The sequence below is a fragment of the Amblyraja radiata genome, chromosome 19 (assembly GCF_010909765.2).
Source record: "Amblyraja radiata isolate CabotCenter1 chromosome 19, sAmbRad1.1.pri, whole genome shotgun sequence".
NCBI lineage: Eukaryota > Metazoa > Chordata > Chondrichthyes > Rajiformes > Rajidae > Amblyraja > Amblyraja radiata.
Window position 1 is genome coordinate 30,057,949 of NC_045974.1, and position 114,296 is coordinate 30,172,244.

At 40.7% G+C, this 114,296-nt stretch overlaps 2 protein-coding genes across 5 annotated transcripts; both read left to right on the top strand.

Annotated features, from left to right (window-relative positions):
* Positions 1–9,445: 9,445 nt before the first annotated feature.
* LOC116984079 (RAB3A interacting protein) lies at positions 9,446–46,379 on the top strand. Of its 4 annotated transcripts, none has more exons than XM_033038159.1 (11): positions 9,446–9,657; positions 26,291–26,558; positions 29,795–30,050; positions 31,216–31,311; positions 34,595–34,672; positions 34,923–35,123; positions 35,960–36,088; positions 36,922–37,034; positions 39,740–39,839; positions 39,963–40,029; positions 44,711–46,379. In XM_033038159.1, exons 2-11 carry the CDS (start codon positions 26,314–26,316, stop codon positions 44,791–44,793), a joined length of 1,368 nt encoding a protein of 455 aa, XP_032894050.1. In that variant the 5' UTR covers positions 9,446–9,657; positions 26,291–26,313; the 3' UTR covers positions 44,794–46,379. The 4 variants fall into 4 exon arrangements, with proteins under 4 accessions (XP_032894050.1, XP_032894051.1, XP_032894053.1 ...); XM_033038160.1 differs by having other exon boundaries at positions 26,291–26,448; XM_033038162.1 differs by lacking the exons at positions 9,446–9,657; positions 29,795–30,050 and having other exon boundaries at positions 26,409–26,558.
* A 4,084-nt stretch (positions 46,380–50,463) lies between these two features.
* Positions 50,464–106,103, top strand: myrfl (myelin regulatory factor like). The gene is made up of 26 exons (XM_033038384.1): positions 50,464–50,509; positions 58,267–58,357; positions 59,425–59,486; positions 64,479–64,746; positions 65,470–65,567; positions 67,176–67,323; positions 68,468–68,663; positions 72,403–72,479; positions 74,041–74,151; positions 74,443–74,533; positions 77,789–77,989; positions 78,904–79,012; positions 83,275–83,384; positions 84,595–84,758; positions 86,023–86,100; positions 88,923–88,983; positions 91,229–91,308; positions 92,657–92,731; positions 94,013–94,077; positions 94,303–94,491; positions 97,116–97,166; positions 98,224–98,311; positions 100,514–100,588; positions 102,472–102,580; positions 105,040–105,114; positions 105,640–106,103. Exons 1-26 carry the CDS (start codon positions 50,464–50,466, stop codon positions 105,724–105,726), a joined length of 2,805 nt encoding a protein of 934 aa, XP_032894275.1. The 3' UTR covers positions 105,727–106,103.
* The last annotated feature ends 8,193 nt before the right edge of the window (positions 106,104–114,296 follow it).

Genomic DNA, 114,296 nt, shown 5'->3' on the forward strand with positions numbered 1-114,296 from the left:
ATCATGAATACCTGGTGCTCACAATTTATTACAAAAATACTGGAAGATTTAAAAATGTGTAATAGAAAGAAAACGTGCTTAGAAATCACTTTAGCATTTGAGGAAAGGGAAACAAGTATCAAGTTTAGTACTTTCAGCATTTTCTCAATACGTATATCCTGATGTTTTTTTTATCGTGATAGAGCATCTGACAGAAATAAATAATAATGTGATTGTTAATTCCTTAACCAAGATAAACAATATTTGCTCCTCATCTTTTATTAATGTGCAGATATTGGTATTTGTAAGACAGCCAATATTTGTATCAGCCTTTAATTCCCCTCATATACTTGTCTTATTTTCTTCCAAAAGCATGGAAGAAAACTGCTTTATCATTTCCTATGATACTGCTGGAAACACTGTGGTTTTGTGTGCCTTTGTTGTGGTACGATGGTTCACTCCATCTACCATTGAATAATAAATCCATTGAAATTACATATAGACACAATTCATATTTTTTCTCTATTTACCTCTATTTCCAACTGCCAGAATTTTATTATTTAGATCTAACAACATTTACATTTAAGTCATTCAATTTGAATAATTCTGATGTTTACAAAGCCAGTAAGTTGATTTGAGGATGTAGATTGCTCCATCTAGTGGCCTTACTCAGATCTGATGAAGGTCAATATTTATAACAGGAAGGTTTATTATGTATGTGTGTTGACATTATATATATTTTTCGAAAGTATAGCTATTCTTGTTATTTATAATTCAGAGTGGAAGCTTTCTCATTCCGTGTTAGTGAATGTTGGTGTTCCAGTTAAGATTCCATTTTTGGAGTCTGTCATTTTACAGTAAAATTTGTAATTCTGCTTTGGCAAAAAAAAGTAATCAGTGCTGATTGTTTAGAAATAATTTATTCTTAATTAAAGTCGCACTCAATCGCCAACATATATATTGTTAAATTCATATTCACAAACATAAATGTCTATTTAAGGCCTCATTAAAACATTATTCTAGAACATAATGATTTTCAAATTATCATCTGTAATCGAGATAAATGGATGTTGAAATTTGTATATGAAAGTGGTTAGAAAGTGAAAAGCAGGGCATCAGTGTTAATAAAACATTCTTAAATGAATGCAAATGTGTTTTTCAGCTGAACAATCAGTGCTATGGATCCAGTTTTCCAGTTCACATAAATAGCCTGGATTTAGGAACAAAAAGAAGGGAAATTTAAATTGAAAGCGATAAATCGCTATTTTTTTTAGCTATTTTGACCGATTTTCTGGGAATACTGCTGAGTGCCAGGCGAAGAATACCTGGAAATATTCCTGATGAAAGTGTAAGGGAGCACACTTTGCGTAGCAAAATTATAGATAATTCCCATAAATTAGATTTGTCCAAACTAACTTTTGCATTCACTGGCCACAGCACATGTCCTCTAGCATTGTCAAGGTTAGTTAGTTAGGCTGCACAATATCTCATTCAGTTGCACCATGGCTGGTTCCACAATATTCCTGCTATGTTCAGACACAAATTAATTTCACAGTTGGGTTCTTGGGATTGGTGTAGGTACCTCAGGTCCCATCTCTCTTATGGAGAGTGGAACGGATAGTAGAAACTTTTGGTTCTGGTTGACATCATCCATACACACCTGATTCCTTTCCCTCTTGTGAAATTGTTATCCCATGATCATTATCAAGGAATCCTCCAATGACTGTTTTTTTTCTATAAATAAACAAGGAGAAGGAACATAACAGTATGTTGCAGACAAAAGGTTAAATACTTTGTACTGAAAGTGTTTCCACTGTTACCTTATTCACTCTTTTCTCCCCAGCTGAAATGTTTTGCAGACAACCCAATCCTGGATCTTTGCAAACGGTCACAAGTTGGTTGTAAGGAGCGAAATTGACAAGAGTTAAGGGCCTGTCCCACTTTCACGACCTAATTCACGACCTTTTTTACTCGTGGACATTTTTCATCAGGCTAGAAAAAACTCCCCGACCTACTTGATGCAACGAGTACCTACGACTAGCATCTTGACCTGCTACGACCTACGACCTCCTACGACCTTGTGACGACCATGCTGCGAGTATGAGTTAAGGGCAAACTCGGCAGAGGTCGTGAATTCGGTCGTGAAAGTGGGCAGGCCCTTTAGGCTGAATTGTTCTGCCGTTTTTGGTCTCAAAATCATTTCCTGCCTTTTGTAGCAAAAACAAAACAAGGATGTGTTGAGGACCACACCTGAATTTATACCCCGCCCAAGTAACAGTAAAATATATTAATACAGTATAAGGGAGCAGATGCAAGCTCATAATTATTCATTAGATTAAATGGGGGATTATGAAGACTGACCTATCTGATGTATTCATTCTTTCAAGAGTGAGTTAGATTTAGATCTTGAGCCTACCAAAATCAAGGGATATGGGGAAAAAGCAGGAACGGGGTATTGATTTTGGATGATCAGCTATGATCATATTGAATAACGGTACTGGCTTGAAGGGCCGAATGGCCTACTCTTGGCACCTATTTTCGATGTTACTGTGCAATGCTACATTTAAGCACAAAATATATAGCAAAGATTTTCCAGTTTAATTTTTTTCAAAAAAATATGATATAAATAAAAACAATGACCATCTGCTGCCTTTATTCATTTGAGTGTTGGGTGCAGCTTTGGGAGCTGCTGTTGAAGAAGCTTTGGGGAACTGCTATGGTACATCTCCAGATGTGGCAAACTGCAATCATTGTATCTTGATAATACACAGGGTGATTGTTCAGGTGGTTCATGGGCGCCAACCATATGGAATGTTTTCCTGGATGATACCTGTGTTCTGCAGAGATGTTGGAGCTGGGATCATCCTGTCATATGGAGAGCATTCCATCACACTTCTGATTTGTGACTTATGGAAGACAAGTGGCACAATCCACCTTCAGAATACCAGCTGCTGAGCTGTTTTTATAACCTCAGCTTTTATACAGCTGGCCCAGTTAAGTTGCTGACTTGCAATTCTAAGTTCACTTAGCTATACTGATGAAATAAAATAAAGTACTATAGATCATATGCACAAGGTATGTCCAACAAATATGTTGTACAAATGAACAAAAGAAGTATCCATTTCTATCATTACCAACCTAATCCCATTAGTTATCCATACTCAAATGTCAATTGGTTCCCATAGAAACAAAGAACTGCAGATGCTGGTCACATAAGGCCAGAGTAATTCAGCAGGTCAGGTAGCATCTCTGGACCACATGGATAGGCGATGTTTCGGGTCGAGACCCCATTTCAGACTCAAACCGAAACATTGGCTATGCTCTCCAGAGATGCTGCTTGACTTACCGAGTTACTCTAGCCGTTTGTGTCCTTTTGATCACTAGTTCCCCACCACCAAAATGCAATAGAGGGTGAGAATGACCACCATTCTCCCAATCCATCTTTGCAGACATTGCTTCCATTCTAAGTGCATCCCTTTGTGAATCACCAGATGAAGAAAATTAGCAGCTGAACCTGGCTATCAGTTCTCTGCGGAGACTAGATGCTATTCTCTAGCTCATTGAAGTGAAGATATCCACTCTTTTCCTAGTCAGCTCTATCACTCAGACTGAGTCAAACCCCTTGTCTTCTGTTGGTCTTTCTTCTGCACTACTAATGCTCACGATGCCCTCTCGTTTACGATTCCGTAACCCATTTTTTTCTCCTTTCAAGATCATCTCCTCCCTCTCCTATCTCACTGTTCCAGCTCCCAATGCTGCACCCCAAACAAGAGAATAAAAGGCAACAGATGGCCACTGTTCCACATATCATCTTTACATCTGTGTATTATACTTTTCAGTATATGTGTGTATCTGATTTTTTATAACAATCTGTAACAAGGAAAATTTAATATAGAAATAGTCTCCCCTTCCACCACACCACCATCAGTCGTGTTTGTGTTTGTCCTCCTTGGCATCTAACTGTGTCATTAATCTGATTTGCCCACATTATTCAGAAACGTCACCGATTCCTTCTCTCCAGAGGTAGACTTGGAGGAGTACACATCCACTGTGCTCTCCTACATCAACTGCTGTGTGGAGACTGTCACAGTGGACAAGCAAATAAAGATGTTCCCAAACCGGAAACCCTGGATGAACAAGGAGGTTCAGGATCTGCTAAGGGCACGCAACAATGCCTTTAAATCCAGGGACACTTCTGCCTACAGTGCAGCCAGGTCGAACCTGAACAAAGGCATAAAAAAGGCCAAAGACATCCACAGGCAAAGGGTGGAAGACCACTTCAATACCGCGGACACCAGAAGCATGTGGCAGGGTGTCAGGGACATCACTGACTACAAGAGCAGCCCCGCCTGCCCCCACGATGATATCACACTGGCCAACGAACTAAACACCTTCTTTGCCCGCTTAGAAACTGGCAGCACCACCAGGAGTGGAATAACCCCGGCCATGGCGGAGGGACAGGCCTTAACACTGAGCACTCAGAAGGTACAGTGCGCTCTGCGTTGGATCAAACCACGCAAGGCTGCAGGCCCGGATGGAGTCCAGGGAAGGGTACTAAAGGACTGTGCTGTACAGCTGGCGGAGGTATTCACGAGAATCTTCAATCTGTCTCTATCTCTGGCAACGGTCCCCAAGTGCCTGAAAACAGCCACCATAGTGCCGGTGCCGAAAAAGTCTAAAGTCACCAACCTGAACGACTACCGCCCGGTTGCCCTAACTCCAATCCCAATGAAGTGCTTCGAAAGGCTGGTCCTCTCCCACATCAAATCCAGCATCCCTGCCTCACTGGACCCTCATCAATTTGCATACAGGGCAAATAGATCAACAGAGGATGCCATCTCTCTGGCTCTTCACACTGTCCTGACTCACCTGGACAGACAGGGCACGTACGTGAGGATGCTCTTCATTGACTATAGCTCTGCATTCAATACGGTCATCCCCACCAAGCTCACCACCAAACTCCACCAGCTAGGCCTCAGCTCGCCGATATGCGATTGGATCCTGAACTTTCTGACGGAGCGACCGCAGGCAGTGAGATTGGGCCCGCACATGTCCTCCACTATCACCCTGAGCACCGGCACACCACAGGGCTGTGTACTAAGCCCCATGCTCTACTCCCTCTTCACTCACGACTGTGTTCCTGCATTCGACACCAACACCATCGTGAAGTTTGCAGACGACACAACAGTGATTGGGCTGATCACCAACGGGGATGAAACAAAATACAGAGCGGAGGTGCAGAACCTGGCGGACTGGTGCACGCGTAACAACTTGTCATTAAACACCTCCAAGACCAAGGAGCTGATTATTGACTTCAGGAGGTCCCATAATGGAGAATACGCCCCAATCTCCATTTACGGGGAAAGTGTGGAGAGAGTGTCCAGCTTTAAGTTTCTGGGCACTCACATTTCTGAGGACCTCACATGGTCCACCAACACCGCTGCGCTGGTCAAGAAGGCACAGCAATGACTGTTCTTCCTGAGGACATTAAAAAAGACTGGTCTGCCCCAACAGCTGCTGACAACGTTCTACCGCTGCACCAGAGAGCATATTAACGCATGGCATCTCTGTGTGGTATCTCAGCTGCACGGAGGCGGAGAGGAGAGCTCTTCAGTGCATCGTCCACAGAGCGCAGAGGATCATTGGGACACAGCTACCAGCCTTGGAGGGCATCTACCACACACGGTGCCTCAGGAAGGCCGTCAGCATCCATAAAGACTCCTCACACCCTTTTAACGGACTGTTCGAACTACTTCCCTCCGGCAGACGTTACAAGGCCTTCTACGCCCGAACCTCCAGACTCAGAAACAACTTTATTCCCAGAGCTATAGCGGCTCTGAACCCGCCCTGCTGAGTGCCGCCACCCCCCCCCCCCCCCGGACTGTCTCCCTCGGAGGACCACGTCACACAGCTTATTTATTTATTTTACTCTTCTTTTACATCGGTTGGAAGCTGCATACTAAATCTCGTTGCACTGACGTGCAATGACAATAAAAGATATTATTATTATTATTATTATTATTATTATTATTATTATTATTATTATTATTATTATTATTATTATTATTATTATTATTATTATTATTATTATTATTATTCTGCCTGTACCACTGTTACTCCAGCATTTTGTGTCTACCTTCGATTTAAACCAGCATCTACAGTTCTTTCATACACGTTTTGCCCACATTATTTCCTTGTTTTTAGTCCTTTCTCCTTGAAGTATATAATTTATAATTTAAATGTTTGAGTGCTGTCAGCTTCAATCACCATTTCATTGCCATCTGTGCAAATACATCTTTCTTGGTCTCTTAGATCTATTTGTAGAGATGATTGGAGATTATAGTTAAAGTTACAATCTATATGAATACATGAACACATTTATTTATAATTTAAGATGCGCTCTTACCACATAATGTAGGATGAATCAACTAAATGCATAAGATGCTTAAGTATTGTCACAATGGAATTCATAATTGAACTGCATAAATGCTGAATCGACTATGATGTATAAGTACATGTATATGTAGGTATATATAAAAGAAGGAACTGCAAATGCTGTAAAAACGAAGGTAGACAAAAATGCTGGAGAAACTCAGCGGGTGAGGCAGCATCTATGGAGCGAAGGAAATAAGCAACGTTTCGGGTCGAGACGCTTCTTCAGACCTACGTGATGGTGGGGGGAGGGCGGGAAGAAGAAAGGGAGAGGCAGAGACAGTGGGCTGAGGGAGAGTTGAGAAGGGGAGGAGAAAGCATGGATTACCTGAAATTAGAGAAGTCAATGTTCATACCGCTGGGATGCAAACTGCCCAAGCGAAAAGGGCTTGGGCAGTTTCCGACATTTCCCTGCCATTTCTTCACCTCACTATCTCCATCGCAGGTGATAGACTACTGGCTGACATCCACTATAAACCCACTGACTCCCATGGCTATCTGGACTACACTTCTTCCCACCCTGCTTCCTGTAAGGACTCCATCACCTACTCCTAAATCCTCCGTCAACGTCGCATCTGCACCCATGATGAGGTGTTCCACACCAGGGCATCGGAGACTTCCTCATTCTTCAGGGAACGGGGGTTCCCCTCTTCTACTATAGATGAGGCTCTCACCAAGGTCTCTTCTATATCCCGTCTGCTCTCACTCCCCATCCCCCCACTCGTAACAAGGGCAGTGTCCCCCTTGTCCTCACCTTCCATCCTACCAGCCGTCACATACAACAAATAATCCTCTGACATTTTCGCCACCTCCAACGGGATCCCACCACTGGCCATCTTCCCAGCTCCTCCACTGTCTGCTTTCCGCAGACATCGTACCCTCCATAATTCCCTGGTCAATTCGTCCCTTCCCATCCAAACCACCTACTCTCCGGGCACTTTCCCTAGCAACCGCAGGAAATGCTACACTTATCGCTTTACCTCCCCCCTTGACTCCATTCAAGGACCCAAGCAGTCTTTCCAGGTGCGGCAGAGGTTCACCTGGACCTCCTCCAACCTCATCTATTGCATCCGCTGCTCTAGATGTCAGCTGCTCTACATCGGTGAGACCAAGCGTAGGCTTGGTGATCGCTTCGCCCAACACCTCCGCTCGGTTCGCATTAACCTACCTGATCTCCCTGTGGCTCAGCACTTCAACTCCCCCTCCCATTCCGAATCCGACCTTTCTGTCCTGGGCCTCCTCCGTGGCCAGAGTGAGGATCACCGTAAATTGGAGGAACAGCACCTCATATGTCGCTTGGGCAGTTTGCACCCCAGCAGTATGAAAATTGAGTTCTCTAATTTCAGGAGTCCCTGCTTTCTCCCCTTCTCAGCTCTCCCTCAGCCCACTGTCTCCGCCTCTTCCTTTCTTCTTTCTGCCCCACCCTCATATCAGTCTGAAGAAGGGTCTCGACCAGAAATGTTGCCTATTTCCTTCGCTCCATAGATGCTGCCTCACCCGCTGAGTTTCTCCAGCATTTTTGACTACCTGTAGGTATATGTAGGTACATGTATATGTAGTTGTGTAAATGCATAAATGAGTTTGCAATATATAGGTATGTTACAAAACTTACCTTCAGCGGCGCTGCAGTTCTGTCACTGCCCGTGTGCGCGACTTTGGCGCCTTTGAGAGGGGGGCGGGTTTAAAATGCCGTTTTCTCCAGCCTGTTCAAATCGATCTTTGTCAGGCTGTTTTGTTGCTGAAGATAAATTGCTCCGACATACGTTCTCTGAAGTTTTTTTTAAACTACGTTGGATAATTTAATAGCACGAGTAAATTAAAATGCGTCTTCGGGACGGATTTCACGTACGGGACAAAGCAAGCTACACCGTTTATTTTTACATATAAATGTGCTTCTTAGGATGCCTTTAATCAAAATTTCACGTTGCGAAAAGGTGACTTAGGCCCCATACGAACCGGCAGTATTTTTCCTGCCGATATGGGGTTTAAATTCACTGCAAATGCAACGTTTCAAACGATCGCATTCCACAAAATCCTACTCGCAAGATGATTAAAATGGCCATTAATTTGCAGGAATTAAACACTAAATTCCTTCCATTTGGCCTATAAATTCATGACAATGAGATTTAAAAATCATCTTATATTGTGAATTCTTGTGTGAATGTTATTTGGACACTTAGGCTATTTAAAAATGTTAACCTTTTCTTAAGAAATGGATAGATGTTTAGATCTAGTAATTGAGTTATGTAATTAGCTACAATTAGGTAACTAACTAATTATATGCTTTAATTTCAGGTCATCCAAGTAAGATTTAATTTTGCTAGCCCTTGCTGTCTCCTCCCCTTCCTTAACCCTCTAGCTGTCTCCTCCCACCCTCCCATCCGCCCGCCCTCGGGCTCCTCCTCCTCCTCCCCTTTTCCTTCCTTCTCCCCCCCCCCTCCCCCCACCCCCCATCAGTCTGAAGAAGGGTTTCGGCCCGAAACGTCGCCTATTTCCTTCGCTCCATAGATGCTGCTGCACCCGCTGAGTTTCCCCAGCAATTTTGTGTACCTTCGATATTCCAGCATCTGCAGTTCCTTTTTGAACAAGATTGTTTCATATTTGTTTCAGAATGCTTCAATCTATAATAACTGAAAATTGTATTCAGTTCTCTTAATTTTTCAGAAAGTTATGGGCTTTTGACTGTCCTTGATCACAGCTTTTGAGTTAAGTCAATGGAAAAGCAATAGGGAACAAGATGCTAATTTCAGAGTATGAAAATGGCCATAACTGTTTTAACACTGAAGATATGAAAGTGAATTAGGTGTCAAATTAAACTTCTTTTTATGCTTTATCTGATGGGATAAATTGCAGACTTGATTTTTTAAATCTCAAAGGTGATGGAAGATCAAAGGTGTGAAGATCAAAGATCCTATAGCGGATCTTTGGTGAGGATGCAGCGTGGACGCGCAGCCGCAGACGAGGCCTGCCGGCCTTATGGCCGGCGCCGCGCAGCCGCAGAAGAAACCTGCCTGCCTGGCAGCCGGCGCCGCGCAGCCGCAGTGGCCGGCTGGAGGTGCAAGTGTCGGAGCCGGGGAGAAGCTGGGCAAAGTTGGGCGCGTACCGGCCGGGATGTGGACAAGGTGGGCGCAGTGACCGAATGGGCGGGGGAGCTCAGGAAAACAATCATCAACTACCGCATTGCACCGTTGGACTCCCTCTGTCCTTCGGTTCGAGGTGCAGGTTTCACAACTGGTCGAGCGTCAGGTGAGAAATGGCCGTGACGTTAAATAAAAAGCCGATGTTTAGATCAAGTGTGTGGCGGCTTCTATCGCCGCTGGCGCCGGCCTGCTGACGTCCCTCGCGGATCCAGGCGCGTCGCGCGACCAACCTTTTTAACGACTCGACGTTCCATTATTTTCGAACTTTACTTGAAGGGGGAATGGCGAGGTTCTGATTTTATGAATGGGCCGGCGGTCACGTGACAGCGGGCTGCGAGCCCCCCAGCTGTGCACCTGGAGATTGACACCTGTGCTGGTCGCAGGGTGCAACCTGCCTCCCGGCCTTGCTGCATGGTCAACTCACTCGCTGAGGCTGGCTGCGTAGAGACAGGGTTTTATTTTTGTGCGGAAATCGATTTCACTTGCAGTCCAGGTACTGAGCAAGCACAATCGAAACATTTAGCAATTCCCAGATGGAAACCCTCTACAGAGTGAGTGGAGGGGAACGTGTGGAAAACAACCCTCGTCCGTTTCTTCAAACAAAACGAGACTCTGTGAAAGAAGTGGGTTGTATATCGTCAAGAGATTTTCATTTAATCCAGTGACCATTGTGTAATTATCCGCATGGATTAAGAGAATTGATGTAGCGTCGGTTTATTGTGTTATAATAGAAGGCGATTTTTATTTGGCTCCGTTACAAATATAATGTAAATTCCCCCAATTTGTTATTTTTCTCGAGCAGATACTGTATTTGTGTTTAGACATCCTGTACAAAAGATTATTTTCAATCAATTATATTAAAACAGTTCGATCTCTGATTCTGCATCTACTGCCATAGTTGTCATCTGTCATAGTTTCTGCATCCACTGTACGTTTACATGTTTACACTAGAGAGTTGAATACAATATTTGCTACAAAACACCAAGTGCTGGAGGAACTCAGTGGGCCAGGCAGCTTCTGTGGAGGCATTCCAGCATCTGCAGTTTCTTGTCCTCAGAATTTGATAATTAACCAACTAGTTGTCTGATTTCACACATTTAATTTTTTTATAAACTTAAGTATAAATGCATTTCTTCTTTTGGATCATCGTTTGCTTTACTCATGTGAAACTCCTATATTACTTTCATCTGTTACTTCTAACTTATGGAACAATAGTTGTATTTCCATTTATTTGGGTTGATCAAAAAACAAAGTGCCGGAGGAACTGCTGGACTCCAGGCAGCTCCTGTGGAAGGCAGTGGACAGACAGTGTTTTGGGTTGCGACCCTTCTTCAGACTGGTCACCCGACAGATCCACTGAGTTCCTCTAGCACTTTGGGTTTTTTTGCTCAAGATTCCAGCATCTTACAGTGCCCTCCATAATGTTTGAGACAAAGACCCATCATTTATTTATTTGCCCCTGTACTCCACAATTTGAGAATTGTAATAGAAAAAAATCATGTGGTTAAAGTGCACATTGTCAGATTTTATTAAAGGGTATTTATACATTTTGGTTTCACCATGTAAAAATTACAGCTGTGTTTATACATCGTTCCCCCATTTCAGGGCACCATAATGTTTGGGACTCATGACTTCACAGGTAATTTTAATTGATCAGGTGTGTTTAAATGCCTCCCTAATGCAGGTTTAAGAGAGCTCACAGCACCTAGTCTTTCCTCCAGTCTTTCCATCATCTTTAGAAACTTTTATTGCTGTTTATCAACATGAGGCCCAAAGTTGTGCCAATGAAGCCATTATGAGTGAGAAACAAGAATAAAACTCAGAGACATCAGCCAAACCTTAGGCTTATCAAAATCAACAGTTTGGAACATCATTATGAAGAAAGGGAGCACTGGTGAGCTTACTAATCGCTAAGGGACTAGTAGGTCACGGAAGACCTCCACAGCTGATGACAAGAATTCTCTCTATATTAAAAGAAAAATCCCCGAACACCTGTCCGACAGATCAGAAACACTCTTCAGGAGTTTGGTGTGGATTTTTCAATGACCACTGTCCGCGGAAGACTTCATGAACAGAAATACAGAGGCAACACTGCAAGATGCAAACCACTGGTTAGCTGCAGAAATAGGATGGCCGGGTTACCGTGTGCCAAGAAGTACCTAAAAGAGCAACCACAGTTCTGGAAAACGGTCTTGTATACAGATGAGACGAAGACTAACTTATATCAGAGTGATGGCAAGAGCAAAGTATGGAGGAAAGAAGGAACTGCCCAAGATCCAAAGCATATCACCTCATCTGTGAAACATGGTGGTAGAGGTGTTATGGCCTGGGCATGTATGGCTGCTGAAGGTACAGGCTCACTTATCTTCATTGATGATAGAACTGCTGATGGTAGTAGCATAATGAATTCTGAAGTGTATAGACACATTCTCTCTGCTCAAGTTCAAACAAATGCCTCAAAACTCATTGGCCGGTGGTTCATTCTACAGCAAGACAATGATCCCAAACATACTGCTAAAGGAACAGAGGATTTTTTCAAAGCTAAAAAATGCTCAATTCTTGAGTGGCCAAGTCAATCACCCAATCTGAACCCAATTAAGCATGCCCTTTATATGCAGGAGAGAAAACTGGAGGGGACTAGCCCCCAGGCAAGCATAAGCTAAAGATGATTGTAATACAGGCCTGGATGAGCATCATCAGAGAAGACACCCAGCAACTGGTGATGTCCATGAATCGCAGACTTCAAGCAGTCATTGCACGCAAAGGATATGCAACAAAATACTAAACATGACTACTTCCATTTACATGACGTTGCTGTGTCACAAACATTATGGTGCCCTGAAATGGGGGAACTGCTGTAATTTCTACATGGTGAAACCAAAATGTGTAAAAATGACCTTTATTAAAATCTGACAATGTGCACTTTAACCACATGTGATTTTTTTATTTCCTATTACAAATCTCAAATTGTGAAGTTCAGAGGCAAGTAAATAAATGATGGGTCTTTGTCTCAACCATTATGGAGGGCATTGCATGTCTCCTATTTTGATTTGGTGTTGTCAGTGCATTGTCTGTTGGCCTTCAATATTGTTTATCCATACAGTATAAATTCAATGTTGGTATTGATTCGTCATTGTCATGAATATGGCGAAACAGTGAAAACATTGTTTTCAATATTATTCGGGCAAAATCATATCTTACATGAGAGCATCAGGTAGTACTCAAGAGAAAATAAGCAGAGTGCAGAATATTATGTTACTCTTTATGACTAATAATTTTAGAGTAAATTATATTGGACTTTTGACTTTCAGAATAGTGCTGTGGCATGATTTTGAAAATATAGACTACCTTCCTAAATTGCTGCTGCAGTTCCCGTGAAGGTACTCCCACAGCGCTGTTGAGGAAATCTTGGTCTGAAGAAGGGTCTCGACCCGAAACGTCACCCATTCTTTTTCTCCAGAGATGCTGTCTGACCCACTGAGTTACTCCAACTTTTTGTGTCTCACTTGCCAGGACTTAAACCTGGCAAAAGTGAAGAAATGCAATAGATTTCCATATTGGGATATTCAATAAATAATACATGGGAGTCAATTCACCCCTGCAAGTCTATGCCTGCTCACAGATACCCCTTTTCCCCCACGACTATGCTCCCCACATTCCAATTCTACAACACACGTACACCAGTGTAAGTTTTTTTTTACATTGGCTAAATAGCCCACTAACCTGTATATCGTTGGCATGTGAAAGCAACAAGAGTAAACCCTGGTAACCATAGGAACCGCACCAGAGGGCATGATTGCACCCAGATTACTAGAGCTGTGAGGGAGTAGCTCCCCTAGTTTCGCCACTGTGCAGCCCCTATCGTGTGCTGATCGTAGGTGACAATGCACTCATTTTCTAGCTATCTCCATCTCCTTGGAAATATAGAGGAGTACATTTTGGCTCATTTAGTGGACGGCCAACTCAGAACAATCACATTCCTGCACTAATTTTCCCTGAAGTGTATTTTACCCACGTTCCCAATTCTCTTTGATTGCCCTCAATGTGTTCATGCCAACAGTTGATCACACTAATTCTATATTATCCCACTTTCTTATGCATTTCTTACACACCATGGGGTGATTTAGAGGCCGATTAACCTACAAACGTCTCTGGGATGTGTGAGGAAGCTGGAGCACCCAGAGGAAACCCACGCAGTCACAGGGAGAATGTGCAAACTCCACACAGACCGTGTCTGAGGTTTGGGCTGTGAGGCTGCAGCTCTACTAGCTACGTCACTGTGCTTCTCCTGAAGGACTAAGTGTTGTTTAAGTCGAACAAAGTGTTGTGGACTGCTTTCAATTTCTAATGAGTTGTGATTGGAATTAAATTTTGTGATCGTGAACATCTTCATTTCCGATTATGGTGGGAGGAAGATAATGACATTGTTTTTAAGTAGGCAAGCTGTAGCTGCTCATAGCTAGATGGTTGCTGTTTCACATTTCATATTTCCTTTTGACATAGAAAGAGGTAATTGAATCCATACCTGCTGATTGAGCTATCCCATCAGTACCTTTCCACCACTTGTTTTCCATGTAACCTATTCTGTTAAATGTTCTGACATATCTTTCACTGAAGCCAGAATCTGTGTCTAATAAATGTATCACCAGCACATCTTTGAGGATGTGGGAGAAAAATTGAGCACTTTGGGAAACCCATAGTCACAGGAAGAGCATGCAAACTTCTTGAAGATAACAGCTGAGGTCAGAATTGATCCTGGGTTGCCGCAGTGAGGTGGCAGCATACCTGGTGTGGCTGCTGCAGTTCCTGGCATGTAATTCTGGAATCATTACACCAGTTTATGTTCACTGGCTTCAGTGAGCATTGTGTCAGGCTTTGAGGTTATAAATTGTGGTGGAATACATGTGTGCTGCTTGTCATCGTTGCATCTCGGGCATGTTATTTAACATGAATATTATGTCACATAAAGCAATGATATACCAATATCTTTAATCTAGTAATTCAATGTAAAATGCTAAATTGATAAATTAAGCTAACACCCAATGCATTCACCTGCCCTGAAACAAAATAATATCTTGTGGTTCTGTCATGACTGTAAGTAGGTGAAAAATAAAATTCAATTTTAGAGAGTGGAGACACAGGAACTGCAGATGCTTGAATCTTTCGCTGGAGGAACCTAATGGGCCAGGCAGCATCTGTGAAGGAAATGGACAGATGATGTTTTGAGGTGGGACCCTTCTTCAGATCAGTCTGAAGAGGTCCAGATGTTTCAGCTAGATTCCTGCTTTTGACTCCATTGTGTCATCTGGTTTTGCCTCATCTGATTTGGCTTTGGTTAATGATTTTGTTGCCAATAAACTTAAATTCTTGTGCTTTCCTAGGTGGCCTCCATTTAACATTGCTGCAGAAGTTTGCGCTAGTTTAAAACTCTGATGCTTATCGGTTCTGTTCACCATCACCGTCATCTTTGCTTATATAATTCATGGTTAAGGTCAAGAGGGCCTCATTATTAAAATGTTTGTCCCTTTTTTTGCAAATCCTTTACAGCCTTGCCCTTTTCTATCAGCAAAATTTTCGTACTCCAATTCTTTAGCAAGATCTCTGTGTTCCTCTTACTCTAGTTACTTTGTGTATCCTTCATTTTTGGTTTCTGGACTTTGCATTGCCTAGACTCCATATATCTCACCTTTTTTTAAAGTCCGAAAAGCAAATCTCTTTCACCAAACTTGTCACCCCCTATCCTGATGTTATTTTGTGTAATACGTGTCAGATTTTGTTTTTATAAAGCTGCTGCACAGCTCCTTGGAATAATGTGCATCCATTTGGGCAGCATGTAATGTCAAATAATTGTTTCTGGTTTGAGAGTAAATGACATTTTGAAATGCCTTACTGTTACTGATCGCCAATACACAACCTGATCAATTCTGTCGTCGTAACACTTCTTCAACTAAAACCACTAATCACTGTAGGTTTAGGTTCTGTAGATTTACTCGGCAGTCTGTAGTTGAACTTTATTGGGCATTTGTTCGTGTATCTTTTCCTTCAATTTAAATAAAAGCAAGTTGATTTTCCAGTTAAAAATTAAGTAGCTGTCTGAGGATTATATAAACAAACTAACAATCATCATGATTATTATTTGAATTGTTCAATTTTAACATACAGATAGTTAGGTTGAATTTGTTCCATGCAGCAGGGTATCTGGAACTGCGGAGCCGGCAGAACCGTTCCCATAGTCAACTTCAGACACTGACTTTTCGGGCCAGTATCTTCGCCCCTGGACAGCCCAGGCGGACTGTTCTGGTCCAATGGACTCCTCTGTGACTTCCGTTGGACTGGCTGAATGAATAATCCTGTAAGGCTCTGGAACCAAGGGTGCCGGAAAATCGGTGGTGGACCAGTATATAAAGTTAATAGTTCTACATATTGTGTGTTATGTCCACAGATGTTTAGTTTATTTTACAACGTTCTAATTTGCCAACCTCTCACTGAGAAACTGCAAGAATTGATTTTGAGAAATGAAATTGACATATTAGCTATCAACAGTCTTGATGAGATTTACTGCTCACTTTTGGAACAATGCAACAGTTCTGCATCTGTGGTTAGAATGCTTTACAATTAACTCCGAAGAACTCTTGTGTGAATCTTAAGTTTTTTTAATTGAAAATAATTTCAAACCCCATCTTCCTAAATCTTGCGATATTGAATGGTTTAAAACCTGGTTGGAAAATGTCTTTCTTTTGAGTTCTAATTTTGCATTTGGTAATTGAACTCTTTGTACTGATCCTTAAATAATTTATTCTTTTGTATGTGCTTGTAAATAAATAAAGAAGGCATCTAAGCTTGTGTGACAGCTGCCGTTTATAGCATGTTGAAAGCAAGCAGAGATAAAGACCTAACAATATTTATTTAAAAAGTGGCCCTTGGTGACAGTACACAACAACTTAGTTTGGACGTTTTGATGTTTTGAAATAAGTTCAGTGAATTGCTACTGTTCTTTGTTTAGGAATTTTTCTAATTTTTTTTCAGATAAAGGTTTTTAAATTGATAACAGATGCAACTGCCATCAATTTTTTTAAAGAGAACCAGGTAGTAAGTTTATGATAACCTTGTAAATCCAAACAAATATTGAAAAGGGAGAGGAAACATCATTAATACTTTTGTAACTTGCCTGCTGCACTCACAAAAATGGACACTGACTGGTACATGTGCCTGTGCCTATTCATTTGCTCTCAAGGACCATGTTAAATTGCTTTTGTCAGCTCATTTACAGGACCTAGGAGCATGTGCAGAAATTTACATTTCAATATTTGTTTTTTGAGGGGTGTGTTAAACTGGCATATTTACACACAAACATGCGCGCATCCTCTGTCCTCAATGATTTCAAGAGAGAAGGTTTTCTGTAATGAACCCCTCAAACCCATGTTGAACCACATTGAAACACACAATTCTTTGGATGTCCGAAATGGATTCCAAATCTGTTAGTGCCACTTGAAGCCCTTTTTTGAAAAACAAAAAGATTTATTCTGGCAGTAAAATAGACAAAGGGATTCTCACAAATCATCCAGATTCGTATATGACATAGAAAGCTTTTCTAAGCTGTGAATGAGTAAAGCTAGACCTTGTTTCTCTGACGGGGCCACTGGACAATATGTGTGGAGCTAATGGGAGTCTTGTATCTGAGCAAACAATATTGCATACAAACACTTACCTGCTGCAGCTGAAAGTAATCTATTTAATAAAAGCTCTGGGCCTCAATGCCATTTGTAGCCGTTTGTCAATGGCTTCAATTCACATGACTGATCAAATAAAGTAGAGCTATTGAAAGAAAATCTGAGAACTCTTGCTTAGTGCCCTTCCCTCTTGATCCAGCTGGTATTCCTGCCTTGTCGATTCCTCCTTGGCACACAACCAAAAAACACCGCCAGCCTACCAGGATTACACAGAACTTTTATCTCTTTCAAATTTTGTCATAGTTATCAATAACACAAGATCAGACTGATGTACAAAAATATATTCTGGTGATCCAATTATCCTTAACTGGTCCACAATTTTGCATTTTTAGTTTAGTTTAGCAATACAGCATGCAAGCAGGCTCTGTCCCACCGAGTCCACGCCAACCTGCAATCTCCGCATACTAACACTATCCTACACAAACTAGGGATAGTGTACAATTATACCAAGCCAATTAGCCTACAAACCTCTACATCTTTAGAGTGTGGGAGGAACACGGAGCACCCAGAGAAAACCGGAGCAGGTCACAGGGAGAACGTACAAACTTCGTACATATAGCACCCCTTGTCAGGATTGAACCCGGGTCTCTGGTGCTGTAAAGGCAGCAACTCTACTGCTGGGCCACCACCACATGCTGTGACTTCATTTTCCCCCCCCCCAAGTGATCATGAATTCTATTTGTAATCTTGGAGGATGGGAAATTACATGGTATCTTTTGTTATTACTCGGTATCTTTTTATCATTTATTAATATTCTCCCAAGTGTTCACTGGTATTAATTTTTTCCCCTTGCATTTATACAAATAACTCATTGATGCATCTAATTCCATCTTTATAAATTATGTGGAATTGGACGTGGTGAGGTATCAGATATGTTTTCAAAATAGATTTATCTTGTAAATTGGTGTTCTGCAAGGTATATTCTTGAAGAGATGACCAGGGACGTGTCAGGTCAGATGGAAACAAGAGGTTCTAGCTCCACATTTCTAAGTATCTTTGCACCCCCCCCCCCCCCCCCCCCCCCCCCTCCCCTCCCACCGGTTCCCTGACCACCCACCTAATTTAGGGGGCATTTTACAGTCAACAGTTGACCTACCAGCATGTCTAGGATATGTGAGGGAAACCACATGGTGACAGCAAGAGCACAAAAATACCACTGGAAGACAGGATTGAACTTGGGTCGTGAAGCTGTGCAGTAGTTGACGTTTCATTTGACAGGTGTTATGTTGGTAGTTATATTTCATAAGTTATAACGATACATACATTTAAAATGCCTCATTCTGATGTTATATAATTCATTGCAATCACTAGTATATTGATGAGCTGGGAAATATTTTTTGTATGTGTTTTCTTTTCAGGGATTTATAAACCACTTGCTTTAAATTATTTGCGACCAAACTGTTGAGTTTGCTTTCAGTTTTTCCAATTCAATATGGACTTTCTGTAATAACGTTCTTTGTAGACATTCAAAATAATGTTGCTTTGTATCAAAACATTTCTGATAATAGGATTGAACACATTGATTATTTAAAAAACTAAAATTGCTGTATCTTTATCTTTATTTATTTCGAACGATTAAAAAAAAAACGAAAAGAAAATGAATAAATAAAAGGAAAATTATTTATATATATATATATATATATATATATATATATATTTATATATATATATACATAAATACATACATACATACATACATATACATATACATACATACATACATACATATACACATATACACACATACATAACATATATGTACATACATAAATTAAAAAATCAAAAGCCAATTTCAACATAATACACATTAGACTCGTTCGAAAAGGGATAGGACGAAGCCTATGCTTGTCAAGTCCTACCCCCATTCTTCACCATTAACAATTTTCTGTATAATTTTCAGTTAAATGTTACTGTGTTGCTATCCATTTATTTACAAATAATGGGACATTACTACAGAATAAGAGGCTGATCATTTAAAACCTGAGGTGTGTAGAAATTTCTTCTATTGTGAATCTCTGGAATTCTCTGCCCAGAGGGTGGTAGAGCCCAGATCATTAAATAGATTTAAGGTGAATATAGATAAATATTTGAATGATTTGAAGTATGAAGGATCATGGTGTACCGTCATAGAAGAGGAGTTGAGGCCAGCATAGATCAGCCATGATGAGAATGAATGGCAAGGCAGACTTTGGGGGATGACTGGCCTACTCCAGCTACTATTTTCTTGTACTCTGGTGTCAAGTGTTTATGATTGGAATCAGAGTAGTTTGTTGTATAATTCCAGCTATTGGGCCTGCTTGAGATACTGTCACTAAAAAAAATTGAAATTTGCTAAAATACTTGGTCAAGTTAGATGATAAGGTTTGACCAGTCTGTACAGCATGATATTGAAGAAGCAATCCTTTGGTTCATCACGGAATTTCTTCCAATCTTAATTTGGTTGTGAGGTAAAGTGCTGTTGGCATCTATGAGTAGGCCTTTTTAATAATCGGTGCAAAAGCTGAATTTGTTAAAATGTTTGAAGTTAATAATGTTCTTCAGCATCAGGGATGGCCCAGCAGCAGTTGTGATTGCATTTATGGTTGTTTACTTGTGAATCCATTTTGCAAGTTTATAATATGTAGAAATGCTTACAGTGAAATTACTTCTGTAATATTAACGTCATAATTTTGTGCAGGTCACTTAATTTAAGCATGTATTCAAGCAAATTTAAATGTATTTCAGTTAATGAAGTATTCTCCAAAGGTAATTATCAGTATATTCAGAGAAGCATATCATAATTTATACTGCAAATCTCCTTGACGTAGTTGAAATATTATTTTACATACATCAAGTTCTTGAAATGGAACACCATGGTTTCAGCAAGACAACAATGGCACAATAAACGTTTATTGAATAAAAAAAATATTTGAAACCATTGAGTTTTTTTGTAAATATGAAAATAAAATGCAAAATGTTTATTTGGTGGTTGATATTAGTACCTCATTGGGCAAGATTTTTTTGGGAATGAATCAGTATAAACTTTGGAGATTATGAGTCACGTGTTAATATTGAATGTGAATCTCAGAGCCTCCAACTTTGCTGGCAGTAAAGGTTGAGTGATTTAATTGTCTCTGAAATACCTATGAGTGTCAGAAACATCTAAAAATAATCTATTTCAATTTACATTTATTAAATTGGAAAACAAAGTTATGAGAGCCCATCCTAGTTTTGCTGTTAGCTGAAATCCTACAGGCCCTATTTTGGTAGAGATGATTCAAAAGCAATTATTTGCAAATGAGAGTGAGAACATTGCTATATAAATGCAATTTCTTTCTTTATAGCAGTGGGTGTGTACACCACATGACTTTCTTATCAATTGAACTGCAGCTGAGATTCCATAACTTGGCGCAGTTCATCCTTGAACCTTGGAGTCTCTTGCTCTGCATGACTCAACAGGGCAGCAGGTAATGTGTTTACTTAGCATTTTACTGAGCATTCAAATTAATCTTCATCGAAGCTGTATGTATTTCAAATAGAAATGTTACTATATAAGCAATTCACTACTTTTTGGTTTGCTTTCTTGTTGCACAGACTTCACCTGTGAAAGTTGAGTCATTAATAAATTATTGTTTCATAACTGCTATATTAGTAATCTTACATACATTTTAGAGCTGTTCATTATAATCTCCATTCTTGTTTATTTAACAACATGTTGCAGCTGGCAGTAAAAAAAATGAATATTTCATTAACAAATTTTCATCAAAAAGACATTACCTTTGTACATTACTGGGTTGCAATTAAGCAACCCACATGCCTGCAGATTCCAACAACCTGCTTATGGATTCCAGTTTTTAATAGTGCAAAATATGCTTCCACTGTTGTTTAATCCTCAAGGCAAGATAATTAGAGGACAGATTTTAGGCTCAGAGGGAGAACCTTTGAAATTAATGAGGGTCTTTTTAAAAATGTCATAAAATGGGCTTCACTATACAATTGAAACATCCTGCTAATTATTACCCTTCACTTCTGACATGAAAATAAATGGTTGTCATGCAGTCTGCTGACAGTGTGGTTGTTCAACTATTTTTTGAATGTTTTGTTAGTTGCTGGGTTTTCCCACTTCCTGCACTCTACAGTATAATGGTACATTTTTCTTCATCATATCACCCTGAAACTCGCAGTGACTGTTTTGGAATTGACGTGTAGTCCAATGTGTAAACATTGTCAATGTAGCCTTCATAAGCTGTAGTGTGTGCAGCTTCTCCAATGAAAGCATGTGTGATCACTCACACTGACAAGAACTTATTGGATTAATAAATAAGTCGCACTGTAAAATACCTTGCTAAAATTATGCTTTGTATTTATTTAAATTAGGTTCATGACCTTGTAAGCATTTAACTCCTATTCGACCAAATCTCTTTCCGTTAAAACTAATTTTAGATATGATAATTTCCTCAAATTTTAGAATATTATATAAATCTTAATTATGTAATGTTTAACTGCAACTTTCATATTTTGTTCTCCGTTTTCTTTCTGCGTATTCTTTATTGCAGCTGCTCAGATATTTTCATGTTATTGGATGCCAGTGATCGTATTGAATTGATGCCTGACAAAAGCTGATAGCAGGATTTGCTGTCTCAGAGATCACAAGATTTTTGAATTGAGGGATATGGTTACTGCAGGAAAGTGCTGCTGAGATGGAAGATCAGCCACGATCTTAGAACATAGGACATAGAACAGTGCAGCACAAAAACAGGCCATGATCTCTGTGCTGACCATGATGCTAAACTAATCTCATTGCATCTGCCCAGTCTATTCATGTACCTGCCCAATAAGCGAGTTCGGTATTCCGACTGCGCGTGTCCAGGTCATGGGTCACTCGCGATAAACATTCTCGGCGGCTGTGCTGCTGCGTGGGTGCAGACATGCGTTTCATTCGTGGTTGGGATTGGGCCCGGGTCTCCGACGATGCAAGCGCTGTTGAGTTGCAGCTGGGCCGTCCCCGTCCCCTCCCGGGTGTCCCGTCCCTGCCCGGGGATGTCTAGGGTGGCCCTGGGCTGGCGGGACGCTTGTCCATTGCGGTGGCGGCCCAGGCTTGCAGCCGGCGCGGATTGAAAATGCTGGCTTCAGCTCGCGTCTGGCTGTCCCGCCGGGTTGACTGGCGCCCTGGACTGGCCGGGCGCCGACCCGTTGCAGTGGCGGCACGGGCTTGCAGCCGGCGTATACAGAAGCACTACTAACTCCACTGCTCCGGGCCGGTGTCCCATCAGTCCAGGGCTGTCGGTTAACACGGTGGGACAGGTAGAGTTGAGCTGGAGTTGACGCTTCACTGCACTGGCTGTGGGCCTGGGCTGCTGCTGCGGCGGGCCGGTGTCCCGTCTGTCCAGGGCTGCCGGTTGCCCCGGCGGAGTTGGGCTGGAATTGGCGCTTCTTCTCCGCGCACGCGTTGGGCCGGGGTCGCCCCAGGATGGGGGATTGGGCGCTCGGGGGGGGGGGGGGGGGGGGGAAGAACAGGGACCAGTGACGGTTCGGCGGTGCCGGATGCCCGGGTTCGATCCTGGCTGCGGATGGGTCGCGGGTCTGTGTGCATACTGCGGCACGGTTGCCACTGGTGTTTATCGCGAGTGATCTTTGACAAATCCCATGATTCTTTGCGTTTTTCAGAATACCGAACTCACCTATTGCCTCTTAAACATTGCTATAGTGTCTTGTTTCTTCCATTTATCCTGGCAGCATGGCCTGGGCACCTACCACTCTGTGTTTATTTAGAAAAATACATACCGCATGAATCTTTTAAACTTTCCCCCTTTCATCTTTAACCTATGCCCTCCAGCATATATACTTTATATACTTTCATTAGGTCACCACTTGGCTTCTGACGTTTCAGAGAAACCAATCCAAGTGTGTCTAATCTCTACAGATAATTAATCCAGACAAAATCCTAATGAACCTCTTCTATATCCTCTCCACACCCTCCACGTTCATCCTGTAATACGGCAACCAGAACTACACACAATTCTCCAAGTCTGCTAACCAAATGCAACTTTGCTCTTTTATAGGTTAACCAGGTATGTGTAAAGCCTTTATGGTGTACTTTGAAGCACCGCATTCAGGAGGAGGCATTTAGGTTTTGTGCCCATTGCACAGGTCGAACAGAAGAATCATTTTGTGTACTTGACAATCCCTTGAACTGTAATAGGATAAATGATAGCGTAGCTCTCTTTGGTGTCACTGTGCAAGGATTGTTGATTGCAATATATTGCAGTAAACCCCCCTGCTAATTTTGAACTCTGACTTTTATTTGTGGGGACCAAAAGGCCTCTGTTTAATGACACATTTGAACTGATACAACATTTTGGTGCCAAGCTAGATTGTGCATTGATATTTTAAAGTATGATTTGGAGCTGGAGCGCTCTTAACTAAACCAGGTTTCTGTCCCCTATACATATTAAGTAGGATGTTGGGAATGTTGTCTTTGGACAGAAATATTATGATTTAGTGCCTGTCTAATTCTAGCTCTTAGTAATATTCCACCTGAAGGAGCAATGTTCATCTTCTTGCTGTCCAGCTCATTTAATCAATTACTGCAGAGGTGGTATTAAATACAAATTAATTAAAACTAACTAAAATGTTTGTAATAGTTGAACTAATTTTAACAATTTGTTGCCAAATATGCATAGTTTGTTTTGTACCCTATTTCTCTTGCGTTAATTTTGAGGAATTTAGTGTGTCATCTGTCATTTGCATTATAGCTGTTATATGCTGTAAATCTCTTGTGTATCTCAAAATTCCATGATGTGTTTGTATCTCATTGGCTTTCACAATAAAGAGCAAAACAAAATGACGGAGGGAAGTTATTGTTAATAGCATTTACGCAAAATTGAGACGGCTTGCATTTTCATGTGTAACTGAAAAATATTTTAGTCTTAAAGCTACTTTAACTAAAAAATAAATTGGAATTTTAGAGTGGCCATATTGTCTTTCAGTAAAACAAGTGTTGGATAATTGCAGAATACAGGCCTTGCTCAGTAGCTACCATAACTATTTATAGTTGAGGATAATCCATTAATCAGAGCAGTGACTAATCCCTATTTTTGCTACTGTTCAATAAGCAAGTTTGTTTGTATACTTGCAGCTTTTACTCTTGAAAATGGTAAACATGGACCTGGAATTCCAGTAAGATGTTTAATGTAGTAAAGCAAGGGTCGCTAAATTGCACCGGTGATTTTTGTTTTGTTATGATTGCAGACATCGATGTTATTTGCTCTTGGTTCAATTAAATCTTTTATTTAAAAATAATGTATTAAATTCCTCATAGTGAAATGCAGTGACCAGGAAACAGCATCCCCATTTTTGGAAAATATTGTTTGCGGAACAAACTACTGGAGAAGCAGAAAATGTGCTGATAATGTTTCTGTTCATATTTATATACAAGCCTTTATAAAGTGGAAACCCATTCTGTTCTCATTGCAGACTATGTGTGAGATTGATGTTTGCAAGCAGCAAACCTGTGTTAACGATGACAAGCCTATCTAATTATCTTGCACTACTTCTTCCTACCTGGTTTATTCGGCTGCAATTATATGAATTAAATATTATTGCAGTTTCAGAGGCTGAATGTTGGTTGTTTTAATTTTAACCACTAGTACCCCGTTTACAATGAACAGGTGTTTAAAAAGATACTTTCTAATGTATCTCAGAACATGAGCTAAATTTGAAGGTCTATTATTTAGATATGGAGGTATTATAAAGCCATTTTTTTGATTAAAATTTTTTTTTAACCAGGTTTAAAGATCTCTGAAACTCTGTGTGTAACAAAATTCCCGTTGTTTTGGTTTCCTCCCTGATCCCAAAAACATGCAGATTGGTTGGCTAAATGGCCAATATAAATTGCCCTTGGGTTATTGGTGAGTGATAGAATCTGGAGGAGTTGATTAGAATATGGAGAGAATGAATAAATGAGGTTTCTGTCGGTTTAATGCAAATTGGTAGATAATGGTTGGTGTGGACTTGGCCAGAAAGCCTGTTTCTATTTGATATGACTTTCTAAAACCAGCGGAAGCTGTTTCTAAATTCATGAATGTGATTTATTTTTTTCCCCCTGATGCTTGTTTTTAATTTAATTGTATTTCACTTATTTATTAAGTGCAATGCTCAGACCTATGTTGTGCACTCTCAATCTTCTGTTTTGCTCTATCTATTGTACTTGAGTTTGAATTGTATTTATAGTATATCTGATTTGTTTGATTATCATGCAAAACTGTACCTCTACAAATTATAACAATAAACATAAACCAAAAGTAAGAAATTTAAAGCAACATTTATAAATAAAAGTTGTTAATTGTGCTTTTTCCAAAATGAATTTGCAAAATTAGGTGCTCCTATCTATTAGGATGTAATAATACTATGTGGAGGTGGTGGGGGTGGAGGTAGGGTGAGAAACTTCATAAATATCTTTGTGTAGTTCAGTTGCTGAACGGTCTACATTGCCAACATTGTTAATTTGCCCATGGTCTTCTCTATCAGGGCAACATGCACACAAACCACCAGTGCATCAAATTTAATTTCTGTCTTGTGCGGGTAAGATCTGCTGGCAAATTTAGAAAAGCTGATCTAAATACTAGTAATGACAACAATAAGATTGTCATATACCAATCTGAAGGTTAAATATAGTGTCCAAGTCATTAAGCTCTGTTATTAGAAAGAACTGCAGTTGCTGGAAAAATCGAAGGTAGACAAAATTGCTGGAGAAACGCAGCAGGTGAGGCAGCAACTATGGAGTGAAGGAATAGGTGACGTTTCGGGTCAAGACCCTTCTTCAGACTGATCAGAGTTTCTCCAGAATTTTTGTCTACCAAGCTCTGTTATTATGCTATTTTTGCTTGGATCACTTACAACTTATTTAGAATTTGTTTTCCTGATTTGGCAAGTAAACTCTTGTTTGTACAAATTAGACCAAACTGAGATTAACTGGATTCTGCGGGCATTTTAAAAAATGTTCATATTTTCCTTTTTAAATACACACAGCTTTATATAATGAGCCTACTGCTATGGCCAGCAACACTCTTGAAGGCTTCCATGAAGTGAATTTAGCATCGCCTGCTTCTCCTGACCATACAGAACTGTCTCAATCAGAGACTAATGAAGCTGCTGCCTCAGGAATTCTTTATCATCCTCATTCATTGGTGAGCTCAAGCCCCGTTCAGCCCTGTACGCTGATTACTGCAGACCTTCCTACCCAGCCGATTTATCCTTCCTCTCAGAACCTCAGCAGTGGAGAGTCGAGAAATGTCAGGTACATTTATCTGCTGTGTTTAATTGCTAGCTTTAGCTACACTCCTAAACTATTTTTAATCAGTAGAATAATTATACATGCTCGATGTATAAATTATGTTTAGATGGATTAAATGTAACAGCTTTGAAATTTTAAATGTTTTATTTGCAATTTTGGAGCATGGCCTTTCTTTTCAGTTTCTATCCTGGACAGTTATTTAGTTTTAATGCAAGTTATCGCCTGCAAATTATAATATCTTTGCACTACTGACTCAAAAATAACAAGAAATAAAACTACAAGTGGGCCATTTAGCCCTAGCATTCCTGTCCACAGTAGATCTATGAGGTCATTTCCTTGTACAACCATTTATTTGAGCTTTCCCCTCCCCTCGCCTCACTAATCCCAGATATCAATCTAGTGAAACTTTTTTTGCACTCTCTCTGCACAAGTATATCCTCCCTTAAGAAGGGAGACCAGAACCTACATTCCAGGTCTAACTGCCAAGACCCCACATATTTATGGTAATGCATCTTTTATACATACTCAATCCTCATAAAGTGAAAGCTTTCATAAGGCTTTCTAATTGTCTGCAATCTCTGCATGGTAATTTTTTTAAATTGATTATAATGTACATGGGTGTCTGTGCTCTGAGCTCTTGCATTTTACAGTCTCTCACTATTTAAAAAATACTTTTTCTATCATTATGGATGTCTTTATATTTTTCTCTTCTATTTTCCATTTCCTTGTAATTTGCTTATCCTTTCCATGGAGGATAAGCCCCTCTGTATCTTCCTCAAACTTGCATTAACATTGAGCATTGTATGAAGCTTTTATCATAATTGAATAGCATTTAGAAAGCTCTAATAAGTGATCTTAAATTAAAGTGGAAATGAAGTAGGTGGTCCATATCGAGTTTCATAGTGGTCACTACGACTGTTATCTGCATTACAAGCCAGGGAGCAAAAATGAGCAGATTTTCCTCTCCAGGTTATTGACATAAACCACTACTGAAAATCTCTTACAAGATATCTTTACAATTTTATTTTTTTGACAAAGAGACAGCCACGTGATGCATAAATGAGGGCACATTTGTTTGGATGGATATTGTGTAAATAACAGTGCCTTCAGTGGAAGAAGGAAGTTTGGTAGCAATAATGTATACTGAATAATTAATAGATATGACGGAGAAATCGATCATTGCAGTAATCTTTAATCTTAAATATAACGTGCACATGCATCCCATGATGGTTTTAACCTACAAGATATTTGCTTTGATTATATTTGTTTTTCCTAACTTAAGATGCAAAGCTTGTTCCATACCCCCACCACCCTTTGTGTGAAAAAGTTACCTTTCCGATTCCTATTAAATCTTTTCCCCTTCTGATGAGTTGAACAGGTACTTTGGATCTGTCTTCACAAAGGAGGACACAAACAATCTTCCTGATATGGTAGTGGCCAGAGGATCTGGGGTGACAGAGGAACTGAAGGAAATCCACATTGGGCAGGAAATGGTGTTGGATAGACTGATGGGACTGAAGGCTGATAAATCCCCAATGCCTGATGGTCTGCATCCCAGGGTACTTAAGGAAGTGGCTCTGGAAATTGTGGATGCATTGGTGATAATTTCCCAATGTTCTATAGACTCAAGATCAGTTCCTGTGGATTGGAGGGTAGCTAATGTTATCCCACTTTTTAAGAAAGGCAGGAGAGAGACAGTGAATTATAGACCAGTTAGCCTGACATCGGCTGTGGGGAAGATGCTGGAGTCAATTGTAAAAGATGAGATAGCCGAACATTTGGATAGCAGTAACAGGATCACTCCGAGTCAGCATGGATTTACGAAGGGGAAATCATGCTTGACAAATCTTCTGGAATTTTTTGAAGATGACTCTAGGAAAATGGACATGGGAGAGCCAGTGGATGTAGTGTACCTGGACTTTCAGAAAGCATTTGATAATGTCCCACATAGGAGATTAGTGGGCAAAATTAGGGCAAATGGGGGTATTGGGGGTAGAGTGCTGACATGGATAGAGAAGTGGTTGGCAGACAGGAAACAAAAAGTAGGGATTAACAGGTCCCTTTCAGAATGGCAGGCAGTAACTAGTGGGGTACCGCAAGGCTCGGTGCTGGGACTGCAGCTATTTACAATATACATCAATGATTTGGATGAAGGGATTCAAAGTAACATTAGCAAATTTGCAGATCATACAAAGCTGGGTGGCAGTGTGAACTGTGAGGAGGATGCTATGAGAATGCAGGGTGACTTGGACAGGTTGGAGGAGTGGGCAGATGCATGGCAGATGAAGTTTAATGCGGATAAATGTGAGGTTATCCACTTTGGTAGCAAAAACAGGATTACTATCTAAATGGCGTCAAGTTAGGAAAAGGGGAAGTACAACAGGATCTGGGGGTCCTTGTACATCAGTCTATGAAAGTAAGCATGCAGGTACAGCAGGCAGTGAAGAAAGCAAATGGCATGTTGGCCTTTATAACAAGAGGAATCGAATATAGGAGCAAAGAGGTCCTTCTGCAGTTGTACAGAGCCCTAGTGAGACCACACCTGGAGTATTGTGTGCAGTTTTGGTCCCCTAATTTGAGGAAGGACAGTCTTGCTATTGAGGGAGTGCAGCGTAGGTTTACATGGTTAATTCCCGGGATGGCGGGTCTGTCATATGCTGAGAGAATGGAGCAGCTGGGCTTGTACACTCTGGAGTTTAGAAGGATGAGAGGGCATCTCATTGAAACATATAAGATTGTTAAGGGCTTGGACATGCTAGAGGCAGGAAACTTGTTCCCAATGTTGGGAGAGTCCAGAACCAGGGGCCACAGTTTAAGAATAAGGAGTAAGCCATTTAGAACGGAGACGAGGAAGCACTTTTTCTCACAGAGAATGGTGAGTCTGTGGAATTCTCTGCCTCAGAGGGCAGTGGAGGCATGTTCTCTGGATGCTTTCAAGAGAGAGCTAGATGGGGCTCTTAAAAATAGCGGAGTATGTGGGGATATGGGGAGAAAGCAGGAACGAGGTACTGATTGGGGATGATCAGCCATGATCACATTGAATGGCGGTGCTGGCTCGAAGAGCCGAATGGCCTACTCCTGCACCTATTGTCTATTCTCCTTGAACCTATGTCCTCTGGTCCTTGATTCCCCTATGGGCAAGAGTGTGCATCTATTGATTTATTCCTTTAAAGTATAGGTGTTTTGCAGATCATTTAATATGATACTGTAAATAGCTGTCATCTTTCACATGTTTCCAGCAATAAATTTTCAATGCCGTGTGCTACCTCTGGAAGTGTACATAATTCACCAAAACAACTGACAAGTGATGTTGGCAACCATCGTGCAGAAGTGGAATTTTTACAAGGTGTACTAGCAATTGATGTTCAAGAAGGCGCCGAGGATGTCTTTGAACAAAGTACAGACAGCCTATCTCATTTGAGAAGCCCATTTGTACAAGAAGTGAGGGAGAAAGGCTATGAAAGACTGAAAGAAGAACTTGCTAAGGCTCAGAGGGTAATTTGTCTTCTATTGTTGCACGTATGGATTATGGTCTATTTAAAATCTGTTTAAGGATTACAATATTTCACTTTAGAGCAAATAATTTAAATTGAACTGTTTAGTTTAGTTTAGAGATACAGTACGGAAACAGGCCCTTCAGCCCATTGATTCCATACTGACCAGCGATTATCCATACACTAGTTCTATCCTGTACACTAGGGGCAATTTACAGAAGCCAATGAACCAACAAAACTTCACGTCTTTGGGAAGATACCGGAGCACCCAGAGAAAACCCACGTGGTCACAGGGAGAACGTACAAATTCCACACAGATAGCACCCGCAGTCAGGATCGAACTCCGGTTTCTGATGCCTAAGGCCGCAACTCTACCGCTGTACCACGTTTTGTTGATAATCATTTCTTGCTTTGGCACAATGTAGTGTGGCTGAACAAATGGGAAATCTAATCCATTTACATTTCAGTTATATATTTTGTGACAGAGCTATTGTAAAACAGATACAGCAGATGCTAGAAATCTCGAATAAAGCACAGTGCCAGATCGGTGAGAAGAAAATCAATTGGTTCTTTTGCCAAAAAATTGAAAATATTGGTGACCAAAACCAAACAGCAAAAGGGATGGTTTGGGATGGAATGACAAGCGAGAGAGATTAGATGAGGAAAGGGGTGATGGTGCATATCAAACGTGGGTACTAGTGGGGTGTCAAGGAAAGAGTGTCTGTAAAAGAGACACTAATAGGAGAAATATGAAATTTTAAATAATTACACCGTCATACAATTTTACTGATTACAAAATGTTGAAGTTATGCAATTTAAAAGTGGATTCATACTTCAAACTCCTAAAGGCACCAGGGAGAGGCATGAAAAGCCTAGTATGAGAGACAATTATCTTGAACATTGTTTAAATATACTTCAGGATAAGTCGCCTTAAATATGCTGATAAAATAGAGGAGGTATATTTATCCCTCTTGCGTTTTTAGTAAAATGGTAAGCAACTCTCTTTCTCAGCCAGTAAGCCTGCATCTGTAATATTTAATGAGAATACTGTATGAAACTGTTTAACTGAAAACCCTTAGCCAAACATTTAAACCCTTAAAGTTTTTTGTGGAAAATCACTTGTTATATTCTTAATTTGAATAATTTGGATAATTTCTGTGCAACAGGAACTGAAATTAAAAGATGAAGAATGTGAGCGCTTATCCAAAGTTAGAGACCAACTGGGTCAAGAACTTGAAGAGCTCACAGCTAGTTTATTTGAGGTTTGTATGTGCTGGATTTGAATTTGATTATGTTAAATTCAATTTGATTATTGTTCTAAAAACCCCATCTTTGTGCAGGATCTGACCAAGTTGTTTGTCAGATGTTTTTCCATTTCTAGAGTTGATATGAACAAATTTGTTTTTGAGTCAGGGCAGTTTTCTGGAACAAAAAGCTCTGGAATTGACAGGGAAACTGCCATCTTTAGGTTTGTGATCATTTTTCATTTTCTTCTCATAGCCACACAATACTGTGGTGACTTTTGCAAGATGGATCCTACTATTTGTATTATTTATTATTGTTTTCAGTAAGTTATTTATTCTCTTATTCCTTTTGTGTAGTTATGTTTTGCCCATTATGAACCTACTATGTCCTATCCTATCTGAATCATAAACTGACAGAGGTAATTAAATTTTTTCCTGCAGTTAATTTTAAAGTTCATGGTCTGTATCTTCTCTTAATTTAGTGGATTACAACAAATGTATAGTTGCTCGTGTGTGTCGCTCCTTTTCATTGGGTCTTCCGTTTATCTGCACCAGATAGATGAATCTATCTCTGTGGTTTTTATCTATTATACACAAAATGCTACATTTCCTCAGAGTGGCACTTTTCTATCTACCTATTATTTGTTTAAAACATAAACTGTATCCCTGTTACTTTATCCCTAATACGTTTTTAAACTAGATCTCTATAATATCAATAGTATTATTTGACTTCCTCCCCAGCAAGGACATCAGAGTTTTCTGTTATATCTCCGACTCTTTACATTCTTGTGTGAGATTCTGATGTCTGGCAAGCTGGTCTCCTTTTGAGAAGTACTTGCACCTGATTGGTTATGTAAGCTGACATTGGGGAGACACAGTGTCATTTGAGACTACTGTGCACAGCTGCAAAACAGATTCACATTTCAGCAATAATAAGTGTACTTAACGATTAATCTCTTCAGTGTTTTTCCGTTGTATAACCCTTTGCTACATGTTGTTTTAAAAAAAATGAAAGGTGCAAAATTTTGTTTTGGGGATTGGGGGGAGACCTTGTTAAAACTTACTGAATAGTGAAAATCCTGGACAGAGGGAACGCAGAGAGAATGTTCTCACTAATAGGAGAGTCTAGGACCAGAGACTATAGCCTTGGGATAAAAGGACGTACCTTTAGAAAGATGATGAGGGTGGTGAGTCTGTAGAATTAATTGCCACTAATTACTGTTGCAAAGGAACTACAGTGCATTCAGAAAGTATTCAGACCCCTTCACCTTTTCCACATTTTGTTACGTTATAGCCTTATTCTAAAATTGATTAAATTCTTTTTTTTTAATCATCAATCTACAGACAATACTCCATAATAAAAAAGCGAAAACAGGTGTTTAGAAATTTTTGCAAAGTAATTAAAAAGAAATATCACATTTACATAAGTATTCAGACCCTTTACTCAGCACTTTGAGGCAGCGATTACAGCCTCAAGTCTTCTTGGGTATGACGCTACAAGCTTGGCACACCTGTATTTGGGTAATTTCTCCCGTTCTCCTCTTCAGATCCTCTCAAGCTCTGTCAGGTTGGATAGGGAGCGTCGATGCACAGCTATTTTCTGGTCCCTCCAAAGATGTTCAATCGGGTTCAAGTCCGGTCTCTGGCTGGGCCACTCAAGGACATTCACAGACTTGTCACAAAGCCACTCCTGCGTAGTCTTGGCTGTGTGCTTAGGGTCGTTGTCTTGGGAGGTGAACCTCCGCACCAGTCTGAGGTCCAGAATGCTCTGGAGCAGGTTTTCATCAAGGATCTCTCTGTACTTTGCTCCGTTCATCTTCTCCTCGATCCTGACTCGTCTCTCAGTTCCTGCCGCTGAAAAACATCACCACGGCATTTACATCACCACCACCATACTTCACCGTAGGTATGGTATTGGCCAGGTGATGAGCGGTGCCTGGTTTCCTCCAGACGTGACGTTTGGCATTCAGGCCAAAGAGTTCAATCTTGGTTTCATCAGACCAGAGAATCTTGTTTCTCATGCCTTTTGGCAAACTCCAAGCAGGCTCTCATGTGCTTTTTACTGAGGAATGGCTTCCATCTGGCAACTCTACCATAAAGGCCTGATTGATGGAGTGCTGCAGATATAATTGTCCTTCTGAAAGGTTCTCCCATCTTCACAGAGGGACTCTGGAGCTCTGTCAGAGTGACCATCGGGTTCTTGGTCACCTCCCTGACCAATAGACAATAGGTGCAGGAGTAGGCCATTCGGCCAATTCTATGTGATCCTGGCTGATCACCAAGGCCCTTCTCCCCAGATTGCACAGTTTGGCTGGGCGGCCAGCTCTATGAAGAGTCCTGGTAGTTCCAAAGTTCTTCTATTTAAGAATGACGGGGGCTACTGTGCTCTTCGAAACCTGCAATGCTGCAGAAATTGTTTTATACCCTCCCCAGATCTGTGTCTCGACACAATCCTGTCTCGGAGGTCTATGGACAATTCCTTTGTCTTCGTGGCTTGGTTTTTGTTCTGACTTGCATTGTCAACTGTGGGACCTTATATAGACAGGTGTGTGCCTTTCCAAATCATGTCCAATCAATTTAATTTACCACTGGTGGACTCCAAGTTGTAGAAACATCTAAAAGATAATCAATGGAAACAGGATGAACCTAAGCTCAATTTTGAGTGTCACAGCAAAAGGTCTGAATACTTATGTAAATGTGATATTTCAGTTATTTATTTTTAATTACTTAGCGAAAATTTCTAAACACCTGTTTTTGCTGCTTCATTCTGGAGTATTGTGTGTCGATTGATGATTAAAAAAAAAAAAGAATTAAATCAATTTTAAAATAAGGCTGTGTCATAACAAAATGTGGAAAAAGTATAGGTGTCTGAATGTTTTATGAATGCACAGTATATTCTACATCCAATCATGGTCTGTTTGATGCTGATCCTGGCTTTCTGAAATGGAAAGTATTCCATTCTCTCTCACTAACTTTCTTCACCTCGTTTCCAAATCACAAAAACATCATGGAGCAGCACAGGAACAGGTCCTTTGACCCACAATGTTTGTGCTGAGCATGATGCCAAGACAACCGTTAGCTGCTTGTAAATGATCCATAGCCCTCTATTCCTTATATATCCATGTGCCTATCTGATTGCCTCTTAAACGGCATTGTCGCATCTGCCTGCACCACCACCTGGTAATGTGTTGTAAAAAATCTTGCCCTACACCTCCTTTAAACTTTGCCTCAATCACCTATGGAAAGTCCACCAGTTACGAAACTAATGAGTTTAAATCATCACTCTTTCCTTTCTTTCAAGGAAGCTCATAAAATGGTACGGGAAGCAAATGTCAAACAAGCGGCAGCTGAGAAACAGTTAAAAGAAGCTCATGGCAAGGTAAATGCGAGAACATTTTTTTCCAATAAAAACTCTGCATAGAACCACTTTCATAGGGTGCACCTTAAAACATTTAGTTTGAAAATCTCAGCAATGCTGTAATTCCACATCTCTTTTCAAAACCTTTGTTTTTCAGATGTAGATTAGCATATTGTTTTTACTCTGCATTTTTTAACCTTGTGTTTTGTTGAAGTAAACTAATTAAACTTACTAATTTTAATTATGTGGCAAAACTATTTTGCTTTAAAAGATTGATGTGCTACAAGCTGAAGTAGCAGCATTGAAAACACTCGTCCAGACTTCTTCACCAACATCACCCATGAAGGAGCTTCAATTGAACGCAAAACCTCATTTTAAAAAGGGACATGCTCGAAATAAAAGTACAAGTGCCATGGCAAGCAACAGCCAAGAGATGAATGTGATACAACCTATTGCAAGAGATTGCAAAGAAGTAAGTTTTATTAAGGAATTTCACTGTTACATTGTGTATAATCGAATCCATTTGTAGTTCTTAGATAAACACACCAGTGCTCAAATTGTGGTCAATATTATTTTTCATTTTGGGCATCATTCCTCTTCATTTCTGGTGACATGATTGACTGTGCCATCGTCCTGCATCATCCATCTGTGTCTGAACAGAGCTTCCCTCACCTGGTTACATAGTTGCTTGTGGGGAATGAACAATGAAGTTTCTGGTGCTTTGCAATTAGAAAGAATACACTGAAAATTATGCAGTGCTTTTTGTTTCATTAAGACACCAGTGGTCAGGGTTAGGGTTTGATTTTTATCAAATGATGCCACCTGATAGTGGAGACGTGTTCTCATTTATTGTCATTATTGAAAACCTATATCTTAACATCTCCCTCAAAGCTTGGATCTTAGTATAGATAGCAAAATCATGACCACAGCTTGATCCTGGAACACATCTGAATGGACTTTGTGCAATTCATAGAATCAAGGCTGACATTCTTCACAAAAGTAAAGTCACTTGTATTGCTACGCCAGTTGTGAAAGGTGCTTTTCTGGTTTGGCAGAGTGGAGCGATTTTGTGTACTCATTTATTTTGGTTAACATGTCATTCTGTCAGAATAAATACATTCTGTACAACCTTAAAAAAAATCCGGAATAGTATTGGTAGTAAATTTAAGAGTTAATGGTAAATTCAAATTATCACGCAATTTGCTAAAATACGGGCGCTTTCAGCAATTATGTTTTAAATTTCCAAAGTTAGATATGATTAGTTTATCTTTGGCCTTACTTACAACTTATTTTGTAACTTTGCAAAAGGTTGATTTGCTTCTGTTTGGTGAATTTAAAGCATGGAAAGAAGAACCAACAATCGATAAAACGTGCTGTTTTTTAGACAGAATATATAAAGAAGATATATATCCTTGTTTGACCTTTTCAAAAAATGAGGTAAGAAACTCAACCATATAACTGGAAGTGACTCAATGTTAGTAATACTTGCTAATCAGGGTATGGAAATACACTACTAGACTGTAAGAAAATAATTTCACTGCGTTTGCACCATACATGTGACAATAAAAGTACAATTGAATGCTATGAATTGGGTTGAATAGTTAGTTCTTTAAAGTTGACTTCATGTTTGCTTATGTTAATAAGGAAAAGTTAGAGCAGAAACTTTGGTTGATATCATGTGGGCATTCAGCATCTCCCTGCTCAGTAAATCCCTGAATATTGTAGTCCAGGATGAGCTGAGTAACAGATGGAGGTACATCTGTCCATCCACTTTATCACTGGACTCCACCAATGGAGCCCAGACATGCTGTGCTTTCCAGCCATTACATATTTTTGATTTGTATGATTGAAAGCATCCTACGGAATTTCCAGCATGACACATTTCCATCTTGACATTGTCAACTGCATTCTGCTCATGAAACAATTTTAATAATGCATTGTTCTAGGCCACTGTCCTTGTGGGAAAAGTGTGAGCCATTGATCATTTTGAGCACATTCTACACTTGTATCTGATCTGTACCGTGCTCATTTCTCTTGATACTCCAGCAGAAATCTGTGTATCTCAATCTTAGAGCTTTCAAATGACTCATCGTTCACAGACTTCTCAGAGGGTGTTGCAGATCGTTATACAATCCAGCAACCATCCATTGAAGTGGTTTTGTTTACAATGTATTCCATATAGATATGATGCAAAAACATGGTAATTAATCGCAGTTAAGTTGGCTGAACACATTTTTAAGCAATCTTTAAATATTTTTTCCATACTCCAGCTAGCTTCCACAATTCTTGAAGCTGTGGAAGGGAATACTCTAAGCATAGAACCAGTTGTTTTTCAACCTCTCCCTGTTGTGAAAGCTTCTGCAGTGGAATGTGGAGGACCCAAGTAAGTTTAATAGTTTTAATTATAATGAATGTGTGTAATACACTAATATTTGAACATGAGTATATTTCCTGTATCAAATTCTATAGGAACAACGGTATTTACATTTATGATGGAAAATGCAAAAATAAAGTTTTTCTATTTATACTGAAGCTATTAGTATATTTATGGTGCCGCTTCAGTCTTCTATCGTAGCATGAATAGTGGAGAAGCCAATGCTTTAAAAGTCATTTCATAAATTAATTGGAGCTTTTTAAAATTTAAAATAAAACAGAAAAGTATGTCAAGGAAATAAAGTCTGAATTGTGTCTGATGCAGTTAACTGAACTGGTCAATAAATACAAATGGTCTTCATTTCCTCTTGCAATAGGACTGTTTAACACAAGCCATAGCATTTTCCCTTGAGTCCAAATGATTTGTAAGGATGGGAATTATATGGAGCTGCATCTAATCGAGTTAGATAGAGTTCTAGGGGCTAGTTGAATCAAGGGATATAGGGAGAAGGCAGGCGCGATCAGCCATGATCACAATGAATGGTGGTGCTGGCTCCAAGGGCCGAATGGCCTCCTATTTTCTATGTTTCTATGACCTCAAGACTATCCTTCAACCTTCATCACAATCCTTTCATTGTTTCGGGTTGATGTTCAGGAATTCCCTCAAGGACCTTGTTGGAGAACATTTGGGCCTAGACTGCAATGGTACAAGAATGCAGTCTGTCAGTGCTATTTCATGATAACAAGAGTTGAACAATTAATATTTGTTTTGACAGCAGAATTCTCATCTCAAGAATAAATGTAAAAATATGTATAATTGTTTTCGGCATCCAGTATCAGCCCTATTGGTACACTTGTACACATGCTTTACTCGTTCTTCCAATTGGATATTTTTTGGAAATATTCCCGTTTTAATTATGTGGTATTCTTTAAGTTTCTATGCATGAACGTGTAGGTAATTCTGTTCAATTAAATACACATGCCACAGAATGAGCAAATTTTAAGCATTAATTATTTTTACGGGTGCCGCCTCATTTGTATAGTGGAAGAGAACTAAAATAATGTTGGTATAATGTGAAGCCATTTTCTATCTATAGGGCTTGAGCCCCTTCTCTGCTAGCATCAGTGGCCCAGTGGTAGAGTTGCTGCCTTACCGCTCCAGTGACCCGGATTTGATCCCGACTGCGGGTGCTGTCTGTACAGAGTTTGTATATTCTCCCTGTGATGCCATGGGTTTTCTATGGGTGCTCCGGTTTCCTCCCACACTCCAAAGATGTACAGGTTTGTAGGTTAATTGGCATCGGTAAAATTGAAAATAATTCCTACTGTGTCAAATGGCGTTAGTGTATGGGGTGATTACTGGTTGGCGTGGACTTGGTGGGCGTTGTATCTCTAAAGTCTAAATCAAGAAGATTTTTATTCTGCCTTATACAAAGTGAGGAAGTGTTTGTTGCTGTTTCTCATTGTATAAAATCTATGGCTACAAGTTGGCCAAGCCCATTTCTTAGCTTTAAATTGTTGCAGGAAGTAAAGATTGAGGAAATATAAATGAAAAATATTTAGTAGAATTAAAGTATCTTCAACACCGTCTTCTGAGAGAATGAGGTGTTACACTTAAATTATTGTTTCAAGGCTGGAGATTGTTGGCAGAATTATGATTAAGCTATGAAATTGAGCTTTTAGGAACTTACCAACACCACAAAAAGAAAATTGCATCAGCCCTAACTTGCACTTGCTTGGGTGCTAATTTGGTGAACAAATATCCTAATGTATTCATTTAATTACTAAGGCCATAATTGGATTTTGCAACTGTGTATCATGTGGATGAGTAAGGAATTTCAGTTAACTTCTAATAGATTTGTGTTTGGTATCTGTATATTGATGTTGCTGTCCATTTTATCTTTTAGAGTGGGTGCTGTTAGTCTCACTAAAGCTTGATCTGCTAATTTTGTACACAAGGTAGTTGATATCTGGTAAATAATGTGTTGCATGGTTATTCATTAATGGTGATAATAAAATGCTTCAAGATGGTGATTTTTCAGAAGAAAATCAGGTAGTTAAACAAAAGTTTCCAGTTGGGAGACCGCTTTGCGGGGCATGGCAACGGCGACTTCTCCCACTCGAATTGCGGGGTTCATAGTGACCTGGAGCGGGGCCTTACACCGCCCGACGCGGCTTTAAATTGCTGCGGACTTGCTAGTGCCTGCCGGGGGCTCCAACATCAAGACCAGGAGCAGGGCCTTACATCGCCCGGCGCGGCTTTAAGTGGCCGTGGGACTTGCTAGTGCCCGCCGGGGACTTTGACTTTGACTTCGGGAGAGGAATGGAGAGCAGGGGAGAGACAAGACTTTGCCTTCCATCACAGTGTTGAGTGTGTCTTGGTTCTTTTCTTGTATGGCTGCAGAAACCAAATTTCGTTTGAACCTCATGTGAGGTTCAAATGACAAATAAATGGTATTGTATTGTATTGTTTGGACCATGCGAAAGTGGACTGTTTCTAAGTTGGACTACCCCAGACCTAAAGCTTGTGTATGTTGGCGCTACCTTGAAAGTCGGCAGTTTTGGTATGATATTTAAATTTTAGTTCATCTATTGTTGGAATTTTGACACAATTGTGCCTGTTCCTAACATTCATGACTACAGATAAGCTTATTTGACAAAGGAATATAATTTTAAAAAGTGCATTTCTCTAATCGGTTTTCTATTTCTGTTCAGGAAGTGTGCACTGAGTGGTCAAACTAAAACTTGTAAGCACCGCATTAAGTTGGGAGATTCCAGTAGCTACTACTATGTTTCACCATTTTGTAGATATAGGGTATGTATGTTACACGTTTAAAAATATAAATAATTGCTCTTTCTAGTATTTTCTGATGAGCAGCTAATAAATTATTATTTTTATTTGAGAGCAAGATATTAGTGTTTTTTTGTCTTTTTTTAGATTATGTCTGTATGTAACTTCTTCACTTACATTCGATATATTCAGCAGGGTCTAGTTAAACAACAAGGTGAGTACTTATTTGAAAATTGAAAATGCTATTTTGATGGTAATTAAGGAAGCATTGTCATTTGTGATTTTGCAATAAAACTGATTAAAGACAAATTATGCCTTCCTACATTTAGCTGAAATCCCAAAACACTGACATGGAATTTCTTTACTTGGTTGCAATGACAACTGACATTAGTCTTACTAGTCAGGAACAGAAGAACGTGAGAAGCATAATGAGGCCATTAGCCCCTCGATCCTGCTCCACCATTTCATAAGCTCATTTATCTTGGCACTGCTTTCCGGTACTGACCCATATCTCTGCAGGTTTGTAAGTGCTACCAAGGAGGGTTTAAACTAGATTGGCTGGGGGACAGAAGCCAATGCAGTAGTGAGGCAAGTTGGAGGCTTGAAGTTATACAGTAGTCAATAATGGCAAGTTCAGTAGACTGGACAGGCAGAGGCATGTCAGAGATCGAGGAATGATGCTTGGAATAAATTGCATTTATTTCAACGCAAGAGGCTTGATGGGCAAGGCAGATGAACTCGGGACATAGGTACATGCAACTGGGATGTTATAACTGTTGCAGAAACCTGGCTACGGGGGGGACAGGACTAGTAGCTTAATTTTCTACGGTACAGGGCTGACTTTACTGAAGGATTGCCCAGTGAGGCTACATGGATGGACCTGAGAAAAATAAGGGGATGACATCTTGTTAGGATTGTAGGCCCACAAATATTCAACGGGAATGAGAGGAAAAAATATGCCAGGAGATTGCACACAGTTGCAATAATAATAGGGTTGTCATAATAGGAAATTTCACTTCCCCAATAGAGACTGGGACGTCATAGTGCCAAGGGTTTGGGTGGGGCGAGATCTGTCAATTGTCTTCAGGAATGTTTCCTCAGGTAATATGTAAAGGCCCCACAAGAGACAGCAAAGGACCTGCTTTTGGTAAATTGGGCAGAGCAAAAGACTTAAGTGTTAAGGGGTGAGCACTTTGAGACCAGTGACCACAGTTCGATTAGGTCTATGGATAAGGACAGGGACGGTCCACAAGTTAAAGTTCTAAGATACACACAAAAAGCTGGAGTAACTCATCGGGACAGGCAGCATCTCTGGAGAGAAGGAATAGGTGACGTTTCTGGTCGAGACCCATCAGTCACCCATTTCTTCTCTCCAGAGATGCTGCCTGTCCCGCTGAGTTACTCCAGCTTTTTGTGTCTTATCTTCGGTTTAAATCAGCATCTGCATTTCTTTCCCACATAGTTAAAGTTCTAAATTGTGGCATGACCAATTTTGGTATTGGACAAGAACAGATTTTGCCACTGAAAGGAAAAGGTCAGAAAGTCATATTCAGTGAGCAACTGCCAACAGGAACAGAAGAGCGGGACTTTTAAAAGTCAACAGCCAGTTGTTGAGGCACATTCAGTCTGGGAGCTGAAAGCAGTTAGCATTTAGCAAAGAGACTCAAAGATGATGTGTGGCCTCCCTGGAGCCATGGTTCAGGATGTCTTGGAGCAGTTGCTGAATATTCTCAAGGGGAGGGCAGGCAGCTGGAAGCCATAATGCACTTTGGCACAAATTATATTGGTTGCAAAAGGAATGTGGTCCTATAGAGTGAATATAGAGAGCTAGGAAAAGGTTAAGTTGCAGGGTCTCAAGGGTAGTAATCTTCAGATTGCTCCTGGAGCCATGTGCTAGGGAGGGTAGGCACAGGAAGCTGGGACAGGTGCGTTTGTGACTGAAGAATTGGTGCAGGGACAGGGATTCCGATTTTTTGGACCATTGAGGCATCTTCTGGGGCAGTGGTAACGTACAAGATGGGTTGGGTTGCACCAGGAGCCGATATCCTGGGTTGGCTAATGCTACATGGGCAGGTTTATACTTGATTGGCAGGGTGAAGGTATCCAATGTAGGATGAGGGTATCCAATGTAGGAGTGAGCAGGTGAGAGGCTGCCAGTCGTTACAGTGGGTGATGACAGCAAGTTCGGTGGACAAGATTGGCAGGGGCACAGAAGGGAGTGAGGCAGAACAGTTGGTTTAAGTTGGTTTTATTTCAATGTGAGAGACCCGACAGAGTAAGGTGTATGAGCTCAGGGCGTGGATAGGTATGTGGAACTGGGACGTTACAGAACGTGGATAAGAGAGGGACAAGACTGGCAGCTTAATATTCCAGGGTACTGGTGCTACAGACATGATAGTAGTGGGGAAAGACAGATAGATGAGTAACGAACCTTGCATGATGAAATAAATTGAGGCTCTGGTCAGGAAGCAGAAGTAGACATATGTCAGGTAAAGGCAGCTAGGATCAAGTAAATCCCTGCAAGAATGTAAGGAATCGAGGAGCATACTTAAGAATAAAATCAGGAGGGCAAAAAAGGAGCATGAGATACCATAGAGTGATTCAGCTTGGAAACAGGCCCTTCGGTCCTACTTGCCCGCACTGACCAACATGTCCCAGCTACATGAATCCACCTGCCTGCGTTTGGCCCATATCCCTCCAAACCTGTCCTATTCATGTACCTGTCTAACTGTTTCTTAAACATTGGGATAGTCACTATCTCAATTACCTCCCCTGGCACCTTGTTCCATACACCCACCACCCTTTGTGTGAAAAGGTTACCCCTCAGATTCCTATTAAATCTTTTCCCCTTCACCTTAAACCTATGTTCTCTCGTCCTCGATTCACCTACTCTGGGCAAGAAACACAGCATTTACCCGAACTATTCCTCTCATAATTTTATACAATTCTATAAGATCCTCCTGACTCCAAGGAATAAAATCCCAGTCTACTTAACCTCTCTCTATATCTCAGACCCTCTAGCCCTAGTCACATCATTGTAAATCTTCTCTGTACCCTTTCCAGTTTGACAACATCTTTCCTATAACATGGTGCCCAGAACTGAACACAATACTCTAAATGCGGCCTCTCCAACATCTTATACAACTGTAACGCTCTGACTGTTGAAGGCCAATGTGCCAAAATCCGTTTTGACCACCCTACCTGCGACTCCACCTTCAAGGAACCATGCACCTGCACTCCTATATCCCTCTGCTCTACAACACTCCTCAGAGCCCTAGCATTCACTGTGTAGATTCCACCCACGTTAGACTTGCCAAAATGCAACACTTCACAATTCTGTGGAATTAAATTCCATCAACCAATCGATCAAGATCCTGCTGCAATTTTTCACAACCATCTTCACTATCTGCAAAACCACCCACTTTTGTATCATATGCAAACTTGCTGATCTTGCCATGAATGTTCTCATTCAAATCACCTAGATATCAATCAATCAATCAATCAATCAATCAATCAATTAGTTTTATTCGTCACATTGCACATAAAGTGCAAGTGAAATGAATTTGTCAGCAGCGGTACAATGATAAAGAACACACAATACACAATAAAAATTTAACACAAACATCCACCACAGCATTCATCACTGTGGTGGAAGGCACAAAATTTGGCCAGTCCTCCTCCATTTCCCCTCGTGGTCGGGACCAGAGTCCAGAGTCAGTCCAGGATCGGCTCTTCCTCACCGGAGGCCGCGGATTTAGGTTGGTGTAGGCCGCAGGCCGGCGGTCGAAGATTTAAAGTCCCCGCCGCAGCCAGAAGCACCGCAGACCGCCGGGCCGGCGGTCGAAGCTCCTCTCTAGGGGTGATGGTAAGTCCACGCCGGGTCCGCGGTAGAAGTTGGCCGCGGGCCGGCGGTGGAAGCTCCTTCTCCCGGGTCCCCCACGAGGGATCCCGGGCTGCGGACGCCGCGCCGCGCCAGCGAAACGGAGCGCTCCACTCCAGCGAGCCCCAGCGAGGGCTCGCCCGCTCCACGCCGAGAGTCCACGCTACGCCCGCCGCTGAAGCCCCGGGCGCGTCTCCGGGAAAGGCCGCCCGATACTCGTTGTTAGGTCACGGGGGAGGCGACCTGGAAAAAGTCGTCTCTCCATGGAGGAGGCGACCAAAACGGTTTCCCCCTCACCCCCCCACACCACCCCCCACACAAGAAACACAAAAAACAAAAAAAGTTGGAAAAAAACGGACACGCTGCTGACAGGGCACCGGCTTGCAGCGTCCCCACCGATAAACATTAGTGGGCCCAGCACCAAACCCTGAGGCACACCACTAGTCACAGGCCTCCAGTCTGAGAAGCAACCTTCCATCCATGAAGCCAATTTTCTATTCAGCTATCTCTCCTTGGTTTCCATGCGATCTAACCTTCCAGAGCAGCCTACCTTGCCGAATGCTTTGCTGAAATCTATATTTACAGCTCTGCCATCATCAACCTTTTTGGTCACACCTTCAAAAAAAATATTTGGAGCTTCAAACTGGTTTGATTTAACCTGTTCCTTACCTCTTGCTCCTTCCAACTGAAATAATATATTTTGCAATTAAGTGTTCATGCAGTTATATATAATGTATATTGAACGTATTTTAGATGAGTCCATGATGTTAAAATGTCTGAATTAATGTAATTTCTGCAAGGCATCGTTCAGTGAAAATTTTTGGGGAGTTTATTATATCTCAAAATATGACCGTCATTCTATCTATTGCTTATGTGGAAAAGAGTTTAAAAATCAAATCAATATGTCTTCTGTCAAAATCTAATTGTAGTTAGAATTTTAATCACGAGTGCAAGCTCATTAAATCAAGAGTAGTACTGACTAATTATTTTGTTTTGTTTATCATTATTTTTACAGTTGAACAAATGTTTTGGGAAGTGATGCATCTGAGGAAGGAAATGTCACTAGCCAAACTTGGATTTTACAAGGAAGAACTCTAAGATTCAGTCTGGAAAATAAAATGCATGAGCTTTGAGTGATCAACAATGTGGTTTCCAGAACTTCCTAGTCTGAAATATTTTTTTTTCTTATAATAGGTGTATCATCTGGTTCTTTTTCCCTAGTGACTTGTACTTAAGTGACAAAAGACGGTTTCCTTTCTTGCAAGTATTTAGTATTGTCATTTTAAGAACTATTTGGAGAATTTGCAACTGTATCAGTGGCACACTATAGAAAAGAGGTGGGTGGAATAAGAGCAGCTGAAATAAATATTGAGCTCAGTTAAGCAATTTGTTTGCTGGAGAATTGGATGTTTGTGTATTAGTTGTGTTTTCATACGCTTTATTTCCTTTTTTGGATGTAAATCATTTTTTCCATTTGAATTTAACATGTATTAATAATGGTTTGAGTTATTCAACTTTTGCATCGTGCACTTTAGTGTTTTCAGAGAGCAAACTTTTTTCAAATCTATAGCCAACAGACAGTAAAGATTAGTATGAAATCTATTAATTATATATGACTGTAACAATCTAAACATTTCCTAAATGGCAATAAATCTATTCTGGTAAATGTTCTAGCTTGCAGCTTTGAATATTACCTGCACATGATGGTTATATGGGAATATGGATTATTCTGAATCACTAGAAATTAATAATGTGAAATTAATGAAATATTTGACCTATTGAGAGAGCATTATTCCTATCTTTTTATACTTCAATAGAATTACAATATGAAAATTCAAAATATCTATCTCATTTCCTTCATCAATGTCATTTAATGTTTCCTGCACATACCACGTTGTCACTAGGATGAGTTTGGGGAATAAATTGTTTTTGACTAGGCACCCTGCAATTTTATTCTAAATAGACAAACATCTTTGTCATTGACGCTTATCAAACGTTTGTCTGCACTAGGTGATTGTGTTTTTGTTATATTCCTGCTCTCCAGAATGTTTCCTGAGGATGCCAGGGAATGGATTTTGACCGGATTTCTTCCAGCCCGCTATGAAACCTTTTATTTGTAAAGAGGGGAATAATGCATACTGCATATGGTTTCCCGTAGAAATCATTAGTTTCTTGGGCAAAATAATTCACCTCTTTGTTCAATGTCACTTCCTGTTCAACATGCATTTTCAATTGGACTCTTCTGTGAAAACAAAGCTTCTGCAATTATACAAAAAGAAAATACTGTAGATGCTGAAACTTTAAATTAAAAACGCCCAGAGTCAAGTAGCATCTGGAAGAAAGAAACAATTAATGTTTCATGTCAATTAGCTTTTCTGTCAAATTTCTGTTTTGAAGACCAAGATTTTGTTTCTCTGCAACGTCTGCAATGGTAATTGCATTGCAGATCACTGCTTTTTCTGTTCTTGTTTGGAGTCTTGTACACCATGTGAGGAATTGTGTAAAGGATAATCACTCCCTCCAGCGAGCAAAATTTGAAAAGGAGTAAATACCAGCAGCAGAGGAAATGGACAGATGGTGAAAATAAAAGCTGCTGAAATAGAGTTCAGTTATGTTAAGCGACATGTTTGCAACTCAAATGAGTTTGGTCTATGTTTTAAAAGTAAATAAAATGCTAAAATTGGCTTGTTTGTCATATAGTATGCTTTTATTTTATTTGGGATAACCATCTGGTAAAAATAATGACAAATTAAGTCATCAATGAAAGCAACAAATTTCAGTCACTATTTGGAAATCCATAATAATACAGATATGGCTAGCGCTGCACGGAACTGATTATTTTTGGGGGGGGGGGGCAATAATTATCAGGAGCCCCCGTGAACACAGATGTGATGATCTCTGCAGGATTTTTCTTGCCAGTGTACTGCTGCTGAATATCTTGTGTTGGAATCTTAGCTTATTGGGGTTCTTTTTGGGCTCTTTAGCATTTACCTTTGGCATAGAATTCCCAACCACATTATTTTGAACAGAAATTTATAAGACTGCAGAGAAGATGATTTTTTAAAGATTACCTTTTCTGTTTAATGTTATTTATCTAAATATTAAAATAAGTTTTATATGTTTCTGAATGTCAGAGTAATCATAGCTGCACTGTTGAGAAACACATGAAGCTGCAATGGCGAATTACAGATGATCTAAAACATTCTTCGATGAAGGAGTAAGCTGGAACCACTGAATTACTTGATTTACTTTGGATGTTGCTGTTGGAGGTGTGATTATGCTTAATTTATTTGGCACTTTTCACACCAAAGCATCTTGACGTTCTAGTCAAAATGAAAGCCTTTCTGTGTTTAATGGTTTACATTGGGGAAAATGCTTACAATTCTGGGGAAATCGGTGAAGTAGAACTTTTAAACTATATTCCATTGCAGGCCCTCTGTTTCTCTTTTTTTAATGCAAACATATTGAAATAAAATAATGTTTGAATGGAGATCATAAAACTAGCATACTGTTATAGCAACTCTGTGTCACAAATGTCCTTCAGGCCTTTGCATCTGCCACCGTTGGAGCTCTGGCCTATGTATTACGTCAGATTCAATAGTGATCGTTGGACATTTAGAGATGATTTGGCAATACTGTTCATGTATAATAATGCAGAATTCATTCAGATGGAACATTCGTAAGTTTTATTGTAATAAACCGACTACGTCAATTTAGGTTGTAATTATAGCCGTCTTCAGTGAAATTTGAATTGGCATCTTTCAACAAGTTTAATACGTTCCACATATTTTAAAGTTTTTCAATACAATTGAAACATTTGAATTGGGATTTCCCCAGCTTCTGAAGTGAGATTACAACTCTTAGCTCTGAATTTATCCAACATTGAAGCATTGTGCTGTGGAAAACACCCGACTTGGATCTGCACATTTCATTTGCAAAAATACTATTTTCCTTTGAAATATATTTGGTTGGAAATTGTGGGCTGGCAACAGAAAATAAAGCAATTTTGTTTTTTTGTGTTCTCAAATTAGTTTGTGACTATATTGTCTAGGAAACGCCCTAATACAAGATTACTGTGCTTGATTGAGACTCGAATCTGCTCTGCCATTAATATGATCGTGGCTTATCTTCTATATTGATATAATGTTCTTACCACCTGCCAGATATCTATTAATGCTTTTTTTGTGTCTGTAAATGTACCCAGTTGCTTGGCCTCCACAGCCTTCTGAGATAGAGAATTACCATCCTTTGGGTAAATAATTTTTTTCCTTGGCTTGGTCCTAATTGACTTGCCCAGTAACCTGAGTCTGAGAACCCTAGTTTGAGATGCACCTTCCCTCCTCTCAACCCCAATCAGGCGAAATCCATTCCCTGCACCCAGTCTATTGAGCTATGTTAGAACAACAATCAATCTTCTGGATGAACTCAGCAGATTGAGTGCATGGAAGGGAATGGTTAATGTTTTGGCGTAAATCCCTGTATCAGGTCTGATAGGGGAGATGGCCAGTATAAAGAGGGAAAAAAAAGGGGGATGAAAAAAAACAAAACACATTGAGCAAGATGTGGGGAGGGTGAAGGCGAAAGCAGTTGCTATATACCTACAGCAATGCAAAGTATATAACTTGGTAACTTGTATATTATGTTTTCAGTCACAAATTTTTTCTGTGGATTTAAAACACAATTTGAATGAAATTGCATATTGCAAAGGTGATTTTTGATACTATCTGAGTGATAATAATGAAGAAATTCCATGGAATATCTATTATAACTAATTTTGCCACCACCCTCGGTAAATAACATCTGGTTCGGCAATTCAGCAGATGCTTGCTTTAAGCCTGAATGAAGGAAGTGACGGCAGGAATAATAGGAAATGGGGGCGGCTAAAAACCTGCAACTGTTTAAGGTCAAAGACTTGTCATTAGAGCTGGGAAGGTGAGAAAATGGAAAGGGGGTGTCTGGGGTAAAACTGAGGTGACCATGGCATAGATAACAAACCTGTTCTGCATTTTACATTCTGTGGGAAGGAACTGCAGATGCTGGTTTAAGGTGAAGATAGACACAAAAAGCTTGAGTAACTCAGCGGGACAGGCAGCATTCTGAAGAGAAGGAATGGATGACGATTCGGGTAGAGACCCTTCTAGAGATGCTGCCTGTCCCGTTGAGTTACTCCAGCTTTTTGTGTCTCCATTTTACATTCCTCTGTATGTTCTCACCCTCTAACTGCTCCCATTCACGCACTGACCAGAGAAGCTTGGGGTGACGCCGTCGGCGATGGCAGCCTTGCCAACGGTCCGTCTGTCTTTTCGACTTTTTCGTTTTATTTTAGTGTGTTTTAAAAGTATGTGTTAATGTTAATGTTCTCTGGTTTGTTTTATGTGGGGGAGGGGGTCGGGGGAAACTTGTTTTCAGTCTCTTACCTTGCCAGAGATGCGATTGTTTTCTGGATCGTATCTCCGGTCACTCTGTGGCCTGACATGGAGCTGACGGCCTTGCTCGAGACTGACTTTGAGCCCCATCACTGGGCTGTGGATTTACCATCGGAGCCTACAATCCGTTCCCTGGGACCGCGGCCTGCGGATTTCACCATCGAGGGGCTCGCAGTCTCGGGTAGAGACTGATGTTGGGAAGCTCCAAAGTCGCAGGTGGTTCGACTAACCCCGACCCGGGGTCTGTTCGCCCAGCGCAGGGAGCTGGGATCCCCCTGATGCGGGAGCTTGATCGCTCCGACGTGGAGGGCCCGACCGCCGACTATGGGAGACAAGATCGTCCCATCAACGGAAGGCTCGAGGCTCCCCGACCGCGGTAGAACAAAGAAGGGAAGAGATTGAACTTTTTTTTCGCCTTCTATCACAGTGAGGAATGTGGAGGAGTCACTGTGGTGGATGTTTATGTTAAAATGTCTTTTGTGTGTTGTTGCTTTTTATTGGTATGACTATGGCAAATCAAATTCCTCGTATGTTGCAAAACATACTTGGCTAATAAAGTATGATTACGATTACGATTACAACATATCACCATGATCACCCCTGTTTTACTTTATCAGAGACATCTTTCTCCACTGACCTCCCTGCAGCTTTCCTTTCCTTGCCAATTGTGACAAAGGTTCTTTGACCTAACATATTAGCTCTGTCATCCCAATATGGCCTGACCTGCTGAGTATTTCCAGCATTTTCTGTTTTTTTTATTTTGAGTAAGAATAATAGGCCTTCGGGGTTGGCTACCATCGATCATCTAAGAAGATAGCAACACATTTTCAGCACTCTTTTGAAATGTTTCTTGAAATTGTCATTCTTATTTTTCCCATCATTTTCCCCTTTTAAAAAAAATACACCATCAGTAAATGCATGACCAGACAACTGTGGAATAAATAGAGCAGTTTATCAAAGTACAGCATTTATGTTACTTGCGCAAGAACCTCACTGCTCTCTGCAATAAAATCTAATTGCAGCAATTTGCTTGGACTGAGTACAGTAATGAGGTGCCCGGTCAAAGGTCTTTCCAATGTTGAGAATGAAGAAAGATTTCCTGCATTAAGTGCACTTATTTAAACATACAAAAGACCCGAGGAAAACTTACCACCTTGGAAGTGTACGGCAACCATGAAGATCAACGTGCTCACTGCACAAGACCTGCACCAATACACAAGTGCCGTGTATACGAGGATGCCTCTTGTGCAGTTTGTGGAATGTGAGGTGGAATCCTATTCTGAATAGCTGAACAGTTTTTAATTGGGAGACGTTTCAGTTTTGAGTGCTCTTGAGACTCAACATGGATGTTTTAGGAGAAAATGAAGCCCTGCAGCAGTTTTTTGATGGTAAGAACAAACTTTAAAGGCTGTCCTCAATTTTTTGTCGTGTGAAAATAGACTGTATTCTGTGGGATGTGCTCTCATTTTTGATTGATTATGTGGAATGGTCAGAGATATAGAAGTTGGAATATTAATATACGTCAGTGATGTATCCTTTTCTGAAATGCCCATTTGCACTATTTATTTTTCCGTAGTTCCCCCTTGTGTCATGTCTCTGAAACACAATTAACCTCTCTATATTATGTACAATTTGCACAGTTGGCGTTGAGGGAATAGGGAATGCGGTGTTTAGTTTCACTCTTAGTAAAAATAAATTGTGCTATGGTCATTGAGAATTGGAGCAAATGGCACTCTTACTACAAGTTTTCTTACTTCAATTCTTAATATGGTTTTGTTTATACTCAATTGCAAACTATAGATCATAGAAACTGTATCGAAAGGAAAAACCTTTCCAAATGTTTGTGCTCAGATACAAATCTAGAAGGAAGCCCACATTTTATGACATCTAGCCAAGTAATGATTAAGTATAATTATCTAATGTATTTTCTTGGTTGACTTTACTTTGGGTAGTAAAATGAGTCGCCCTTCAATGACTCTTAGATCATTGATCAAATTCCATAGATTCATAGTGGAACGCCATTTAGTGATTACATTCAAGGCATTCCTAATCCCAGCCAAGATAATGATTTAATCCCACGGACTACATAGTAAACAATTTTGAGGCTTTATGAAAATCTTGTTGGATGCCCAAACTTGGTTACTACATTGCAGTGAGTGGATTGAGATAAATTTTCGGCACATGAATTATATAGAGCTGCAGTGTCTAACCAATATTACTCTGAAGAAATTATCTCACATTTAACAGGAGAGGCTGCCATAGGCTGTATTGAATAAATTGTCTTGATTGCTGCTTAATAGATTCTTAGTTTTGAGTCGTATGCCCTAATGCATCTCCAAATCTTTGGCAGTATTGGCAATATATATTCCAAAATATATAATGGCTAAAACCTAGCAATCTTCTCAAAGAATTCATACATGCATTCTGGAACAATGATGCAGATTGCAATTTAACCCCTTTTTCTGGCGCTGGTTATCCCTAATATTTACTAGCATGACTTCTATAACTTGAAAGTGTATTGACCATACCAACAATGGATGAGAGAGTCGGAGGATGACTCGTTGCAAAGCAACGGAAGAAACTAAAGCGCAGCAGCATATTTCTGAGAAATTGACGAGCGTGGGAGATAGTTGCATTTAAATTGTGTGCATAATTTTCATAATCAATTACAGCACCATGATGATCAAGTGTGGAATTAATCTGTGGTCTCTAATCTCATTGTACTCTTGACATCCTCCAATTTCTAAGACTGCCTGTTGTCCCTTTTAAATATTCCTACATAATTTTCTTCCATTCAAATCTCCAACACGCGACTGAATGCATGAGCATGTACAGCCACACTTTCTCAGTTTCTGGATAACGACTTCTGACTCCAGCAGGTTGATATGATTTAAGATCCTTTACTCTTTTCAAGATGGTTTTGTGTATCCCTTAACAATATTCAACCATCTACTCCGTTAAATGTGACAGAGCAGGGACTAGAAGAGGAAAGGCAAATGTGAAGTAACTTGCACTTTGCTGTACCATGAGTGCATTGAATCAGCTCTGAGGTGTAATCCAGCAACCTAGTGTAATCGATTTGTGGTTCCTTACTCCTAAAATAATTAATAATTGCTGTCTGTTTGATTTGGGTTTTTAGCAGATTTTAAACTGAACACGATACATTCTCTCACATTGCAGAGAATCCCTAAATGGTGCTAATAACTGCCAATTTGTAGTCTTGTCATTTGCAAAGCTAAATTTGTAGATGGCTATTTCTGGGAATGTTTAAATTCAGACTATTACAGCTAACTGCATAAACTGCAGTCAAGGAGGAGGGAATAATAGGGCTTACCAGAGCCCTATACAACTGCAGAAGAACCTCTTTAAATCCGCTTGTTATGAAGGCCAACATTCCATTAGCTTTCGTCACTGCCTACTGTACCTGCACGCCAACATTCAGTGACCGATGTACAAGGACACCCAGGTCTCACTGTACCTCCCCCTTACCTAACCTAATCCCATTGAGATAATAATCTGCCCCCTTGTTTTTGCCACCAAAGTGGATAGCCTCACATGTATCTATATTATACTGCATCTGCCACGTATCTGCCCACTCACTCAACCTGTCCAGGCCACCCTGCAACCTCCTAACATCTTCTTCACAGTTCACACTGTCACCCAGCTTCGTGTCATCCGCAAACTTGCTAGTGTTGTTCCTAATTCCCTCTTCCAAATCATTAATATATATGGTAAACAGTTGCAGCCCCAACACCGAGCCTTGCGGCACTCGACTCGCCACTGCCTGCCATTCTGAAAAGGACCCGTTCACTCCTACTCTTTGCATCCCGTCTGCCAACCAATTTTCTATCCACGTCAACACCATACCCCCAATACCATGTGCTCTAATTTTAGTCACCAGTCTCCCGTGCGGCACCTTATCAAAGGCTTTCTGAAAGTCTAAATACACTACATCCACTGGCTCCCCTTCATCCATTTTATTTCACATCCTCAAAAAATTCCAGAAGATTAGTCAAGCATGATTTCCCTATCATAAATCCATGTTGACTTTTACTAGTCCTTTTACTGCCCCATTATTACCTCTTTATTAATAGTCTCCAGCACCTTTCTCACCACCGAAGTCGGGCTAACTGGTCAGTAATTCCCTGTTTTCTCTCTCGCTCCTTTCTTGAAAAGTGGGATAACATTAGCTATCCTCCAATCTACAGGAACTGATCCTGAATCTATTGAACATTGGAAAATGATCACCAATGCATCCACTATTTCTAGAGCCACCTCCCTGAGGACCCTGGGATGCAGTCCATCAGACCCCAGGGATTTATCATCCTTCAGTCCCATTAGCCTACCCAATGCTGTTTCTCGCCGAATGAAAATGTATTTCAGTTCCTCGACCCCCTTATATCCTCTGTACTCCAGTACTTCTGGGAAATTGTTTGTGCCTTCCTTAGTGAAGACAGATCTGAAGTACCTGTTCAACTCTTCTGCCATTTCCTTGTTCCCCATAATAATTTCACCCGTGTCTGCCTTCAAGGGACCCAAATTTGACTTTGCTACTCATTTTCCCTTAACATATCTAAATAAGCTTTTACTGTCCTTTATATTCCTGGCCAGCTTTCCTTCATACTTCAACTTTTCAGCCTGTATTGCCCGTTTTGTTTCCTTCTGTTGTCCTATGAAAGTTTCCCAATCCTCTGGCTTCCGGCTACTCTTTGCTGTGTTATACATCTTTTAGTTTTATTCCATCCCTAACTTCTCTTGTCAGCCACGGTTGCCTCCTACTCCCCTTAGAATCTTTCTTCCTTTTTGGAATGAAATGATCCTGCGTCTTCCGGATTGTGCCCAGAAATTCCTGCCATTGCTGTTCCACCGTCATTCCTGCTGGTATCCCTTTCCAGTCTACCTTGGCCAGCTCCTCTCTCATGCCTTCATAATCCCCTTTGTTCAGTTGCATCACTGCCACTTCTGATTTAACCTTCTCCTTCTCAAATTGCAAATTAAAACTAATCATATTATGATCACTACCTCCAAGTGGTTCCTTTACCTCGAGTTCTCTTATCATATCTGGTTCATTGGACAACACTAAATCCAGAATTGCCTTTTCTCTGGCCGGCTCCATTACAAGCTGCTCTAAGAATCCATCTCGGAGGCACTCTACAAACTCTTTCTTGGGGTCCTGATCCAACCTGATTTTCTCAGTCTACCTGCATATTGAAATCCTCCATCACCACAGTGGCATTACCTTTGTTACATGCCAGTTTTAACTCCTGCTGCAACTTACACCCTACATCCGGGCTATTTGGGGGTATGTAGATAACACCAATTAGCGTCTTCTTGCCTTTACAATTCCTCAACTCAATCCACAGTGACTACCTCATCAGTCCCCATGTCTTCCCTCGCAAGGGACTGAATTCCATTCCTCACCAGAAGAGCTACCCCCCTCCTCTGCCCACCTGCCTGTCCTTTCTATAGGATGTATAACCCTGAATATTAAGTTCCCAGACCCGATCCTCCTGCAGCCATGTCTCGGTAATCCCCACAATGTCATATCTAGCAACCTCTATCTGAGCCTCAAGCTCATCTACTTTACTTCTTATACTTCGTGCATTCAAATACAGTACTTTTAATTCCTTACGCATCTCACCATTCACATCGATCCCTACTACACTTGGCCATACTCTCCTATCCCTTTGTGAGCTTTCTTTCCCGTTAATTCTGGGGTCATTAACGATCCCTTTACTCCCTTTCCCTTTAACTCCGTCCTTGACTATCCCATTTAACACCCCCCCCCCCCTTATTTAGTTTAAAACCACATGTGTCACAGTGGCAAACCTGCCTGCCAGAATACAATTCCCCCTTACTCCAAAACAGATCTCAGTAGTCTAAGAATCTAAATCCCTGCCCCCTGCACCAGTTCCCCAGCCACACACCTCCCTGTTCCTGCTCTCGCCAGCACGAGGAACTATAAGCAAACCGGAGATAACCACCCTGGAGGTCCTGCTTTTCAGCACTTTTCCAAGCTTTCTAAGGTCACGCTTCAGAATAATCATCCCCTTCTTTCCGACACCGTTTGTGCCAACATGCACTAAAACTTCCGGCTGTTCACCTTCGCCCTTGAGGATTTTCTGCTCTGACCAAATAGTGATTCAAATTTGTGATATTAGATTAACCCCATGAACGTTTGTGGAGGTGGACAGTTTTACTGCCTTGTTAAAAAGACTGATGCATTAGGTATGTTATTTGAAGAGTTACATTTATTTGCAAATAATTCACTTCTAGAAGTTAATATAATTCGCCTATAAGGTGCGACATTAAGTACCATGTTAATTTCTATTTTGAGTCATTATTTCAAGCATGGTTTGAACCATTGATAGAGCAAATCTTCCTCTTTGCCTTGTTCATCAGTGCATATCACATGGATGGGGCAAGCTGAATGCCGAGTCCCTTTTGGTTCCCATTCAGTGTCACTGAAAAGTGAACAGTTTGGAAACACAAAAAATTGCAGATTATGGAAACGAGGAAATAAAAACTTCTGAAGAAACTCACAGGGTCAAGCAGCCACTTGATGGCAATGGGACAATCGACGTTTTGGAGCAAGACCCTACATCAGGATTGAGAGCGTACATAGAACAGTCCAGCAGTGGAACAAGCCCCTCAGTCCACAATGTCTCATGCTAAACATGATCCCACTGATCTCTGCTTGCATGTAACAATTATCCCTCCATTCCCTGCATAATCATGTGCCTGTCTATAAGCCTCTTAAATTCCACTATCTAAAGGGAGCGAGAGGGAAGGGTGGAAGTGGTTTTCAGGTGATAGGTGGAACCCCTCCACTCCGGTCTCTATACTGGCTATCTCCTCCTACTCACAGTCCTGATGCAGAGTCTTGACCCAAAATATTCACCATTCCTTTCCCTCTACAACTGCAGCTTGATCTGCTCAATTCCTCCAGCCGTGTGTTTTTGCTGGGAGCTACAGTCATACAGGTTGCATTGGTATGAAACTGTCCATCCCACTCTTGATCTCGCCGATCCATCATTGGCCCCCTTCACCATTCAAACAAGACAACATAAACTTGAGGAATTGTTATCTGGACATAATACTGCCTTTGAGGGTCAATATGGGGTTCCACAATGTTGGATAACTTTGTTCTTCTCTTTTTAACCTGACCTGGCTAATTCTGTGAAAGAACATCTGTCTGTAATATTAACTACTTAATAAAAATACTCTCTCCATCTATAGTACTCAATATGTTGTGTGTTTTCTGCTTTCACCTTTTCTCTTCAGATTGCAGCACCAGCATCAACCAGTTTTGTTTTTCTCTCTAACTCCCTTTGTTAATATATTCAATTCATTGTGATCATGGCTAGAATATCATGCAGAATTATCACAACTGCCCCATTATTTCACCCTATCAGAGACATTTGTTCCACACATTGCTTTATCTTTTCTGCAACCTGGTATAACTTGTTCTTCTATTTCTCAATCTGATGAAACAATCTAGGTTCCACAGATTCTATTTGGCCTGCTGAGTGTTTCCATTATTTTCTGTTGTTAATCCACATTTCCAGACAATGCATCTTTAAAAATATATTTTCAGTTGAGTTTTCTCCATGAAGCCTGACCCGCTGAGTTACTCCAGCTTTCTTGCAAAACCTAAATTAAGCATTGGAGAGTAAGTGGCTCTTGATAGCACGTTCAATGTCTCATTCTAGCACTCGACTGATGAAGATGCACAGTTTCTTCCCAGCTGTTATCAGGCAACTGAATCATCCTACCACAACCAAAGAGCGGTGCTGAACTACTATTTACCCTTTGATGACCCACGGACTATCCTTGATCGCGCTTTTCTGGCTTTACCTTGCACTAAACGTTATTCCCTTATCATGTATCTATACACTAAATTAATCGATTGTAATCGTGTATTGTCTTTCAGCTGACTGGTTAGCACGCAACAAAAGCTTTTCACTGTACCTCGGTACACGTGACAATAAACTAAACTAAGATGAGTAGACTGGATAGTTATTAACTAGATTTGGTTTGTCCTGCGTTTTGTGATCAGGATGCATATGGATAAAATTGTACATTTTTGGGTTGATGTTTAGTTTGTTAGTTTAGTTTATTATCCCATGTACTGAGGTACAGTGAAAAGCTTTTTGTTGTGTGTTATCTAGTCAGTAGAAAGATTGAAGAATCTTTCTGAAACCCAGTCTGAAACATTGCCTATTTCCCTTGCTCCATAGATGCTCCCTCACCCGCTGAGTTTCTCCAGCATTTTTGTCTATAGTAGAAAGATTATACCTGATTGCAATCAAGCTATTCACAGTGTACAGATACAGGATAAAGGAAATAACATATAGTGCAAGGTAAAGTCTGATTAAAGATGGCCCGAGACTTGTAACTGGTCTGCAACAATTCTGTAGTACATTTTCTGTAAGGGTGGGATCCCCAGAGGAAAATGAGATGGATTATTCGTTCAGGCTGGGTGCTACAGCCTTTCTTTTGCACGTGCTTGGCCTCAAGTGGGGTTATACAGCTGCCACCTCCCATTATATCTCATGACTAGATAAAGCATATTTGCAAAGCTTTATTCGAATTTTGTGGGATCACTTAGTTTTAATTATTGCATGCTGTTTTTACCGTTCAGCTAGATGAAGCCATTTTGTGTCTGAAGTTGAATAGGTAATGGGTTGGCTTGGATTTTCCTCACTTTACAGTTTGGGCTTCCAGCTCCTGCCTCTTCTGTAAGTTAATGATAACCCCTTCATCCTGAAATCTGCCTCTGCCCATTTCTTCTTCAGCTCCCATTTCTACCACCGTCTTTCTGACATCCTCAAATCTACCCTTATGATTATTGTTCTGATTTTTTAAAATGTTTCCATTTCCAGCCTATGCTATTTGAATAGTGATTTCCTGACTGCTATTATCAAAAACCTTATTGTTATGCTGATTAGGTTCTTCATCGATTAATTTATTGTGTGACAGTGCCTTTTTGCATTTTTAGCAAATGAGCAAACTTAAGTGCTATGATCTTCCAAACTACATCTACAGATGCATGTGCCATAAAATATATGCTGTTTATTACCTCTGTGTATTATGAACTAAACTTCAGTTGTGTAAAGTATCAGATCTTATTTTGCCCTCTCAGGTAAAGATGTCACTGGAGAACTGGAGAATCTTTTTGTTGACACCAGTATGTTGGAAGCATATATTAGTAATGAGTTAGAACCAGGACCAATGTAAGTAATCTTTTGACATGGACGACTTGTGCGAATAGTTTTGTGGCATCATTGAGTTGAATGTTAAACTTGACTCTGAATTGCAACTTTGATTTTATGCTTGTTTTATTTATGGCTTTGAGGGTCTGATGAGTGAATCACTGTCAGATATGCCAATAACACTGACTGAATGTATTTTGTCTCTGATATATGTGACCTGATATATGTGACCATGTAAGTTGGGTGCTGGTGGGCTTTCCGCTGTGATATATGGAGTGGTTACCACCTTGTCGTGGTGGAGAAGCCTGCCTGTGCCTAAGATCCAGAGAGCTAAACCGTCTGGAGCTGTGCTCTTGGCAGGGTCACCCACGGCTGGCAGGTTGAGAGGGAGTTTCCTGATGAAGAAGAAGACCTCAATGGTGGAACAAGCAGAGATGGTGGCTGGCCAGTGGGTGGAGCATCACAACAGCTGAGAAGGCAGAAGAAGGTTGCAGCAAGGAGAGACTCCCAACCGTGGTGGTGTCCATGCCATTGAAGTGGGTCGGCCACTGTCAGAAGCATGTGGTGGCTGGCCGTGCTCCAGTCTCTCCCTGTTAAAAGTTGTTGTGCACAGGCATCCATTGGAGGTCCATACCACCTGCACACTAGAATCAGCCTCTTCAACCATGCCAAGACCTACGGAAAGTACAGTCACACGCGACTTCGAGTAACAGCCGATGATATGTAGGGTACTGCAAAATCACAACCAAACCTCAACTGCTCAGGATTTCTATCCTATCGTTGTTTGGTGCATCTGAGGTGAATTTTTGTATCTTTTAGGTGTAGGGTTGAAATCGGGTTCTTACATAGAATATCCTTGGTATCCATGACAATGTGTGGTATTTATTTACAGTATCATCAGTGAGATCAGTTCTCTAAATCATGGACCTTCTGATGTGATCCATTTACAATAAACCTTTCAGATCATTGGACTATATCTGAGTTATACTGTACAACAAACATTGATGAAAATCCTATAATGCTCCAACGCAACATTTATTGTTTGGCAACTTTTTTTGCAATTGTTAAAAGTTTCTCTCTTAACGCAGCACGTTACCAGATTCACCACCAGATTCTGTTTCTGAATGCTGTTCCCCTCCACAAATAACAGGTATGTGACACTTTCAAATGTAGCTATGCAGCTAATGTTTTTAATGCAGGCTTGAAATATGTAAGTAAATATAGATGAAAAATCTTGCTACCAATTGTTGACTTTTTTTAGTACTCAATGTTCATGTCTTATAATCTGCATTCAATGTGTAATCAATATTTAATTTTTTTGCAATTATTTAAATAAGCAGGTGATTAAGCCCTTTTATCTGTTTCTTCCAGTTCCAAATTTCTACACTAAAACTCAATCTATCGATCTAGTAACACTAACTTTTATTCTCCCCATCTGTATATTTTCTTTATTCCCTATTCCTAATCTATACATATTCTCTGATATCAGTAATGAGTCAATTATTTCTTTTTGTTCTCTTGTTGTATTACAGGCACTGTCTCTTAAATGTTACGTAATACCTGGGCTTAAACCCTGAACATTACAATAACTTCTGAATCTTTTGGTCATCATTGCTAAAGTCTATTTCTTTGTGTCAGTTTTCATCTAATTACATTTCTATTAAGTTTTTTTTCTTTAAAGCTGCAGAATTTCATGAAGGGAAAAGAGATTGACAAATAAAATAGAGTTTGAGGATGTAGATAATAATGAGAAACTAGTGGATATTATAGATATATAGATTTTCTAATGGTTTATGGGCTTTTCTAATGCTTTACTGTAACATAATGGAGGACTACTTAGAGAGCAAAAGTAGAGTAGAAATAAATGGCTCACTTTCAGATCAGTGGCCTGGTGTGGTATCAAAAGATCAAAATTAGACTCTCAGATGTTCTCAAGTTAGTAACTTAAATGAAAAGACAGAGCACAATGTATTCAAATTAGAGCAAAAGACAGTGCAATGTATTCAATGTTGCAAATCTGGGCAGGAAAATTAGGTGTCATAAGTTTCCATTAGGATGAAATACTCCTATTACTTACAAAATACAATTTTGTACTGTATTGCGCTTTGTAATTTCTACCTATGCTTTCCCTTCAATTTAAATATTTGAAACTACTTCAATTTATTTGCACTGAGCCTTGTTTCCATGATTCCTGTGAAGATATTTATTTCAGAAATTTAATTTCCTTCCTATAAACTCTTCCACTTTGCAGTCTAGGTATTTGGAGTGACACTTTCTCTTCACTTAATGTCAGATTAATTGATAAGAAATATGTGGTGGAATCAAGGGCATTATTTTTAAACCACAATCATGTTTGTCAAAGTATGGTGCAGTTTTTTGAAAATATGTTAAGTTTTATAGATAAGGGAACAGTTGGAGCAGCATGGACAGACCTGGATGATATTCAGAAATAATAATTTTTGTTAAATTACCAGTATTTGATTGGGAGGAAACTCAATGTAGTGAATGATCCACTTCTAGGATGTGTAGATGATATCCAGAAACAATTAATAAAAATTAATGGAAAAGATACTTAGAGATAATATATATAAGCATCTGGATAAACAGGGTCTGATTAGGAACAGTCAGCATGGATTTGTGCCTGGAAGGTCATGTTTGACTAATCTTCTTGAATTTTTTGAAGAGGTTACTAGGGAAATTGACGAGGGTAAAGCAGTGGATGTTGTCTATATGGACTTTAGTAAGGCCTTTGACAAGGTTCCTCAATGAAGGTTGGTTAAGAAGGTTCAACTGTTGGGTATAAATGCAGGAGTAGCAAGATGGATTCAACAGTGGCTGAATGGGAGAAGCCAGAGGGTAATGGTGGATGGTTGTTTGTCGGGTTGGAGGCAGGTGACTAGTGGGGTGCCTCAGGGATCGGTGTTGGGTCCTTTGTTGTTTGTCATGTACATCAATGATCTGGATGAAGGTGTGGTAAATTGGATTAGTAAGTATGCAGATGATACCAAGATAGGGGGTGTTGTGGATAATGAAGAGGATTTCCAAAGTCTACAGATTGATTTAGGCCATTTGGAAGAATGGGCTGAAAGATGGCAGATGGAGTTTAATGCTGATAAATGTGAGGTGCTACACCTTGGCAGGACAAATCAAAATAGGACGTACATGGTAAATGGTAGGGAATTGAAGAATACAGTTGAACAGAGGGATCTGGGAATAACCGTGCATAGTTCCTTGAAGGTGGAATCTCATGTAGATAGGGTGGTAAAGAAAGCTTTTGGTATGCTAGCCTTTATAAATCAGGGCATTGAGTATAGAAGCTGGGATGTAATGTTAAAATTGTACAAGGCATTGGTGAGACCAAATCTGGAGTATGGTGTACAATTTTGGTCGCCCAATTATAGGAAGGATGTCAACAAAATAGAGCGAGTACAGAGGAGATTTACTAGAATGTTGCCTGGGTTTCAACAACTAAGTTACAGAGAAAGGTTGAATAAGTTAGGTCTTTATTCTCTGGAGCGCAGAAGGTTAAGGGGGGACTTGATAGAGGTCTTTAAAATGATGAGAGGGATAGACAGAGTTGATGTGGACAAGCTTTTCCCTTTGAGAATAGGGAAGATTCAAACAAGAGGACATGACTTCAGAATTAAGTGACAGAAGTTTAGGGGTAACATGAGGGGGAACTTCTTTACTCAGAGAGTGGTAGCGGTGTGGAATGAGCTTCCAGTGGAAGTGGTGGAGGCAGGTTCATTGGTATCATTTAAAAAATAAATTGGATAGGCATATGGATGAGAAGGGAATGGAGGGTTATGGTATGAGTGCAGGCAGGTGGGACTAAGGGTAAAAAGTTGTTCGGCACGGACTTGTAGGGCCGAGAAGGCCTGTTTCCGTGCTGTAATTGTTATATGGTTATATGGTTATTATATTTACAGATCCAGATGAAAGAATACAAGCACAAAGACTTTAAGGAGCAGGGGGTGCAAAGTAGGTAGATGTGCAGAATATGCAGTGAGGAATAGAGGGGTCAATGAGTTCATGTGATAGGACCAGAATTAGGTCATTCGGCCCAACAAGTCTACACCATTCAATCATGGCTGATCTACCTTTCCCTCTTAATCCCATTCTCCTGTTTCTCTCCATAACCACTGACACCCATCTCTGCCGTAAAAATATCCAGTGACACCCTCCACAAGCTTCCGTGACAATGAATTGCACAGATACAGCACCATTTTTGCCAGTCAATTATAGAAATGGGAGAATACATGCAGTGGGAGTATATTGAAAAGTTGTAGATTGTCTGGAACCCCCCCCCCCAGAACAAATTCAAGTTAAAACAAAAAGTCAGCAAAAGGACTATAATAGTTAGGTTTCACAAATGTACATGTTTGGTTAAAAAACACAGGTACATAATTTTTGTAAAATATTCATTAGGCAACAGAATGCTGTATGAATTAGGGAAAGGTCATTAAAATCACAGTTTAAAGTGAAGTGACAAACTTTCAGAAATTATGGAGAGACATTTTTGATTCAGTAACAGTCGCTGTGTTACCAATATTTATTAACTATTCTTAATCAGTGATGGCTTATAGGACCGACTACTATGGTATGAGTTGGAGCTTATCAAGTAAGCCATGTGGGAAATATGGGCAGTGTTTGAAGGATCCCCATCAAGAATGTTTTGCTCTGGTTTATTTAAGACAATTTGACACACTCATTGCCCCCTTTTTCTTGGCCCATCTTTTTATTTCTAGTTTTTCAAACACTAAATTAGAACTTTCAAACTGGCATGTTGAGATTTAAACCCATTACGTCTAAATTATTAGTCCTCATTTACCTAGTCTATTGACGGCATTTGGAGCTGAGAAGTCCTGGAGGAAATGTAATCGAATTTTGAAAATTATGAAGAGTTTGTAAGAGCTAGTTTTATAATCTATCCTTTTTATTTGTAGAGTGGGTGAAGATAGCAATCAATTTAACCTGGTTATTGAGGGACAATAGAGATAAAAAATAGAAAGGGTGGTACAGTGGAGCTACTGCATCACAGTGGCAGAGTCCAAGGTTCAATCCTGATCACGGGTGCTGTCTGTGCAGAGTTTGCACATTCTAACTATGTGGTTTGTGCAAATTTGTAGGTTGATTGGCCTCTGTAAATTGCCCTAGTGTGTAGGGAGTGGATGAGCGTGGGATAACATCGAATTAGGGTGAATGGGTGATTGATAGTTGGCGTGGACTCTTTAGGTCAAAGGGCCTGTTTCCATGCTGTATCGCTAAACTTATATTTTTCTTTAGAATTATCATTGAAATATGGCTTGATTTTCCATAAAGAGTGATTGTTATCAGAGGGAAATGTTGTTAAATATTTTAAAGTTTAGGCCAAACAACATCTTTGAAGAGAAAAACAACATTTTGTGTTGATGACCTTTCATCCACAATTATAAGGCGGTGTGGACACAAAGAGGGTAATTCTTATGAATTGCATAAGTATGGAACCAGCATAGACACTATATAAAGCAAATAGTCTCAATCTATGTCGGATCGATGTGGCTATATAAGGTCATAAGTGATAGGAGTAGAAATAGGCCATTTGGCCCATCAAGTCTACTCCACCATTCAATCATGGCTGATCTATCTATCCATCCTAAGCCCATTCTCCTGCCTTCTCTCCATAACCTCTGACAACTGCACTAATCAAAAATCTATCTATACATCCCTTAAAAATATTCACTGACTTAGCCTCCACAGCCTTCTGTAGCAAATAATTTTGCAGTCTTCAGTGGCAAAGAATTTTGCACAGATTCACCACCCTGTGACTAAATAAATTTCTCCTCATCTCCTTCCTGAAAGAACGTCCATAGTCTGAGACTATGACCCCTAGTCCTAGACTCTCCCACTAGTGGAAACATAATCTCCACATCCACTCTATCCAAGCCTTTCACTATTCCATATGTTTCAATGAGGTCCCTCCATTCTTCTAAACTCCAGTGAATACAGGCCCAATGCTGACAAACGCGCATCATAGTTTAACCTACTAATTCCTGGGAGTTAAGTTGTTTTGTTTCTTGTATCATCCAGTTTTTCTGGTTGCATATCTTTTTATGAGAAATGCTGTGCAGCTAATACTATTATAATTTAATATTTTATTTAGATGTGCAGTGTGGTGATACGTGGACTGATGGGATCCATCCCCAAATCCGACAGGCTTCTTCAATGAGACATCATAAAGTTCCATGTAGATTTAGTGAGATGGTGGTGCCTACTCATTCTAACTTGCCACAACAACACAAACAGAATGGACTTCGGGAACATTCCATGAAGTCTCTTGTGAACATGCCTCCAAGCAACTGCTCAGTATCTCCAAGTTCCGTGTGCCTACCAAATCATCCTGTCCAACAGAGTACCAGTCACCCTTCTGAGTGAGTCAATTTTATTTAAATAGAAACGTGGCAATAAATTTGAATTTATAGCTTAGTTCTTGCCTCAATTAAACTAGGTTAAATTCGAGTGTAGAACCAAGGAACTGTATATGCTGGTTTACAAAAAACAAGACACAAAGTGCTGGAGTGACTCAGTGGGTCAGGCAGCATCTGAAGAACATGGTTAGTTAAACTTTGGATCGGGAATCTTCATTAGACTGATTATGGTGATGGGGATGGAGGAGAGGAGGAGCATGACAAAGACTGGCAAGCAATAGGTGCATATAGATGAGGGAGGGGTTTGATAAGCAGATGTTGGACACAGGCCAGAGGTGAAAAGATAGAAGGTGTGAGACAAAAGGATTGAAGAGTTGCAATTTGTGAAGCTAGAGGAAGGAATGTAGGTGGAAGAGAGTCCAGGTGGAACACAGGAAAGTGGGGGGAGAAGAGGAAGGGGTTTGAAGGGGAGGTTGGTAGTTATCGAAAATCTGAGAATTCAATGTTCATACTGTTGGGTTGTCAGCTACCCAAAATCACACATTGAGTGTTATTGTTCTCAATGTTCACGTTGCATTTTAGTTAATTGAAATGCTTTCATTTTAAAACCAAGATATTAATTTAAGTGCCTACTCCAGAAAAAGAAATTAATGCAAAAAGGTCGGCACTGAAGACATCATGATTTACAAAATGATCTAATATTTGACAAATCTTCTTGTGTTCTAGAATTTTCATTCCGCATTCAAACAAAAGAAAACATTCTGAGTTCTTCAAGGATGCTTCTGAAGATGTGTGGAATGACATTCAAAGCAAAGAAGACTGCTGTAGGTTTATCTTAAACATTTAGATTTTTTTTTCAAATTGTCCCAAGACCAGAGAATTCTACATTATTAATTTTGTGAGTTCAGTGATAAATTTTATACAAAAATATTTTCAGTTAGCTGTGTCATTAGACAATTACTGTATCTCTGTGTAACTAGAATAAAAGCAGATTATAAAGATTTCTACATAATTTTAAGAAGAAGAGTAATGAAAATAAAGCGTGCAGGATGGAACTGCAGACGCTGGTTTAAACCGAAGATAGACACATAAAACTGGAGTAACTCTGCGGGATAGGCAGCATCTCTGAAGGGAAGGACCCCACCAGTCTGAGGAAGGGTCTCGACCCGAAACGTCACCCATTCCTTCTCTCCAGAGATGCTGCCTGTCCCGCAGAGTTACTCCAGCCTTTCGAGTCTACCTTCAATGAAAATAAAGCGTGACCTTTTGAATTGACAGGACTGATGCTAATTGTAGGCAAAACACAAAGTGCAGGAGGAACTCAGCAGGTCGGGCAGCATCAGTGGAGGGAATAGACAGATGATGTTTTGGGTTGGCACCCTTTTTGAGACTGATTGGAGTAGAGAGGAGAAAGCTGGAAAAGAGAGGTGGAGGCTTCCGCTTAAGGTGTAATGTGGAGATAGACTCAAAAAGCTGGAGTAACTCAGTGGGTCAGACAGCATCTCTGGAGAAAAGGAATGGGTAACGTTTCGGGTCAAGACTAGGTTGCTTGCCAAAGTGGATATTGAACAGCAATTTTCTGTAAATTAGTCTAATGGCTATATGATCTATGTTTAACCTGCCGAAAACCCAACAAAAACTCACAACAATATATGACTCCTCTAACACAACAAAGCCCAGTCACAATCTCCAGTTTATGCTGAAAGAATTGGCTTTAGCTGTTTTATTCTGGGTTTTTTTGGTTTTGGTGTTTTAAAAGAATAGTTGTAATCAAGTTATTTTAATCTGATCACGAATTGATAAGGGAGATTAATTTGGAAATGTATGTATTACCCATAAATAATCTAATTCACTGAGAGAATTTAGTTAGAAAACTAACAAGGGGGAAATAATATTTTGATGTTTTTCTTGTGGGATTTGATTGAGAAGGGAAAACAAGCTTCACGAAGATAAGGATTGATTAATTTTCCGTAATATCTATTGGGTGAAATGGAGAAGGGTTTGGCTGTGCCATGGAAAAATACTGACATGTGTAAGAATCAAGTTCATTTTTTCCTTTGGATGTGCAGAATTTGATCAAATCCTGAAAATGGTGAATTTTTGATTTAATGTACACTTTCCATCAATGGAATTCATTTACAAGTGCATACATTTTTCAAGGTTTGGTGAATCCAACTATTATCTCATTGCATTCTCTAAATAACTCATTTGCAATGCCGATATCAATATGCATTGACAGTTCCCCACAATTTCATTGAAGTTTGCTCAGTAAAAATAACAAATCCAATGCATTAAAAAAAATTTTTTTTTTTGTAAATCCAGTATGAAGATTTTATTTTATAGCCAGTGCCATCCATTTTAGAATGAGCTCTCTTCTATTTTACTATCAGCACAGCCATATCAATATACATATTTGATTTTCTGAACAACAGATTCCAGAGAACACAATGCAGATAATTATAGTTATGATACTGACAGCCAAACAGGAGTTTCGATGGATTGTGGTTGTTCACGTTTGAAATGGAATCCTTTCCAACCTAATCATTGGGCAGCATTGTGCAACAATAGTTACAATGAATTGTAAGTACATTTCACTTTTATTGAAAGATTGTGGTTGAATCTTGTAAATGCCACAGATGGAAATACACATTACCACAATCTTTAGAGATTGTGTCTAAAATCCTAATTTACAATAAAGATCTCAAAAGCAGTACTATTGATTTTCTGTCTAAAGCCTAATGGCATGAACCCTGATTTTTCCAAATTTCTGGTAACCTGCACCCCTCCTGTCCCTTTCCTCTTTTGATCTATCACGATCCTCTCATCCACAACCTTCTTTCCAGTTTCCTATCATCCTGTTTCTTTCCCCCTCCTCCACCCACTCCTATCTGTTCTCCACACACTCCTCCCTCTGGTTTCTTTGCTACTATACCAATTTATTCCCCACTGACCAGTTATATGTCTACCATAGTTTTTGTTGCCAGTCACTGGTAGAAACTCACACATACAGTTTTTACCATTTCAGTTCACTCCTTAAATCCTCAATTAGCAAGATTCACAAATGTTGATGTATGTTTTTAATAAACCTTTAACCTTCTTTAGGAGATATACATTCTGATTCTTTCCCAAATATTATATTTAACAAAGACCTCATTGTATAAAAAGACTGATACATTCTTGTTCCAAAATAATTTGAACATCCTTAATTTAGTCATAAAGCACAGAATCAGGCCCTTCTGTCCAACTTGCCCATTTCGACCAAGATGCCTCATCTATATTAGCCCCACTTGCCTGCATTTGGCCAATCTCTCTCTAAACCTTTCCTATCCATGTATCTGTCCAAATGTTTTTAAATGTTGAAACAAGGAACTGCAGATGCTGGTTTACCAAGGGAAGACACAAAATGCTGGAGTAACTCAGTGGGTCAGGCAGCATCTCTGGATAACATGAATGTTGTTATAGTACCTGCCTCAACTACCTCCTCCAGCAGCTTGTCCCATATGTCTACCTCCATCTGTCTGAAAAAGATGCCGCTCAAATTTCTATTAATTTCCCCCCCCCTCCCTCACCTTAATCCTATATCCTCTGGTTCTTGATACTCCTACTCTGGGTAATTTGTTATTTTTTTATTCCTGAAGTAACTTTGTATTATTACAGTATAAACTTGGATTTTCCATGGAAATTACAAATTGGTTTTATATTTCTGTGTTACTGTTGTCATTAGACCTGCTCTAGGATATCAAGTTGATGCAGACAAGGGATTTAATTTTTCAACAGTGGATGACTCATATGTTTGTCAAAAGAAGAACCACTTCCAGGTCACAGTTCATGTTGGCCTGATTGGACACCCAAAATATGTTAAAACACCTACAGGTCATAAACCAATTGAAACATTCTTCCTTCAAGTTTTTGGAGTAAAGGCAAGTTGTCATAAATTTTTGTCTGCAAATTTATTTTGATATTTAAATAATTATAAATATAATCCATAAAAAAGTAAAGATTACTGGTATAGTTTAGTCCTTAGAATATATTCATAATTATAGTGTGTATGTTGGTGGATACTAGAAATTGTATTTTGTTTAATTTTAAATCTTGAACTTTTATTTGTATAAAAGGTTTTGCGCTGTTATCTGGAATATTGTGCTATGAACTGAAATTTACTTTAAAATTAGAAAAAGCATTATTCAAAATAATGCATAAATGCTATCAACTAATACAGTAAAATCTGACAATTTGTTATCTGCCGAATCCAAAATTCCAATAGCTCACCATTTAGCCCACCAGAGACGGATTCCTGTACTCCCTTTAAACACTACATCCCCTGCTCCCTTTAAATTCTCTCAGGCTCCATTTCCTGCCCTCCCATTAAACTCACTATTAAATTAATTGGAATATATTTTGAAATATTCCAATGGAAACCACCAGGGGCGCCGCACGACCGGCAGCCCCACCAACAGTTGTCTTTAAAAAATTTTAGTGTGTGTTAAAAGTTCATGTAAATGTTCTCCGGTTTGTTTTATGTGGGGGGAGGGAGATGCGATAAATTTTCGGATCGCAATCTCCGGTCGCTCTGCGGCCTACCATCGATGGAGCTGGAGGCCTCCTCAGACTGACCTTGGGCCCCACTGTGGGGCGTGGACTTACATCGGAGTCAACCCCTTGCCTGGGATCGCTCCAACCGTGGCCTGCGGACTTTACATCGGGAGCTCGCAGTCTCGGGAGAGGCCGTGAATGTCGGGAGCTCCAACGTCGCAGAAGGTTTGACCAGCCCCGACGCGGGGTTCTATCGCCGGCACAGGGGAGATGACATCCCCCCGATGCAGGAGCTGATTGCCTCAAAGCGGAGAACCCGTCGCCGGCTACGAGAGTCAAGATCATCCCGTCAACGGATTGCTCGAGGCCCCAACCACGGGAGAGCAAAGGGAAGAGATTGAACTTTTTTTCGCCTTCCATCACAGAAAGGAATGTGGAGGAGTCTCTGTGATGGATGTTTATGTTAAAATGTGTTCCGTTGCTTTTTTTTTGTATGACTGACTTGGCAAATGAAATTGTTCGTATGTTGCAAAACATATTTGGCTAATAAAGTATTATTGTGATTGTGATTATAATACTGTGTAATATCTTTAAAAAATGTTCAAGTGTGTTGTGGTATTAATAGAAATTACAGCCAGTAGTTTGGAATGCACCCGCAAGTCCAGAATTATTAGAGTTTGATTGTATTGGTTAAAAGCAAATGGTTTGAAACAACTAAGAATTTATGAACAAGCTTTATGAACAGCTATGAACATAGCCTGTATCACAATCCTTCATTTCAAAGTGCCTTTCAAAGCGACTACCTTTCATTTCCATAGATTATAGGGCCACTCCACTGAGGAACTGCAATCACCTAAGTTCTCTCAGCACCAGTTTTAATTAGTCTAATTGGTAAATGTAAATTCTGTCTGGCATGTTATCATCATTAAATCAACCAAAATGCAAACAGTTATAACAACAAACCACTCTAGATGATTGGTTCTGACTTTAGTGTGTGAATGGTCGCTCCAATAAGTCATTGAAATATAGATCAGTTTTTGTTGCTATATTATTAAAAGTTGTTCTTAATATGAGAGAATTCTTGAGCATTGGCATGTTTAAAGTACTATTTAATTAGTTGTACTGCCCAGCTCTTACCCCAGAACTCTGGCATTTAATATATTTTGTCATATTTTAGCAATGAGTATTTATCCAATTCTGCTTTAAGATTTATCATGAAAGAATTCTTCTCCCACCATCTTTTCAAACAATGCATTTCAGATTCCACCCACTGTCTATTTTCTTAATGTGATTCCCAGAACAGTGCAAAATATTTCAACTAAATCCTGATCAGTGTTTTAGAAAGGTTAGAAAACTTGGATCAATGACAAAACTGTTTGCTAACCCAAGAATGGCGGATACACAAGCGACAGCAGATAGTTTAGCTTAGATACACAGCATGGAAACAGACCCTTCGGCCTTCGGCCCAATGATCACCTGTACACTCATTCTACGTTATCCCAGTTTCACATCCTACACACAAGGAACAATTTACAGAAGTCAATCAACCCGCAAACGTACACGTCTTTGGAGTGTGGGAGAAAACCGGAGCACCTGTGGAAAACCTCCACGGTCACAGGGAGAACGTACAAACTCCGTACAGACAGCACCTGTTGTCAGGATTGGACCCGGGCTACTGGCACTGTAAGGCTGCAACTTTACCGCTTTGCCACTGTGCACTGTAAACCTTGAACTGGAATTGGGTCGGGACTCGAAGCGTTACCTGTCCATTTTGTTCCACACCTGCTACCTGACTCGCTGAGCTCCCCCGATAGTTTGTTTTTTAGTTCACCGTTGCATTTTTAAGGACATTTGTGGAGAGGTCACAGAATATTTGCCTCATCAGCATTCTGTAAATTAATATAAAATGCCCAAACTCTGTAGAAACAATGGATATAATTCTGTACAATAGCAATGTGTGTCCTTTGATCTACGGTCATCTAAAATGAACTTTATCTTTTACTATCAGTGGGAAATTGAAGGCAAATTCATGTTTGTACCCAAAATCATTTTCTATTTCTTCAAATCAAAAAGCAATAAGCTGTTGCACACTTTGGGTTGTTAATAGATTAGTTACCTAAAATTGTAGCGTTTAATTTTCATGCCATTGAGTAAGGTACCCAAGCGGAATATGAAGTGCTATTCCTCAGTTTGTGTGTGGCCTCACTCTGGCAATGGTGGTGCCCCAGGATAGAAAGGTCAGAATGGGAAGCATGTCAAAATGGTTAGTAACAGGGAGATCCAGCAGGCCTTGGTGTTCTGAGTGCTTGGTGTTTGGCAAAACGGTGGCTGAGTCTACACATGGTCCAGCTGATGACTAAATGGTGACTCGCCGACCGTCTGGCTGAACACTTGTGTTTGCTGCCTGACCCGCTGAGTTATTCCAACACTTAGTGTCTTTTATTCTAAACCAGCAACTGCAGTTCCTTGTCTCTGTACATTTTCTGCAGGAGCTCTGAATAAATAAACCAGTCCAGTTGAAATGAGAGATGGCTTTCAGTTAAAGTGGGCAGCAAGTTTGAAAGCTCCAGCATTTAGTGCTATTTTGATCATGAGCCAGAACAGTTAGGAAATAAATTATCTGGCTTTGTCTACAGCTGTGCCATTGAGTGCAATATAAGTGGGAAGTCATGTTCAATTTGAAGAAACTCTGGTTTAGGCCGCAGTTGGGGTATTGTGCTATTTACCTGGGAATTTACAGTATCCGCATTTTATTTGCACCATGTTCTCCAATATCTTCTCTTTTATAATGTTGACATGTTTCAGGATATCACTGTTCTGTTCCTTGAGCTCACCAGCTTTCACATCCTCCTCCATGCTAAATACAGATGAGAAGTATTTATTATTTAACACCTTGTCCCTCTCCCGTGGGTCCACACAAAGGCGACCAAAATCATCCTCGGGTTGTTTGTCTGCTCTCAGATTAACCCCTGTTTGATTTCTTCACTTTATTCCAACATGGTTTACAGTACTTCTTTCCTTTGCTTCCAGTATGTTTTCCCCCAATTCATAATGTATAATATGATTTATTTTCCTCATACTTACCATACAGTATTGCAATAATGAAAATATTATTTTTGCTCACAGGCTGAGGCTACAAATCAGGTGATCAGCGTTGAGCAATCTCAATCAGACCGCAGCAAGAATCTTTTTAATCCTATAAGGTAAATTTAATTAAGCAGTTCAAGGCGGCACAATGGTGCAGTGGTTTAGTTGCAACTTACAGCACCAGAGACCCGGTTTGATGTTGATTACAGGTGTTGTCTGCATGGAGTTTGTATGTTATCCCTGTGACAGCATGTGCTTTCCCCAAGTGCTCTGGTTTCCTACCACACTCCAAATACGCACAGGTTTGTAGGTAATTGGCTTTGGTAAAATTGTAAAATTACTCTAGTGTGTAGAACAGTGCAAGTACAAGGGTTCCCAACCTGGGGTGAATTTACTCCCAGGGGGTAAATGTCGCCTACCCGGAGGGTAAATTTGTTGATTCTGGATTTGTACATATTTTCTCTCATTGACTCATTGTGATTGGTTCTGGTATACCGGTATCTGTTCATCAATAGTTATTCATATAATAGTGAAATAACGTTGTAATGTGCTATTGAAGTTGCCAGGGGTAAACGGGACGAGAAAGGTTGGGAACCCCTGTGCTAGTGTGATGGGATGATTGCTGGTCAGTGTAGAGTCGGTGGGTCGAACGGCCTGTTTCAATGCTATATCTCTCTAAACTAAAAATGAGGCATAAGCTAACTTAGAAAATTCAGCTTCAACCACCAACAAAATGTGGTAAATGCAAAAGGAAGATTGTCATCTTTATTGCTACTGAAAATTAAATGGGACAACTTCTGTTGATGGTACAAGAGCAGTTAAATGTGGATATCAGGAAGTAGCTTCCTGAGTTGTTCTTCACTGTACTGGGATATACTCGGCTTTGAAATGCATTTAGGTATCAACGTAACCCACTTAAATTGTCAGGAACATGGAAAAAAAATTGGAAGTGGAATAGAATCTGCAAGCACTACGATACAAATGATTTCAAGCTAATTATTGGGGATAACCTCAGTTGCAAATTATATATTACAAGAAAATGCTGGAACAATGTAACGGATCAATAAATGAAAAGAGAAACATTTCAGTATTTTAGGTAGAAATTCCTCATCCAAATTAATTTAAATATTTTATTTAAAGTGTTGGAGTGTGTGTCTATATCAATCTTTTTTATATTTGGCTATGCGTGCATCCTTCATGTGACTTTCATTTCTTCTTCTTGTATCACTTTCTAATCAAAGCTTTAACTAGTTTTGTCGTTGTCTCCATTTTTTTTCATTTGGGATATTTTAGAATGAGGAGGAATTCCTTTAGCCAGAGGGTAACAAATCTGTGAAGTTCATTGCCACAGATGACTGTGGAGGCCAAGACATTGGCTATTTTTAAAGCGGAGATTGATTTTATTCTTGTTTAGTAAGGGCATCGAAGGTTATTGGGAGAAGACACGAGAATGCGGTTAATCAGCCATGATCAAATGGCGGAGTAGACGATGGGCCGAATGGCCTAATTTTGCTCCGATGTCTAATGGTGGCTCCCTTTGTCCAAATTTGAATCTCCAGCTCACAATCATCATTATTATTGAAGTCACATTTTAATAAACAATAGTCGCATTTTTCATATTTCCGACAAGCTGCCATTTGTAATCTTGAAGTGTTTTCAATTGATTTATTTTTAAAGGATTGATTTGCCAGGAGACCAAACAACGAAAATCACTTTAGGAAGATTACATTTTGGTGAGACAACGGCGAACAACATGAGGAAGAAAGGAAAACCTAATCCTGAACAGAGGTAGAATGTGATCGAAATAAAACATGAATATTGAGTGTTACTGGAAAAGAAGTGTACAAAAAAAATTATCTGATGCCCCTTGTTAATTCCAATCATGAAGAATGATTCACACATTATTACCAAAACTTTCTTCAACTCTTGTAGTTTGCTAAATTTTATTTCTATTAGCTTTCGTTCAATTTCAGTAAATAATATAAAATTATTTATTCATAACTCATCAAAATTATCTGTGTGTATATATTAATAGAAAGGAAAAGGACTTTGCCATAATTGGACTTCCTCCTTTTTCAGATATTTTATGCTTGTGGTGGGTCTTAACGCTATCAGTCAAAACCAGAGTTATTTATTAGTGGCTGATATATCAGAACGGATAATTGTGAGAGTAAGTATGTCGGCACCCTACTTCATTCAAGAAAAGTCATTTAATCTATCGTGTTGTTCAGAAATGTGTCATTTTAAAGCAGACAGCAGAGACTTTGAGTGTTATATAAATCAATGACATTAGCATTCTAGTTTTGCAAAATATCTTTCCAGTCCATTTATTGCATTATCAAACCTTGTATCGCTTTTAAATAATATTTCTCCTTCAACAATGGACAGATTCAACCCAGCCTTAATTTATTTAACCTCTTTATAAGGGGAAGCAAATCTTTACTGTGTACAATATTTTTCTATTTCATGGGCCGTGAAACGTTTTTGGAAGTGTGAGGGGTGAGTCATCACTGATCACTGGCTTTGGTAGTACCCAGCGAGGGAGTGGAGCGAGCGAGTGGGGGGAGGGTGTGGGAGGGGGGTGCCTCCCCACTAAATCATGTTTTAGTGCATTGTAGAAGTATGATTTCAATGATTTTTGTTTGAAGTATTTTTAAGATGATGTACATTGCCTACATGAGAGATAGGAGCAGCTAATTATTATCAAAGTATCAAAGGTCAAAGGTATTTTATTGGTCACATTCACATACACCTAGGTGTAGTGAAGTGAAATGCTTCTTGCCATTTTGCAGCACATAAAGAAGGAATACAGACATAACATTAATAAGAGTTTTAAACATAAAGAACATCCCCCCACAATGGTTCCCATTATGAGGGAAGGCACAAAGTCCAGTCCCCAACCCCAGTTCACCCATAGTCGGGCCCATTGAGGCCTCCACAGTTGCCTCTACGGAGGCCCGATGTTCCTGGCCGTTCTCGCCGGGTGATGTTGCTCCGGCGTCGGGAGAATCCTCTCAGCGGCTTGGGAACCCTGGAATGGCTGCTTCCGTACTGGAGGCCGCGGCTTCCAAAGCCTACAATGCAGCGCCGGTTGGAGCTCCACAACTGGCGATCTCATCTAGAGATCCCAGGCTCCCGGTGTAAAGTTCAGCGCCGCCGCCCGCAGCCGGTCGCTCCACAGTCCCGCAGCTCCGTGATGTTTTCCTCAGCGATCTTCAGCTCACCGGAGCTCCAGCGCGGCGAACCGGGCAAGGCATCGCCCGCTCCGCGATAGAGCTCCAGCGCTGTGCCGCCGCCGAAGCCGAGGTTCTGGGCGGTCCCCGACAGGAAACGCCACTCCAGGCCCGCTGGTAGGCCGCGAGCAATAACTATTATTTTTGTTATTGCTCGACCTCCAAAAACTGGGGGATAATAATACAAGCCATCCCCACCAAAGTGGGAGGATATATCCCCTATCCCCCTCCCCCACCCCCCCCCCCCCCCCGGATTGATGCCAGTGCCTTCCACGGTACAGAGAATTTGACAAAAAAACTTTTAAATGTTATAACTTTTAAATTTTATAATTTCAAGTGCTATTGGTTTTTGTTTGTAGTTGGAAAAAGGGACAATAAATAATCATAACATTTCCTGATTATGGCAAAGTCATACAAATTATGTTTTGCTTGGGGGAAAAAATCAGAGTATTTTGAAAGTATGCGTTTTCATTTTGATTTGAATTTAGAATCATCAAACCATGACATTAATAAAGGGGCTATATGTTTGTGGAAACGTTACTTTTTAAAAAGTAAGACTTTCGAGAAATCTAAAGTGCATTAGAAATTAGAAATATACATTTCTATGCACTGAATCTCTTGCAGGTGAATCGAGGACCAGAGGACAGATTTAAGGTGAAGGGGGAAAAAAATTAATAGGAATCTGAGGGGTAACTTTTTCCACACAAAGGGTGGTGGGTGTAGGGAACAAGTTGCCAGAGGAGATCGTTGAGGCGGGAACTATCCCAACATTTAAGAAACAATAAGACTGATACATGGATAGGACTGATTTGGAGGGATATGGACCAAAAGCAGGTAGTATAGCTGGGACATGTTGGCAGGTGTGGCAAGTTGGGCCGAAGGGCCCGTTTTCACACTATCACTCTATGACAACATTCTCCACCATGTATGAATGCTTCAAAATCAAGTGGTTGAGTTTTATTGCCATATACTCAAGCATAGAAACATAGAAAATAGGTGCAGGAATAGGCCATTTGCCCCTTCGAGCCAGCACTGCCATTCAATATGATCACGGTTGTTCATCTAAAATCAGTACCCCCTTCCTGTTTTTCCCCCATATCCCTTGATTTCACTAGCTTCAAGAGCTAAATGTAACTCTCTCTTGAAAACATCCAGTGAATTGGCCTCCTGTGGCAGAGAATTCCACAGATTCACAAATCTCTGGGTGAAGAAAGTTTGTCCTCATCTCAGTCCTAAATGGCCTTCCCCTTATTCTTAAACTGTGACCCCTGATTCTGGACTCCCCCAACGTCGGGGACATTTTCCCTGCAGTTACAGTAAGTGAAAATCTAGCAGGCAAGTAGGATGCTTTCTCCAACCATCCCCATTTGAAGGCCACTATCTTCCACCACTTCTACCTAGTGCTTGGTACCTACTTCCAACAGCTATTGGTTGTCCTCCAGGATGCACCAAGCCGCAGCCTGGTCCATGCTGGTCACTAGGGCGAATTCAGCACAGAGACTCTCACGTCCGCGGCGCAACGCTTCCGATGGCCCGGGACTCTTGCAGTGAGGCTACTCCTTGGCCGGAGCTGCAGTGAGCGACTCGCCAGCCCGGTAAACACTCGCCAGCCACGGCTCCTCGCCGCTGCTTCTGCCTCCATCCCTCCCTCCGCCCGGGCTCTCCAGCACCTATGACCAGGTTACTCAGAGCACAGCAGTGCCTCGTCCACAGCCGGAAACATTGAAACATGTCTAGCCAACAAAGTGAGGGGGCTGCAGTCCCCCAGCCCCCCCCCCCCCCCCCCGGGTTCCACGACCCACGTATTTCATGTACTTTATTGTTATTTATAGTGCAAGACGTTTGGTAACTTTGTCAGTCAGGCAACTGTTGTGATGTCTGTTATAAAGGAATGCGACATTGTTGTCTACATTAAAAGTGGCAATTTCTGTGTAAAACATTGCAGTCGTGGTGTTGATTCCATTATCTGGAGATATATAAATTTGCTGTCTTATTTGTTTGAGTAAACTTTGTTGAACAACTCTAAATAATCTACACAAATTTGATATATCAATTACTCTGGCAATAATCTCACTGATCTGAATGCATAACTAAAAGAATCTCACTGTACCTTGGTACACGTGATAAAAAAGGAACCAATGAACTAACTTTAACAAGGATAGACTAAGCTTGCACCTTGACTTCTTTTTCAGGCTTCAAACCCCAGTCAGTTTGAGCATGATCGTGAAGTAACATGGCAACAAGGACATCTGCCCAATACAATTGCCTGTCATGGCCAAGTGGGAATCAACACGGATAGCCCTGATGAGGCATTGGTCGTGTGCGGCAATGTAAAAATAATGGGCACAGTCATGCATCCGTCTGACCAACGAGCAAAGGAGAATATCCATGAGGTATTACTGATACTGGAAATCAAACGTAAACAAAGCAGTTCAGGCAGCATTTAACATAGAAACATAGAAAATATTTGCAGGAGTAGGCCATTCGGCCCTTCGAGCCTGCACCGCCATTCGATATGATCATGGCTGATCATCCAACTCGGTATCCCATCCCTGCCTTCTCTCCATACCCCCTGACCCCTTTAGCCACAAGGGCCACATCTAACTCCCTCTTAAATATAGCATTTGTGGGAAAACGAACTACAGTTAATGTTTCAGGTCATTAATCAGGTGAAAGGTTTGCAGAGCTGCCTGATTTGCTGAATATTTTCTTTTTCATTGTAGGTTTACATTGTCCATAGTTTTTGCATCTGTACACTGTGAATGCCTTGATTATAATCGTGTATTGTCTTTCCACTGACTGGTTAGCTCAAAACAAAAGCTTTTCACTGTACCTCAGTACACATGATAATAAACTACATTAATCTAATTTAAATGATGCATAATGATTTATTTTTCTCTCAAATATGATTTTCAACAGATATATGGAAAACTTCCCTAATCTCTACCTAACTCAGGAGGTATTCAGGATCAGGCCTCTTCACATTTCTTGGCAGTCATTCAGTGGTATTTGAGTTGTGGGCTAACTAATGCCTACTGCTACACTACTTATAAAACTGCCATAGTGTAAGAGGCCAGACCACCTTAAACTCTGCTCTATATCAAGTGATCAGTCCTCACACCAGTCTCCACCATTTCTTAGCTAGACACAAAATGCTGAGTAACTCAGCAGAACAGGCAGCATCTCAGGATAGAAGGAATGGGTGACTTTTGGGGCCAAGCCACCATTTCTTGCCTGCCACTGTGACAGATAGATTTCCGTAATGCAGCCGCATTCAATGTATTGAAAGTTTTTGTTTATTTTGTAGGTGGACACTACTGAACAACTAAAAAGGATAACGCAAATGAGGCTCGTTGAGTATGACTATAAGCCTGACTTTGCATTAAAAATGGGAGTAGATTGTGCTCATGGAACTGGTAATGCGTCAAGTTTTCATCACAGACAATTCAATGAAATCTGCTACTTGTGTGCTTTTGTAGCAAATGCTAATGGGACAGGTCCACCACCGATTTTCCAGCATACTTGGTTCCAGAGCCTTGCCGTATTATCCATTTTGCCAGACCAACAGAGGTCATGGCCTCGGTTGGGGTGAGGTGGGGATGGGGGCTGAGATATTATGGGAATGGATCTGCCGCCTCTGGATGGGCCGGAATTCCAGAGCCACGGCCGCAGGGGGGGCAAACTTGCGTACCTGGCCTAGGTTCCACATTTATGGGGGGACTTCTGGGGGGATTTCAAATGCGGTCTTGTAATCTTGTCCAGCTTATAGGAGGCACTGAACCACTAGTTGCCAGAAAATTGGTGGTGGACCTGCACCACTAAAGGTAGATGAATTTCACAAGGATAGTGAAAATGAATGAAGGCGTCTTAGTGTACAGGTCCTCCTCAGCTTACAAATGCCCGATTTATGTAAGGCCTGTCCATGTGAAAGAGCACTTGGGAAACTAGCGCGTGGATTGGCTGGCTGCTGCGTGACTTCAGGTGACCATATCCAACTCCCAAAAGATACATTCTACTTTATACATTGAAATCCATTTATTGATTCCTTTCCAAAGACATGCCATTCAGGCCACTAGCAATATCCTTTTTACTGTATACCCACCAATGGTATTGAAAACCGTGTCTGCAGTAAAATCTTGCAAAAGGATATAATTAGTGGCTTGAGATATGGCTAAATTTGTCAATATAAGTTTTATCATTAAGAATGAGATTTCAAATGCTATCTGTTTCACAGACTATTTATTCCTATGAAACAGCCCATCTCCGCAGGCATTGTTTGTCATGTAGCAATTTGGTTCACAGCCACATTTCCGTCTTGTAAACTGTTCAAATTGTGAACGTAGTTCATTCATATCCGGGAAGGATCTGTTGATAGAATAGACTTGAAAGTGTAACTCTGATTTTTTTTTTTTGTGTTGTATTTTCCCATAAATATTCAAGAGTATTAAAATGGCATGCCTCAATTTATCTTGTGTTTTATTAATCCTATTAACGTGTGAAGGAGAGAAGGGTGAATAACCTGAACGTTCTAAATTGCTGTGTGTATGAGGCTCCTCTGTTGAATGGTCGTTTACCTTTTCTACAATAGAAATTTAGATTTGTCAAGATTTTGAGTAATTCTATTATTTACTTTGAATATGATTTTACTAATATTTATTCACAGTTGTATTGGTGTATCAACTTTTGCTGAACTTTTGTCTTGCATATTATACAGAAGTCAACTGTTCAACCGTGTAATTTGATACCTCTGGGTTTTGCTTCTGACTGTATGTTGTTGTGTGGAATGGTAACACTTGCTCTGCCATGTTCTTGCATGAGATTTTAAGCTGTTGCTTTCAAACTCATGGAAGAACATGGGATAGCTGAAGGTCAGGAACTACTAATGAAAGTTGATGGGGCAAAGATGAGAATGCTGTTTCTATTCTAGTCAGTAGCATAGTGTGCACAATTAACTTCAACAGGAATTGTTAACTTTGCCAACTTGCAGCACCCACCACTCCCTCCAACACTTTTTTTTTTAATACTGAGACACACTTTGCTAAATATTCATGCTTACACACATGCCATGTCCAAAATGAAGAGTCTGTAATTTTAGGTGATTATTAACTTAATAAGAAATTCTAGAGTAAGTTCTCTACTCAGAAAGTACCGTAATCAGAGTCTGGAACATCTACCCACGTTGAGTAGCAGGCCAAAATTGTATGAATGCTTTGATGCAGAAATCACTTAGGTTCACAAGAAAGGCATCTGATATTTTCTGGTATTGATGATCATTTTATTTACTGCCATTACAGTTGTTTGAATGAAAGTTTAGTGTTTGGTGTGTGTAGGGGAAAGTGATAGCAATTTGGTCACGGGCTTTGATTGTATTGTATTGTATTGTATTCAAATTTATTGTCATTGTCTCAATTAGAGACAACGAAATGAATTTCCCTTTACAGTCAGTATCATAAAAGTTGATAAATAATAAATAATAAAACATATTAAAAATAAAATAGAATTAAAAAAAAAAGCACAAACACAAAGTCCACGACACAACATAACACAATGGCACCAAGGTGAGGAAGGCACCATAGTCCAGCCAGCCTCCCCTCCGATCTTCCCAGATGTTCACCCGTGGTCGGGGTCTTCCGAGCACCCGCAGTCGCCACCCCGGGCGGCCCGATGCTCAGGCCCTCTCGCCGGGCTGATGGAACGCCGACGCCGAACCCCGACGGTGAAAATCCTCCTCAGCGGCCCGGACCTCCCGAGCAGCCGCTTCCCACCGGATTCCGCAGCTCCCGAGTCCGCAGGCCGAGCCGGGCAGAGTCGCAGGACCCCACGATGTTTGTCTGTTGTACAGCTGGGAAGGTTCTGTCCGGTTTGTCACATTGTCTGGCCAGCAGTCATCTCTGGTCACTCCTAGTCCCTGACAGCAGAGGGGAAGATTAAAAATTATGTATAGGAAAGAACTGCAGATGCTGGTTTAAGCCAAAGATAGACCCAAAAAGCTGGAGTAATTCAGCGGGACAGGCAGCATCTCTGGAGAGAAGGAATGGGTGATGTTTCGGGTCGAGACCCTTCTTCAGATCGATTAAAAATTATGTTCTTCCACTAGTCATCAGAACCATTCAGGACAAATGTTTTTTTGGTTCTTTAAGCTCTCCCTTTCCCCCCCAACCCCCTCCCTGGCAAACTTTCTGGCAAAACTTTGTAGGAACATCTTTCCATTCACAATTATTCAAAAATAAAAAACTTATTGTCGTTGCTATAGAAAAAATGTTTAACATGTAAATATTAAATAGTCAAACACCTCATAATATAATAATAATAATAATAATATATCTTTTATTGTCATTGCACGTCAGTGCAACGAGATTTAGTGTGCAGCTCCACTGATGTACAAGAAAGGTAAATAAATACAATACATAAATAAACAAGCTGAATTGATTGACGTGACCATCTGAGGGAGACTGTCCAAAGGGGGTGGGTGGGGGGGCACTCGTTAGGGCCGGTTCAGAGCCGCTATAGCTCTTGGGATGAAACTGTTCCTGAGTCTGGAGATTCGGGCGTAGAAGGCCTTGTAACGTCTGCCGGAGGGAAGTAGTTGAAACAGACCGTGGCAGGGGTGTGATGAGTCCTTATGGATGCTGAGGGCCTTCCTGAGGCACCGCGTGTGGTAGATGCCCTCCAAGGCTGGTAGCTCTGTCCCGATGATCCTCTGCGCTCTGTTGACGATGCGCTGAAGAGCTCTCCTCTCCGCCTCCGTGCAGCTGAGATACCACACAGAGATGCCATACGTTAGTATGCTCTCTGTGGTGCAGCGGTAGAATGTTGTCAGCAGCTGTTGGGGCAGACCAGTCTCCTCATTAGTACATACCTAGAAGCAATTCACAGAAATCACAGTTGCATTTTCAATATAAATACACATCAGTTAAATGAATTAATACAAAATGTACTACTGGAAACTTTCTCATCTCCTTGGAGCCAATTCTCTCCATTGCATTGAACAGAATCTCTGAACCTGGCATTAGATTTTCCAGATTAATTGTTGAGTCAGAATGACAGTGTTGACAACCTCCCAGGAAATTCAGGATTTCCAGGATAACATGAGTGATTTTTAGAAATGTCGCAGTTTGCTAGTCTTTCTTTCCCTTCAAAAATGTTGTGCTCCACTCAGGTACTTGGAAAATTAATTTTAACGGCTACCACAGAAGTGATATTCAATGGTTTAGAGGGATAGGGACCTGGCATGTGGGACTAGTGTAGGTGGAGCATGTGTAGGAAGGAACTGCAGATGCTGGTTTAAACCAAAGAGAGACACAAAAAGCTGGGGTAACGGTTCAGACAACATTTCTGGAGAAAAGGAATAGGTGATTCTTTTGGGTCAAGAACCTTCTTCAGACTATCTTGGTTGGCAAGGGCAAGCTAGGCTCTACGGCCTTTTTCCATGCTGCATGACTCTATAACTTCTGGCAGTTTTGAAACTAATTTAATGCCTGAACATCGTAAAGAAATCAAGTATAAAATGTTAATAAACTAAATCAATAGTAGGTTAAAACCGTGGATAATATTCTATGTCTGTTAGAAATGAGTTTCATCTTTCTATGCTTGAAAATTAATGCTCTTAACACTAATGCATTGGTCAGTTTAATGGTATGCCATGATCTTCATGGGCCTTTTTTGTTTCTCTATGTAGGTATGATAGCACAAGAAGTGAAGGAGATTTTGCCAGCAGCAGTAAAAGAGGTTGGTGATGTGACCTACACCAATGGAGAGAAGATCGAGAACTTCCTCATGGTTGATAAAGTAATGGAAATTAGTATTTCTAATATTTGTGATTGATTTGTAATAGGAAATATTGACTAGTGCTTCAGGCTTCATCTTGCACCTTTAATGAAGCGATTTTTTTGTATTCAAATCAAATTTCCCTTGCATGCTTAATTAGTTTAAGAGTTACCATGAGGTCACATTGGATACCACATCACTTTGATTAAGGTCATAAAAGATCTTACAATATTATTATGAATGACAAGACTGTTTAGAGCATCAGATACCCAGCAAAATACAAGCTGATATTCATGGTTCAATATTTGAGCACACGTTAAAAAGAGTAAATGAAGTTAATTTATCAAGTGCCTTTCATCTCCTAATTATTATTATTTTAATTTTTTAAGTATTCATTCTGGAGGCTTTAAATACATGACTAATTCCTGAATTGCAAATTATGCTTCTAGGTTTCAGGTCTAGTTTCTTATTTGTGTAATGCCCTTTGTATATTTCCCTTTACCTATTATTTAAACATTAAAAGAGCCTTCTATCGTGGCAGAATTTGCTTTCATTTGGCTTTCCCACGTTTTATACGGAGGCCCAGGAAAAGTACATCCAGCCATCTCCCACCTTAACAGCAAATTTGTATCTTCCTACTTCCCGTTTAATAGGTATTGACTTTACCGATTTTCTTTTCTATATGATCTCAATTCAATCTGCCAGATTATGATATGATCTTGTGTCGGACGCAACTGCAGGTGCAGGTTTACACTGAAGATAGACTCAAAATGCTGGAGTAACTCAGCGGGACAGGCAGCATCTCTGGGGAGAAGTAATGGGTGACGTTTTGGGTCAAGACCTTTCTTCAGTCTGATGAAGAACTGAAGTCTCAAACCTAAATGTCACACATGCCTTCTCTCCAGAGATGCTGCCTGTCCTGCTGAGTTACTCCAGCATTTGTGTCTATGATATGATCTTGCTGTGATGTTACTGGTTCCCAAGGTACAACTATTTTGCAAGCAGTAAACTTGAGGGCAATACTTGAGAAATTCTGGCTTCTCGTTTCAGTAAATCCGACAAGTTGACTTTGATGTTGCCAGTCACTTGGCCACAGAAAGAACGTCTACATTTTCAGTAGTTTTAATTTACATTAGTAATTCCAATAGAATGGAAAGAAAGGAATCATTTTCTATATGGATGCCTGGATTTGTACTTCTGTTACCTGAAATAGGATCTTTCTGTTCCCTAGGATCAAATTTTCATGGAAAATGTTGGTGCCGTGAAGGAGTTGTGCAAGTTGAATGACAATTTGGAAAAAAGAATTCAAGAGTTAGAAGTCTGGAACAACAATCTTGCCAAACTGAAGCAAAATGGGAGCAGAAACTCCACAATGAGTGAGAAATACAGGAGAAGGTGTATATATGCTACAATTTCTATGTTCTATTAATTAACTTCTTTAGAATTAATGTTATGCGAATGTGGCACAAATTGGATAGACTCACTGAATGAAATCAAGTGTTAGTTAAAGGGGAAATATGGTTATTATATCATCATGCACTAGATAAACTATTCTAACAAGGATGTCTGCCGGATAAAAAAACAACAAATGTCAGTGTAATGATGAGAATATTTGTTAATCACTCAGAAAAATAAGGAAAACAAAAGAAGCAGCATGTTGTTAGCAAGAAATAAAGCACATTAAGTTTCTTTACTCAATATTTCTGTTACCCCAGCAATATATCATTCAAAACATTGTTCCACGAATACTTGCAATTAACTGACAAGTCAGTGGTATTCTATATTATGATTCATTATATTGTAGATTATTATTTTAATTGCACAAAAAAATACTGCTTCATGTCTGCTGCAGGACAAAATAGTTTCAATTTTCTAGAATGGAGAACTGTTATATTTGGATTAATGCGAGATATATAATTTCCCTGCTCCTTAAAAATCAATGATTCATCTGATTTTGTGGAAATGAGAACATTCCTGCAACGGCATCATCTGTTTTTGGTCCTTGTAATGCATGTGGCAAACAATGCAGCGTTTTGTATTTTCTTTTTCTAGTGTGTAGCATTAATGTAATGATGGCATTATGGCTGTGGCCAAGAGAAGAGGTGGCTCTCCGGCGGCATGGAACAGCATGTATAAGATGGGCCAAAGGGCCTGTTTCTGTGCTGCATTGGTCTATTATGCTATCCATCTTGTCACTCCTTTCCTCCAGACATGCTGCCTGACTCGCTGAGTTACTCCTGCAGTTTGTGTCTGTTCAACAGAATGAACTAATATTGACATCATTTGAGGTTGAAGACCCCTTGTCGACTATGGACGTTATCTCTGTTTCTCTTCCAGCCGATGCGATCTGACCTGCTGAGAATTTCCAGCATTTTCTGCTTCTGTTTTATATTTTTTGTATCTGCAGTTTTATTAAACGTTCACATTTGTAAATCATATGATTATGAAATAGCGATGGATCTAGGCTGCAAACTTGCTCCCACAAATTTCCAACTATTTCCACTGATGTTTGATATTTCTAATTCACCCTAAAAATATAATTTCTAAATCCACCCGATTCCTACCACCCCACCCATCCGTGGATGAAGGAATTTACCTGCACATGTTTGTTCTTTGATAAAACAGAAACATGTTTATTCAATCCACCTTTCACCTGCAGGGGGCAGAAAGCCTACTCACCTTATAGCTGTGGCTCACACACTATATCCAATTGTACAGGACGCAGTGATAGGACAAGGTAAGACAAATGCAATTTTATTAATATCCAATGTTAATTATCAATGTTTAGTTACTGCCCAGGAGCCAACCCATTACAACCCAGGAATGGCACAGTGGTAGAGTTGTTGCCTTACAGTGCCAGAGCCCCAGGTTCAATCCTGACCTCGGGTGCTGTCTGGGCAGAGTATGTACCTTCTCCCTCTGACTGTGTGGGTTTTTCCAGGTGCTCTGGTTTCTTCCCACATTCCAAAGATGTGCAGGTTTGTAGGTTAATTGGTATATTGTCCCTAGTGTGTAGGATAGAACTAGTGTACGGATGATCACTGGTCTGCATCGACTCGGTGGGTCGAAGGGCCTGTTTCCACTCTGTATCTCCAAACTAAAACAATGCAAATTGGACGAACAGCACCTCATATTTCGCTTGGGCAGCTTACAACCCAGCGGTATGATCTCACTAATTTCAAGTAACCCTTGCTTTCCCTCACTATCCCTCCCCCGCCCTAGTTCTCCAACTAGTTTCACTGTCCTTCTGATTAATTTTACTGATTGTATGTATCCTTGTCACCTTCCCCTCAGCTAGCCATGAATCATTTTACATAAGGTACACAAAAATGCTGGAGAAACTCAGCGGGTGCAGCAGCATCTATGGAGCGAAGGAAATAGGTAACGTTTCAGGCCGAAACCCTTCTTCAGACTGATAGGGGGTGGCGGGGAGAAGGAAGGAAAAAGGAGGAGGAGGAGCCCGAGGGCTGGGGGATGGGAGGAGACAGCTCGAGGGCTAAGGAAGGGGAGGAGACAGCAAGGGCTAACAAAATTGGGAGAATTCAATGTTCATGCCCGCCGGATGCAGGTTCCCCAAGCGGAATATGAGGTGCTGTTCCTCCAATTTCCGGTGTTGCTCACTCTGGCAATGGAGGAGACCCAGGACAGAGAGGTCGGATTGGGAATGGGAGGGGGAGTTGAAGTGCTGAGCCACCGGGAGGTCAGGTAGGTTCTTGCGGACCGAGCGGAGGTGTTTGGCGAAACGATCGCCCAACCTCCGCTTAGTCTCACCGATGTAGATCAGCTGACATCTAGAGCAGCGGATGCAGTAGATGAGGTTGGAGGAGATACAGGTGAACCTCTGTCGCACCTGGAACGACTGCTTGGGTCCTGGAATGGAGTCGAGGGGGGAGGTAAAGGGACAGGTGTTGCATTTCTTGCAGTTGCAACGGAAAGTGCCCGGGGACGGGTTGGTACGGGAGGGAAGGGAAGAATTGACAAGGGAGTTGCGGAGGGAGCGTTCTTTGCGGAAGGCAGACATTGGGGGAGATGGGAAGATGTTTTACATCATTTTACATAGTCTGATTTGATCCTTCGCTTTCACACCTTACCCTTCCATACCTCTAGTCTCCCTCTCCCCTGACCCTCATTCTGAAGAATGGTCCAGACCCGAAATGTCACCCATTACTTCTCTCCAGAGATGCTGGCTGTCCCGCTGAGTTACTCCAACATTCTGTGTCTTTCTTCAGTAAACTGAACAACTGCTGCCACGAGTGATCAGCATGTGTATTAGGATATCCATCTCGTGGGGGAGGGGGAGGGAGGGGTGGGTGTTAACACTGATATTTCTGTATCCATGCCTTTATTTTTCCCCGACATATTTTGTTCATAAAAACCGATGAATATACAAACAGGACATTTTATTATCTTCATTCATTTTACCAGGTACATCCCTGCTTTCACTTACCATATTCACAAGACTCCATTGTCAGCTCATCTTGCTGAAATACAGACAGATGCATTTTCATCAATATTGTCTTATGTCTGTCATTGAACAAAATAAAATAGACACAAAAAGCTGGAGTAAGTCAGCGAGTCAGGCAGCATCTCTGGAGAAAATGAATTCATATGCCTGAAGAAAGATTTAAACTGGAAACGCCACCTATTCCTTTTCTCCAGAGATGCTGCAGTTGTACAGAGCCCTAGTGAGACCACACCTGGAGTATTGTGTGCAGTTTTGTTCCCCTAATTTGAGGAAGGACATTCTTGCTCTTGAGGGAATGCAGCGTAGGTTTACAAGGTTAATTCCCGGGATGGCGGGACTGCCATATTCTGAGAGAATGGAGCAGCTGGGCTTGTACACTCTGGAGTTTAGAAGGATGAGAGGATATCTCATTGAAACATATAAGATTGTTAAGGGTTTGGACACGCTAGAGGCAGGAAACATGTTCCTGATCTTGGGGGAGTCCAGAACCAGGGACCACAGTTTAAGATTAAGGAGTAAGCCATTTAGAACGGAGACGAAGAAACACTTTTTCTCACAGAGAGTTGAGTGTGGAATTCTCTGCCTCAGAGGGCGGTGGAGGCAGGTTCTCTGGATGCTTTCAAGAGAGCTAGATAGGGCTCTTAAAAATAGTGGAGTCAGGGGATATGAGGAGAAGGCATGAATGGGGTACTGATTGGGATGATCAGCCATGATCATATTGAATGGCAGTGCTGGCTCGAAGGGCCGAATGTCTGATCTGCTGAGTTACTCCAGCATTTTGACTATCTTTGGTGTAAATCAGCATATGCAGTTACTTCCTACATATGGAACAAAATAATTATCACGTTTGACAATTATTACTCTTAACGGGATTTAAACAGATCATTTTCTGTTATCAAGACTCTGAGCACAGACTCTCAATTGGACAGTTCAGATGCTGCCTGACCTCTTTAGTTCAAACATACATTACATGAAGATCTCCAACCACTGAAAATGTTTCTAACTTGATCACCTAAGAGTAAAAATCCAAATAAAATTGCTCAATCTGCCATCCGTGGAATAGACGCTTAAATTGAGACATTTTTGTTTTACAGCATGATTAGTCGATTGGGCAGTTTAGTAACTGCGGAGAGTCCTGTCATGACCAAGCACAAGGTATGTGAAAGCAGCAGAGACCCGTCGTGTTTTTGTGTGTCCTTTCTCAATGTTGAAAAGTAGTCAAGATTTGTTTGGAATTGCAATATAATTTCTGTCGCCATATCCTTGAGTTCCCTTAATATTGCAATATTCCTCATTACTGTGATCCTAGAAAACACAAACTGAGGAACAGCTCTTGTGATAAACAAATGCCATAAAACTTTGCATACAAAGAAAGAATCCAATTAGAAATATTTTATTAAAAGGTTAAACTGATCATTTAAAATCAATTTTACATGGAAAAAATTGTTATTCAGCGATTTTATATAATTATATAACTATATACAAAAGTCAATTAATACCTAAAAATCAAAAATAACTGAGATTCTTAAAGAAAGTAAAAATGTATGTACCTTACACAGCTTTAAGACATCTCAAAACTTTTGGAGTATGGTCGCTGTTGTGACTCAGGAAATCTTACAGTGAACTACATCTGTGGTCTTTGATGAGAAATGCTAACCTTGCTTCTTTTTCTATGGTTGTTACCTGACCTGATGATTGTTTCCAACATGCTTTGATTTTTCTCCTACAAGTAGCATGAGATAAATAACTAAACCATCTATATTTTAGTTGCTTGAGGAAGGAAGGTCAAAAGTTTGATTCAAACTTAGATTGAAGTAAATTTAAACTTTTTATCTCAGTGGCAATAGGAATTCAAACAACCAAATTCAAGCCTTGTGGGCAAAGTCAAAGAATAAACTGAGCAAATGGATTTAAAATTGTCCCTCACAGAACACATTGTCGAAAATATGCTAAGGTGCATCCGGTGGCACAGTGCGCAGCAGTAGAGTTGTTGCCTAATAGCGCCAGAGACCCAGGTTTGATTCTGACTGCAGGTGCTGTCTGTACGGAGTTTGTACGTTCTCCCTGTGACCGTGTGGATTTTCTCTGGTTGCTCCAGTGTCCTCCCGCACACCAAGGACGTACAGGCTTATAAGTTAATTAGGTTTGGTAATATTGTAAATTGTCCACAGTGTGTAGGATTGTGCTGGTGTACGGGGATCGCTGATTAGGGCAGACTTGGTGGATGAAGGGCCTGTTTCCATGCTGTATCTGAAGTCTAAAGTGGTGCGCAAGAACCACGATATTGCTGAAATTAGCACTTCCCTGCAATACTCCATATCAATAGTGGAATTAGATTGAAGTATTTTGTTACTATTTTGAAGAATTTCCAGTTCTTTGATCGCTATTACAAGAAAATATCATATTCTATACAGATTTTCACATAAAGGTTAGTGGTGTACTTAGGGGATCGGTGCTGGGTCCATTTTTGTTTGTGCTTTAGATCAATGATTTGGGTGAGAATGTACAAGGCATGATTAGTAAGTTTGCAGATAACACTAAAATGAGTGGTATTGTAGATAGTGCAGATGGTTATCAAATATTATAGCAGAAACTTGATCAGCTGGGCAAGTGGGCTGAGGAATGGCAAATGGAGTTTCATGCAAGCTTTTGGCCCATTGACCTTCATCAGTCAGGGTATTGAGCATGGAAGTTGGCATGTTATGTTACAGTTGTACATCATGTTGGCGAGGCCCCTTTTGGAGTAGGGTGTTCATTTTGGTCACCCTGCTATTGGAAGGATGTTGTTAAGCTGTAAAGAATGCAGAGAAGATTTACGAGGATGTTACCAGGACTTGAGGGTCTGAACTATAGGGAGAGGTTTGGGGCTAGGACATTTTTCCTTGGGACACGGGAGGCTGAGAGGTGATCCTATGGGGATGTATATAATCATGAGGGATATAGGTTGGGTAAAGGCACAAAGTCTTTATCCAGAGTAGGGGATTAAAGAACCAGAGGACATAGGTTCAAGATGAGGGGGGAAAGATTTAATAGAAATCTGAGGGGCAACTTTTCACACAAAGGATGGTGGGTATATGGAAGAGGAGGTAGTTGAGACAGGTATTGTAGCACCATTTAAAGAACATTTGGATAAGTACATGGATAGGAAAGGTTTAGATGAACATTGGCCAATCGAGGGCAGGTGGGTTAGTGTACAGGGGGCATCTTGGTCAGCATAGCCAAGTTAGGCTGACAGGCCTATTTTCATGCTGCTCGACTGTGCCAATATGATTATTTTCCTTGGAATTTGTGTAGTGTTGATATTTTAGTAATAAAACTTGATCTCATTTCAAGAAAGTGTCTGATGTCAGTAAATAAATTAATCCAGAAGCACCAATTGTTTTCACTTTTTGTCATCCAGGCCTATGTTAAACAAGACTGTTTTCCACAAAAGATTTTCCAAATTGTCATCACGACCTTGCTGGCTGTCATGGCCTTTAGGTAAGCATAGTATTTACAAAATACAATTACTAATTAGTTGCAATCCTTTAAAAAAAAAAAATTTGTCATCCATGCTCAGCATTTTTCTTTTCCCGTGTTCTGGGTAACAGTTACGTTTCACATGTTTCATACAGCTCTGTTTCTTCTCGTGTTCCCTGTCAGGGCAAGTGCTGAAACACTCTTCTCCCTTTTGTAACTCATTAGCAGGCCTGTCAATGGAATCAAAATTGGATGTGATCTTAAAGGACATCCCCTCTTCTTTAAATAACAATAGTTTTCCTGACAATGGGTGCGGAAAAAGTACTTGGTTTCCATGATCAAAATGTATACCATTTATATTAAGATGCATTTTTAATTTATCTCTCTGCTCTATCTCCTCCTGCCAACCCTTCACCCCAAATCATTGAAGTTTTCAGTGGCTGGTCGATAATCCCCTCCTACAGTTAATTCCAATTTGAATATCTCCTCAAATGATTTGGTTAATTCCAATTTGAATATTTCCCACTGAATTCCAATGGACTCTGAGGGGCAACTTTTCACACATATATGTGGGTATATGGAACGAGCTGCCAGAGGAGATAGTTGAGGCACAGACTATAACATTTAAAATAAATTTGGCCAAGTACATGGATAGGAAAGGTTTTGGGGGATATGGGCCAAACACGGGCAAGTGGGACTAGCGTTGATGGGGCATCTGGTTGGCTTGGGCAAGTTAAGCTGAATGGCCTGTTTCCATACTGTATGACTCTATAGTTTAATGACACAGTGTTGGAGTAATATCTTGCACTTTGCATCTCGTAAGTGCTGGAGCGATATCTCTGGAGAACATAGATAGGTGAAGGTTTGGGTCGGGACCCTTCTTCAGACTGATTCTTTTTTACTTCTGTCATAACATTTGAAAATAGGTTTCACACTTATATGTAATGTAAATGAGTTACGTGCTTTACTTTATATGTTATAATCCACCCAGGCCGTGATCCGACCAAAAAAAATCACTGGGAGAAATTTGCGATCCATCTAACAGCAATAGCACTCAGGATTTCTTACATGAGATGCTAGAATCCTGAATGTGTTTTAGTTTATGTTTTTAATCTTATGGTTTTGCAAGGTGATATATTGAAACAACCTTTTTTTTGTACTCACCAAATCTGGCATTTCTTAATAACTCCAGAATTATTCCAGAAATACTTCAGGATTACATATGAAAACATTTAGTTATTGAATCAATTGAAAACTTTACTTGCATTTGTTCTAAATTGATTTTATATAAGGAAAGACTGTGGCGTTCATATACTGTTTGTCATTGGTTCAATGTGTGACAAATAACATATGTTTTTATTTTTGACAGTATTATTTTGGTATCTACACTCTATGTGCTAACTTTGAGTGATGAGAGAAATGATATCAATCATTTCAATAGCAGGTAAATACTTTCCCTTTAAACTTCTGTTCTTGATGGTACAGGTGCACAACCTTTTATCCGAAGATCCAAATAACGAAAACCTCCGAATAGCGGACATTTTTTCGGTCCTTGAAGAAAGGTCCTTGAAAACGTTCACCGAGGGCGACCCGCAGAGGTGACAGCGGAACCTCCGGTCGGTCCTCGAAGAAAGGGGAACTAAATCCCCATTCATAAAAGAGAAGGTGAGGGTATATTGCGCGGGAGGGTTAATAATTGACAATATGCTGCTGCCTGCCCGCTGAGTTAAAAAGTTCCCACGGTAGACTCACGATACACAGTGTATCGTGAGTCTTGCGTGGAAACTTTTTAACTCAGCGGGCAGGCAGCAGCAGATTGTCGCTCCCTTCAGTTTCACCCCACCTACACCCCTCTGCTTCCCGGCCATGTGTGTGACCCCTTCCCTCCCCTCTCCAGCTCCCCGCTCATTGCACCGGCGCGGGGGCTTTGCACTGTCTTCACGTCGGCACTGCCAGCAGGTCAGTGCCAGTCACCGGAGACGTCGGGACCAACGGGACACCGACCCCCAGGCCCACTGCAAGCACGGAGATCCCAGGGACCCACAGCCAGCAGCAATTCCAGCCCAGCCCCGCTCCAATTCCAGAGGAACACGTAGGGGCAGAAGCTGATGGTGTGCAAGGTACGTCTTGTTCTTGGGGTGGTGGATGAGGGGGCGCAGCTCGGGCTGTGGGCGAACTGCCACTTGTCGCCTTAGCGGCCCATCGGGGAGCGGATTCCTCTGGAGTTGGAGGGGGAGGGGGGTATTGTGCTGTTTGATCGCCCCCTGCTATCCCAGGGACAGGGAGACACAGCGGCTTTTTAGACTGGTGGGCAATCACTTCCAAAGTTCTGCCCACACAGTCAGTACACCTCTCCTACACTGCATTTCATACAAACATTTATTCTGCAAGAAAAAACTACATTGAAGACTCAAACTCGCGACCGAGTAACTGCCGGGATCGAGGCGCAAACTCGCGACCTTGTGGATATGAGCCGAGCACTCTACCACTGAGCCAGCCGTTAAAATCTATGCTAAAAAATTTCCATTCTGAAGGCCGACAAATTCTGAATTACGAAAAGTGTCTGGTCCCAAGGCTTTCGGATAAAAGGTTGTGCACCTATATCTGGAACTCCTCTGGAGCACCATATTGCTGTCTCTAATGAAATAAAAAATGATCATTGACGTGGTTTGGAGAAGCTGAATCCCTGAAAGATGTTTTTATAACAGTAGTTTTCCTGTTACAGCTGTATTTCAGAAGTGTTGAGCACCAGTGGACAAACTACTGATACTTCACATACAACTTTGCCAGGTAGATTATTTCACTGAAGAAGGGTTTCGGCCCGAAACGTTGCCTATTTCCTTCGCTCCATAGATGCTGCTGCATCCGCTCAGTTTCTCCAGCTTTTTTGTGTACCTTCGATTTTCCAGCATCTGCAGTTCCTTCTTAAACAGATTATTTCACTGAATGTATTTAAAATGTTGCTTATAAAAACGCTCATTGTTGCAAGCCTATTGTGTTTATTTTATTATTTAGCAGAGACTGCAATTTCATTTTATACAACATTAAAAGCTGAAACCTCCCAGCCTGAAGTGACCTTCTGCCATATCTTACCCTGTGTCATTGTGCATTGCTGTGCCGAGCAGTCTCAAATCAAAGGCATTCCTTTCCATCACAGAAAGAAGAGAAACCCTTATCCTATCTTACAAAAACTTACGGAAACAGGTAAGTTTTATTGCACTACAATAGTTTTATAAGAAAGTAAGATTTTATGTTTCAGAAATAATCATGCTCTTTTTTTTCGTAATCTTACAATCAATGTTAACTAGGTGTTTCTATTTAAATGCACATAACTAGTTTAAGTCAAATTCAAAGTACAGGTCCACCACTAATTTTCAGGCAACTGATTGTTAGGCACCTCCTTTAATCTGGACAAAATTGCCAGAGTGCACTTGAAATCCCCCCTGGAAGTCTCCCCTAAAATGTGGCCCCTAGACGGGTGTAGTGGCCGACCACAACTTAATCGGGACTTCCGTGGCTGATCGGCGGGGGGGATTTTTGAGGTTCCTGAGCTCCCCCTGCGGCCGGGGCTCAGGAACTCCTGCCCGGCCGGAGACGGCAGATCTGTTCCCATACCTGATGTCCGAGGCTGACTTTGCTGGCTGCTATTGTGGCCCCAGCAAGCTAGGCTGACCGTTCCGATCAGGGACGTGCGGTCAGGGGAGGCAGAGCCTCACCTATCATACTCCCAATGAAAATAGATGTTAAGAAAAGTAAAGAAAAATAATAATAAAATAAAATAAATATAAAGATTTTTCCACTGATCTGTTATAAATGTCATTTCTATATGAATCTACTCATTTTTTTACAGTAAAAATCGCCAGATTTGTGCAGCTCCGCTGCGGATACAGGGAAAGATGAGAGGTGAGGCAGCGAATAGCTGAGCCTCCCCTCTGATTGCGCAACCCCTCAGAAACTGGATGGAGCACGGGCAATAAACGTGTGCCTATCTCTCTGTATGTCACCAATGTAATGTTTGTAAACCCTTTCATTACATGTCCTTGCCTTCCATAGTCCAGGTAGCTTATTTCACCTATAAATATATTAAATTTAGGCTCACAGGACTCGTCATAAAACTGCAATGAAAAAGCACCAGGGGAGGCAGCGATCACATCTGCTTCACTGAGGGGGCGTGTCTTGAGCCCAGTGGAGGGGGACCGAGCGTCAATTACGTAGGATCAGCCCACGTAATTGATGCTCCCTCACACTCCCTCCACGTTAGCTAGCTTCAGCAGCGGCGGCGCAGCACTGGATTCCACCGCTGGCGGCGCTGACTTTCCAGCCACGGGTGGCGCTGACTGGTAGGTTGATTCGTTGATTTGTAGGGCCCCGCGTTGGTGTAATGTTCTCTTGGCTCAGGTAGATCTACCCTGGGTGGAGGGGGGAGAGATGGGTGGAGAGAGAGTAGAGGGTGGAGGGGGAAGCAAGGGGTAGATGGGGAGGGGGTTGTGAGGGGGAATGGAGAAGGGGGAGAGGGGGTAGTGGGTCGTTCCCTCACGGTCCCGGGGCAACGTTCCCGCCCCTCCAGTCGCCATGCTTCACGCACACAGCCCCGGCTCCACCCCTCTCTCTCCTCGGGGAGACGCGGTGATCAAAACAGGGAGGACCGGGCCACTGATACTAGCCAGTGCCTCCCCAGCCATTGACCTCACTGCACGTCACTGGTTCCGATATCATTCAACACTTCTCGGAGGCCATGACCTCTGTTGGTCCGGCAAAACGGATAATCTGGCAAAGCTCTGGAACCAAGGGTGCCGGTAAATCAGTGGTGAACCTGTATAATCTGTATCAAAATTGCTTGTAAAGGTTTCTTCATTCTTGTTAATTAGAATGGATGCAAGTCATGAATATATGAAGTAATTGGTGCCAAGTCCCTTATACCAGTTAATTCATATACAATTAGGATAGAGTTACTCTATCATTACCAGTATCGTCTTACCAACCTTGGGATATTATGACGGTAAGATACACATGTTATAAAGTGCTAACAATTCACTATAAAGTGAATTGTAAATGTTGTATAAATTGGTAATTTAACAACTTGTCTTTGCAAAGGGCAGCATAGTGGCGCAGCGGTAGTTGATGCCTTGCAGCGCCAGAGATCAGGCTCGATCCTGACCTTGGGTGCTGTCTGTATGGAGTTTTACGTTCACGCTGTGACCGCATGGTTTTTCTCTGGGCGCTTCAGTTTCCTCCTACATTCCAAAGACGTGCAGGTTTGTAGGTTAATTGGCTTCTGTAAATTGTCCCTAGCGTCTAGGATAGAACTAGTGTATGGGTGATCGTTGGTCGGTGTCGACTCGGTTGGTCGATGGGCCTGTTATCATGCTGTATCTCTAAACTAAACTAATCTAAAAGGTTTTACATGGAATAACCATAAAATACATTGGCTTTGCTTCCATTCATTAGTTTTCCCCCTGCCAATCCTTCAACACCAACTCAAGCTCTCACCTGTTCAGTTAAGATTGAACTTTTCTGCAAATCCAGTATTATTTGTACACCAGTATTTTCTCCGCACTCTCATGCTGTTTATCTAATAATGCTGTGTGGATACATCCTACATTTCAACCCTTTAGATTTTGAACCATCTGGTGGCCATTGAATTTTCTGGCCTTTGAAGCTGCTTTTATAGATGTACTCTTTACATTTCTATCACGATAAGTCCTACTCATAAATTCAATTTAATAGGTTCCTTTAATACACAAATTTCAATATATCGGAAACATGCTTGAATTGTGAATGTCATGAATATATTTCAGAAATAACACAGCACTAAATTTATCTTTCAGGGTCAGGGACAAGCCCAGCATCAAATAAAAAGAACATGAAACAGGTTGATTGTGAGTGAAATCTTCAGTCTTGTTCTCTATCTTCAAAAGCAAACTGTATTGAAATTTAAAAGGACTTAAAAGAACTTAATGCTATGTCAGAGTAAAATTGAAAAGATACTAGAGCAAGCCGGGTCCGTTTGGTCCCATCCCCGCAACGCGCGGTTGCTGGGGGGAGGGCGGCCTGCGCGCGCGCGCACACGCACACACACACACACACACACACACACACACACCCACCCCCGCACACACACACACACACACCCACACACACACACACACACACACACACACACACACACACACACACACACAAACACCCCCCCCCTTGATATTAATATTATTCATTCGCTCCTTTTACCCCATCCCCCACCATATCCACTCACGCATAACCCCCAACTGCGCAGGCGCGGCTAGAGATAGAGGGGGGGGGGTAGAGAGAGAGGGCAGAGACACAGAGAGGACAGAGAGAGAGGAGAGAGAGGGTAGAGATGGGAGAGAGGGCAGAGAGACTATGTTGTTTTAAAATTATGTCTGAAATATACTTTGGCTAATAGATGTCATACAAAGCTACCAATTTAATATTAAACAGAGAATATATCTGCATTCATAGCACCATTGAGTTTCATACATTGCTGCAGGGATTATACCATCAAGCCTTAAAACTAAATTTTCACCAGATGTGTAATTATTAAAAAAATACCTTCCCAAAATTGAAAGTAAAAATGACAGGGGCAAGTGCTTCCCTGCAGAGTGAAGTCAATGATAGAAAAACAGTTTTCACACTTTTTAAGTAGAAAATCCTCACTTTTTTAAAAGTAAAATATCAGTGTCATTCTTTAATTGTAATATTGTACCTGGACAAATTTCTGTTGGTATTTACACTGTTTATATTAAGCCCTTGTTAAAATGTTCACGTATGATTCAATGATATCACCGACATAAATGTGCAGTAATATTGGATAGTTTGATGGCATGTACTTGTGCTGAAAATGATAAGTTTGAGTTGAGATCAAGTTATGTACTGCTTAAACTTGTAATGACTTTGAATTGTTTTTGATATTAACAGGGGTTGATACATCTGTTAAATCAATACAGGTTATGGAAAGCCAACAAGTTATTGACCAGCAGTTCTGTGCAAAAGGAGTTCACTGTGGGTTAGTTCCCTTAAAGCTTTATTCATGAAACTGAATGTACTTGCACAAAAAGCAGTACTGAGTGTCCTAATGTGTTTCTATTTGAATATTTTACTGCAAAGTCTATCTTAACTGTTTCAGGTTTGAAAACTTTAAAGGAATGCATGTGGTGGGGGGGGGGGGGGGGGGGGGGGGGGGGGGGGGGGTTACAATGCTTTCTGACAGCTCTGAATGATCAAATCATCCAATCTACAGAGTCCCTGTATTTTCCTCTTGCATTCACCCTTTTGATAGATTCTGTTCATTATTTGTTTTCATTTTAAAGTTTTGTAGATTTCATTTTAAAGATTTGTAGAGCTGTAGATGTTATATAAATGACACAAAGCTGGGTGGCAGTGTGAACTGTGAAGAGGATGTTCGGAGGTTGCAGGGTGACCTGGACAGGTTGAGTGAGTGGGCAGATGCGTGGCATATGCAGTATAATATAGATAAATGTGAGGTTTTCCACTTTGGTGGCCAAAACAAGGGGGCAGATTATTATCTCAATGGGGTTAGGTTAGGTAAGGGGGAGATGCAGCGAGACCTGAGCATCCTTGTACACCGGTCACTGAAAGTTGGTGTGCAGGTACAGCAGGCAGTGAAGAAAGCTAATGGAATGTTGGCCTTCATAACAAGAGGATTTCAGTATCGGATTAAAGAGGTTCTTCTGCAGTTGTATAGGCGGCTCTGGTAAGACCACATCTGGAGTATTGTGTACAGTTTTGGTCTCCTAATTTGAGGAAGGACATCCTTGTGATTGAGGCAGTGCAGCGTAGGTTCATGAGATTGATCCCTGGGATGGCGGGACTGCCATATGAGGAAAGATTGAAAAGACTAGGCTTGTATTCACTGGAGTTTAGAAGGATGAGGGGGAGATCTTATAGAAACATATAAAATTATACAAGGACTGGACAAGCTAGATGCAGGAAAAATGTTCCCAATGTTGAGCGAGTCCAGATCCAGGAGCCACAGTCTTAGAATAAAGGGGAGGCCAAAAAACGTTTTCACCCACAGAGTTGTGAATTTGTGGAATTCCCTGCCACAGAGGGCAGTCACTGGATGGATTTAAGAGAGAGTTAGATAGAGCTCAAGGGGTGAGTGGAATCAAGGGATATGGGGAGAAGGCAGGCACGGGTTATTGATTGGGGACGATCAGCCACGTTCACAATGAATGGCGGTGCTGGCTCGAAGGGCCGAATGTTCTCCTCCTGCACCTATTTTCTATGCTTCTATGACTTCACCAAATCATTCGACAAGGTTCCGCAAGGTAGGCCGTTCTGGAAGGTTAGATCGCATGGGATCCAAGGAGAGATAGCTGAATGGATAGAAATTTGGTTTCATGGAAGGAAGCAGAGGGTGATGGTGAAGAGTTGCTTCTCGGACTGGAGGCCTGTGACTAGTGGTGTGCCTCAGGGCTCGGTGTTGGGCCCGTTACTGTTTGTCATCTACATCAATGATTTGGATGACAACATACATGGCAAGATTAGCAAGTTTGCTGATGATACAAAAGTGGGTGGTTTTGCATATAAATTGTGAAAAATTGTGGCAGGATTTTGATCGATTGGCCAGGTTGGCTGAGGAATAGTTGATGGAATTTAATACAGAGAAATATGAAATGTTGCAATTTGGGAAGTTTAACATTGGCAGGACCTACACAGTGAAAGGTAGGGCTTTGGGGAATGTTGTCGAGATCGAACCTTTAGAATAGAGATGAGGAGGCATTTCTTTAGCCAGAGGGGGGTTAATCTGTAGAATTTATTGTCTCAGACTGTGGTGGAGGCCAAGTCATTGGATATTTTTAAAGCGGAGATTGATAAGTTATTGATTAGGAAGTGTGTCAGGGAGAAGGCAGGAGAATGGTGTTGAGAGGGAAAGATAGATCAGCCATGATTGAAAGGTGGAGCAGACTCGATGGGCTGGATGGGCCTAATTTTGCTCCTATGTCTTCTGAATTGTTACATCGCAAGAACCAAATTGTCATCTCTTTGTACAACAGCATGTTCTTCATTACCCAGTCGATCAGTCCTATTCTTATTAACTCAAATGTTATTGTTCCAATAATAACAGAATACCCTACAGAATATCCATGGAATATGAAGTGCAATTGCCTTTTGTGCCTTCAGTCATTAATGAGAGATTTGTTTGCCAAAATTCAAGTGCTGCTTTTCTTCATTTATTTTTCAGGAATGGTAACTACAATTACGTAATCCCAATCAACAAATACACTCCTGTAGATATGAGGATTACATTAGAAATAAAGTGAGTACGTCTTTTTTTCCTTCTCTTAATACATTGCACACTCGTAGGCCTATAGGCACCAAAATCAACCTGGTGTTAATTCTTTCTCTCTCCACTATTGCTGCCTGTCCTATTGAGTATTTCTGCAGCGTTTTTTGCATTTATTATACATGCATCAATTTTGATTGACCATGGATTTTACATAATAGGCTTTGCATTATCCAAAAGAGCTTCCTGAAATGTAAGTGACTGGATTTTATTGAGCAATTCAAACAAACAATCATTGGCTTGATATATTAAATGCCTTTCCTCATAGACCATTGTTGAGGTACCAATGAAAGGCTAACAAGGATATAATTAAGTTTCAGAAGTCATGACATCAGTGGCACTTTGGGTTAATTTTAATTGTAGGTGAGTAAGTCGTGTGGCATTGTCAGTTTGCAGATCTGACTATAAAGGTATTAGATGTCTAAGGAAGAAGAGCAAGGGTCACTTTTTTTTGCAAGCATTCTTTGTGCATCAGAAGTATAGTTCCAGGATTCACAAGACTCCATCGTGCCTGCCGTGCTTTAACTGTCAGGGCATTAATATCGGCTTTCTTATTAATGCTTGTAGTTGTTGATAGGAGAGGCAAAGAATGCAATGATATGTGCAGAATGCGAATGATATTTCTTCCAACCAGACATTCATTCTATCTTGGTACAAACACCCATATGTATCAAATGTGGTCTTGGATTAATGTAATGCCCCTGTCCCACTTAGGAAACCCGAACGGAAACCTCTGGTGACCTTGCCCCCCACCCAAGGTTTCCATGAGTGGCCAGAGGTTTTGGTCACTTGCCTGGAAAGCCTCGACCGAAGCGTGAGCTGCATCTACTGACCAAAGATCCTACATGATCTTTGCTACCGACCACACACACACACACACACACACACACACACACACACACACACACACACACACACACACACACACACACACACACACACACACACATACATAGCGAAGGTGGGGGCCAGGGACAGCGGAGAAGCGCTGTCTGCGCGATGAAGAGTAAGGTAAACGGCTGCCACAGAGCACGGTAAGTCCTTTAGAGAGCGCGGGAGGGAGGGAGAGAAGGACAGAGAAGGGGAGAGAGAAGGGGAGAGAGAAGGGGACAGAGAAGGGGACAGAGAATGGGAGAGAAGGAGGGGGAGAAGCAGTGGAGACAGTTTTAAGAAGTTTAATAAAGTTAGCGGGTATTTTACCTTCCGGCGGATCTTCTAGGTCCTGAAAACCAAAGATCCTACAGGATCTTTGCTGAAAACTCCAATGAGCCAATCAAAATGGCGGGTCAGCGAAGGAGATTGCTTTCGACTGCCTGTAAGTAAATAGCAACCCCACTCCACTGGCTTAGACCAAACGGCAACCTACTTTTAGTCGAGGCCGGTTTTGGTTTTGTTGAAATAATCGCAGGAACATAGAAGAAGCCTCGACTACGCGGAAACCACTTTCGACCATTAGGGAGAGTGACCAAAACCTCCAGGAACCTCACGGAAACCTTGGGTGGGGCGCAAGTGGGACAGAGGCATAACTCTGTAAATTAAGTGCTCTCGTGATTACCGTGCCAGGTATGAGCTGTGCACCATTTTAGTTTCATTTAGAGCATGAAAACACTGAAAGAACTAAAACCTCAACAAGATTTCCCTGGAAGGAGCAAAATGTTCACACACAAAGTCAAGCCAATCATTGACTTGCAGATGCTCTCCAATATATTTTCATCTTTATGCTTTGCCCTTGGCAATTTGAATTATTTTTTTGAACAGAACTTTCTCCTACTTTAATCATTCTGTTTCAGTTGGAACTATTTCCTCAAGCTTATTTGTCATGTTACAATGACATTTTAATCAGTTATTCTTCACAGCACCACAGCACCCTTGCTTGTTTACAAATGTACGATGCACATTGGCAGAACCTGCAGGAACTCTGTAAGGATCACAACTAAAAATGACGCTTGGCCAGAAATGACACAGGTAATTTTCCGTTTTGATGCCTCATACAATATCTTGCAGAGTACATGTTTAAATGTCAAATCTATCTGTGCTTAGGAAATGAACTTGCCGATAATAGACTGGTGTGACTGCCAACCTATTGTTAATATAGAAGCTCAGAGCAAATTTGAACTCCACTTCCTTTATACCTCCATTCCCCCACCAGGATGGTAATGGTGGCCCTCTGGTTCTTCCTTGAACAGAGAGCTAATCTGTTCCCCTTTACTAACACTCTCATCTGCCTGTACTCACCCTCAAAAATTCAGTCTGAAGGTTCCCAGCCCAAAACATCACCTATGCATGTCCACCAGAGATGCTGCCTGACCTGCTGAGTTTCTCCAGCTCTTTGAGTTCTATACTTGATTCTAACATCTGCAGCTCTTTGCTTCTCCATTGAACTCCACTCACACGGCAGTGAGTTATGTCGTGCATTTACCCACCACTAATGAGTTGCCTCTATAGGACACTCCCTGACCTGTGGGGTCCACATTTAGCTGGAACATTTATCGTGACAACTTCATGAATGAAACTAGTTCTCACAGGATCGCTGGTAGAAATTGTTTGCCATTTGATGCTTTGGCAACTGGTGCTCCATCCATCTCCTCATCTAGCTTATTTGTTACTTTTGCCTTCTGCTGAGAAGGTCATGGCAGCCTCTGCCCAGCGTATCTTAGTGTTGCTTGGCCCAATGCTTGTCATTTGGGGCCATGATTATATTTTTCCAATTGGGCAGCACTGCTGAAAAATTGTCCAGTGGATTAATTTCCCACGTTCTGTTCCCGTCTGATGCAGGGAATGAATGCTGCACTAGGATTGTGCTTGGATCAAGAAGAGATTTTATTTCAAAAAGGACACAAAGTGCTGGAGTAACTCTACAACGCCAGGCAGCATCTCTGGAGATCATGGATAGGTTTCCCTGGTCCTTACCTTTCATCTTAGCCTCTGCATCCAACACATTTTCTCTGACAATTTCTAAACCTTCATTGTGGTCCCATATCATCCCATCCCCACCCCCTTCCACGTTCCACGGCGACCACTCCCTCCGCAACTCCTTGGTTCACACATCCCTTTCCACCCAAACCATTCCTTTCCATTCGCCTGCAATCGCATCCTACCACAACCAGAGAGCAGTGCTGAACTACTATTTACTTCTTTGGTGACCCTCAGACTATCCTGGATTAGACTTTGCTGGCTTTACCTTGAATGTTATTCCCTAATCATATATCTATACACTGTAAATGGATTGATTGTAATCATGTTTTGTCTTTCTGCTGACTGGTTAGTCACTGTGCCTCGGTACACGTGGCAATAAACAAAACTAAAAGGAGATGTAACACCTATTCCTATAACCCTCCCTTGAATCCATCCAGGGACCCCAGCAATCCTTCTAGGTGAAACAGAAGTTCACATACACCTCCCCCGACATCATCTACTGTTTCTCCAGCACTTTGTGTCTTTTTCTGAGTTATTTGCCTGAGAGCAGAGTATTAAAGCCCTGTCCCACGGTACGAGTTCATTCCAAGAGCTCTCCCGAGTTTAAAAAAAAAATCAAACTCATGGTAAGCACGGAGAATGAACGTAGCGGGTACGTCGGAGCTCGGGGACGTCTCTTAGCGGCCCGTAACGCTAACGGCAGGTATTCAGGAAGACTCGCTAACGGCAGGTAAGCACGGGAAGACTCGTGAAGATTTTTCAACATGTTGAAAAATGTCCACGAGAGCCCCGAGCACCGACGAGTGGCCATTACCGTAAATCTCCGAGTTCGAATCAGGGCAGACTCTGGAGAGCTCTTGGAATGAACTCGTACCGTGGGACAGGGCTATTACCTTTGTTGCAAAACTCAGTGTAAACCCTATAATATGATCAGTGAGAAATGAGCTTTCAGGGCTAAGTATTATAAATTGAAGGCCCACTGAACATTTTACACCCATTGCAGATATTAGTTTTTAAAATATATTTAATCAATTGAATATAAATTTGTCACGTGCCACTTATTAAGTTATTTTTAAAATGTTAATACTGATGTGTTTTAAAATTTATAGAGTAGGCATAATTTTTTTCCCTGTATCTACTTGTTCATAGAACGTTAAACCAGTATTGGTAGTGCACTGGAAATTGCCTCTCAACTGGTGGCCTTAAGGGGCAGCCCCTTTAGTAACAACATCACAGGGCCTCCACATTGTTGAGTGTGATTATGCAAAGGACAAAGGAAATATTTGGCACAACAGCCCAATTAGTGTTTATTAATGTTTACCTAAAAAATCTATTGTGCACAAGCCTTGGAAACCAATATCTAGAAATACCAATGTACTGACTGCAGCAGTTAGTGACTTACTTTGCAAAATGTTGAGATTGTGCAGTATTTTTAAGGTTAAGATTTTCAGGATTATTTCATACCTTTAATATACAGTGCTTCATTGAATTTATAAATCTTCCTGCAGGGTTATCAACACTTCTGGACCTTGCCTGTAGCACATCTGCACAAAAGCAGATACCACTTCCGTGTTGCTGCACCAGTAAGTCCATTTGCATTCAGTGTATGATATAGGTAACCTCTACAAAGTACACCCACTGCACCTATCCTATCCCCTCTCCTTCCCCTTCATCTACATTCCTAAACAATTTGCACCTCATCAATCCTCTAGCTTCACAATTTGCAACTCACTAATCCTTTTGTCTCACAACTTGTGTTCAGCTCTGGCCTTTGTTCAACCCCCCTCCCCTCTGACCTGTGTTCATCAATGACCTGCCATGTTTTGTCCTGCCCCTCCTCCTTTCTAGCTTTATTTCCCCCAGAACCCCTACAATCAGTCTGAAACATCACCTAACTGACTTCTCCTGCGATGTTACCTGACCTGCTGAGTTACTCCAGCATTTTGTGTCTTTTCTCAGTAAACCAGCATCTGCAGTTCCTTGTTTCTACTGTTTGTACAACATACAATCATCATGCATTCTATACTGCAGCACATGTTCAAAACATAAAGTATGCATCTGAGATATCATTTTACTTGTTTAATTATTGAATATTCTTCATTTTACAGGATCTGGCAGATTGTGGAACAAATCAGAATTTTGCTGGGATATATTTTACAGATTTTTACTTTTATTTTTATCGACAGTGTAACTAATTTAGTACAATCAAAATCACATGTGCATTGAACTTGGACATTTCTGTGATCTGTGTTTCATACACTTTGTAGTTTCATCAATATGTTCAAGTGTTAATCCACCTTTTTAATCTTAGGTACTCTTGTTACAGGCCAGTTTATGACTAGTTTCCTGAGGTACAAAACTAATATCAAATTATTGCAGAAAAGATTTTGCAAAACAGTGTATTGTTCGCAAGACCATTATTTGTATTTTAAATGAATTGTTGAACAACCATAATTGTAAATGTATTTAATTTTTTTTCTACCAAGGTTTATAGATTAATGTTAAAATTTCTACAAGGGTTATTCACTCTTGGACTCTGAATACTATTTTAAGTTGCCATAGTCTATATCGTACCCCAAACACAAATTAAATGTGATAAGATTGCAAATGTCTTATTCTCTGTCTTGTTTGCTTGCTTCTGTGTGAGAGAGATGTTGACGTCTTGCAAAGTGATGACCATGTATAACAGATAGGAAGATGGTACAATTCAGAATACAGATCTAATCAAAGTAAGAGCATTTGTGGTGGGAGTAATGAATGATGGACAAAGGAAATTGTTGCTCTGGGCCATCTTATTAAAATAGTACGTGGGGAAAACGTGAGTAATAAAGATAAAGGGATCATGAAATATATTGAATATAAAGATTAACAAGTGAAACTAGAGTTCTATAATCCTAATTGACTGCCTTTGGAGCACTGTTTTAATGTTATACTCTCCACCTTGAGCAATGTGGGTTTGCAGGGTGCAGTTAATAGAGTTACTGCCTCAGAACAATAGTGATCTAGGTTCAATCCTGACTTGAGTTCTGTCTCCCTCTGACTGTGTCGGGTTCCCCCAGGTGCTCTTGTTTCCTCCCACATTGCAAAGATGCATGGGTCTTGGGAGGTTAATTGGCCACTACACAATTGTGGGTAGTCTGTAAGTGAGAGGTATAACCCAGCGAGGAGTTGGTGGGAATGTTGGGAGAATAAAACGGTCAAGGTCAGATCAGTGAGGAAATGGATGGTTGATAGTCAGCATTTGCTCTGTGGGCTGAAGGGCCTGTGTCCATGCACTATCTCTCCATGGCTATAAACAGAATCGATGGACCATTGTACCTGAAAGACGTATCCAATTGGCCCCACATACTTTCCCTGTTGCCTTGCAAATCATTCAAATAATCTAAATAAATAAAGATGTGAAGGTACAATGAATTAATATTCTATTATGAGCAGAGACTACATTAAACAAATTGAGTTTAGCTGCAACTAACATTCAATTAATTGATGCATGGTTTATAGTAAATACAGGTATATGTCTGTAAAAAGCACAGGAATGCTACAGGGCAAGCATTCAGATGTGAGAAGCAAGAGGATTTAAAGACATGGTTAGCTCAAAGGAAAAGGCTTAAAATATTGACAGAATGAACAGTTTGCCTGCAGATTGGAACATTTAAGATTTCAGTAATGGAGGATCCAGATGTTGATAGAAGATATGTAGGAAATTAGAGTAATCTAGCAAGAAGCATAAACATAGGCTCCAAAAATGGTTTATAGGTATGTACGGAGGAAAAGAATAGCAAGAATTATGGTTAGTCCCTTGGGAAGAAAAGGAGAAGGTATAATGTAATTATAATGGAGAATAAGCGAATATTAGAGAAATTAAGTTATTATTTTGTGTATCTTCACAGAAGACACATCAAATCCCCTAATGGCGAGCCATGGCCCAGAAGTGAATTAGGAGCTGACAGATATTAAATCTTTTACAAAATAATTGGAAACATTTATGACACAATGCCAAGGCTGCGGTAGATATTTGGAGAAGTTGAGGGATATAGACAATATGCAGGAACGTGAAGGTGATGCCAAGTTCAGGTATGAATAGTGGAGCATTCTAAAGGTTCTGTAGGTTGTTTCTGCTCCTATTTCTTCGTGTTATTATAGTGAAATATTCTGCAGAGACTATTCATTAATCCATTGTGCAGAACTGTTGATCATGTATTATCGATCCTCTAGAGGGCAGAAGATAGTTCTATAAAAGAGAAAATTGTGGACGGACATAAATCATAATGAACCTTTGATTCTGTGAAGAAACAAAAATAGTATCTTAGTGGGTTAAATCACTACCTGTGTAGAATTCAATCAAGTGAAGTGTTTTATTGTCATGTGTACCAAATACAGATCTGTTAAATTCTTACTTGCAGCCGCACAACAGGTTTGTAAACACAATACTCAATAGATAATATCATTAACAAACCAAAAGAAAATAAATTCAATCAAATTAAAAAAACAAAAACAATATAGTGCAAAAAGAAAACAAAGCCTGAAGTTCCAATTTAATCAAAGCAGTTTGGAGTTTAGCTGTAGTTCGTGGTGTTCAATAGCTAGATGGTTGTTGGGAGAAATCTGTTCTTAAACCTGGCTGCTACAGTTTTCAGTCTTTAGAGATTTAGGCTTTGAACCTGGCTCTCTGGTGCTACCACTATGCCATTGTGCCACCTGCCATATTCTCTCGGATGGCAGGAGTGTAATGAGAGCTTGGGCAGGGTGGTGTGGGTCCTTGATGATGCCAGCAAATCCTGTAAATCCCATGATGGACTGGCCTGTCAGAAGGATATGAACAAGTGTTCCACACATGCTGATCAAGACGTCCCATCTAAACTAGCCCCATTTGCCTGTGTTTGGCCCATATCCCTCCAACCTATCTTATCCATGCAACTTTCCAAATCTATACATAACTATAACTCTGATCTTGTTATCTTCCGGTTTGGCGGTCTTTCTATTTGCGCAAAAATGGTTCGGGATAGCGCTACGAATTTTTGCCAGTTCACCCAGCCCTGCCCGGAGTCGGAGACCCAGCCCAGCCTGGAGTTGGAGATGTCACGGATGTCGCCAAATGGAAAGCGGAGACTCTGATCCCGGTGAAGGAGAACGACCAGCAACCAGCGCCCGCTGTGAGTCTCCATCACACCGCCAATTCCAGCCACTACCCCTCTGGTCCCCCTCGCTGGCTCCTCCCCCTCCACCGTGATGCCCCCCTCTCCCCCATGGCTCTTCCCCGGTCTTTTCTCTGAGCTCACGCCCCCCCCCACACACACACCCCTCCCACCCCCCAGCCCCCCTACCCACACACACCCACCCCCCACATACAACCCCCCCCCCCCCCCCCCAACACACCCCTCCGCCTGCACACCCCCACAACGTGGATAGGAACATTTTTAGAGACATGGACCAAATGCAAGCAAATGCAATTAGCTTAGTTGGGGCACCTTGGTCGGCATGGATTAGTTGAGCTGAATGGACATTGGGCCTGCGAGCCTCATGTCAGTGGTAGGGAAACTATTGGAGAGGATTATTCAGGATAGCATTTACTCCCATTTGGAAGAAATGGGATAATAAGGGACATTCAGCATGGCTTTGTACACGGCACGTCATGTCCTACTAACTTGATCGAGTTTCTTGAGGAGGTGACGAAGGTGATCAATTTGGGTAGGGCAATGCATGTTGTCTACATGGATTTTACGAAGGCATTTAATAAAGTCTCCCATGGTAGGTTAATTGAGAAATTTAAAATGCACAGGATTAACGGTGATTTGGTCATATGGATTTGAAACAGAATTATTGATAGATGAGACGATTGCGGTAGAAAGACCATATTCAAGCTGGAGGTTTGTAACCAGTGGATTTTCGCAGGGATCCATGCTGGAACCTCTGTTGCTTATGATATACTGTATATAAATTACTTAGACGTAAATATTGACGGGTTGGTTAGTAAGTTTGCAGATGACACCAAGATTGCTTGCGTCGTGGACCATGAGGAAAGCTGTCAATGTATACAGTGGGATATGGATCAACTACAGAAATGGGCAGAGATATGGCAGATGGAGTTTAATTTGAGCAAGTACTCTGGGAGGTCAAGTGTAAGGGGTTGATGTAATTAATACAATTAATGGCATCATCCTTAATAGTACAGATTTGCAGAGGAACCTTGGGTCCAAGTTCATAACTCCCTGAAAGTGGCAATGCAAGCCGATAGAGTGGTAAAGAAGCCATATGATATGCTTGCTTTCATAGGTTGGGACTTTCAGTATAAGAGTCAGAAAGTCATGATGCAGCTTTATAAGTCTATTGGAAAGGCCACATTTGGAATAATGTGTGCAGTTCTGGTCGCCTCATTACAGGAAGGGTGTGGAGGCTTTGGAAAGGGTGCAGAGAAGGTTTACTAGAATGTTGCCTGAATTGGAGGGTATTGTCTACATGGAGGGGTTGGACAGATTTTTTTGGAACACCGGAGATTGCGGGGAGACCTGATAGAAGTTTATAATGTTACGGGAGGCAAAGATAGGGTGGACAGTTAGAATCTTTTTCCCAGGATGAAAAAAAATCAAATATGAGAGGACATATGCTTAAGGTGGGAGGGGCAAAGTTTAAAGGAGATGTGCGGGGCATGTTATTTTAACACAAGTGAGTGCTGGGGAAGTTGGTTTGAGCAGATACATTAGTGGCATTTAAAAGACTTTTGGATAGGCATATGGATATGGAGGGATATGGATTATGTGCAGGCAGATAAGGGTTGGGCTTGGCAACATGTTCGGCACAGACATTGTGGGCTGAAGGGCCTGTTCTTGTGCTGTACTGTTCTATGTTCATGCAGAAGTCGGGAACATTATCAAACACAATATATTGGAATTAGTAGTTCAAATGACGAGATCTCAGGATATCATGCAACCCAATTCTTAAAAGTTATCCAAGACTACTTGAGATGTTGAAATGTCTCCACTCTAAAGGGCTAAACAAAAATAATAAATAGAAGTGTAAGAAATTATCTGCAGCCAACGACAGAGAATATAATATATTCCGGATCAATTGCAAGATGCATCTTTTGAATAATCCTACTCGAGAGCTCGTTCACCAATTGTCTCCACATATTTTAAGAAAACAACATAGAATTTATGTTTCATATTCAATATCTATGACAAATTAAAAGTTCATTAACAATACTTTTCATCAGTCTTAACTATGGCTTCACTTTACAGTTTATATAAATCAGTCTCAACAGTGGTTATCCACACATTTAGATGGATTCTGAAACTGAGACATTACTGCCATTCATTCAAGATTTAAATTCATATTCTTAGCTCTGAATTGCAAGTGCAGCTTTATAATTTGTCCCTTGGTATATGACCTGTTTTAGTAAATATCCCCGCAGTTAACATAACTGTGTTAGGATAATAAATATGCTTATATATACAGTAGATGCAGCACTTCTGTGCCTGTATAAATTCCTCAGCTGCATTTTAGTAGGTTACATAGAAAAGCATAATTTCTTGGTACAAAACTGCCCCAACAAAGTGAAATAGTTAGACATGAGAGTATCTATCTAGGGCGGCGCAGTTGATCAGCGGTAGAGTTGCTGCCTTACAGCGCCAGGGACCTGTGTTTGATCCTGACCACGGGTGCTGCTTGTACGGAGTTTGTATGTTCTCTCTGAGACTGTGTGGGGTTTCTCTGGGTGCTCTGATTTCCTTCCACACTTCAAATGATGTACAGGTTTGTAGGTCAATTGGCTTCAGTAAAATTGTAAATTGTCCTTGGTGTGTAGGATAGTGATAGTGTATGGGGTGATCGCTGGTCAGCGTGGACTCAATGGGCCGAAGGCCCTGTTTCCATGCAAAGTCTAAAGTAAAGTCTAAAGTCTAATGGATATATAGAAAGTTTGTGTTTTCATAATGATCGAACATATGAAAAAGCAAACTTTAGGCAGCCTTTTAATTTAAAAAAAATATATTAAAAGTTCTTAAACTGAATTGAAAATTCAAGTGACATGTGTTTGGACAAGATTCACTCTGATATCAACCAGCTCACTTGGCTTGTTTAACACATGGAATAAATGTATTACTTAGATAGGCCAGATCATCACTTCTTAATTTCTGGTCTTGCGAACAAGCTCTCACACACATACCAAACCTTCATGGCCTCTTAATTGGTTAATTTCTATTTTGTAGTCTTTACGATTCATGCTCAGTGCCGGGAAAGGAATTCATTTCTCGATGGCATTTTTTGGTCATGTTAGCATTACCTCTTTCCTGTTCTCGGAGTCATGACACAAATGGAGGTTATTCAGGCCAGTGAGTGCAACAATCCAGTCAATCTCATTCGTTCGGTCTTCCCTGTCATCCTGCAAATTATTTTCCCCATTCCATTTCTCTTTTGAAATCATTTATTTCTAGCACTCATTTTCATTTGTCAATACATGACTGAAGAAGAGTCCCGATGCGAAATGTCACCTTTCCATAGTTTCCAAGGATGCTGCCTGACCTGCTGAGTTACTCTAGTACTGGCTTGTTGTGTAATACATTTTAAGAATGTCTTTTGGTATGTTTTGGGTGATTGCTCCTACATCAACATGCAGTCATAAGTATTGTTACTTGGCTCAATGCTTTAACTTTTATGATATTCTGAAATGCAAAATGTGAACACATGGTATACTGTAGAAACAGGCCCAGTTGCCCAATCCACCAGAGCTGCTCTTTGAGTGTCTTGGGTCCATATCACTCTTTAATCCACAATCCTATTATTTCTTTTTCTGTTTTGTATTTACCTAGTTACCTCTTAAACCCATTTACACATTTTTTTAAAACGGTGTTGTTTTTTAGGGCATCTGTTTGGAACATCTTAATTCCTGAATCAATACCTTACTAACTTCTGTTGCATGATAATTTAAGACTATAATTTAAAAACCTTTGCAATCATAATTAAAGAAAATAATTAACACACTTGCAATGTTCCCAGATAAATTCAAATTAATGATTTTCCAGGGAGCTGTATAATTAAACTAAATGTTTAATTAAATTAGAAGTTTTGCTTGTAAATGTAACTAAAACTCTAAGATGTTTCTGTCACACAGTGCTTCATTTGGGGAAAATAAGACACAAAGTGCTGGAGTAACTCAACGGGTCAGGCAGCATCTCAGGAGAACATGGATAGGTGATGCTTCAGGTCGGCCAGTCTGAAGAAGGATCTTGACCTGAAACAGTACACACCTGAATGCCTTTGGAGTGTAGGAGGAAACCAGAGCACCTGGAGAAAACCCGCATGGTCACAGGGAGAAAGTACAAACTCTAAAGACAGCACCAGAGGTCAAAATCAAATCCGGGACTCTGGCGTTGTAAGGCAGCAACTCTACCGCTGCGCCACAGTGCAGCCTCAACTCAATAACAATCTTCAGGATTACCAAATCTTGCCTTTACTGTAGTTTAACTAGGAAACTCTCATTTGAAATGACCCTTTAAATAACAGTTAATTCTAATCAACCTTAATTGCCCACTAAGTTAAAATTTAAAAGACTCACTTAACATAAGCTTGCCGCAGGCAACAGTGCACTATTCTCACTAATGCTGGTAAATCTAGAGTTATGTCTTTCATAGGTCTTGTCACATGTTTTGTGAAGAGACATTATGCAGAATTCCTAATAATATATAATTATATTTGATGAGGAAAAGATGTCGCTGACATATTCCCTGCCTCACATATGTGTTTCGAAATGTAACTGAATTTAATGTCCCTTTCACTCGGTATTGATCCCAGCCTGCTGCACTCCACAATTTAAAATGTGGTTGCCAAGGAAAATAATCGGATAATCTGAAGGTCAAACGCAGTTTACAATTTTAGATAAAATGGTAGTTGGGCCCAGCAATTTGAATCACTTTAGGAATAGGCCATAACAGTAATTATCCTTTAATCTCACAGCTGTCATTCTGCTTGCGTTAATGGTTGCCACAAAGCAGGCCTACGATGGTGAAGCAGATGACGGAAATTTGCAGTATCAGATGTTTGGATGGATTGGAGCCCAGAAATAGCTCCAATTTTTCAGCATTTGTTTGTTTACTTATGGTTCGAACTAATTCGAAAAAAAACAAGCGGATAGCGATCCTGACTATGGGTGCTTGTCTGTACGGAGTTTGTACATTCTGCTCATGAGCTGCATGGGTTTTCTTCAAGATGTTCGGTTTCCCCCCACGCTCCAAAGACGTACATGTTTGTAGGTGAGTTGGCTTGGTACATTAAAAATGTTAAATTGTCCCTAGTATGTGTAGGGCAGTCAGTGTCTGGTCTGTGCGGACTTGGTGGGCTGAAGGGCCTGTTTCTGCGCAGTATCTCTAAACTAAACTAAATTAATATGCAATTTATTTCCAAATTCATTGTGTTATCATAGCAGTGTGCCGTTGCAGGCCCAGGTGAGGATATGGACAGAAACGATGGGAGAAGAAAGTTAAAAATGTAAAGCCAATTGTAAATCCTAAATTGTTTCTTGGCTTGGAGATTGTGCTTTGAAATAGCATGAATGAATTATACTCCAGCGTCAAAAATCACTGGCATGAACATCAATGCGACTGTAATTATGAGTACAGTCCCACACATTGCATCTTCAGTATAGTGTGTTCAGCAGTAATAATGGAGGATATGTTTCCTGAGAAATAAACTGTGTTGAATGAAGTAAATATGTGGAATTATCCAATTGGTCCAACGCTCCTATTCTTTCTACACCAGCAACATTTTACTATTT

Coding starts and splice junctions, on each gene's coding strand:
- LOC116984079 (XM_033038159.1), top strand. CDS start 26,314: ATGGCCAGCAACACTCTTGAAGGCTTCCATGAAGTGAATTTAGCATCG. Junction 30,051..31,215: donor AACTTGCTAAGGCTCAGAGG/GTAATTTGTCTT, acceptor TCTGTGCAACAG/GAACTGAAATTAAAAGATGA. Junction 36,089..36,921: donor TGACCTTTTCAAAAAATGAG/GTAAGAAACTCA, acceptor TCCATACTCCAG/CTAGCTTCCACAATTCTTGA.
- myrfl (XM_033038384.1), top strand. CDS start 50,464: ATGGATGTTTTAGGAGAAAATGAAGCCCTGCAGCAGTTTTTTGATG. Junction 50,510..58,266: donor CCTGCAGCAGTTTTTTGATG/GTAAGAACAAAC, acceptor TTGCCCTCTCAG/GTAAAGATGTCACTGGAGAA. Junction 59,487..64,478: donor TTCCCCTCCACAAATAACAG/GTATGTGACACT, acceptor TATTTTATTTAG/ATGTGCAGTGTGGTGATACG.